The sequence below is a fragment of the Polyodon spathula genome, chromosome 39 (genome assembly GCF_017654505.1).
Source record: "Polyodon spathula isolate WHYD16114869_AA chromosome 39, ASM1765450v1, whole genome shotgun sequence".
NCBI lineage: Eukaryota > Metazoa > Chordata > Actinopteri > Acipenseriformes > Polyodontidae > Polyodon > Polyodon spathula.
In genome coordinates, this window is record NC_054572.1 from 1,097,318 (window position 1) to 1,241,496 (window position 144,179).

General features: G+C 38.7%; 1 protein-coding gene across 3 annotated transcripts; it reads right to left on the reverse strand.

The window, feature by feature from the left end:
• Window positions 1-3,997: 3,997 nt before the first annotated feature.
• On the reverse strand, window positions 3,998-99,356 carry LOC121304636 (forkhead box protein P4-like). Of its 3 annotated transcripts, none has more exons than XM_041235876.1 (18): window positions 98,766-99,356; window positions 66,041-66,218; window positions 49,750-49,830; window positions 38,140-38,262; window positions 34,706-34,807; window positions 28,716-28,866; window positions 25,751-25,955; window positions 25,017-25,115; window positions 23,317-23,421; window positions 18,426-18,513; window positions 15,081-15,164; window positions 13,562-13,814; window positions 13,342-13,418; window positions 13,024-13,125; window positions 8,691-8,812; window positions 8,405-8,471; window positions 5,783-5,955; window positions 3,998-5,443 (listed from the first exon to the last, which is right to left on the reverse strand). In XM_041235876.1, exons 2-18 carry the CDS (start codon window positions 66,206-66,208, stop codon window positions 5,290-5,292), a joined length of 2,154 nt encoding a protein of 717 aa, XP_041091810.1. In that variant the 5' UTR covers window positions 66,209-66,218; window positions 98,766-99,356; the 3' UTR covers window positions 3,998-5,289. The 3 variants fall into 3 exon arrangements, with proteins under 3 accessions (XP_041091810.1, XP_041091812.1, XP_041091811.1); XM_041235878.1 differs by having other exon boundaries at window positions 13,610-13,814; window positions 98,766-99,353; XM_041235877.1 differs by lacking the exon at window positions 98,766-99,356 and adding an exon at window positions 94,372-95,208.
• Between the last annotated feature and the right edge of the window lie 44,823 nt (window positions 99,357-144,179).

Here is a 144,179-nt window from a genome sequence, read left to right on the forward strand (position 1 = left end):
GGAATAAAACTCAAACAGTGTAATGTGATGGTGCTGTACACCAGTGACGCACACAGCGGTGTAAAATGACTTTCTGACCCAGGTAATATTTTCAGCAGATCGAAACTACCACTGCTTGGTGAAACACGGTATTGAACAGAATGGTAGCTACAGGAATGGTTCATTTTTAAAGGGAGTTTTTACACATATTGGCAGCTGAAAGGACCAACAGAATACTTTAAAATTGCTCCTTCTTAAAAGCAAGAGGGGGCTACATATTTCTTCAAATTCTTGATGTTTGGTCCTGTCTTTGAGGAAAGTTCTTCTGAGGTATCAGTACACAATGAATTCAGCTTGGTTTTGTTTGTTTTTTGTTTTTTTCCTTAAAAATGCATAAATGCAATACGGAGACAAAAAAGTATCAAAATAGACCTAGCTAAGATAAATATACAAACAGGTGTGTTACCTAAACCACTCATCTAACTGTTTTTTTTTTTTTTTTTTTTTAAGATAATACAATTAAAAAAAAAAAAAAAAAAAAAAAGCTAACCAAACAAAAAAACCGTCCCAGACGTTTCATGAAAAACTATTTAACCATTATACCTGCTGCACTTAATATGACAAATACATACATTTAGCAGAAGCAATACAGTATAGGAAAAAAAAAAAACTGAGCTCAAAGCTTTACAATTGCTAAACAGGTGCAGAAAAAAAAAAAGTAATATAAAAAAAATATGAAAGCACTTCTCAAAAGCCAAGCCGTAATATACATGAACACATTAAGATTGTAAAGTAACTTATCTAGTGTCATGAATGTTTGCTTTTTCATCAATGATCTCTGTGAACCTACACATTATAAAACAGGTTTACAAATGTACCTTTGAAGCATCCTTTTTAAAAATGCTGCAGTTCCTTTTCTTTTAAACAATCCTTAGATGCACAGCTCATAATTATCATTAATAGTATTTCATCTGGAGCACGGTTCCAAGCTGTAGTTTACTCTTTGGATATTTATGATGAACATTTATTTATAGCTACGTCGTCCCTTTCATAATGCCAGATCGTCTGTTATACAAAAAATCATAAACACATTGAAACAAAACAAAAGGCAATCCCACAAATCCTATCTTTCAATGATCTGGTTGGAATATCTGGGCACACCACCTGGGAGTAGAAAAGGAAAAATCTTTTGTACCTCGCAACCTGCAATATTCATGAAAAAAATCTATTTCTGAAATAAAATGCTGCCAGGACTTACACAGCAATCACCTGGAAATACGGCGGCTGGCCGATTTAAGATGGTATTTCACAATTAGCTTAGTAAATGTCAAATGATTTCAACCATGTTCCAGCAGAACCACCTTCAAATTTGTCACCATTGTTAATGCAATGCTTAACTTGAGTCTCTTAGCATTCCCATCTTTAATACTTGTCGGAGGGTGTCCACAGCTCAAACTTACCATGCGATATACTCAAATCTTCCAAGTGAGGTTTCTACTTTAATTACTTAGACTGGTGAATACACAAACACTTGAGTCTTGTTTAAGCCAGTTAAAAAAAAAAAAAAAAAACATAAATAAATTTGTATCTTAAAAACCGTCCATTACATTCATTGGAGACAGCTTCTGTGTATTCGTTCAGACATTCCTCTTGCAGGAAACAGAAATACACAATACATATTGCTACTGCGTGAATTCACAGGGGAGTATTTCCACAGCCTGTCCACTTTTCTTTGCAACGAGAACAACAGAATGATTGTGCTATTAAGCATGCTTAATAACTGAAGATCTCAATTGCCCTTCCTGGCTCGTCAACAGCCAGTCTTCATTATAGTACAGTAATTGAAGAACACAATTAAGCTTCAGCATAAAGGATGTGTGTCTACATAAGATATGCTAATAGATCACTTCAAAGTGGTGCCTATGGATTCAATGCAGACATTTTCAAGGCTGCCGACCTTTAATATTTTCCTCCTAATATTAATAACCCTTTTTTGAGAGGTAGTACTTCACATTATTAATTCAATGTTTATTTCTATGAATATTTTTGTCAGGCGTAGTGTGTGTCATGTTGTTTGTACTTTTTGTAATAACCCAAGGTTACTATTGTGGGCGCATTGTATCGCAGAAATAAATATTGTTTTGGTATTTTTGTGGATACACGATCTCAACCTTATTAATATTTTGCTCTTAGAAAACCATTTCTGAAGAGGTAGTGTTTTTTTTTTTTTTTTTTATAATAAATCTGAATTATTATTATTTTGGTTATTATTATTATTTTATTTTTTTTAAAACATTACTGTGAATATTCTGTCAGATGCATTTTTGACTACATAGATTAGCGACTACTGCTTTAAATCCTGTTTAATGAATGACTGATTCGGGGCCCCATCTTTCACAAGAACTGATATGCTTTTCAAAAAACATAACAAAACTTACCAATTAGTTTTACACAAAATCTACACACTTTTTATTTTATTTACTATCATGTTTAGATTAGAAAGATATAAGATAGGTGAGCAGAGGTTTCCAATTTACTTATTTATTTTTTTAAATACTTATTAAAAACACATTGAATAAGGGTGCGTCTCAGAATCTGCAGCATGACACAGTCTAAGACAAAAACCTTAAAAGATGTATTTTCTTGAGTCATAGTGATGAATCTACAAAGCTAAACTTGGTGAGCGGTACATCTCATTTACAATGAAAGACTGTCCTCATGGGTCCAAGCTTTGCCCACTTATTATTTCAAGTGCCTTACAAGAGCTATATAAAAAAAAAGGGGTCCTAAGATTTTAATTCATCCTCTACCACGAGGCTTCACAAGATCCGTGTTCACAACACTATTTTAGCCTGAGTGTGAAAAAGGATACAGCTTTTTTTTTTTTCTTTAAGTGCTTTCTTTATAAAAGGAACTACACGAGGTTTATTAATACTGTTTGAGTTTTCGGCCTACCTTTTAACTTTTTGCTTCTCGGACTGCCAACGCTTGAAAGTGTTTTTAAGAAACCAAACAAATTTCTTTCTTTTTTTTTTGTTAACTTTGGTTTGGAATGCTCTGTGCGTAAGCAATCACATTTGTAAGCAATCACATTTGAAAAAAGAAAGAAAGAAAGAAAGAAAGAAAGAAAGAAAGAAAGAAAGAAAGAAAGAAAGAAAGAAAGAAAGAAAGTATTATTTTGGCCAGTATTTTTTTTGAAAGAAAAAAAAAAAAAAAAAGTTTTTGGTTTCCTACAAGTTTCTTTGGTAACCTGTAACGAAATAAAAATAAAAAACAAAACTATTAAGGAAAAACATATTATAATAGTAATAAAAGGTTATTAAATTTGGTATGGCACTACATCAATGGCATGCTTTTGTGCTCTCTGACAAAAGTTAAAATCTCTTAAGCTGTTCCAAACAATTCAATTCACATAGTGAATTGTATGTATATATGTGTATATATATATATATATATATATATATATATATATATATATATAACTTATAACTTAACTGATACTGTCACTGAACTGTTTGCCCACATCAAGAATCCACTACTTCTTGTTTTTTAAAACATTTGGCTACTCATCAAGGTAGATTCTTAGTGGAATGAGGTTTTCAGTGGCCGTGGTTGTTTAAAGCATTTTCTTTCTGTTTCAATATGACAGCAGACGTTAGTAAAGACACAACATACATTGACTACTGCTGGAACTTGGGATGGATCGTTTAATGACTGTACAGAGGTCCTTTAGTACCCAGTTACACTACACCGCCCTGATGTAAAACCAAGTCTCGCTATACAGGGTTTATCTTACATATCTCTACGTGTTAACCCTTACGGAAAGAAAATATATTTTCAATATATACAGATATTTGAAAGTAAAAAAAATCACAACATATGGTATATGTCAAACATATTTATGTGTTCATATATTAAATATAGGCTGTATTGTGAAGCCATATATTTAAAAAAAAAAAAAAAAAAAAAAAGAACCATAAAACACCATATTTTGAAAATATATTTCCGTTCCCTTTGGGAAGTGCTATTTTGTAAAAAAAAAAAATTAAATAAATAATAAAGTTAGAGGGAGACAGATATACTTATGGGCTGAAAACAATACTTGTTAACTTGAGACATCTAGTGTAGCAACTGTAAAATGTCATCCTTAGGTTTGTGATCTTTAGCAATAACTGCTGCTGTACATTCCCCTTTACAGTCACTCCCGTGGAAATGACAGTATTTAAAAGTACGCGGTGTCACTGGGAGCTGCTAGTTGGAGGACAGGACACTGAAGACCATTAAAGCAAGACTTCATTAGATTTTCAGAGGCCATAAAACTCGTCTCAGATTGGAGGGCCTGGTCCCTTGATTTTCCTGAGGAATCCCCAATTAAAAATAACGCAAACCAAATTTAAAAATATTTGGGAGTTGTCCGATACAGCTGAGCAGAGCACCCAAACAAATTCAGGAGGGCCCAATTTTGTCTGTTCATAATTAATTTTGTTGATAGTGCTATGATGTTGTTGCCTGTAATTAGAAGCATATCACTTAGCGCCTTGATCTAAAAACATTGGAAATAACTACCAGCACCACCACCACCACTACCACCCACACCTGAAAAAGAGGCCAAACAGATCTTTATCTTCAGTTCTCCTTAATGCAGTCTGTTGGCCGACGATGTTGACCAATGTGTTTGAGAAGGGGTTAGGTACCTTTCTAGGTGTTTTTCAAGACACGGGGAACACACCAAGGGGACTGGTCTTCAGGAGTCAGTCAGCGGTCCGTTAGTCATTGTGGGTCCATTCAATGGATGCATTTTTTGAGGTAATTTTCAACACCCCCCTCCCCATCCCTCCAACAAATGTATATTTCAGAAAAAGCAATGTGATTAAATCAGAAAACACTGGTATCCATACTGATAAGGTATAGTAAGAGATGTACCTCCAAGTGGATCCCCACCCCCCTTCTTCTCAAGATGCCCAAAGCACCAATACATGTCACTTCACATTGTATAGCAGTTGATCCGAAGAAGCAGTGAAGAGGGACACTGCCTTCCTTTGTGGTCAAGGAAGCATCCAATCCAGATTTTGGTCACCGGTCTTCAACAACGAAATTTGAGCAGAAGAGGAGAAGATAAAACTAACCAAAAGAAATATATATGTATCTATATAGAAAGACTTTCTGGAGAGCCTATGGGCCTTGAGTGGTGATCTGAAGAGCCCCAGTGCTGTGGCTAAAAAGTTTTTGAGCAGATGTGAGGCCTGACCCTGTTTGTTTTGTTTTTACTTTACAAGTCGTAGAGAAAGCAGTGCTGGAGAACACACGCTCCTACTCCAGCTCCTCCACCGCTGGCAGCTCCTCCTCCATATCTCTCTCGTCGCCAGGCAACGTCAGGTTCTGGTTCATTGTTGTCATGAGCGTCACAGGCCTGTTGTCTTCCTCTAGCAACTCGGCGGGCTCTTCCTTGACGTGAATTTGATGCCTGAGGACAAAAGTATTATTATTAACAACAACACCACCCCAGCCATTTTAAGTTGGCATGTTTATATCGTGTCACCATTTTGCAGTGGCATAAGTCACAGTTGTGCTTGTATGACTGGTTTCATAGACCTTAATCAATACTAAATATTGGACTAATGTTTAACAAGGTAACCCAAGAACAGTGCTAAATCAGGGTCTGTGAAACCAGCCAATGTTAAACCAGTTTGTCTAACAGGACAGGAGTGCCCAGGGCTGCACAGGAGTTCCATACCCATTGTTGTAGCGCATCACAAAAGGGTCTGATTCCAGTTCTCAAAGCACGTTACAAAAGGGTCCTTACCCGTACTGCCTGGGGGAAAGCCCCGGGCTGCTGCTGCCATTGCTGTGGATCTGCTCCACGGTGCTGCTGACGTCATCGTGGCCCACGTGGAGCATGTTCATGCTGCTGCCAGTCGACGTGTTCAACAGGGTGGGGCTGTTGAGCAGGGGTAGGCTGCTCTCTGCCAGGGCCGCCTGGAACACACACACAGCAATGCATTATACAAGGGGCACTGCACCCAGAAAGTGCTTCAATCTCAGTGGAATGAGGATATGCTAGCGCTTTTATCTAGCATTCTCCTCCATTGCTTTTCTTCTGTATCTATATATATAAAATTGATTATTATTATTAGTATTATTATGTAATTATTACTTATTCTTGATACTGCATTCTTTTGTTCTCTTTTCAACCGACATGTAAAGCATTCTGAGATACTGTGGTACAAAAGGTGCTATATAAATAAAATACATGGGATACAGAATAGTCAGTACAAGGAAATAAAGGTTGATTGAATTACTAAACAAAGATGCTGCAATTAGCAGCTGTAGGTTTTCTATTAACTAATGACCATAGCGAACATAACTTTCCAAATACATAATACAGTGTGCAGCATCTATCAGGCTGTCCCATTAGTATTTGTGTGTGTCTAACGCCAGCACTTCAGTTTGGCCACTAGGGGTCTCCTGTTCACAACAATCTGAACTGCCTGCCTCTATTGCTGTAGAGTAGTGGCATTTACTTAAAAAGGTGGGTCAGAACCAATGTACTTGTTCATAAAGTATGCATGATCTCATTTCCGATGCTCCAGATTCCCTGGGTTTAACTCATCTATTAAGAGATGTGTGCAATTTCATGGGGCTGCTTACCTTACACTTTGAAATGCATGAAACAGCTATGCACAGCACAGGGCAATTTGGAGTCGACATTCCACTTTTGAATACTAACAGCATTAGCTCAGTAATGAGTCAATGATGAAACTCTGCAGGGAGGTAGCACAGCCTTGGAAAGGTTAACACATGTTTAAATGGGTAATATTTTTAGAAGGTTCTTCCTCTATAAGCCCGTTTTGAATAAATTGGCTCTGACAAATGTAATAAAGACTGACCCAACATGGATATTGGATTGGGAGATTTAACACAACCGTACTATTTCTGGCTCACTTCATGCACAGCGTAAGAGTTTGTGATGCTTTTCAATAACAGGGCAGAGGTTACAGTCTCCCAAATAACTACCTCTCCCCAAAGTTTTATCATTAAATCCTAACTGAAAACCGAGAGCCATTTCAAAACAAATGATCCTTTCTGAAGCTGTGTAAACACCACTAGTGCCAAGATAAACTCTGCGCTGAAATAAATAAAAAACAAGAAAACTATAAAACAACCAGAAACACTTGCATTAATTGCCAAACCTTCCACCCTAACTGAAAATCGAGAACCATTTCAAAACGAATTATTGTTTCTGAAGCTGTGTAAACACCACTAGTGCCAAGATAAACTCTGCGCTGAAATAAATAAAATAAAAAAAACAAGAAAAACGACAAAACAACCAGAAACACTGGCATCAAATCGCCAAACCTTCCATTTCTTCAGCCCGTACTTCGAAACTCATATCGGCCTGCCAGTTCCATTAGCCGCATTATTATTATTGTTGTTGTTCCCTTTTATTTTTAATTAGCTGTGGCAGCCATGTTATGACCTGGAGGACACAAGCTTCACACATTAAGCACCTCAGATAGGCCAAGCCTGAGCTCGAATGATGCCTTATTAATAGGTTGCTTAAGGCCTGCATTTTTTCATGACAGCATTTTACAGAGGTTAGAGAAAAATAAAGGGCAAGGCATCTTTCGACAGAAACAGTTCTTGTAGCGGTCATGCTCAATATTTATACTGTATACATATGTAGCCTCTGTAGATAGACCGATATTGAGACCCTGATACTGATGTGATGCAGCTATCTGAAATGTCTGTGTCAGATGGAAATGACGTCACATTATATATGCTGTTAAGGATACACACAGAGTTTCACCCCACTGTCTTTCAGTGCACCCTCACATTTGTGGAGTGGATATCAGCTTGTATCACACAGCCCTCCTATATGCTGTTGTCTCTCATATCTATCACAATACACAATGAAGGATTGTGAGTCATTGTTACAGATCTCAGCTCAGTGTTTTGCTGCCGCTCTGGTCCTTGACTGTTTGGTTCAAGAACAAACACACACAGGTGTTTTATTTTACAACCAGGGACGCATTGCTCTGCCGGGCTTGTAAGAGGAAACAAACTCTCTTATATATGCTGATGTGTAGATTGTAGCAGTCAAAGCACTGGAGCAAGCTGTGTTACTATTGTTTACATAAGCTTGAAATGCATGTTCCCGTCTGAAGTGAACCCAAATGCCTCGCTCCCTTATTGATATTCCTTTCATTTCCGAGGACAGCCCAAGACTGATATCATGCCATGACCCTAATTGGCAAACAGTTGATGCAATAAATCATCCTGGATTGCTTTGCTATCGGTGCGGCAATGGTCTGGAAGTTGCTAATTCAAATCAGGATGCATGTACAGGATGAAGGCCGGTCAGCTGGACTTGCATTTGAAGTACCGTCGGACTTCTACATTAATACAATACAGCAGGCCGACTCACCTGATAGCTTGCGTTAAGAGATCCATAGCCAAGTCCTGAAATCATATTCTTTACTAAAGTTGGGCTTCTGGAAAAAAAAAAAATATGAATGTCTACGATTATACAAGGAGTGAAAGTCTGGTCTTGTCTAATTATATTAAACAAAATTAGCACAAGATCAAAAGTTTTTTTTTTGTTTTTGTTTAATTTTTTAAACTACTAGACACTTGAAGAACGAGGCTATTTTTGCCTGTCATTGGAGACGCAGCCAATCCCTATATATGTCCAGCTGGGTACTGGTACCTACCCAGTCATCTTTGGTGGTCTCCTCTTTTGGTATTCAACTTCATCCACTGTCCACACAGCCCCCTTCACATTCTCCACTCGGACGAAGCACTTGTGCAGGCTCAGGTTATGGCGTACTGCATTCTGTAGGATGACGAAAGGACTGTTTGTAAGCAGGGGGTGTGGTTTTACAAAGCTAGAAGATGCAGTAATAGAAGGTACGGTATGTTGAGACATGGGTTCAGAAGGAGAGAGGGACAGAGAGAGAGAGACACACAGACATTGAGAGCATGACAGAGAAGACTGTCCCTAATTAAAAAGGATATGCTTGAAGAGGAGAAGGCAAGGATGTGAACTATTCCGTTTCTTTTACCCTTTATATGCCACTTCCTTCAACGGTCCAGATTTCATTTTAAAACCAGTTAAATAATTAACTCAGGTTTTCAAAGTCTGAATTTCATTCTTTACCGTGACATATATAATATATATAAAACAATAGATATATTCTACACATACTGGACTAATGCATACAGTTCTGTGCCAAAGGGCCATTGGACTAACTAGCTCTGTAAGACATCACAATATTAACATCTGCATTTCTGATGATAAAATAAAAAGATGGTCCCGCTTTAAATTTCACTAATCAGCCACTATCTAGAAAAACACCCCCAGGGGAGTCGAATTCCTTTTCATCTGCTATTTGTAGTATGTTCATGCCCAATTTCATTACCAATTTTAATTCGTGTATAATTAAATCCAGTGTATTTTTTCTGACACGCTTTTTTAATCCATAAGGGAAGGATGCTGAGGGTGGAATCACTCCTAACCATAATTACAAGTGCCATAATCACGCTAGCCCTCCCGTCTTTGAATAAATTTCCTCACGCTGGAGCGGCGATGCTTAGTTTTGCAAATTAGTATGACCCCAATTTCAGACGGCCACCTCGCGAATTTTATTTGCATTCCCATTCGTGATGAAAGACTAATTCTCCCAGTTAAAACATTAGCAGCAATTGAAAGGGGTCAGCCACTGCAGACACAAACAAAAACGCCTCAGCTGTCAAAAGAGGGTGGAAAAAAATAGCTTTCAAGAGTTATTAAAAATGTGCAGCTAGCAACAAAAACAGCATCTAAAAGTGCCTGAGAATCCTGTAACGTACTGTACAAGGTACCTGCGTATTAAAGACTTGTCAGCTATTCCTGTAAAGTAACCCCTACTGCGATGCCAGTAACCCTGTATTGATATTGCGCCTCTGTGTGTGTAAACCCAGGTGTTATTATGGGCACAGACGAGGCTTGGCATGTTATAACACACACAAAGGATACCGAGCTCAGATACATAGAGGAAGATGGTGTTACTCGTGATTCAAACCTAGCACTTGTATGAAAAAGCTTTTTTGTTTTAGTTGTCTTTCCAAATCGAAATTACAACTCCAGCAGCAAGCTCATTTGCACTGAGCATGTGCAAATTAATTAGTAAATAAATAAATAAATAAATAAATAATAAATTAAGTGGGGCCATCATCTAAATACAGACGGAGGGATGAACGGACAGACAGACGCCTCCTTACATCCCCAGGACCTGACACTCTATAACTAAATAACGTTAACACCAAATTTCATGACAGTTGGAAAAGCGGCTCTCCAGATATATGAAAAAGTAATTGAGACATACAGATGGATGGGGGATAATAGGGGTCTCTATCAAACTTCTTTTTTTTTGTGATTCACACTATTAAAAACCCTGTCTTATGACCCATCGATTATCTACAGTATGTACATGAAAAGCACCAGAAGTCATAAAAGACTGTTAGGCCTTTTAAATAATTCACAAGGTCTGAACACTGAAAAGCTCGCTCGAGAAAGGTTTCATCTTCCTGGTATCAAGCTAAAGCCATTAATTGTTATCTTTCATAAAATATGAAATGAGTGGTAAAAGATATTCCACACGGCCCCGATCAGCAGCCCAGCAGCACGACTACCGGTAATGATCTAACCGGAGCCTTCCACGCAACCTCTGGTGTTGAAGGTGTCGCCGGCAGGCATGTTCAAGTCAAACGAGGGGACTGTGCAGAAATGACATTTCAAAAGAAAGTAACCCGCTTTCTCTTCGGCTTCGCAGCAAAGACATTAGGAGATGGGTTGAAATGTGGCGGTGGATGTTGCTGCTGCAAAGAGTGTCCTGCAGGCTGGTGTATGGGGGGGGGGGTATGAACTGCTGAAATGAGATGTAACACTACTGTAGAGAAGCATTTATAATGTGTCTGCACCATGTCTGATGAGATTACCAAGACATGTTAATGGATTCGGGTTTTGGTATTATTCCACTTGCAAGAGAAGTTAAGAATGCGTTCATTTACCAGCATCACTGCCAAGCTGCTTTATTAGCGCGGTTGGTTTAGCTGACAGAGGAGGCAGGTTTGATGCCTGCAAGTGGAATTATTCGATTAAGATTTCCCTGATGAGTTGGACAGGTTCAGTATGAAGCCCAGGTTGTGTAGGATAACCACATTGCAATGGAGTGAAGGATAAGGAACGACACCCTTTAAGAGACAGGGTAGCGTGTGTGTAATTGGGGCAGTTCACGTTGCTACGTCCCATGCTGGATAAATAGGGCGGCTTTACATACCAGTGCCAGTACGCCAGCACCTTTCAATAGCACTGCAATACAGTACAGATTCCTACACTGTTATGGCAAGTGAAGCATGTACAATACACTGCTGAGCGAAAGCCAGCATGCTTGATATGTTCTAAAACTACGCTCTGGCAAAGTAAACTTTTACAACAATCCAGTAGGTTAAATGCAGTAGGCTGTGGCTGCCCACCGGTGCTGTCCTGCAGTGCAATTCGCTCAGTGCGCACACAGCAGCAGGTCTAGGGATGGAACAATCCTCTCTGCTCACAGCAGATCTCGCGCACAGATAGAGCGATCTCCAGAGCCGAGAGCCCCACATTAACCATGCACCGCAAATTAAATAGGGAGATAAGGAAGAGCTTTATTGCGGTGAACTTTATGTAATGTGCCTGCAGTCAGATAGAGGAAAACTGAACAAACAGGCATCGCCACCGTCTGTCTACAATTGCTGTTACCCCAAGACAATGAATTCTCCTGAGTGAGGCAGCTCTTTACATCAAAACAAATAAATAGCAGAGTCCTTTGTTGTAATTGGATTTGAATACAGTGCTCATAAAACTAAGGGAAAGGCTACAGCTAGGTATACTATGGCTGTGGCTCTTACACTAACTTGAAGGACGCCCCACTGTAAATCCCCACCTCTGCACAGACTGCCACTGGACAGAGCAGAGACTGGATAGTTATAAAAAGGATTGGTTCCACTTATTTATGGGTCCTTCTCTGATTCAGACAGATTAAATGTGTATCTAAAGTAACACGGAGACAGCTGATTATTATATTTAAATCAGTAAGCGCATTTTGCATTGTCGTGCTCCTCGTTTGTGGAACTCTACTCTGGTCGATCAGGCAGGTTGAAACGTTGGATTCTTTAAAGTCTAAATTTAAAATATTTACTTATTGATGTGCTTTTACAGAACTGATTGTAGCTGGAGTGTACAGTGCTCTGGGATGCCATGGTGTGAAAGGCGCTATATACATTTGTGTTACATTGCATGAAAATATAGGTAATATAGGTTTGTATGTCATCAGACAGATTTATTTTAGACCCCTATAGCAGGGAATGATCCTCACCACGTCTATCGTTTGGCAATAGTTAAAGATTCATACATTTTTCAGCTAAACCGGTCTGGCAGAATTAAAAATCTTCCACGCCCCAGCTATGCACACCTCCAAAGCAAACTTCACACACTTGACTCTAAACTAGTTTTTTCCCCACACAACAAACACAAGCCTGTGTGACAAAAGGACTCCTGGCAGGGGATGACACGATGATCTGTTTTTTTATCACCAAACAACAACAAATAAAACAAATAAAAAAGGGCGAGGGAGCTGCAAGTCTGTCTCAACACGTCGCTATTTCTCATTTCTGTGAAGTAGGAGGGCCTGAAACGAACCAGCTGAAACAAGCCGTGCATTTATTCATCTATTCTTTTCCTGACTCATTATTTGTACGTTCCATTCTATACTTATATTTTCTGTTGCCGATGTTACAGCTGGAGAGCAGGGTTTTATAAGAAAAATAAAAAGGACCGCAACTCTAATGACTGGTGAATCACAACTACTCACACAGCTGAATCTTCTGCAGATGTCTAGTGAAACACACACACATATATATGTGTGTGTGTGTGTGTGTGTCTCCTGCCACAGAACTATGATTGTTTTTACTTCTATCAGCAGTTGTGACTACACTGAAGAGGAAAAGAAAACCAAAAACTCTTACCTTCCATGTTGCTGTGTTTCTCCTGAAATAGGCGAACATTCGTGTAAACCAGTTGTAAATTTCATTCAGGGTTAACTGCCTATCGGGGGCTTCCAATATAGCCTGCAAGAAAGAAACACTCCCAGCATTAAAACATGCATGGATACATCTGTTCCATTTTCTGACAACATCAACAACACATAGAAGCAAGACCCTTTACACCCTTTCATAGCTCAATAACAATTGATTGCCTAACTAGGTTTACATCATTGGTCCAAACTCTCCATCATCCTTCCTGCTCTGCTAAAGAGCGTCATTTGAATCAACAAGTCTCCTTACATGTCGTATGAGCGAGGCGTAGGTAAAGGGAGGTCTGACATCGGCATTTTTGTAGAATTCCTGATTCTGTGCAAGCTCTGTATACATATAACATTTTTTTAAAAAAAAAAGCACAGAAGAGTTAGAATCTTTGCTTGTGAGCAGATTGTAAAAAAACACAAAAGCTACTATGGTACAAATCACAGATTAAAAAATACAAAATCTCTTAGTTATTACTGACCCATTGCTAACTGGAGCTGTAAACTGCAGTAGCCTCCATGGCCCTTACCCGAGGCGATGGGGGTGCAGAACTTATCAGAGTTCCTCCGGCGGATGGCCCCCCCTACACTGTGCAGGCTGGAGGAGCTGATGACAGAGGGCCCCTGGCGCAGGGGGGTGATGGGGGCTGTGGCTGAGGTGGGGGGGTGAGGTAAACCTTCCGGAAAAGTGTCCCCCTCTCTCTTCAAAAGAGAGGCACTGGCTGCCAGATTGAGCTGCAATGAGAATTCATAACACATGCAAACCATGATCCGAGAAAAGACACTTAAAAGACTCTTTTAATGGTAGCATTACAGTAAGAGCCGCATTTCTGTACTAGGGCAAGAAACACTGGGTGTGATCCGTTTACATCTTTAAGTGTTTCCATTGTTTAGAAGGCAGGTATGGAAGCTATGGAACTACATGTCTCACCACCTGGCCCTCACTGTTGCCATGCCCAGTCTTGTTCTTTTCTAATCCTGCGTCACTTATCCAGATGGAGATGCTCGTATACACAATGTTACTATTTACAATGAACAGGTCGCTAGAAAAGCCGTGTGCAAAAGGAAGAATAAAAAGGCAGCCTGGTTAAGAAGAAAGCTTATTACTGGACTTTTTTTTTTTTCCCCCCTCTTTCGTTCTGCAGATGCCCAATTAAGTGGAGCTGAAACCCCTGGATCCCAGTTCATAGTGGCGCGTCTCGATGGAAGCTTCTTGTTTGTTCTAATTAAGCCTCACGTGCCTATGTTGAGCGAGGAGAGCACACCGGGGGTGCGCTGAACTAATACTATAAATTAACTTGACTACCACCGTCTGTATTGTAATTCATTGTAAGTAAATAAATAAATAAATAAATGAAATTTCCCATCTTGAGTAATTAGGGGGTGAAATTGTTTAACAGGTTCTTAATTAATGCTGGAACAGAGCCAGCAACAGTGAGACTCAGGCGATCTTAATTGAGGGCAGTCTTTGTTTTGCTGGTGCCTCCTGGGGCTGCAGCGCTGCTCTGAACCTTTTAGCAGATGCCACATGCACGATCTCCATTTCCCATCAGGTGCTAACGGCTGCTAGAAACAGCCAAAACAGGGACGCCGGCCCCCTATTTTAACAGTACAACACAATTGATATCCCCCCCTGCCCCCCAAATTAAGATGCTCCAGATGTAATTGACAATTCATTTACAATGTCTTCCTACTTTAATACAAGATTACTCATCAATCTCGTGATGAAATATTAATTGGTTCCATTTCTTCTTGGGCTTGGTAATTATAACGCACTAGATGTATATGCGGATAGGAATATGACAGCTGATTAAAATGTGCTGTATGAAGTGTTTCTGAACTTCACCCCTTGGTCTCTCCATCAAATGGATCTATGGAACAATGTTCTATAGATGTCTTCCAAGCAGTCAACAGAAGCTCGCAGCTATTGGAGCTCTCTGTGAAAGCCCGTTGGCCACCCCTGTCATGAAGCTCCCCTATCTAGATCTCTGCTATACTTACGGGCTGGTTGAAAGGCTTTGGCTCCGATGGCCTCATATGCAGATGCGTCATCATTGCTTGCAGACGCTCGCTCTCCTTGGATAACTGCAGATAGAGAAAGACAACAGTAATGTAAAGGTTCATATTCATGACTATAAAATCAATGGAATACCATCGCTGGCATCATCTAAAAACCTACAAGATCTGCTTACCAAAACGTAAACATATAAATATACGTACACATACAAGCTATGATTTCTTACACACATTTCACATATTCTATACAGAGCATACTTTTGCTGCTAAGAATTATTACTTTCCACATTTTCAGTGTGATAGCCTTATCTACAAGTTTCTTTATTCAGATTCTGCATAAAAATAAAAAAAAAAATCACCCCAAAAAAGTTTACTGGTCTTGTTGCTCCACCCTTAAGTAGCACTCTTCTCTAGACATTACTGCCACCTAGAGGGCAAGACTACACATTACAATACTTGCTGAACCTCAGAATTTTAGACAGGGGTCAAAATGGGCTGAAAACAGTGTGTATCTATCATAGGCTTCATTTTGAAATTAAGTACAAAAATAAACAGAGAGACCAAGATATGTGAATGTAAACTCAAGTGTTTAGAGACATTGTAACATTGTACTAATGGCTGGTATTGCACTGGTATGACAGGCAGACTATGCAGCGTTAAGGAATATCCTCTGGAAAGTGTCCTGAGGGCATCAGATGATTCGAGGGCATTTGCCATTTACTCCCACCTTTCACTACCAGAGCTCGGCAACTCTACGAAATCAAGCCACCCTGTCCCTGACCCAACCCCAACCCTAACCTTAAGCAACCCCTGACCTAAAACCATTAAGAATCACCTGATGCCCTCCTGACAATTTCTAGGGGATATTCCTGTGTGCTGCGGCAGACTATCGAGATGTTTAGCACTATGATGCTTTTTCAGCGGTCACTTGCATTTTTGTTGTTGGTTTAAACAGTTTATTACACACTGTTAACTAAACACTGTCGGGGTTCTGTTGCAGCATATTGAAAACCTTATACTGTAGCGGGCAAACTCTCAAAGTCCTGGACTGTGTTGCATTGGGGGTTAACCAGGCGTTGGCACAACCCACGCAACTTTGCACAGGTCAATGATAATAAGCACTGGTTTGCTGCAGGGACCAGACCCAGCCTATCCCAGGTGCTCTGTGGGACACAGAGGAGATTCTGGAGTGAAGGGGGTTACTATAAATATCCCTGGCTCTGGTGTAGCATTTGGGAAGGCACTGCACTCTCCCTTCCGTGAGTCTCATTAATGCCGACAGGGTTTGCACTGTGATGCAGGCTTTCCTTGCCTAAACAGCAGGTTTTCGGCCCTAAAAACATTACAACTGGTGGCAGCGACGGCACCTTTTTTTCATTTTTAAATTTGTATTACAAGCTCCAGTAATTTCTATAGAACATCCAATTTCGTGGTAACAAATTGTTCAAGCACACTCGCGAAGAAGCTTTGTCCGATATGTACACTGGTGACATAGCGCTTTCTCAAACAGCTTTCTCTGCCGCAGAAACACTAGAAAACAAAGAGCTACTCCGTGAACTACAACTCTAAAACAAACGGTCTGGCAGGGGGATCTGTTAGTTTTGGCTTATGAACATTTATATAAAAAAAAAAAAAAAAAAAAAAAAAGTGAGGCCGACTACATCGGCTGGTTTCACACCGTGGACATCATGTACAGTAGTCCAGAATTTGTCTGTGAAACCAGCTGGAAGACTAGTGCCATTACACACAGGGATGGAAATAAGACTCCCACTGCATAGCAGTTTGATCCACTCCAGTTTTTACTGTGAGTTTAACACTAGAAGGACCGAAGATATACTCATACCTAGAAGCTCCACAGCAGTCTGACGGCTGTATTCAAAACACTGGAAATAGTATAACAAAAGGAGAAACAGACAGATGTAATTCACTTTGTTTTACTTTTCAACAGCAATCGGTTTATTATCAGATGAGCAAAAGCAACTGAACAACGCAGATAAAAAAAACATTTTACAGAGGCGCACAGCACAAGAAGTTATACAAAAAGTCTAATGTATTTCTTTTTTTTGACAAATGGGTATTCCTTTACCTTGAGTCTAAGGCTGTTCACAAAATCAACACAGATAACGCGCTTCTCTACGGCGCCTTTCTGCACAGGGCACAGCTGTCCGAAGTTTTATTTTTATTGCACTTGCCAACTTGGCATTGCCAGCTTCAGCTGTGGCTACACGCTTGGCAGTCTCCCTCTCCAAATGCTTCTTGCAAAGTTCCTGTGCTAACTGTCAAATATATTCTCTCCTTGGTAAATTCTTCTCTGTGCATTCTTTGTAAAGTACCCAGCAGTTGATGGCTGCTAGGTCCAATACATTGTAAAACACCTGAACAGACCACCGTCGGGAGCCAGCTTTCACAGAATACTTCCGTGCCAAAACATCAACTCCATATTTTGTCATGTAGTAAAACTCCACGGTCTCTGGTATTTATTTTCACTAGTCCTGATGCTAATCGAAGCGTAGCTGGGAAGCAGGCGCCAGCCTTCAAAAGGCTGATTGAAAACAATAGACTGTCAGTCATTCACTCAGGCAGAAAGTAGAGACTAATCAGATTACAGCTAAACACACTGCGGACTGGTAAATACAAATAATAAAGTAGAATACCGTTCTGTATAATCACAATACAACTGTTTTCTGTGTGGCCGTCAATATGACTGCTCCCGGGGCTTTTAGGTATAATGTAATACATCTCCTTTATTTCTGCACTTCCACGTTTCATGCTTTGTGAGAATATTGAATACATACGGACAGAAAGGTACATGAACGCACAGCCCCATATGTGTTACACGACTGGAGAAAATGACATTTTAAAACCAAAAACCGCCAAAATGACAGCCGCGGGGCTTCTGGTGTTAATAAGACACACCTGAGCCTATTACCTATACACTGTGGCTAATCAAGCATGTATTAAAACCTGGAATGGGTGAAACTGCTGTGCAATAGGAGTCTCATTTCCATCCCTGATACAGTAGCTTTAGGTCGTGTGTGTGTGTGTGTGTGTGTGTGTGTGTGTGTGTGTGCGCGCTTAACTGGTGCAGAACATTATTAAAAAAATTAAAGCTTTTAAAGCTTAATCCGACTATAGACAGCTAATCAATGACATTGATAAAAAAAAACAATATGAACACAGCCCCCAAATTTAAAGTAGACACTTTTGTTTTCCGATCATCTTATGAGCTTTGTATTACAGTCATATCCGGGGACAGCAGAGTCTAGCATGCCAGTATTCACTCAATCTCCCTCTTTGCCACACAGAGTGATTTCCGATGCCAGTACACACCTGTATCTCTAGCTGTTGAACCACTTGCATTTGAACCCGGCACTGTGCAGTACTCCGGTCATCTAGTGCATGTTCACTGTTGAGGTGCCTGGAGGAAGAAAGAGCACGACATTTAAAAACAGAAAGACAGTGAAAGCCAGCAGTGAGTTTTGAAGACTTGCGTTCGCTTCTACAATTCATTCCACCACCTTTACTGACCTAAACAGCAGTTAGACACAATAGCAAAAAAAACAAACAAAAAAAAAAAAACCCTTAGCTTCATGCTATTGGTCATTTACAATTCCAAGTATTTAGAGCCTTGCACGCCAGCCAACCACAGCTGTTGCCCGGGGTCTCTTTCGTCATTATCTGAATGTCTAACGAGCCAATGTGAAGCTGAATAATTAGAATACCCGCATTTCAACAGGACAACACAGACAAGGCGACTGAAGAGATCCTGTCTCAGCAAACTTCCGTTCCTTGAGTTCCGTTCTTGAGTAAAAAAAAAAAAAGGTAATTTACTGGACAACCCGACACAATACTTGTTATTTCTTTTATTTAATGCTTTATTTTGGCCCCAGAAAGAGTCGAGTTGAGCTTTTTCATGCCAGTCTTGTTTCTTTGGTTTGTTTTTCCCAATAAAAAAAAAAACCCAAAAAACTATGAAATCATACAATTCCAAATGCAGAGATTATTAAAATTCATGATGTGTTGCATAAAACAACAGGAAAGTTCTATTTTTCCCCCTCCGAGGAAAGAGGCTTATAAAGTTTATTTTCTCCCCAAACACTTGGACATGAAAGAAATGGTATATAAGCTGCCTTGTAAAACAGCAAATAAACCAGTGTCACCATGTAATTATGTCAACTTGTGCCATGTGAAAACACAGGACTTTTAGGAATGATTCAAATTAACACAATGCTGGAAAACGAAACCATTCATATTACTTTAAAAATACATTAGATTGGCCTACATTGGACTTTCATGAACTCATTAAATGCCACTCAAAATCTGACAGTGGAGGCCTCTTACAGTAGCAAGCAATGCAACCTGTTCTACTTTGACCTTGAAGTTCCTCCTTTCAGACAACTGTTGGACCTGAAAAGCTGTGTTTGCCCTACATCTGACACTGCTATCAGTGACATTAGAAAGTGATCCATTAGCATGCTTAAAAGGGGAATGTAAAAAGTTAGAACATTGTGAATCGGGTCCATGAAAACCTTAAACAAAAAAAAAAAAAAAAAAAAAAAACAACAACACACACACAGCTTAACCAAATAAACCAAAAAAAAAAGAAAGAAAACAGGATGCCGTCTAAAAACGGAAAGTGGGTATTTCTGTAATTATATAAACAGAGCCACGCCTGTCGTTCAGCTACCTTTCCCTTTCTTTAAATGCATGTTGGGACGTAGCCTAATATGAACAAGCCAATGAGCTGGCTGCTTTAAATCAGATAGGGAGACTTGCCAGAGTGGGAGGGCACATCCTTTATCAAAGACCTTCTGCTCTTTCCCACTGACTCAACCCCACTTGCACTAATCACCAGTAGTTAGTTGCTTGTTGTCGCTGTCGCCCACTCTGGCTGCTTGGCTGTGAAAGCAACACTGTGGTTTTCCTGAGAAAGTGCGGCGTTCCTTCACAGCAGTCCCCATCTGCTGACATAGTGACATCATCACAATGATCTCACCAACCGGACCCACACACTTCAACCAGACAGCAGTTTAATACCAGTGGAAAGTTAATCCTGGTCAAACACGCAATCTGTAAAGTTGCAGCTGCCACAAAGGCATTTGACTTAATTTTTTTATTTTGTTATTTTTAAACCAACAGTGCACCAGTCTGAGCCTAAGTTGTTTGAAAAACAATAAACAGTTTTTCCTCTTAATGCGAATAAGATTGTATGTAATTGAATCTATCCGACTACATAAACATTAAGTAGATACAGAAATACTTTCTAAATAAATCTCTCTGTGAGGTAGTTAGAATAAAGAGCTTTGCTTTTAGAATGTGATTGCTTTGCCCTTCATAAAACGACCTTTTAATTGTATTTCTTTTTTTAAAGAAAATAAAAGACTTAGTTTGGTAGAAATCAGACATACTTGATTGGGCATTCAACTTAAAAATCAGACCCCTGCAATGTTGTGAACCAAGGTTAGGGAGAAAATTACAGGTTCTCTAGCTAATATAACTACAACAACAATAAAAAATGATTTTATTTTGAACTTCGAATTCCTAGACTAACCTTATGATTGCTACAATGCCACAAAGCTATGTTGATGACTGAAAACAACAAGAGTGCGTGTAAATATAGGTATTATAATCTATATATAGAGTTATTTAAACACAGTAAGATCTACTATAATAACCTAAACAGCTGCCGATCTAAATACCTTAACTGTACATCAATCCTGCCGGTGCTCCCCTGGGACAGATCACCGACTCCCTAGTAACATGACGAAAGACTATCAAAATTCAATTGAAATAGAAGTGTGTAAGTGATCCACTGCAAGGACTGAAGCCTTCGCTAGACTAGTGGCTTCTACCACTGTGTCACTGAATTCCAGACTATTGAAAGGGTTAACCTCTACGGCCGTCACCATATGCTACTAAATTGTTTTTGATCGAATCCAAAAGACAAAATATTAGCCAAACGCACCTTTTATTCCCTCAAAAAGAAACTGCAGCTTTAAAATGTCGAGACGTACTCACTATCAAAAACTTTAAACAATAACAATGACCTCATCCCAGCCGAATTAGGAGAACAGATAGCTTTTTTTTCTCCAGAAGTACATGATAAAAAAATGATCTCACCCAATAGTTTTTGTCAACAGAACTGCAAACCACAACGCTTTATAGCTTATAATAAACAGTAGCAACACTTTTTTCCACCATATCCCAACAATGAGGCTCTGTTTATTTCACCCCAGTGGGGATTAATTGCATTTAAAAAACAGTCAAAACCACAGCAGATGAACAATAACCCTGAGTATTCAAACACATGTACTGGAGCATGCCAGAGAAAATGGAACATCATTAAAACATTTGAGCGAAGAAAAAGAGAAACGGGGATGTGAATGAGAGTTTTATCATTTTCAAATGGTCTAAAAAGACATTCTCTTCTCAGACATCTGGCTGGTGGCCACAAAACACTTGAAGCTGCCTTCTCGCTCCCTTCCTCCTGATCTCTCGTTACGAAAACGGAACTCTAGCAGAGAACTACGGCTATTCCAGTGTTTAACTGGAGCTTAACCACTAGCAGTCCAGACCTCTCCATCTGTTTGTCTCGGCTGGGGTGCCTAACTGCTGTGTGAGTCTTCTTTCCATCTCTTGCGCTACACCGGAAGTTAAAGGCATTTCAGCTTCGTTGGAGATCAGAACCATAGGTCACACTAGGCTTGGTTAGGGGTGACCTAATCAGACCTGATCAGGGGTGACCAAAGTTTGCACCTCCAGTCCTGGTCTTTGTTCCAACCCTGTTCTAAATTGTTACACTGAACCAATTAAACCTCCACCCAGACCCTGAAGTAGTTAACCATATCCTTTTACCTGTTAAACGTGGAGTGGAATGGCCCTCCCGGGCTGTGATTGGCCACCCCTGATCTTGACCTTTGTTGGAAGAACTGAAGATGACACAGCGATTTCAAAAGCAGCAGCTAGAACCACATTTTTGGTGGTTCGATTGTTGCAATTGTAACTTTAAGCAGAAGGGATTTTCCAGAGAGTGGTACTTTATCTGGTTCCTCACAGTGGGTAGCTCAGGACAAAGCCACACACACACCCCCGATTTGACAACGGAACTCAAAATCTTGATTAAAATCAATACACGCAGGGCATGGAAAAAAAAGAGAGAACAGACAGAGAAAGGCTTTTGAATTCAGCAACCCTCCCCAGGATTTGAGCCCTGGCCTGTGAGACATGAGTCATGAGTCAACAGCATGTGACAACCCACCATGTCAGCCGTCTATTTTGAAGTCTAATTATTTTAACACACAAAGACAATGGTGTGTTTACATCTCTTGTGTTCCCAGATCTGTTTTTTTGTCCTTTATCACTGCAAGCTAGCTCCTTCCCCTCCCCCCACCCCAAAGTCCCTAAAGACTCAAACTGGCAAACAGACATAAAAAAAAAAAAATAGCAGTGCTCCTTTTGATGTCTTTGCTAGCATCCCAGAAACAAAGAGATCTAATTGTAAATGAGCTAATTAAGTAAACCACTGATGAAGCGTAAAAACAATTTGCTTGACCCTTTGCTACTGCGCTGCGAGACAGGGGGGGGGGGGGGGGGGGAGGGTTTGTCAGACTGAAGAGCTAATCAGTCACTGACAGACATATAGAATTAATACCAGACACCTGCAACAAAAGCATCAGGTATTTGCCATGCAGCTTGTTCTCTTCCAGAACAGAGATATACAGTACAGCCAGGGTCTTACCAGGAGTGCACTAGTGTTACTCAATGCAGTTTGCAGAACTGGGGAACCCATTTAAAACTGCAGACTAGAAATCACACACCAGTAAGTAGGTGTTTTTTTTTTTTTTTCTTTCTACTTTTGAATGCCGGCTTCACATCTCTCTTAAATGCATTTGCATTTACATGGACACTGTGCAGGGGAGCCGAGCTGCAACACGCGAGTATAAAGCGAACCACAAGTCAGCAGGAAGAAATATAAACAGGGTAAGTGAGAACACCTCCAATGCAAAGCCAGCCCGATGCCTGCAGCACCTTTGAAATCTGTAATTAAGCTCAAGGCTTTAACAGCTACGGAATGGGAGTCTCAGCCTGTTATTATTAAAGAGCGTACTTCAAAGCCAGTCCCGGCTGAATAATTGTGCATTTGAACACCTTACTATTAATTTGTCAAACTTTCCTCTTAATACCACGCTACTAGAAGGAGGAGTAGGAGTAGGAAACTTACTTTATGAACTGTCCCATGTCCTCACATAGAGCTTCACAGCCTGGCCACTTGCACTCTCCATGTCCATAGAGAGGGTGAGAGCCTGTGTGCTCCTCATGGGAAGAGCTAGGAGAGACGGGAAACACAGCGTTAACAAGCAGGCTTGCTGGAGGCACCGGGGGAGGGGGGGGGGGGGCATTCCCCCCCCATTGCTTAGCAGCCTCTTGATCCATTCCTGGTTTTACTGTTCATTAGACACAGCTGAGCGTCAATGAATCAAGTAACTGCTATGGAGTCCAGGTGATTTCTTGCAGTGTGTACTCGATAGGATTGGCAAATCGGGATAGGCAATGTGGGTCAACAAGGCTAAATAAGAGTCAGAATACCTCAGAAACAGAGTAGCATCGTGCAGTGAATGACTGCAGGTGCTATTGCAAGCTTAAAAGGTAGGTGTGTTTCACTGATGTTTTAATTAACAAGGAGGTTTAATTTAATGAGGAAGCAAGTGTCAAACATGAATGGCATTACCTGGTAATACTAGCTTGAATCACCACCTTGTTGGCATCACATTCCACAACACACAGTAAATGTCCAGCACAAACCTTTATTGCCAGCATGTGCAATCAGAGGATTAACAGTGTGTTGGGTTGCAAGGTACAGCACTGTGCAAAGTCTGTCTTGCCAACATCTAGTGATACTGAAGTGCTACTGTAGGTTACAGAATATTTACGATAACATCATATTAGTAAAGGTGATATCAAACTATATCAGAGCATCAATAATTAGGCATAAATAGAAAAATCTGTAGTTACTGTCTGGTGAAGCAGAACCTGGGTTTTCAACTGTATATTAAAAGAGAACAATAACATTAACCCAGGCTTTTCTTGTGGAGTAGAGACACTTTGTGCCCTTCTTTGGAAAGTGAACTCTCCTATTTTTGCACAAAAGGACAAGTGAAAATTGGCTTTGGAAAGGTAGAACTGAGTGGAGATGATTCATGTGACACTCCATTCTTTCAGAGGCGAGTACAGTGTGTGCCAAGCTTTTGTTGTCGTCTGGCAACATGGATTCAAGTCAAATCACTGTTTCTCTGTATTTCTTTTGTTAGGAGTTTACTTTTACTGCAAACGCTCACCCAGGCGTTGTCTCATCGTTGAATTAAATAACCTATGGAACACTTCAACAAGTGTGTTCATTCTGTTAGTTCTTAACACTAAACACAAGGAGCTACATCAAAAAAAGGCAAAGGGAGGACTTGGATCTTCCTATCCTGAACATCAGATACATGTTGACATCCAGACCCACAACGAGGAACATTCCCAAAGTTAACCCTCCTTCTCCAATGCGATTTATTTCTGCTCATCGAAAGTCAAAACGTATGTCAGCTTCATCACAGCGGTAGGTATCAACTTCAAGACCGTACTTCAGGTTAGGAGCAAGTATTCTTCTCCCCAAGTGCTGCAAATGATGGCTAGCCGCAGACAATCCACACAAACAAGGACGCACCAAAAGCTTGAGCGAAGTTCAAATCCAGACATCTTCTTGACTTGGCACATGTTAAACAGACAACAGCCGTTTGGCTTTAAGAACCATTTCGTATCATGCCATTTGTATTCCTCCCCTTTTTTATACAGTATTTATTTGTATAATAAATAAATACATAGCCAAAAGAAATGAGGTGCAACATTTTTTACATTTTATTATTATTATTATTTACTCACTGAGTGTTTTGTTGGTAACCGCTTTTCAAGTGTGGTGTTCGGTACTCGTCTGCAGGTTCAGCCTTCATGAAGGAGGAGATCCAGTCAAAGACTCTTGCTCTTGGAAATGGAAAGAATCCATGACTACATTGCGGCTAACGATCCTGACTCTTCCCGACTTCACAGCAGCCTCTGGCAGCACCCCCACCCCTTTACAATGCATTGCAACACCTGCTCCAGCGGAACGCAGGCCTACATGCACAGTGTCAGCTTTGACAAAACAGCTAGAGTAATAAACACAGACCCCTTTGTTTACTGCTAGGAAAAAGACTACACATGCAGAAAAAGCAGGTGCATGCTGGGACTTTTCATGTAAGATCAGCGATTTACCCCCCCACCCATAAGTGCTCAGTGGATCTTATGCGGATCTCAAGTTCCAAACTGCCTGGCAGCCCTTACTGACAGAACAACTCTTTCCCCCCAGGCTTCACTACAACATGTTTTAAGACTGAAATAAGCTCCTGAACACTTAGTCCAATAAATGTGCTCATCACGCTCTCCTTGGCTGGTTGTTAATACAATTATTAATGTTTAATCTGATTTGACACCCAAAAAATGTAAAGGCAAGTTCAAGACCTCTGGTAAAAACACGCTGCCTGTTTCCACAATTTTTTTTTTTTTTTTTTTTTTTTTTTTTTTACAGATTTGACTGTATAAATTGTAGATATAATAATAAAAATAATACCCTTCATTACCTCTCTCTCTTTGGAGTGTGAACAGAGTTCTGTCCATTTGGCAAAGAGTGATGGGTTATTTGAGGTGAGACCTTGGAGGCCGAGTAAGAGGTAGAGTTTGAACTGTTGGTTGTCAGGTCTAGACCTTCATGCTTCATGTTGTCTTCTTGGTTCTGCATGCCGGCTACATCTTTCCAGAGCTGCTGGAGGTCTGCAGGGCACATTGCTGCAAAAACCAAGCATAGCAAGAGGTGATCAAGAGAGAAACACTAGGGGAAAAATACCCTTGTTGAAATACCCTGCATGCAAAATGAACATGCAATCACATTCCTGACCTTTCTGCAATCTCACACTTTATAATCAAATGACATACATACGTGCAGAAATGGTTAGCAGTGTACACAGCAGAAAAGGTAGCTGTCACTAAATGATCTGTATTGTTATGCTTTGTTTGGTCTACAGCTTGACTATAACAATAACTGTAAACACCTTTTTAGTGACAACCCAACAGTACTTAAAGAAAGAATGGGATTGAAAGAAACAGAAAGCAAGATAAGTTGTTTACTATAACTCTTTGACAGAGGTATCAGATATCTGATTAACATCTGTTAGAGGAAATCAATCTTATCTCCCGATCATCCCTTTGCTTGAACAAATGCCAGTTGGCATAAAAAAATCATGAGATAATAAACCATGAAAATAACGTTAACATTGGTATGATATCTCAAAACTAAAATGCTTGAGGTCCTTCTCACTTAACTTGTGGGATAGAATCGCTGAATGGGTGGGTGGGTGGTCAATGGATTAAAAAAAAAAAAATACAACACAAAAAGCAGCATTTCCCAAAACTTCTTTTGTAATCCAAACTTTTCTTAATCATTCTGAGGACTGCTGGAAATCCCCCAGTCTTGCTATCTGCCTATGCGGAGGCAAACTCATAGATTGTAATGTCACTGATTCTGCCCTTCGAGAATGGCAGCAACCCCAAACAGCAACCCAAGTATTGTGTGTGGACCGTCTCTCTGCATTCTCGTGTAACCCCCCCCCAAAAAAAAAAAAAAAAAAAAAAACTGGGTGGGTAAAATCAATGTCTGTATCTCCACTTGTATTTAAACCCTCTGAGAATAATACAGAAAAAGAGAATTAAGGAAGTGTTATAACTGAGCATTCTCCACAATTCATTTTGCCTGCAGTTTAATTCAAGGAACTTTCTAAACCTCAGGGGCCCCTTTTGCTGGTTAGCAAGGACCCCAAGTTTGTTACTCACGATTTCGCACTTTACTGCACTTGTCATCATGGGAGAGGAAGAGTCTTAAATATCTTGCGAGTGTAGGGCTGCACTTTATCTACTGGCACGTGGCCTTTCACTAGAGATACTGGCCTTTTCATTTTGAACGGAGGTCCTTTAAATATTTTGCAAACAAGACAAACGCAACATGTCATAAACCCTCTGACTTACTCTGCATATTTTTACAGATAAACAAGCACAGCTTGACGCTGACCAGTACAGATTTGTGTATTAAAACGAATGACCCCACCCCACCCCACCATTGGGATGAAGCAAGGCCCAGCAAGTATGACTAGACAGAAAAAACGCACTGGTTGGCTGGTTTGTCATAATGGAACACTTCTTTTATAGAGACTGCTTATCCCAGGATTTACTCAGGATTGTAAGAGACCCAAGTTTATTGTTCTTCAGACCTCTGAAACTATGACATAATCACACAGTAAGGATGCCAAAGGAAAAAAAAAAAGTTTACAGCTGGCTTACAAAACTACATTCCTAAATCTGTGACTCCACATTACATTATCTTTCCATATTTGCTTTCCCCCGAAACCTTGCAACATAATAAGAAGAGGGAAGAAAACTGCATTGTTTTAACAGCTGTCCATTTTTGAAGTTATTCTCTTTTGTCATCATCACAATACATTAAAACCAATGTCAATCTTGCACAGTGACCAATTAATAATTCACTGTCCTTCAATAAAGTCAGACAGGGAAATTAACTAGAATTGTCACACAGTCAATATACTGTTTTGCAATGTGTTTAATGTAAAGCTTCATTAATTCTTTATTGCTTAGAAATTATGTGAGAAGACAAAGCAAAACAAATGGATGCAAGAAAATACCTAAAAGCACATTCCAAAAGTTTAGAAAGCACTTCTGCATTTTCAGACCGGTTTATTCCCATCCATTCACCCCTGTCTCAGAGAATTTCACTGCATACTTTACCTATTATCCAAATGACTGCCTTCCACAAAACCAACAATCAACGGTCCCTTTTATCTTTTTACGACCCGATTAAGTTTACAAGCTTCACATGTGGCTGGGTGAACATGGCTGTGGTTTTCGCGAGAGGGGAAACAAGCAGATCCCACCAGATTAGGATGATAGCAGACTGTTGGTTTTGGGGCAGTGTCATCACCTGAACACGTAAAAGCTAATGTTCTCACCCCAAGAGCCCTGGCCAATCAGGGAACCTGGTAGTGAAACACGGGCCCTGAATGAGGAAAAGACTTGATAAAGTGCGAACAGAAGGGACCAAGACTTACATCTGTGCCTGTGGTGATATCATTGCAGTACAGTTTATTGACGATGGGTTTTTACAGCCTTCAGCAGCAGCTTTAAATTCTCAAGACACCCTGTACAGATGCTCTTTTCTAAACTGTGCTGTAGTAAAGGTGTGATACCAATGGTAGAACAAAATTACAGTGACAATTGTGTTCTCATGTTGGTGTCACGAAAAGCATTCCAATTTGGGATCTTAAAAACAGGTCCCATTCAGCAAACCTTAGGGACAGTTTTAAGGAATGTTTAGTTAAGGACTGTTTCCTTTTTTTAAAGCTCATTTTGATTAATGAAATCAATTTGCGAAACCCTTCTCAATAGTGAGGGTTAGGAGTATACGCTCGCTCTTTCTTGCACCCAAATGATATATCTTTCCCTTCACAGAGAGCACACTTGTCACTTGGACCCTGGGGTTACCTTGCTGCAGGCTCTGCATAGGCACGGCACCCTGGCTGGGCTGCAGGCTCACCAGGCCTTGCCTCTGCAGGTTCAGGAGGTGCTGCTGCTGCAGCTGCTGCATCTGGATCAGCTGCTGCTGGAACGCCAACTGTTTATTCCCCAGCTGCTGCTGTGGACAGAAAGAGACACAACACTGTGATACTGGAGAACACTCAAGGAGACACTCTGCGCACAGCACAGCCTTGAATTCCTTCAGGAAAGCCTCTTCCTTCTGAGGCATTGCAATAGCAAAATGTGCCTGCCAACTGAGCCTTATCTGTGGTGCCGCCTACAGTGACTGTATCCATGTGGCACTTGAACCAACTGATGCACCATAATAATTACTATTAAACATTCTACATATATTCACAGTCAAACTCTAAAATAGACTCATCTAAAAAGGGTGGAATACCACGCAGTAACATACACGTGGTGCAACCCTTTACATTCAAACAAGCTTGCACTGACCTTTACCCAGCCTCAGCCTTGCTCAATGAGCCCCTTATCTCGATTTCAACACTAAATGTTAGTCCGTCTTGGTCACAACTGACCTTTTTCCCTCCAGTACCTATTGTGTTTGTTTGCACCTTGTGGCACTGCCTGCTTGTATCTGTATTATAGTTGAACAAACTAGTGCATACTTATTTAGAAAGCCCAACTTCAGCTAACCTTCTAGTGTTGCCACCCAATCACAACCTCAGTACAATTCAGACTTTGATCACAGTTTAACTTATAGCTTTATTTTGTCTTCGGTTCTTATTAGCCAATATCCAAGGAACTGTATATACTGCATTTAGTATATCTGAGATCACACTATACAAAAAGGTAGCATGTCGCAACCACTGTGATCTTTTGATTTCAGAAGTGGATCCCAAAGCCACTAAACACAGTCACATAATGAATTTACTCGACTCCTGCTGGCTCTGTATAAACAGCGTTCCAGGACTGCTGATTACATTGTTTGATGCATTATTACATTACCGGTACAGATCTGCAGGCAGCTGAGAGACCCCCAGCCCCCCTCCGTTTCTCTACAGTTTATGAAATCCATGCCAGGGTTTTTATCCATTCATTACATCCATCGCTGTAAAATAAAAATTAACGGTCCCCACGGAAATTTCAGAAAGATAAAACTTAAATAAAAAAGGTACCAATATAAAAGTAGAGATTTGCGCCATTGCGTAAGTACCAAAAAGAACGCTTTTGTGTAAATTCTCTCTCACACGCTTCCACCTGTACCATTAAATCAGCCTAAAACTCATTCTCATCACGTTCCCATGTCAAACTGGGAAGTAAACACATCCATCTGCAGTCTGCAGTCCAATCTGCAACCGCACATTACACAAGTGTCACCTGTTACACTTTTTTGTCTAATTGTTGTTTACAAATTGATGCTCTTCTGATCACAAACGTTCGACATGTTTGGAGACTTGCAGTTTTGCATGAGAACGGAAGCCAGCTACCCATTTACAGGGTAAGACCAGAGAGGCTGAAAAATCAATCCTCCTTCAGAGGTAACCAATATGGGGAATATACACAGGAGGTGACTGGTACTGGTTTTATATGGCATTTGGTGATAACATCCAAAAATGTTAGTTTGATAAATGTTCCTTTTCCTGGGTATACTTTCACTTAAAAAAAAAAGAGGCTTCCTGGCATTTTTCTTTGATGTTCCACAACGAAATATGGGCCTTATCTTCAAGGAGATAAGAAAAAAAAACACACACACACACAACAAAAGAGAGAAAAGATTTTGGCTTCTCAATCTCATCAGCAGCCTCTTCAAAAGACAGGGAGGATAGGTTAGAGGTCACTTCCTATGAGACAGCCCAGCTACGCAGAGCGGCGTCCGTCTGTCAGTACATCCCGTGCGTCTCGGAGAAAGTGCATCTCTTACATTAATCTCTTGTTATGGGCTGGTGGGAAACAAGTCGGTTGTTGACGAGACGAGCCCGGCTTTCTACCAAACGGGGCTAAATAATATAATTATCGTCATCTCCTTTACGAATAACCCTCCTCATCATGATCACAACACCACCATTAACAGTGAAATACAACAGCATGCTAATCATGACCGTGATCATAGAATTGCAGTAGCACACCCCCCCTCCCCCCCCGGGCTGCTATTGAGAAAACTGGGGCTACATTTACCAAAGTTGGTTGCAGGGTAACAGACGATGGTGTGATAGCAGTTTATGCTTTTAGAGATTGAAGTCTATTTTTTTGGTTTTGTACAAAAAAAGCAGGGCTGAGTTTAAACTCTCTAGAAATCCTACAATGATCCAGTAGGTAGCATTGATAATTGTATTATAGAATTGACAGTCGATTTATTTTGTGCGTCTACTGCAGTAATATTATCTTGATGTGTTCCACTTGTGCTGAATTTACTGTGCTGGCATTGCAGTGCTCCTGTATAAGCTACATAGATGTGGAAGCATAAAATTAAAAACCTAGATAAGATTTAAAAAAAAGAAGAAAAAAAAATTGACTTTTTAGTGTCTAGGGAAGGCATATTGAATTCCTAGGACATCTTAAACCACATTAAAAGTGAAGTGAGGTTAGGGAGCACACAAGTGTTGCACTGTGTACAAAAAAGCGAGGAGTCTTTTCAGAAGCATGTTTTTTCCTGGACTATTTAGAAATCATCTAAGCAGAAGCAGCAACAGATAAATCACGGCAAATACAATTCGATATTTAACAAGAAATGTAATATTATTAGGATAACAATGGCTCTTCTTTTACCCCCCCAGGAGAATGCACTGCAGTATCCGAGGCACTCTCTCTCACACACTCTCTCTCTCTCTCTCTTCCCCCCTGTGACACGGTTCAAGTTCTTTAACACATTGTGTCTGCGTTCTGTTTACATTAGATGCAGTTGAGTGGCTAAAGCTAGCGAAGTAACAGGCCTGTCAGATTGATTTATGAGCACATCAAACAGAGTTTCAGCATGCCACTGCGGACTGACAGAAGCACTTCATTAATCTGACTCCTGGGCGACTCGAGAGTTGAAGCATCAAGCTGGCATTTTAAACATCACGTTGGAAAAAGCGCAAAACTGCACATTAACAATGCATGCGGCCGTTTTTTTTTTGGGGGGGGGGGGGGGGGGGGGGGTTTGTCTTTTATTTTGTTGACTAACAGATAGATGCCTAGCGAAAAGGGCCCTCCATTTAATTTCATTTATTCTATATAAGAAAACACTTCTCCAACAGTTTCTTAAAGAAACTAACAAAAAAAAAAAAAAAAAATGTATCATTGCATTAAAAACGTCCACCACTTACTTGCTTGAAAATGTTTTGGTTATTTGCTCTATCCTAAAAGCGCGGAAACCTGTGCTGTTAGTGTAGCCAGAAACACAAGCATTCTAAACAACATGGGCCAGCTGTGTCGCTTTATTAACACAGGAACCCCCTTGTAGTTCATAGATGTGTTGTAAGTCTGCAGCTTAACATGTACCTTTCTCAGGGTTTCCCCGAGCAGGTGCTAGTCAGCATTTGAAACCCGGGCCTGAGCCAGCCTCTTCCAGCAGCAAGTGACCGCTGAACATTTTACATGCTCAGGAATCATAGCACATGCTCTGCTTGAATAGCTTTCATTTAGCCAACCACTGTCACAGCCTTCACCCCCCAGGGCTTAGGAAAGCCTACAGAAGTGCTGGAACATAATGTAACCTCACACTCCATTCTGGGTGCTTCAAGAAGTCATGCTGGAGTTTAATTCGCAAACTCTGGAAATCGTGCACCCAGCCTTTAGTTGATGTGGTTTACCGTTTTGTATTATCTGTTCACTTAGTTTTTCAATGTTCTTAATAATGATTGTTTAATTGATGTCACGTAGGTGTCAATGCAGTTCCCTATTAGGCTTTTTTTTTTTTTTTAAATGAGTAAAAAAACAACTCTCTTAGGCACTCTAACCTTTTTTTTTGTATATATAACTAAAATATGCAATCTTCCACTTTCCATAAAATAGAAGTTGATAAAAAAAAGACTGGAGATAAAGCTTTTTTTTCTTAAATATGTCCAATTCCAGGGAAGTACTCTGCACAATTCCAATCATTATTTGCATGAATAACTTACTGAAACACTGTTAAAAACTCATCTGAAAGTACAGCTTCATTGGTAAAACATTTTAACAAACTAAAAAGTGCAGCCAGACATTCATTATATGCAGTACGGCTTTCTATCTCTAGACTGTGAGATCATCAATTAAACCACAGACCACTTTCCCGAAAGATTCTAGCAGTCTGTGCATGGTGTTTCCACTAGGGACTGCTGATATATTCCAGCACTACAGCAATAACCTCTTCTATTAATTGTTCTTGATTCCTTGCTCTTTAAAATCGTGCTCTTCACCTGCACAAATATTTAAGAGAAAATGTCTCAAAAGCTCCAGGGGCCAAGAGGTAAGGTTAGCAATGTTTTTTTTTTTTTTTTTCTCTCCATGAAAATGTCAGGGTTATAAGGATATAAGAGTTTGCTGAGACTGCACGTCGCATTAGACTGCTAAAACCTGTCTAGGTCAAAACGAACTGGAACTGATTTACAACCTCAATTGCAACAGTTTATCTGCAGTGGTTTAGCCTATTCTACTATTAAAAACTTTTTTCCTCCCCTTACAAGATAATACTCTTCATGCTTTTGCTTCAAAAACTGACTCACAACATGTCGGTGGACCTGCTGCTTTGACAAGAACGAGATCTCTCATAGCTGCCCGGCACTCGCTACGAGATGAATTCCTTTCAAACTCTTCATTCACTGCGGAAACAAACACGCATTCCCAAACTGCAGCTCCTCTGGATAAGGCAGAAACTTTCCATGTTTTTTTTTTTTTTTTTTTTTTTTTTTTTTTGCAGGCAGATGATCCTCGTAGGCCTTCCAAATTCAGCATTGTCCCAAGCAGACAGCCGTATATATTCAGTTTAATATTACAAGGTAGAAAATATTAGCTTGTGAATTTTAATTAAAAGTACAATTTCTATATTCAGATTTTAAAATTGCGGCACAGGTATTTAAATTTTGCGACTTAAATTTGGTTTGTTTAGGTGTGGATGGCAGTTTTTTTTTTTTTCTCTGCCCCTTTTGAACTTCTGTATGCAAACAACTTTGAACATTAATTGGTTATTTCACCCCTCCCTCAAGTTCACTTAACACATTTGTTCCCCATGTTAAAATCACAAGTATGCTGTCCGACCTGAAACTAATAAAACTAAATATGAGGCTGCTAGAAAAACAAGTTACTCTGAATCATTTTAAAAGACACTTGAAGCATTCCGAAATTTTGGGAGGTACATATTTCTGTCAACATAAACCTTTTGTTCAAAATCTTCTTTTGTCAAACAAGGCTTTCATTTTTGGATCTTTAAAAACACAAAATGTCAGTTGTGGGTGTTTGTTTCCTTTGTCCATGGGAGGGGCCTACTGCAAAAAAAAAAAAAAACCACACAGGTTCTAAATGCACTAAATATCATAATTTGGTGCTTTCTTTGCCATCCTGTTAGGCAAATCCGACTTGGTGCGATCTAAAAAAAAAAAAAAAAGCCTGACGTTGCATTTTGATTGATGATTAAAATACCCACACAGACAGGAATAGAGTTTTCAAGAGGGCTTAACACTTAGGAGACTTGTGAATTGGAAATACTAAATAGACATCAATAAAAATTAATAAAAACCTGTGCTGATTTAGTGTGCGTTTAGAAACAAATATTCTGCCTTTGCCACCGTTTATTCCACAGTCCCTGATGGTTCTGCCGACTGTCCAGGAGTTTGGGAGAGAGACTTGATTGTGTTTTTTTTATGTTAATTCAGGTTCTTTGACACTCAGACACAAACCTGGGAAGTAACTGCAGGTGTTGTAGATCGCATGATCTGATTGCAGAGAGACCACTGGAGTGATTCCTCTGAGCAGGTACCTGGAAGCACAAGAAGGACCCCCCAGGTCTTGAGGACCCTCAGAGTGTGACAGAGTCTCACCTCTTTGGCCTGTTTGCCTGCTTGTTGCTGCTGCTGCTGCTGCTGGTGTGTAAGGAGCTGGAGATGCAGCTGTTCCTGTTGCTTCTTGTAGTATTCTTGCAGCTGGAATGCAAAAAGAAATGTCTAGGGTTAATTACTGTGGATTACAAGCCTAAGAGGGAAAATTGTCTAGGTCAGATTTTCAAATCAAGCGCTCCATTTCTAGGTTAATAGTGTGTGTATATACACACACACACACACACACACACACACACACACACACACACACACACACACACACACACACACATATATATATATATATATATATATATATATATATATATATATATATATATATATATATATATATATATACATACACATACACACACACACACACACACACTTTTGTCTGGAAAAAATGGTTTTGTTTTTTGTTTTAAGTTGTTAAATCGTATATATTTTTTGGTATTTTTCTTTTTCTTTTTTTTTTTTTTTTTTTTTTTTTTTAAAAGGAATAAGGCGCTTTCTTGGGGGAAACGCTTCTAATAAAAATCCAGCTTAAACACCTGGCTGTAGAGCCGCTGCGACCTGCTGAATTCTGCAGCTTTCTGAAGGTGTTGCTGCAGTCATGCCTGACTGGCGCTTTTATTTATGGATTGCTGTTGGAATGGTGCTGGACGCTGAAATACCATGTCCTGCACGGACAGCGAGCAGGATAAGCAATCACGAGGGAGTCACAGCGGTACTGCCGGCTTGCACAGCTTTCGATTGAAACTCAACGAGGCTAGGCGGGTTTACAATCCCTTTACCTGTCTCGCATTGACAGTAAAGCTAATGCTTCCCTCATCCTTGAGGACTTGAACCTCACATTTTGGTTGTCTGATTTATTTCATATCTGTTCATACACTGGTGCTATTAAAAGTCAGCTAATGCTGCCCCCATTACCTTAAAGTAGTTATTCCCTATGGTCTTTATGTTGGCATCCTTATATTTTTCTGTGCTAAAATAAGAGTCACTGTATTTTCTATATATTACTTTGGCCCCATTTCTGTGCATTTTATTGTCGCAGAGAACTTTAAAAATCAGCTAACGCCAAAGTTGACTAACACAGGAAGTGAACTTACGGAATTGTCAGAAAACAAAAGCAGCTTCACCTCCAAAAGTAACAACAAAGCATAGAGAAGGACTAGAAAAGAAGAAGAAATAGGGATTGGCGAACAACAAGCTTGTTGTTACCCCTTTAAGGGAACCTGTCCAGGCACTGCTGTTCCTGAGAAAACAACTGTCTGTTTACCCAGAGGCTTGGTTAATAACAAGCACCGTGTTTATTTACCCAGTGGTTATTCATTCAGCACGGTGCTGAATAAGAAATTCCATCTCTTAGTGTACAGGTAAATATTGTTCAGTGTGTGTGTGTGCGTGATATCAGGGAAAAACTATTTAACTTGCCACACCTGGAAGAAGTGATCGCTAAAGCACATTAAAAGCTTCTGACTTCAGGCGGAACAAAGACTCTGTACAAGACTGGTACAGTGCAGCTCAATACAGTAAGTCAGATAATAGCCAGGGTGAAATCCCAGAAAATTGTATTTATTTTTTAGATTTTTTTGGGTCTAATTCTAAAGCTACTTTCGTAGCCACAGACGCAATTGAGCCTGGGAGTAGGCAGAGCAATCACACGTTTAGCATTCTGAGAAATGGAAAGCTACATGCAATGATCCCAACGAGGACAAGGCAGGATCGGCATTCTTTCAATGGCTCTGGCTGGAAACTGAAGGTCTGTCCTAGGCATTGCATCGTCCAATCTACCAGCCCAATGGGCTGCACTTGCAGATGTGCACCAGTAAACAGGTCTGCTAGCGCTCACCCAATCATTAGCCTCTTAATTCATGCGAATATGGAATTTAACTGTTAGCGGAATAATTAAGGGGATAATTAGTTTTTTTTTTTTCTTTTTTTTTAATGATCTGATTCAGTGCCCCTTAACATTAGTGGCACAGACTGAAATGCATTCACCTTAGATTCCCATTATTGTGACCTTGGTTTTCCTAGAGGAAGGAAAAAAAAAAACTGCGGAGATCATCCATGAAACAATTAAAATCAAGACTATCTAAATCTGTAAGCATGTCTTCATGTATGTACACTTCTAGTGAAAGATAGGGTATTCTGGCTTCAATTCATCCAGGAATTATATATATATATATATATATAGACACACACACATATACTCAAATAAAAATCATAGATATATTATCAGATTTCTTACACCTTCAGCCTTTTGTTTTATTAAAAAGAAAAACATATTTCACAAGTTGTGCCAGAACTTTTTTTTTTAAACTTCCACGCCCAGCTTTCAGAGAAAATGTGACCTAATTCCTCTAGGTACATTGGGTTAAAAGGTTGGAGGGCATTGTTTGTGTGCGCAGCGCTATGTAACATATCTGACAGACTCGCTACAGATCTGGTGTTTGTTCACTCAAGGTGAGCAGGCCACTCCTCTTGCCCTAAAGTCACAAAACACCAAGATAACGAACGCCTTTACCGACAAGTCTAGCAAAATCGAGCACTTGGCTTTCTGCTTCTTCTGAGGTGCAGCACTAGAAGCTGTCACTAGCGAACGCAAAAAAAAAAAAAAAAAAACACATATTGACAAACCGTGTGGAACCAGGATTTGCACTGGCCAGTTAAAATACTGAGCCAGAAAAAAAAAACAAAAAAAACCCCAACAATCTTATCTTAAAAACGTGATGTTGGAATAATAGGCTATTGGTCACTTACGTTTCTGACCTTCAAATTCAAAACCAGCCCCATCGGTATACAATACTGTGTGCACCACAGGCACAGCAGCTTGGCCCTAAATGGTCCTGCGCAGCCTTATCAATACATAAAGATCTCGTTTCTCCAGCTCTCCTGATCTCTTAATCCATTTACCCGTCCTTTTGTCTTGAAGGTAATTTGCCGGCTTTGCGGAGGCCAGCTAACATTGTGAAAAGAGAAATTGGCGGCTATAACAGTTCTGGGACACACTGCTTTGGTCTGTGAAGTGTGTGCACAGAAACGAATGTGAGCGTCTTGAAAGGCCTACAGTATGAGAGTGCAGAGGCAGCTCCAATCCAAATGATAAAGCGTAAGGAAATGTACAGTACCAGGTGCAATTAAAGTCAATCAGTAAAGCCTCTTGCAGATCTGCTGCACAAAGTCCTCCAAGTTCCTGTTTGCATTATGCACAGTAAAGTATAGGTATCATTGTGTTTATGTTTGCTTAAGCATAACAGGAACTGCTTTAGAGTCAATACATGCACAAAGGCTGCATTATTTTGTAATCAGTTTCGTGAAACTTCTGTGCAGAACACACAGTCCTGTGAAGAGAGTTAAAGCAGGAGAGGTGGTCTAATTTATTAGGCAACACTGTTTCTGCTAATGCTGACGATTTGTTCGAAGCTTGTTACCTGTTGTAACATCAGAGCCTGCTGTTGCTGAACCAAAGCCTGGAGCTGCGGAGGAGACAGGATTTGCTGCATCTGTTGAGGGGTGATCATCTGGGGTGTCATCATGGCCACAGACACTGGGACCTGAACAGAGCAGGAGGGGAGGGGGGGGGAGAGAGAGAGAGAGGAGTGGAGAGAAAGAGAGAGACTACATCAGACACCCAGTCAATACAGTACTCTGGAATATATAACCTGCAATATTTGGACCAGCATGTTTTCTAGAAATAGCCACACAAACAAGCACTAGAGAAGCGCAACCTACATTGTTTTTAACTCCCCAAGCAAACTGGTTACTGTGTTAGATGTAATGCAGCTTGGTTCTAATAGTAGTGTGTAAAAATATAAATGATGCACTCCTGCCTCAAGATGTAATGACACGTACAGGCAATCACTCTGCGACATTTAATACCATTCCCACTTAAATAGTCTTTATCTTTTCTGTAAAAGAGGGCACAGGCACCACAGGAAGTGATGAAGACTCCAGCTGAAAACAAAACCGTGACTTTTCACCCATACAAAGCCACAACGTGTTCACACCAGATATTTGCATTCATTTGTTTTCCGTCAACGCATGACTGCTCATATTTTGAAAAGCCTATCTATGTAAAGCCTGAGGGAGAACGAGCAGCCAGTTACAAATTCAATTTGTAAAAAAAATTATTTTAACTTTGTAAACAAGATTTGCCATGAATATGAACACCTCTTGTTTAAAGGGGAATCATCCTTTGGTCTCATTACCCTTCACACCAGCGGCAATTGTATCCCACTACACTGTGTAACATTTGAATATTTCCTTCCCTGAACTAAAGAGTCAGGTGCCCATGTACTCAACATGCAACATCAAATGTCCACTAGAACAGCGATACACCCCCATGGATGAGGTCTTGGCAGTGAAGCGGGTTCGATTAACAGCTTACATATCTCAGTAGGCCCGGGTTCAAATCCAGTTCTCAGGTGAGATTTACTCTGCAGTGGATAACAGCTAGATATGTATTTATTATTATTATTATTATTATTAGAAAATACACCATGAACATAGTGAATTCAAGTTTGAATGCATGCAGGGTATTAAAAGTAAATCATTTATAACAATTCATAAATGGTTTTTCTCCTGTTAATGCCCAGAGTATAAAACATTATTTTCTGAAGCTTGGATCACTTTGTAATTGGCTCTTCAAGGTAACTCATTTATGAATTATAAATAACCTTGCATTCTCAAATATAATCATCTGTCGTCCAATTACTTTTTTTTTTTTTTTTTTTTTTTACTGCTGTTGCCTTTTAAAACCCTGTGCATGCTCCCCCGAATGGCAAGTGAAGGTCAGTCAATGAAGAGGTCATTAAGTACAAAAAATCGTCAATTTAACCGTCTGGGAATCTCAGGAGATAAAGTTAAAAATATGACTGTGATAAACAGAGATTATTTTTGACCTGAGCAATACAGTTACTATAGTCCTAATGGGCTACTTAATGATAAAATAATGGAGTATTTTATTCAAAGCAAAAATTAAAACTATAATATCGCATCTATTCGTTATGCAAGAACCATTTGGTCGCCATCTACAGCAGCGCATTTATACAAAGATTATTTTTCATTTTTCAAAAACAAAAGCACAGCATAAATACAGGTTTTCCAAATGCTTTGTTGAACATTTCAACAGGCCAGAGCCATCGTCCACTCCTGAATGGGGGGGGGGGGGGGGGGGGGGTTTGAAAACACACACGCGCGCGCACACACACAAAACTATGAAATTCAGGCAGCAACAGGAACAAAGCGCAGCACTTGAAAGGGCTGGCGTCATGCTAATTTGCCTACGCCGTCGCTTGTCAGTCCCAGCATAGAAATGAAAACCTGTAATTAATGGCTCTTGTGCATCCCATTCTCCCAATGACAACCCATACATTTTATTTTATACACACTTTCATTGACATTTTCAAGTTGGAGGCATAATAATTACCGGAGTTATAACACCTTCCATTGCAACGCTGCTCGAATGACGAGCCCTGTGAATACTGAGTTGTTAAGGTTTGATGGCATTAATTGCCCCTATAATCTAATATCACAAAGGCAGGCGATTACATACCCTGCGAGGAGCATGCAATTCGACACTAGGGTTTGAGCGCGGCACACGAAAACAAAAGCACTACCATTAGCAGCTTGACGGCTACTAACAAAAGCATTTCACAATTCATTCCGCTTTGTCTCGGTGCATGCATGATTTTTTTTTTTTTTTCGCCCATTAAGATGTGAATTGAATGGGTAATAAAAGGAGGCTAAAAAAGCTAACAATTTGAAGAAGTCAGGAATACATTAAGTGCATTGAAATTTTTTGGCACCGCTGTTAATTCGAAAGACCGAGTTGCTCTTCGAGGTCCCGGTTTTGAAGAGGGAACTGCTTTAGCAAGCAGAAGTGTGAGATCGTCTTCCTGCCGTCTCCACGCAACTTCTTAGCAAACCTACTGTAGCTTCTCGGGAGGGACTAAAAGTCATTATAAAAAGGCCTTTGACAGCCAGCAGAGCCATGCGTGTTGTATTAGGATTCATAACTAGGATTTACAGCAGCCACCGATGCGAATCATAAAAAAGCTCCTCTCTTGAATGTGTTTATACGGTTTAAGGCTCTCTTTTTCGGAGTCTGCTCACTCCTGTTTGGGGTTACACACACACACAAACCATTAGCGGTTAGCCTGTAGAGGCCAGGCAGGGTCTGAGAGACAAGGTACAGGCAGGCACAGAGGTTGGAGCGGATATCCCCGGAGCAGGCAGTAGGCCTCAGGCCTTGTGTTGACACGGTGTTTATGTCAAGTGGTGCCTGGCACTCAGCAAAAGGCAAGGCAAATTAACTTGTTCCAGGTAGCCAAAGATGACTGTTTTGGGTAAGAGACCTTGTTTAAAAAGACAAATACCTGTGTGTCTTGTTTCTTTGTCCATATCGCTTTTACTCTTGCCTGATTCAAACTTATTGCTGGTTATTTTGTATTGTTAATATTACATAAAATGTCTTTAAAAATGTGGCCAATATTGACTGGCAACTGCTGTTGAAATTTTATATATATATATATATATATATATATATATATATATATATATATATATATATATATATATATATTGCAAAAAATACATTGCTGTGACTATTATTAGCTTTAGCGCAAAGTTGTTTTCACTCCCCCTATCATGGTGTAGGTTTCTGTGTTTGCAAGTTATGACCGAGAACAATAAAATAAAATGATTTAGAAGGACAACAAGCTGTGAGAATAGGAGGAAGTGCATTACACTGCCAAACATCCAATGAAAATAAATACATAAATGAAATAATTTCCTCAAATAATTGTTTCAGGTAAAAAAAAAAAAAAAAAAAAAAACACCACACACATCAAAACAAACCGACCGCAAGAGACGATAGATTGTCACTCTGACAGGGTTGTATGAACTGCACTTGACCGAACTCTGGGGAAAAAGAAAGAAAGAAGTTTCAGTTTCTCTACAGTAGAAACTAATACACTGTCTCCCTGCCTGGCGCAGCTTTTACAAAGGTGGGGGGGGGACAAGGCGTCTCCATAAGCATCTCAAATTGGATTGTAATGAGGGGAGGCTGTGGCACCTCTGGAACTTCCCGGCATCATTAAGATGCTGCAGCAGCGTCCAGGAGCGTGAACAAAGGCTCTTTAATTGACAGAGGTCAACTGCAACATGGAGGAAAAAGGAAGAGCGCGAAGGGAAACAGATTTGCCGAGGCACAGCCAGGCGTTTGCGGAGAGACGGGCAGTAATTAGAAGAACTGTTTGAAGAGCAAGTTTAACTGATTAACAAAAGGGAAGAAAAGGAGAGAGAGAGAGAGAGAGAGAGAGAAAAGAGAGAGGCGTGCACACGGTCCCACTGGGTTGAATAGGAAACCCAGCATTGTGCATTTTAATGAGTTTTAATCTTGTTTGGAGCTCATTCATCTTCACGATTCATTTAAATTTAAAACCAGGGCGCAGCATCCCTGGCCCTATGCATTTCAGAATGACACATGTGAGATAATGTTCCAGACGTTTTGGTATGGTGCCACTTCTTTAAGGCATGTTGGAGAAAGCGTCAGCTTCTGCAGATATTAAAAACATTGAAATCCTTTTCATCTAACAGCACGTCCTTGCTTCATGACCTTCATTGTTTTGGTATAAAATGTGCATTGCTTGTTTAGTTCAGCACAGTGCTTCAGCGGATATACTTCTTGTATTACTTGACACAAACTTTGTTGTGTATACACTAGTTAAACCCCAATAAAACCTCAATATCCACTGAAGTAACCGATAATTAAACTGTACTGCTGCTTTACGCTGGTTTGTGTATATTTGTTTCTGGCTGATTTATATTTGATTGTATTTGTTCTGTTGCAGATCAGGTTTCAGCATAAAGAATGTAGGTCTTTGAAAGTATGACGTACAGGGTAGAGAATGCTGTTATATTTTTTAGCATAATAAATCGTCTTTGATACTAAACGTAATCATGAAGAGAATACTGAAGCACTAAGAGGTCCTTTCACTTGAGAAGGTCAGAGTCTCAGTAATGAGCAATGCACTAAATTATGATATTTAAATAAATGGATGATTAATACATCGTCATTCTCTGGAGTTCTCTCTCCCTTTCCATATTTCAGGGTAATTATCACACTCTGTGCTTCTGCGCGCGCGCACGCGCACACACACACCCTCAAGCTAAGGCACTTAAAAAAAAAAAAAAAAACAGACACAGAAACCAATTTTTTTTTTGTATTGGTCAGGAAAGATTACCTTTAATTTTTTTAATTTTTTATTTTTTTTTATTTTTTTTAATACAATGGGCAATAAAGGTTTGTTTTTAATTCTCATTGAAAAAAAAAACTAATATTTAAGGGGCATCCCTAGATAAACCAAGATTATGCCTAAAACCTATAATTAATGCGCGAAAAAGAAAGACAAAAACAGAAATATAAATGGCCCGTTTATCTAATGCTTGGCCTACTTTGGAATCTGTCACTTGTGCTGGAGTGCACTGGAGAACCACAGAGATAATTGAAAAAATGACAGGGAGCACTCAAGATGCATCCCCTCACTGCAACAGGTTGGGAACAACACCACAGAGCTGTTTATCCTTGTCGAAATCTATTACTCACTTTGGCGTGGAAATATAAAAACACACACTCGACACTACATCACACCCGGTTTGCAGCCTGTAGAGTCCATTGGTCGTTTTAGAGATTTCCAAACAGTAGTTTGATTTTTTTCTCCCTCCTGGCCAAGGGGAAGGGGGTGCCTTACAGCAACATCACCTCTCATTTAAACTGCCTTAATCAGATATGTTTAGCTTGGTGTGATTAATATGTTAAATTATTAAAATCAGAGCGAAGACACTTGGAAATCCAGGTATGGTTAAAACAAAACTGAACACTGCAAAGCATGCAGGGATAGGGGATGCCACAAGAAACATACTGTACTGAAAGTTGTTAAAACACTGAATTAAAAAGCACCATATTTTGTAGAACTATTATACAATGTTTTTCTTACACCACTGTATATGAATTTGAGTGTTCAAAAGGTGCCCAATATCAATGCATGTTTGTAATATGGATAAACACCAAGTCCATCGCTGTTCAAGACAAACAAATTATTTGATTTGTGAAAACTGGCAACTACCTCTAATGTTCTCTTTAACTATATTGTTAAGATAACTTGCTCTAATTTTGTTAACCGCAAACAGTTTAAATGTCATGTTTCAAAATTACATAAATACAGCTTGTATTCTGATTTTATCAAATAAATGAATTTGGTACCTGATTACCTGCTCCCGCCCCCTGCGTTAACCCCTAGATCCTAAAATACTTTGGGGGAATTGGTCACAACAGAAGCAGCACCCACAAGAACTCTTAAAGTCTTCTGTTTTCTTTTACTTTCCAGAAAGGTAATGGAAGTTCCAGCACAGTAATAAAACACTGCTTGCTGTAAAGCAAAGAGGCTTTGTGCTGTCACTTGGTTATTTTCAGAGAGTACTGGGCCTTGTCCAGTACACTGCCAGTGGGACTGCTTCTTGACAGCGTCCAGACAAATGAAAACCTCGTGCCGAGAGAGTGGACTAGGAAGTGCAAGTTCAAGTGGAACCCCCCTCCCCCCCCCCCCCTTCCATCGAACACCCCACTGCGCCAGAATAAAAATGACAACAAATTTCCACTGGAACACAACAGAGATTACTTTACCGGGGAAATATAAAAGCCTATTATCGACCGGCCTTCATTACACATTTCACTCATGTTTTAAAAAAAAAAAAAAATAGAGTTTCACACTTCGCTGCTTGAAGCTAAACTCTGCAACGGCTACCACCAATTTCTTTTCTTGTTTCTACCCCCCAAACGAAGTGCAAACCAAGCGGTTTTAGAAAGTACACTTTAGAAGAAAAAAAAGATTGCAGAGAGCAGTATACCACTGGTAGAAATGTTTGTGCTCTTCACATGCGATTATTACATTTCAAAAGGACAGGATATTTAAGACACTCCATACTGACAAGTCCTGCTTTATTGTTTCCTGTTTGATGCATCTACTGCACAAAAGTAACGTGCGATTAAGTGGAGGCGAGACGACGGCAAGCAAAGAAAGAAATCCTACCCCACAACTGAACCTGAGAGTTTCTTCTGCAATGACTTCTGATTTCAGGGCTTGATAGCAGTGCGATTCCCACATTTGCACGGCAATCTGATTGAACCACCTTCCAGACAACAGGACACCATTGTCCCGGGACTGACATCTCTAACAAAGGTCAGCAGAAAACCCTCTTCCCACACTGCAATGAACCCTGAGGATATGCAACATACTCAAAACTACATAATGCACTATTACTTGCACTGGCACCAACAATGTATGTATGCAACTAATGGCTTCCATTTATTTGCATTATACTTGCATTATATATACTTTTAACTCAGCATCTCCAAAGATGTGTTTCTAGCACAGATGCCCATTTACTTTCCAATCAGATATTTCCCAGGTTCAGATCAATAAATTTTAAAAAAAGAAGTTACTTTAGTAGCTGGCAAGAAAATATGTCCCTGTTAGAATGAAGTCAAATGGACCGACTCCAATCTTCCCTATGATGCATGACAGCAACAGTCCATAACTTCGCCTGCTTTGTATTACTTGAAACAAAGAGGTCAAGCTATGTGGAGCCATTGTACTGTATCTGCAAAATATGAGCCACTTACTGCACTTGGGAAAGCAGTCTGAGAAAGAGACAGCCAAGGTAAACCCTTTCAGCTCATTTAAAAGGGTGAACTGCATGACCACACTGTAACAGTGTTATCAGGTTTATCTATTAAGATGCCTAGTGTCTAAAGAAAAAAAAATAAGGAACCTAATTAGCGTGTCTCAAATGAGCCCTTTCATTTTTTTTTAAATTAAAAACGAGGCACCTCAATAACACATGAAAAGGAAGCTGCTTTTTTCAATTACCAAAAAGAGGTTTGTTGTTCTGTACAGTGCCTACACTGAATCTTGCAAGCGTGTACAAGTTCAGAGGTATTGGCATGTGTTTGTGGGAACCTCTATCCCAATCCCCACCCCCCCCCAAAAAAAGGAATCCATCACGCACAAGCAAGCATGGTACTACAATTGTAGAGAGAATTTGAATTAAAGAGATCTGTGGTCTCTCCATTCAAGCTGAATGTGGTTATTTAGAAGGTGGGATAATTCCACATTTGCCATCCACTTGTGGCAGCTAAAATACCAGCTTCTGACATACTAAACCCCTCATCAGAGAAATCAGAGAGAGAGAGAAAGAGAGAGAGAGAGAGAGATAGTGGCAGGGGCGTCCCTGGGCACAGTGTGAGTGTCATGTCTCGGTTAAATGTGCCCACAAGGGTATTGGCAGCTCTCAATCTGCAAGGTGGGGGGCTTCCCTCTGGTTTGCTAGGATTGCGCTACAAACAGAACGGATTGATTGGGATATTCCAACAGCACTGAAAAGGCAGAGAAGTGCAGGGAATACAAGCAGAACATTTCACTAAACGGCAACTTTATACGGTATTTGGGGCGTAAAGGTTACATGTTGTTGGTAAAAAAAAAAATTAAAAAAAACTTGCTTATCATCATTTAAAAATGGATTTTGTTTTAGTATAGTACTTGTTTCATCTCAGTGGTGTTAAATCCCAATAAAGCACTTACTACTTTGATTTAAATTGTAATTTAGCTTTAGAACAGCACTTGTTTGTGGCGCAGGTCTTCGTGTATTATAGCAGTAAATAAAAAACCACAATAACATTACATATGAAATGGAATTTAATTAAAAACACTGCTGCACTAAACAATGCGCTTTAGTCAGCGGGTGTTACTGCACTATAGTTTAGGTCAGGAAATCTCACGATTTCACCAAATCAGAGCGTGACTGTGGTTAGGGATGAGCTACTGCATGTTTGCCTAGCCTTCTAAATGATAAAGGGGTCACGTCCCGAAACACCCCAAAAACTATTCCATGCCTAAGGGATTGAGAGATTGAAAGCCTGAAGAGATTCAAAACAGCTCCAGCACTCAATGTTGACAAATACATTCAGCAGCCGAATTAACCCTTCTTTTGTATTATAACTACTGTAGACGCTCAAATAATAGCAGACTCGCATGCCCTTATGAAAAATGCTATTCAAAAACAAGGGCCACTCCAAACTAGCTGCCATTCAACTGAAGCCCACTTTGTGTGTAATGTCCACTTTCTCTACAGTGAGAAACCTTGTGCTGACAGTTAAAAGATGATTTATTCGGTGTGCTTTTTTCTTCTTTTCACTAGTACCAGGAGAATCAAGTTGAACCCAATAAGCTCTCAACAATAGCAAGGACGGCTGTTTGAAAAACTACACAAAACACTAATACAAATGATGCCGGCAATGACGTGTCCATTGAACGCAGTTTTTAAACATTTCGCTTTTATTTTTTCAGTAGGGCATATCTAATGTACAACACAAGTAGGACGTTCCAAATCAAAATCTCCCTCAAACCCACATTGATTCAGCAGCCTGAGCTTCCCAATCCCTGAGATTAAGAACAGAGGGTTGAAAAGCCAGGTTGGAGCCAGCAGGGACCGCTACCCCTGGGCTATGGAAGAGCCCCACTGACAGTTCAAAGGCGGAGGCCCTCGCCATTAACTCATTAATATGCCGAGCCGAGCTGCACGCATCCTGGGTGTGAAGCCTGGACCTGCACACTGTTTTTTCTTGTAAATACCTCAGGTTTTCAACCCTGGGAGCTCTGCACTTTCTAAAAAGACAAGGGTTCCAATTGTTCACGGGGGCATTCGCGCTCGGCTTTGAAATTTCAGGGGGCTTAAAAACCTTGAATCTAAACAAGTTAAAGAAGTTCTAAGATTGGGTGTTTTTTCAGGTCCTGCAGCCCCCCCCCCCCCAACACAAAACAGACTGTTTGAATTTACAGTTGAATAAAATAAAATAAAGTTGTAGATGACTTAGACGTAGCTGAGAAAGACTGACCTGCAATAAGATTCAGCTGTCCACAACTGCAGACTGGGCAATAACTCCTGCCCATGCCTCAATTCAAGACGGTCCAATTATTCTAGTAAATGGTATATTTTGTGTCTGGAAGCGCAATACAAGCCTTTGGTTAATCCTCATTTTTCTATGAGCAACCACAGTCAGAAAATAAAATAAAAAGCAGTACATCTTAAACTCTGAGACTGGATAGAGGTGGCTCAATTAAACAATTCAGAGCAGGGTGCTGGACTGGAAAGGCCAGCTTTGCCCACCAAGTCTTACAAGCCTGTCTTAGAAAGCTGCCGCCCTAAGTTCAATCTAATTAGTGTGGGTTGTTAATTAAATGAACGTGGCGCTAACGAGGTAACCTGATGTTCCTTGATAATGTTAATTACCCTAAAGGGAACACCTCTCAGCGTAAGCTTTTAAAAACTGTCAGCCTACATTCTCCCCTTTATTACTGATGATTTCAAAATGGTCTTCTCCCGCTTTATTTTCTATCCACCTGGCACACAGTCACTGGGCTGAAACCTAAGAAGGCAGCATTACAGGTCCTGCTAAAATGAACTTTTCTGCACATTTGTTCACACAGTATTAAGAACATGATGACGAGTGAACCCTAAAAGGATTGGTATGTGTCACGCAAGGATAACAAAACCTTTAGCGCTCATCTGTTGCATCACTTACTTCCCAGCAGATTGTCCACACTAGAAACGCTTGTTAACAGAAGTTAATTCATGTTAGGGCTTTGCAACAAAGCAATGCTTTACTAATTTTGTAAATAGCTGTATTTATAAATTTGGGGTAATATTCATACTGGCACAAAAGGTTACTGGAGTATATAGATCTGGGGCAGAATATATTTGGCCACAGAATGTGGAAAGGGGCAAGCTATAAAGTCCTAAATGTAACTGGTTCTTGAGTAAAAATGCTACCAAATCCAGTACACTGCTTCAAATTAGGCATGGAACCACTGCCAAATTTAACATGCAATAGAAAACAACTGCTAAGCTACACTTGCATTGATCCAGAACCGAAATGTGTTTAACACAGTCCTCCAGCACAGCTACAGGGGTCGAAATAGTCAGTGTAATTTGTGCTTGCAAAGTTTTACACTATCTGGCTAAAGCGCTGGTAGAGTGGCGTGTGGGCAGGATGCTGCTAGCTTGGAAGCTGACGGATCGCTTGTGCTTAAGTGTCATTTGCATGGATTTCCCAGTTAGACTCCTTATAGGAATCTGAGGACTCTCCTGATAAGAGGCAAATCCAGCTAGGAATGGGGGTACTCCAACTAACCTCAGGCTTGGTTAGGAACTTTAAGAAGAATGGGAGAGAGCAAACTCCTTTGCATAGCTTCAAAGTGCACATGCTTTTTAATAGTGGAAAATACTGTAAACTTCCTTTGTGACCAGCGCCATGGAAAAATAACAGTCCACTCCTTTCTCTGCAGAGTTCTGCCACCAGTAGCTGAAGATAAGCTTTATTTTGCTGCTGTTATTGTTTCCGTTCTGGTTTGAAATGGAGTCCCTACAGCTTTAATTCCAAAGAATGCTGTGAAAAACATTACAGGCTCTAATTGAAGGCGGCCAATAAAACAGTTAGGTGCAGTAATGGGACTAGCTTACACATGTAGATCGACTGACCACATCACACGATTTAGTACTTAAAAAGGGTTCTATGATTTAATATAATAAAATCAGTCTCTACATTCTAGTATAAATCAGCATGTGAACCAGGCTTGGGTCAATCACATTTCTCAATACAACACTACAGGTTGCCCACTTTGAAATGCCGCATCAACTTTCATAAAATTGCTGTAATAAAAATCACATATTTCATCTAAAACTACAAGATACTTTAAAAAAAAAAAAAATCTGATCTAGGTGGAACGTGGCTTAATATGTCAAATTAAGTCGATACCGTCTCCAACTTTACATTTAATTTCAATGTGTGTAATTAAGGAGTAGATAAATATTCAGTCTCCCATTCAAAGGTAAGCACTGGCTGTTTTAGTGTGTTTGTCTGTGTATGTGTTCCTGTGTAAGTATGGGAGGATGGAACAAGACAGAGGACAAGCTTCTCAAACCTGCACGGCCGCCTGCTTATTCTCGTTACTGTTCAAGCCAGTCGCCTGCTGAAGGAGGAACTGCCGCGCTGCCTGAAGAGCCTGCAAGAGAGACAGGGGAGAGATGTTATAGAGGACGGAGGGTTAAATAAATACACACACAGTCGCTTAACTTGTGCTGCATGAAACAACTGTCACATTTGTTGATTTTTTTTTTTTTTTTTTTTTAAACAAACAAAAGGAAAACAAGTTGTACAGCCTTGCATAACTTCTTAAACAACAGAAGATTGTAAAGATATGTTCTTTGTGGAATGCATTATGAAATGTATGCGTTACTTTGAAGGTACAATGTTAAAACATGACAATAATACCAAGTCTATCGATCTACATACATACATGCATGCACACATACATACAAGTTTTTAATCGTTTACTTTAAGTTGTGATTGATTTATTAAGGATATCACTGTTACTGTGTTATTTTTAACTAGACCTAGACTTAGGCACAGTAAGCAAATACTCCATTATAAAAGGAGAGCTTACATTTGAATGCAATGGAGATTTCTCAGCTATTTAAACTATCTTCCGTGTCTCATTAGAAATTTGAATCCACAACATGTGTCATTTTAGGCTCTAACCCAACTGACCATATCCTTTTTCAAATTAAATACAAATGACCCGCTATCAAAAACAAGCAAACTGCAGTGTTTATAAAGCACAATCAGGATGCACATTTGTTTCCTGAACTTGCAAGAAGCAGCAGGTTACCAGATAACAAAACAAACACGGATTTATGAAAAGACAGCCCCTACGAGAGTTAGATCCTCACATAAACCATGCAAAACCAGAACCAACCGAGTAATTATGTCAACCAGAAACAAGCCGGGTCTGCGCTGGAGCCACTGCAAAGTAAACCCAGTAACTTTGGTAATATGTTCTGTATATTTGTAGACAAGTGGAGAGGAGCCACCAAGTCGTGGAGCGAGACAACTCTAGAAGGACATGGTCTTTATCTGTGGACTGGTTTACTCATAGGGAAAAAAAAGGAACCCTCTCCCTTTAAGAGGAAATAACTGTCCCACTCACAATCAAATGCATTACAAAAAGATTTAAACCAGCTGTATTAAAAACACTTGCTGTTTTTGCTGAGTGAATTAAAAAAATACCACCAACCTGCACATCCACTGTTTTCCCTCTCTCTCTCTCTCTCTCTCTCTCTGGCATACATTACAGACCCTATCCAGTTGTGGTACACATAACTTAAAGTGACCACAAGTGCTTAAAGTCAAGTTCTGCCCAACATAGTCATATGGTGCAAATTATTGCAGCACACGCTGCAGAGCACGCTTTCGATGTCTGTTAGCAATAAGGGGCTAGTTTGTATAAATTACCACACTGATTACCAAATTTATGAAATGCTATTTATGGGTTTAATAAATGCTAACATTACCATGTAATAAAGGATTTTGTTAATCTTCTCCATGGAACTTCCTACGTATTGAATATTGCTTTGTTGTTAACTGTTCATTCTTAAAAAGTTATATTTTTAATTGACAAAGTTTTTTTTTTTTTATATATATATATATATATACACACACAAACACAGTGCATCGCTTTACCTTCACCCTGGTGAACCAGCCCTTACTGTACCGTCTCTTTCAGCAGTAACGTTTATTCGAGGGAGCTGAACCTTTAAAGAAAATGCCATTAAAGTCAGAGCTAATGCCGAACAACAGGGCTATTGTGCTTGTATGTGTTAGTCAGGTTTTATTACAGTGGCGCTCAGGCAGAGAGAAAGGGGAAGGGGGGGTGAGGAGGTCAAAGCCCAGCTTGGAAGCCTGTGCACAGTGTGGGAGTTCTTCTGACTTGTCATCGGTTCAGCTGTAAATCAACACTCCCGACGTCGACTTTAATAACAGTGCATTTTTTTAATTCATCGCGGGTCAGGGGCTTTACACTGTTTATTTTCTATTTTTTTTTATTTATTTATTTTTTATAAAAAACTTAGGAATCTAAAATGGTTATAATTTGATCCAAGAGTAGAGTTTATAAGCCAGAAGGGCCGTTAAAGCAAATTAGGTATTAGGTAAAAAACACACATTTAAATAAATATAATATTTCAACCTGGCTGGTTTAAAATAAACTCAGAGGTCAGAGCTTCATTCATCGCATGCCCTCAAAGGCTTTGACCTTATCCTCGGCCAGCCTCCGCACAGTATACTGGCAAGAACAATATTGCTATCTGAACACATGGACGAAAGGGTCGGCACTGGAACATTCTCCTCCAGGTTGCGGGTTTCAATCCGGCGTGGATCAGTAGTCACCGGACGGCTGGTGTTGGAAAGCGAGTCCTGAACATTTATAATGGTGAACAGGTGGCCACCACATGCTGAAACTGCTCCTGCTTCTCAGAAATCAGCTACTGTGTTTTTTCTGGGTTTGACTATAATTGCAGGAATTCCATACACAATGTAAGTTTTAAAATATCCAATATGCGTATTTTCTTTTTACTTTCAAAATTTATGTATAAACCCTTTTGCAGTCCCTGTACTCGACTGCCTGTCAACCTGAACTTCACATGTCTGGTAACTGGAGCTCCAGCCCTGTGGAGGCACACCCAGAGCTTCCTGCAGGCTTTGTGGATTCTGACCCCAACGCTCCACAGCGTCTCATGGGACCTCCTCAACGGGGTCACATACCCTAACACACTGTCGCAAGGCGTAAAAATCACACTGAGAAACAGCCATCTGCAAGGGGCATTATCGTTCAGGATTATTTAGAACTTCCCTCTGTATTTTTTTTTTTATTATTATTATGAAACATATTTCCATCTGTATTAAAAACACATGGCTCACCGAATCTAGGGTTAATGGAAATACGTCAAAACCTGCAGTTTACTGCTTTGCCAGAAGTGGAGCTGTTTCGTATACCTGGGGGAGGGAGGGTAGATGTCTGTAAGGGCTCAGCATTTTGGAACGATTCACCTCAGACAATAAATTAAAAAAAAAAAAAAAAAACTTAAAAAAGGGCATCTCTTGTTGTTATTCAATAAATGTGAGTATTTAACATTTACCCTGTGAGGTTTGTATGTTGAAACGGTAGTCTCCGATATCTAACACACAGCAAAATAAACAAATCAGTAAAACTTGTTTCGCGGTCACGGAAGTAGAGACACAAATTAACCAAACTATTTAAAAACAGAAACCCCAGCATGCTCGTGAAAACTGGAGCCAGAATCTAAACGGGACAGCCCTAAAATGGGGAAGCAATTTTAGCCACAATTGCATTTTTACATTTTAGTAGCATTTAATGCATTTGACAGCTTTGTTTTGAATTGTGTTTTTACAGCACACATGCAGTTGCAACTCAATAACCTAGAGAAAGAGAAACGAGAGACTGCACACACTGGCAGATCAGCCTCCAGTCCAAGGCTGGGCTGTCTGCAGCCCCTCGGGCGAGAGGGATTTGGAACTCTGTAATACTTCTTAATGCGAGTTTGTAAAGAAGATGACGGTTTCCGGTGTTCTTGCGTAAGGTACAAAAACCTGACAAATCGCTGACAGCTGAAAACAAAAGGACTACACCAAGGCAGTCATTCAATTAGGGGTTTATGGAAATACAGCACCTCTTCACAACAAGAGAAGCCCTAGGCACAGGAAACTTGGACAGATCAGGCTAGCTGAGGGCATGAGTGTTTCAGTATGGATGTGATAAACACAGGATATGCGATCCAATTACTTTGGAAAGAGAATGGTTCTGGTGACAACACTCTAATTTTCAGGACCTTTTAAAAGAAATGCATCTTGCTATCAATATGGTTCCTAATAGACCAGGCCAAGACAAGGTAAAACAATATGTGTACCCAATACCCTGCCCAGTAAGGGGTGGCGGTGGGGTGGCTGTTGTCAGGACGGCTGCAAGAGAGCTGGTCCCAATTCAGCATTTTCCTTTCTGAGATTTCTGCCCAGTCACATTTAAAGAAAAAAAAAAAAATATATATATATATATATATATATATATATATATATATATATATATATATATATATATTATACACACACACACACTCGCAGAGCTCTCACTGGGACGACCAACCTTTAAAATAAATAAATAAACACACTCTGCAACTGTTTTCCATCTCATGATTATTCCCCTGTTAATAAATATGTTTCCAGTACATACAAACGTACAGTTTCGTTCTGAAGCAGGAAATGCTACTTGTCAGGCAGTGCCATTCATACTGTACTTATTTTCAGATCTGAATCAAAGCCAATGTTATAAAATACTTTGAAACGGTCGCACTGTTTAACACTGAGAGTATCTACTTTTATTTTCTATCCGGTTAGATTTCTACAGTGCTGTTACTCGATTTAGTTAATGGAACCTGTATTTACATACGTAATTATCATTAACAAACACTTTATGACAGCTGTGTTTCTTTAATTTCTAATGCTGCGATAGTCAGAATTCAGAAGATGTTGGGAAGAGACAAACCATAGCGGGGGATAAGACAGTTTTGAGGCATTTAAAAGATACGGGCGCATCATTCAGAAAATGTACTTTCGTAAAACTGTATTCAAGTAGCTGGTTACTATTTATTGTATTATTTTGTATTTCTTTTCACATACACAAGGAAAAAGAATAAATAAACGCATTATTGCACTTGGCTGTAACGAACAATAAGAAATGTGGGCCAAACTATACACAGCCAACAAGGATTAAACAAAATCAGGCCCTCCCGGCTACACCGAGCCAAGTTTCCAACCCAGGCAGCGCTGGAGTGACGGCCTTGGTCACCCTGTTTAACCAGCGGTCAGCTCCTCTGCCGGTACCTGCTGGAGCTCTGTATAAAACACGAGCAGCTCTGCAGCAAGCTCTAGTTAGAGAGCTGTTGATTTTAGAGGCTTTCTGGGCATCTGTTTCACTGGCTTCTCATGTTTTTTAGCTGGAGTCAGCGACACCTCCAATAACCTCAGCCGATTTTGTCTCAAATTATAGCAACGTTGCATTAAAGGTTATGTGCTTTCAAGCTGGGAGTACCCGACGTGTTGGTTTACTATGGGCCAGCCTCAAAAGGCCAATTTCTTGCTTTGCGTTTGCAGCTCGACCATTTTGTTCCAAGCCGCCACAATTTAAAGAACACACACGTTAAACAATTTAAGTATGTCAAGTGCCAGCATTTCTTTCACCTTGCCACTAGACGGTGCCCTGAAAGCAGCGCATTTGGATTTTGATTAGGATTTCTAAAAGGGGTCCACGTATTTTAGGGGGTTAAATAAAGTTTAGTCTGGATATTAAAGCTTCAATAAAGTTTTAGGGGCATTGGATATTCTCCAGAAGTGCTTTCTCACACTTTACCGATTTCCCAGTGCTCAATGACAACTGCGTAATACATCAAAAGCAATGCCAAGCTACAGACAAGATCATTCATATTATCTTATATTCAACTGAATCATTAGCGTCTCTTTGCCACTCGCAATGGACAGCTAAAAAGGGCTTTATTTTTAATGATGAATAAACATATTTTAAACATTTTCAAAGTACTGCCAAAAATGTATTAATTTAACAAAAATAATAAGAAAAAAGGGGTATTTATTGTTAAAGCAGAGATTTTTTTTTTTATAATTATTATTTCTTAACAGGAGCTACTTAAAGACATTTCCCTTTGTGGATTTTCTTTTTTTTTTCCCCACTTAAATACTTGCCATTCAAAAGACTTTCCACCTGGTCGCAGCCAAAATAAAGTTTGAAATAAAGACATTGAGAAAACCAAAAAGGATGCAAGCTTTATTATGATTATGGCCGCTCTGAAAGGTGCCAGGTCTAAAGGGATTCTAAAAAACATAAACCTAATGTGCAATTCCAGACTGTGCTAAATGCACAATGCTTAGAAAGTACAGTATTCCTTTTGGTCTGAACAATACCTCCCTCTCCCCTCCAACTCCAGTATACATCACAGACCTGAAACATTCACACTACCACCTCAGTAACGAATAATTTATGCAGCACCACACAGGGTGTTTTCTGTCTTGTCAGATTTAAGGTGGGCACTGCTTCATGCCACCAACACCTTGTTCTTCTACACTTTGGACACCTTAACTGAAATAAAAAAAAAAAAAAAAAAAAAAAAAAAAGAAAAAAGGGACAGTCTTCTCTTTTCTCCCCCCACTTAATGTAGTGCATACAGAACTTAAAACATCACCGCCTTCATTCTCCTGTCCCCAACGTTTTTCTCGGTTGACTTTAATCTTCTTTTAAGACTTAGGAATACAAAGACTATGCGCAGGCAAGCTAATTAGAAACACTTTAAAAAGAATCTCTCTCTCCCGTTTCCAGGGCAACAAACTGGAGTGGCGCGGCACATATTTGAATATTTTTGGTGGCGCTGAATGAAGTGCTGAAGATAAACAATGCTGAGGAGATCTCTGGAGCGCTCTCCAGCACAAGCACTGTGCATGGGCCACTGTGACAAATGCACGGCTCACCCCTTTCATGTTCGGCCAAAAGCACCTTTGGTTCAGATGCACCTTTTGTCAGAGCGAGCGAGCTCTGGCTTTGTGCTGGTTTTCTTCCTGCTCCTGCTCGACAAGGGCTGAGACAGCTAAAACACATGCCAATTAGTTTCCATTATGGCGGCGATTTCCTGAAATTTCCTGAAATGATCCAATAGGAAATGATCCAACGTTACCGCCACCAGAATGTCTCTCTCTCTCTCTTTCTCTCTTCGGCCCAGAAAAGCCATCATGCTTAAATGATTTTCAAGGAGTGTTGAAGGGACTGATTAATACACACACAGGTCCTGGGCAATAAACTTTATTGCAAAGGAACAGCCTAAGAAGGTCACTCAGAGCCTGAAGCAGGAATTGCATGCTCTTCTCAGAGGCTTGCCAAATAATCTGGTTAACATTTTCTGATAAGCAATCAATACTATAAGAATATATAAACTTATTACTACATTTATGAAGGAGAAAAGTAATTTATAAACTGAAAACTTCTTTCAATAATAATTATCAGTTACGTCTCTGCTTCATTAAGTATTTGTAGTGACTGATGAGTGTTCTGCTGGATCCTGATTCTTCATGGATACAGAGCCATTTGCCATTTTTGGATTATCTACTGCTAATTTTATATTACAATAAGTGTTTTAAATTATATTTAAATTATAACATTATATATTCCCCAGAAAATAAAATCAATACAAAAATACACATACCCCCATCATACAAACTAAGCCAAATATACAGAAATCAAGCAGGGAACAAGACAAACACAGATTTGTACTCTCTGACCCCAGAGCTGCAGCATCACACAGGATTTAAAGGCACAGACTCTGCAAGAACACATCAAAAGGAGGACTCTTAAGGTCTATTGTTCCATCTGAAGACCTCAACTCTAACCTTGCAATGTCACAACTCTGACAAGTTCTCAGCACAGACCAGTGATAAAGAAAGACTGCAGTAAGAATGCAGAAACAATAGGGTGTATATAAACCAGCATGCATACATGCACACTTTGAAGAGGAACCTATAAAAAGCAGCAAGTTACCGCTCCAGCACTGAACAGGTTAACAAAATTACCTCCAACCCACACCCAGAGACTGAAAGGCAAAGTAGAGGCGACCTCAGGACGGGTTTACAATCCAATAACATAGGGGTGCGACACCATAACACTGGATCGGAGAAAAAGAACACTGGATGGAAAAGAACAAAGTTAAAAACAAAACACTTTGACTTATTTTTTTAACTTTGTTCTTTTTAAATAATAAATAATTAAAGAATGAAACTGCGGTGTTACGGTGTTGCCTCTCTATTTTCATCAACTGTGATCAATATTGGGATGCTTGGGAAACTGAGAACCCAGTAATGGAGACAAACTTTTACAAAATAGTCTGGCGTTGTGATATTAGCTACATGATCCAGACGTCAGAAGGGTTCAAAGACATTACTCCCAAGCTTCTTGCACGCCCTTTTTAGATAAAAATCGGTCAGCTAAAAACAATTATAGAAAAAGATTCAAAATCATTTGGCTTGACCTGGGTCATAAACGTTTCTGGGTCGTACGGTTCTGGTACGGTACTGTACACTGTATGCTACTCCCATTGCGAATCACTGCTGGCGAGAGGCTTCCAGCAAGAAAACCAGGAGAACATGAAAAGAAAAAAAAGTAGCAGAAGAGCTTGTGACAGTCCTGCAGGGAAATAAGATTTCAATTAATATCCTCTTTGTATCTGAAATCGCTATGTACAAAAGAGCTGCCGACACTGATAACCACACATCTAGGACACCACCACAGCATGCTTTAGTCTTTGCAAAGTTCTTTCTGGAAAAAGCTATAAATTACTTTTATAACTCCCCTCATAAATACGGCATTCCGACATTCCAGAGTTTGGACTCAATGTGTGAAAAAAATCATTAAAATTTGGAATATATATATAGTAGGCCACATCTGAAATATATTCATTACTGGGCATTGGAGCAATATGATAGAATATCCAGCTTTTTATAATAACTATGCATTTATATAGTTCATATTCAAGTATAGTACATGTTTGGGTTTTTTTGTATAAACAGGTTTCATACCAATGCAAAAATTGACATTATAGTACCATATTTCAGTTTCATTCAAAGATAATTTTATTGCATCTGCTACTGCTATTACCACTAATTAACAGGGTTTATTTTAAAAGGAAAGGTTTAATAGCGGCAACTGATCTTTTAAACTGTGTGCAATAACATAAAACAGAGGAAAATATGCTCCTTGCATAAAGAGAACATGCTATATTTTGTGGGTAAACGGCTTTAGGTAGCACGCCAGTATACTGTGCCCTACACACTGTGTCATGCATCTCTGAATCAAATGCAGCAATTCATAAAAAAAGCAAGTTAAAAATACAGGCCTTTGGCGTGCCTTTAATCTGAACTACATAAAGTATTTGAGGAAGCATGCTGCAGCCCGTCTTTGGAACTGAACCAGATTGAGAACCCTACTCAGACATCGACCCTGGCCGTCTGCTCCTCGACCCAGCTGCACACTTCAATGCATCTCTTTAATGGCTTTGTCCTACTGGCGGCAGAAATCCTTCCTTTAAATGCTTGAAAAAATTACCAGTTTGAATAGTTTTTTTTTTTTTTTTAAATCATACATCACCAGCCTTTAAACAAATTTTGCTGCAAGTCTGATTTTGATTAATATTTAGCTATGATTCTGGAAGGCATTTAGGTAAATAACTTTTTTTTGTAGAATTCCTGCTACAGTATTACTCGCTTAGGTCATCGTTTTGCTTTGCTTTTTACATTGGATCGGTTTAATTCTTGAAAGAAAAGTTCTTGGAAGTTATTTTAATTCCCACCAACCCATAATGAAACTCTCCAGAGTTCTCCAAAATGTGTATCAAGGGGGTATTAAGCCTACATCTGCTCTACGAAGAAAAATAACACATGAAATGAAGAGTGTTTAAAAACGGTTAGGAAGAACGGTGTCTCCAAAAGCACATATTGTTGAGCCCAGAAGATCTAGGCAGAGAGAACCAAGCCTTTTCAATACCACTGCAGGAAGTTCGTACACTGGAGGTCTCTTTGTATCGCCACGGTAACAGCTGTGGGAGTTCCTAGATGCTAGGCAACCCCCGTGACCCTGCTTGACCTCTCCCCTCCTGCGACCCAGTTACAATGTAACTGTGCACAATTAAATCTTGGAATGCTTTTAAGCAATGACACCTTTCAATAGGCCGACTGTGTCAGATTTACTGGATGTTATAGTGCTTTCCACGCTCTTGGCTCATCACCTTCCATGTCTTAAAAGGATATCATACCCTGAGCAAAACCTGAGCCCCTCTCTTTTGTTCGTTAGCATGAAGCCTTCACAGTAAAGTTGCAGTAATCCCTTTTAATATGCAATCAAAGTTACCATTAAAAAGGGAGCGTACCTCTCTGTGCAGGCCCGCTCAGAGATCCCAAGCACTTGGCCAAATGCGCGTCATCTCAAACCAGGACATCATATACCTATTACTACTCAACAACTGAAGAGTACAGGACAATTTCACACACTTAATGAGGCTAAAACGGAGGGCAAGAGCACACGGTCGTTGACTGCGGAGCGGCTCTCCACTTCAGCACTGCTCTTGACCCTTTGCAAATCCATCATGCTGTACAGCACTGCCAGACGCCAACCAGATGTTTGACAATGGCAATGACCGATTTTGGCTGGTACCGTTTTGGACCGCGCAACATTGGGTTAAAGCAAAAAACGCCCCAGCTGTTTTCCCTGTCAACAAGGGGGTTTGCTTTCTCACGCACTCCCCTCGACTCAGACACTGTTTACACATACCACTGCTCTTTGTCTTGCATCACACCAAAGACTTGAGCTGAGCTCGGATCAAGTTATCTGAAGAGTGGGGCACTGTACAGTACAGCTCATCAATATGTCTTGACCTATCAAAAGGAACAGCCGCAGCGGCAGCATCATCTATCCCTTGTTTGATTAATTCTGTTGTGATGCAAATATTGCACATTATTAACCTATCCGGTCAGTGCAAAACCAGCAACTGACCTCAAAAGAATTTAAAAATCACAAAGAAAACAAAAATCTGAATCATACTGGCATGAAAATGACATTCTGTCTTGATTGATTGACACTGCTACTGCAATGCAAGACTACTAAACAATGAGTTCCTTGTGTTGAACATGTGTTGCAAACTCCACAAGCACAGGGAGTAAGAAGATTCTTTGAAACTGAGAACAGAGCTGTGAGCAATAACAAAATGTAGCATTAAATAAAAACTGTACTCATTTAAAACCCATTAGTGCCTGTAATTCCTTCCTCCAGGGTCTCTTCCCCTAGTGCTAAAGTATCCAAGAAAGAACTTAGTGTTTGTGTGTAAACAGGTAGCTGGAACTGAGTGCAATTAAAATACCACGGAATGAAGCACAGCTGTGCACAACAGGTCCTTCAGGGATAAGGATCAATTGCATCACTTACTTCCAAAAAATATCCTTAGGGGTATCACACTGTATCAGTTACTGATAAAGATGGATTGCACCATACAACAGCTGTAATGACAGCACTTTACAGTTAAGCCCCATGTTGCAGTCTATATGCTTGTGGCATCAAGATTACTTCCCCTCCCTTCTTTTCTTTCCACACTCAACTGATTATCCATTGGTACTGGAGTAAAACCAAGGAGCCGTTTGCCAATTGGCTGCCAATTGGAACCAAGACATCACCACCCATTACCAATACAAAGCAAAGCTTACTGAAATTAACCCTGGTTGGTTCAGCTCAACCTAAACTGTCCAGGCCTATGAAGAACTGGCTAACTACTGGTGGAAAGTGTCAACAGTGAAGTTGGCTCACATTGGGAAAAGCCTGCCTGTATTTACTTCTGCTGGAACAGGTAAAACCACATGGTTTTCTTTCTCTTTTTTTTCTTTCAAGTAGCAGAAGCGCACAGCTATACATAAATATACTGTACACTCATAACCTCAACATGACTGTTCCAAGAGAGACGAGAAATTAAATTGGAATCCACTACAACTGATTTCCACTCCACCTGTGCACATCTGCTCCCGAGGTGTGCTTTTATAAGAGGAGAGGAGAAACGCAAACTGTGCTACTTTCTTGAAGCAAAGGAATCGCAGACAGACAGCAGGTTAGCTGGTCAGCAGATGCAAGGGAATTCAAATTGAGTGCATAAAAATCACTCCAAAGAAGACCTTTATGCCACAGAATGGGATTCCATTGCTGTTCTGTGGGTGTGCACTATTAGTAGATATTTTCTCTTTCTTTCAGTTTTTTTTTTTTTTTTTCTGTAACTAAAAGGGTTTGCTGGACTTGGGGGTGTGAAGCAGACGAGAAACATTCCTCAGGGGGCCCCGGCGCCCTTTCTCGACACGTCTCGGCGCTACACTTTCTCTCTCTCCCTCCCTGCTGCAGATTTCTGCACAGCTTCTGTTTGTTTGGTAAAGACCGGCTTTGACGTCTTGAGATGTCTGATTTCTCCGAGGCTCCCAAGGGGCTCAGGGAGAAACTGCTTTGTGTTCTGACAACTCGAGTTTGTGAAGAGGAGCTGAATGCTTTTTAAGCTTGAGCGGTTCTTGGCAGGGTGTTTAACCACTATCGGTATACAACTGCTTCCAGGTGAAAGATCCTGGATCCCACAAGACGAATGAGCAACAATAAACAAGGGAAACAAAAACAAAAAAAAAAAAAAAAAACACATTTCTAGTTTGAGAATTGTTGGACTAGACGAGAAGGGAGAGGAAATACTTTTTGATAGTTTAAAGGTATCTGCATTGAAAATGGTCTAACTGTTGCTAGAAAATTTATATTTAAAATCGGTTATCCATGCAAAGAATACAGTAAGTCAAAAATATTTTCTGAAGTGTTATACATGAACTAGTAAGGAACAATAAACCTTGGCCATTTATGCAACCCAAAACATCTAGCTCTGCCGAAGACGCCCCATGTTGAATCTTAAAAGCCATGTTAACCAAGGCTAGCAAGCGATGACTCCCGTACAGTCAGTGGAACGACATTGCTATGGCTTATCAAAGATGGCTCAACCTGCACGTTTCACAATGGTTACAAGGCTACTCTGCAACTGATCTTAGTTTTTGCCTGGACATCCCATTGCTTCAGGTATAGTCCATAGGCATTTCACTCACTCCATTGCTCCTGGACATTGGTGGTTAGATTAAGACCTGGGGCTACATTTAGCAATCCAGCTTTATCTTAGGTCAAGCCTCTTCAGAAACCCTGCCCCAATGCAGAAATGCATGAATAAAAAAACCTCACTAAAGCCTACCTGCCAATAGCTGGATCCTATAGCGTGGCAGACCAGTACCTTGTGCTTGTGAATACCTTCTGATAGTACTAGGGCTGTAAAGAAGGGTACATTTTGACCTTTGAAGTTTCGAACCTTCAATGGTACTAATTTGCATAATTTACTGGTGCTGCTCAGTTTTCAAAATTAAAACAATCATTAGTGTTCCATACTTCTGCTACCACAGCACTTCGCTTGCAATGTCTTGTACACTAGGTAGTCACTACATATTTTACTGAAGCACTACAACCGTTATAGGCACCCCTCACCCCCAGTGCTTTGGCATAATATACCCGGGTCTAATGCGCAGCAGCAATGCCATATAGGGTTTCTATGGATAACGATTTGCAATGGATTTTAAAAGAACCACTTTTGTTTTAGTAATATGCATTATATGAATCAAAAGTTCACATTTTGCATGCGAGTGATATTTAATGATTTACAGTATTCACACATTGTCAAATGGTTTCTGTTAACAGAGAAAATAAATAAAAGACAGCATGCAGTGCGTGAATGCCGCCTGACGAACTGCATTCAAATTCCTAGCTAGCGAACGAACCTTTGAACACAGCCCTAAATATTACTGTACTAGGAATTGCTATAATTGCTTATTTGTCTTCCAAAATCGTAGTGAAACATTACCACAACTAAACATGAGTAAAAACAAGAGTGCTGCGTAAAAAGAAAGAAATTAAAAAAAAAACAAAAAAAAAAAACACAGGCTTCCAATAATTTCACTGAAAGGCTGGTACAACGATGGGTTGGGGTTTGTTATTTTTCTGTTTTGTAAAATGTGTTTAGATTGTAAAGAAATGTGTTGGTTTTATTGTGAATAAAAATGTGTTACACAAGTTTAAATTGTATTAGTATTAATTAAATCAGCACCAAATAAACCCAGCTCTTTCATTCAGGCCAAAATCAATAAACATAAAGGCACATGTTTCAACAGCAGAAAAGACACAGCATTGCAGGACCTCTTTCTATATAAATATTTACTTTGTGTTTGATTAAACCCCTACAAGCGCAGGCTACTATTTAATCAATAGCGGGATATATTTCAAACACAGTACCGGGCTCCACTGAAAGACTGCGTGTGTAAAGATCTATTCAGTCACATATCGATCAGACCATTACATGTATCTAACTGGCACGGCACAGTCCTCAATGAGCTATCAAATCTACCTTCACAGTCCTACTTACCACACTGACACAGAAACTACACCTCCTTCAGTACCAGGCTTTCTTATGCTTCCCGAGCACGCAAAACTGTATTCAATTTTGCTCATGTTTGCTGCGAATGAACAAGTGTCCTCCTATTTACCTCCACAAATCTAATACACAGACACACAGCCTCTCTCTCTCTCTCTCTAACTGATTTTTTTTCCCCTACATTGTTTGGTCCCTCGGGGGATACAATGTGTCACAGTGCGATACGCACAGCCGGGGCGAAATCTACTCAAGAGAAGAAACATTTAGGAGTATTACACGGGTGATTACTCTTTGGATCAGGAGGCAGGACCCTAATCATATATATATATATATATATATTAATATATCTATATATATATATATATATATATATATAATATATATATATATATGAGATGAAATAAATAAGAAACAACCCAACCATATGCAGGCAATAGATTCTCCAGCTTTGCAGTACAAAGCCTTCAATGGTTTAGGAACTGGTTGTTCAACGCCACACACACACACACCATTGGTTTGCCTTAACTGGACAGGAGGTAACTAGGTAGAAACTAATTCAAGCAGACAAACCGTTTGGCTAATATAATCATGGTTTTAACAGGTTCTGCTGCTTAGCGATCGAGATGCATCATGACAGAGTTAGTGGATACCCCTACTGGAGGTATATCAGGGTTTATTCAACACGAGCTCCACTGTTGAATGACTTGTATTCATTTCAAATGACAGGGCGGATAAAAGCAGTGACTTAAAGCTCTTGATTCTGAATATACGTGCAAATCAAATGTAATTGTATTTCCATTACAATGTCTAATGACATTCAACAGTACTGACCTAATTTCACTGGAATTAAATCTTTAAAATGACATTTAGTTCATCATATTCCAAAGTTTAACCCTTTAAAAAGAACCAGGATCGTGTTAACACGATGAAAAAGCACTTTGTTTTGATGACTTATAGGGCCACCATACGTTGCAGTACAGGCTTGAAAGACCAATGGATAGGGGAGGGGCCGATGTTCACTTCCTGGTAGGTGACATCACTGAGAGGGTCATTTAGTGTCTAAAGGGCAGATACAGTTCAGCAGCCCGGCAGAGACCAAAGCAGAAACAAAACATCACAGGAACTTGTTTAGAGCGAATAAATAAAAGGGGAAACACTTTAAACCTGATGTGTTTGACTTAATTATATATTAGAACGTTTATTCTGTCTCATGTCAAGAAACAGGTGCATATAAGCATATACTATTTCATCAACTAAATGTGTCAGTTACATTTTTTTATCCTTATTACTGCTAATAATGGAATACATTTACATGCCTGCTATTGTACTGTTGCTCTACTGGCGATACAGCAGGGGTTTATTATCTATCATGCATGTTGGTGAGCAAGTGTATTTGATATATGGCTGTGTATTGCTGTATATAGATCAGGGCGCTTCCCTCAATGACGTTGCCGTAGATATACATGTGGGACAAAGGTTTTGTTACAGCCATACGTCGGGGAATCTTCCATGATAAGGGTAATGGTTATAGTTAGGGACTAGAGAATAATAGAGAGTGATAATAATAACAAGGAGTAAACGACGGACATGTGCAAAAAGCATTTAAACTGAGGGGCTCCCGGGCTGCGCACCCCATAAAGATGCTCTGCGTGGAGCGCAGGAAACGCCCTATAGCCTGGAGATCGCTGGTTGGAGTCCAGGCTATTCCAATGCCGAGCGTGGAAGAGAGCTCCCAGGGGGCGGCGCACAATTGGCCAAGCGTCGCCCGGGTGGGGAGATCTTAGGTCAGCCAGGGAGCATCGGCTCACCGCGCACCAGCGATCCCTGTAGACTGGCTGGGTGCCTGCGGGCTTGCCTGTAAGCTGCCCAGAGCTGCGTTGTCCTCCGGCGCTGTCGCTCTGAGGTGGCTGCATGGCGAGCCTGCAGAGTGAAAAAAAGCGGCTGGCTGACGGCACACGTTTCGGAGGACAGCGTGTGCTCGTCTTCGTAAAATAATAGGATTGGCTATTTCAAAATGGGAGAAAAATGCAGTTTTAGCACTGCAGTTTTAGATCAAAAGGTGAAAATCTTTTCTACAGACCACAGAGGTTGTGTGCAATCAGCAGGGGGTTACAAACCCTCACTCAAGCAAGTTCGTGCAGGGATGGATTCTGGTGGTGGATCCATAGAGTTAGTGCCGATACACGAGTCAGTTCATGCCTTCATCAAACGTAACGTCGGAAATCTGACGAAGAGATTGGCCACAGTTTGGGTTTGTTTGCGACTGACAAGCAAAAGGCTTACCTGCTGTTGCTGGAGGTGCAGCAAGTCTACAGGATTCACTTCACCAGAGGCGTCCCCGTTGGACCCGCCTTCTCGACCGCCACTGTCTGGTTGGCTGCTCAGGCTGCTGACTCCATTCTGATTGGAGGGGGTTGTTCGAATCGTCTCAGTTGCCGATTCTACCATCATCACGTGTCACCTAAAAGAGGAAGGGTTCAATTAATACACATTTCATTAAAAAAAAAATATATAATTTATAAGAAAATCTAGTCATGTATTTTCTGCTGTCAGACAGAAATTCTAACATACATACTCTTAATGCCTGGCTTTTTGTATTTCTGCCTTTTCCAGTTTAGTACTAAAATTCCTTTTCTTAACAGCACAACCTGCATGCCTCACAGGGAGTAATACAAACAACACCGAACCAAAAAAAACAGTGTGCAATCGTTCACGGCTGTATTCTCTCATTGGAAATGAAAGGTTTCACACCAGTGTTTGACAAAGGTATTCCAAAAAAGGCATTCTTTAGCAAATCCAAGACATACCATTAGATGCATTTTAATTGTTCCTACAGTAGTAAGTTAGCAGAGTGTACAAAGAAATGAAACGCATAAAAATATGTTTCACTTAAAGCAGATCTTGTACATGTGCCTTTATATATATTTTAAAAATAGATCTTTAAAAATCCTATTGACTTTATTCTTCAATAGTGTACTTAATCCTTATGCTTCATGAATCGCACTTCACTTCCTTCTGCTTTAACCACACACCCAAACTTTCTCTGTTGGATAAGATAGTGAAAGGCTTGTCGGAGACATTACAAATACTACAAACAGGGCTGATCACTGGCTGACCCTAGGGTGGGCTTGACAAAAGCATTTAAAGAGAGGGACAACCTTATGAATAACCAAGCGTTAAATGCTCTGCCCATTGGGAAATAATACTAAATTTAAAACTGAAAATCTGATGTATTCACTCGTAGGGTTTGTGTTCTAGGAGGATGCATTTATACCTGGAGATCACTAATGAAAGTGTGTGTCTGTATAGTTTCTGAACCAATCTGAACCTAGAAGAAAACGACGACAAAGACGAGTTTATTCATGATTATCACATTGAGTGACAACGAACAAGTCATCTATGGATCTCCATTGCTCATAGCATGCAGCATGCCGTTTAACCATTGTGCAAACCACTAGCGACACCTGATTGACTAAAATGACTGACAGACATGGGACAGTTAGTGCCGAAAGAGAACAGAAATAAACAAGATTTAATGATGCCTGGAAAGGGTTAAACCTCACAAAACTTCAATTTCGTTTGTTCACAAATCTCCAAGTGGTATAAAAAGTGTACCAACTCTCACTGCAGCAGTGCCTCCCAGGCACCCCGGGGGTAATATTCAAAAAGTTCTCTGAGGAGCAATGCTTCAGAGGAGCTACACTAAACTAGAGCTGCATGCATCATGGATAGATCCCATCTAGTTCATATTCTACTGGAAACCATGCGTTTGTTCATGTGGTACGCAAGAACCTCCAAGTTCCTGCCCCTAGGTCCCTGATCCTTAAGCTTTAAAGATGTGCTTCACTGTAGTCTGCTGTGCTTTGAAGAATGTGGTTTTAAAACTTTTTTAGACTGTTAAAAGACAGCAACGCCAGACCAGAACTGTTTGTGGAAAAATTTTAAAAAGACAAGAAAATTAAAAAGTTAATATAAGAACATAAGAAAAGTTTGGAAACAAGAAAATGCCAGTAGGCCCATCAAGACTTTCCCGTTGTTAGCACACCATTCTCCCTTACTGGGGAAGACTCACTTAAAAAGCACAGAACACAGAAATCTTTTTATAAATGCTCACAAATGTTTCAGACACTTCGCCAGGTAGGCTATTCCAACAGGGAATAAGGATGTCCTTTAAACAGTTAATGAAATGTTTTGGGCGTTTAATAAAATAACAAAACAAAACAATGTGATGGAAGGCGTTCCCCCCTGCCCCTGGCACTTGACATTGCCGGAGGGACGAGCCACATTTGCTTTCTAATAGGAAGCTGACAGAGCAGGTCTCTCGCAGTGCAGTGGGAAGTCTGTAACTGGCACATGCTCCATGTCTGACTCGTAGGAGTTCAGCGAGTGCATCTACAAACATGCTTCAATAGGGCACCTAAATACACCACCTTGTCAGAATTGCAGTCTGCATGCCCAGTGTGCGTAGGAGTCAAGCAGCTATGTAAGTCCCTAACTTGTTTGGTTGGAGCAGGTGTAGCAGAAGCTTGTTGGAACCGTACAGAAATCCGGTTTTGTTTAACATGCCAAGAGGGAAAAGCGGCTTGCAATTCATTTAAAAGGAGGCTTATTTTACAATGCCAACACCTAGGCAAGTACACGTTAATACACCAACCTTTTTATTTTTTTTTTATTTTTTGCTTTTCTTTTCTCCTTCCCCACATTTTATTCTCCACTTAATAAAAACAAGCTGCGCACCAAAAATAATAGTCGTGTTCCTGTCACTCTTTAGACTCAAATCAAGCTTTAAACCTCAACTCCCAAGAGTTTACATTTGTTCCCGTGCTTTCAGAAGGAGCCTGTGCAACGCAGAGTTTCAGAAACGCTGTTACGCGGACTAAAAGGGGTTGCATTCATATAAAATCAAAAATGTCCCAATTACCTTTTTGATTCTCGGACCCGCAAATTAAGCGCTACATTTTAAGCCTGTCACATTCCACAAGCTGAGTCTGATCACAAGAATTTGAGGGCACTAAAACCTGCACTCTTTCACAAATCTCCGCCAAATTGAATAAATAAATAAATGCATTTAAAAAAAAAAAAAAAAAAACAACAACAAACACTAACGCCTTTCCTTCTACAGTCCATCTGGTTTTTGCTGCCAGCGTGACAACAAAAATGAATGTTTTGTAAACCTGTATTTTTCTTCTAAAGAAACTCTGCACTGAAGCAAATATTTAGTCAAACTGACCCTTAATGGCGTACTCCAATTTGATCTAAGCATTCCTGTGACATGCCTAGCAGATGAACACACATCACATTTAATGTGTTTTCCCAAAATACTCATTCGGGAGGCTACAATCTACTACCTGTACCCTCTCATTCCCAAGTTAACTTTTTATAGCAATTTACTGTGGTAATGGCTCTTTATCATGTTCAGCTTTCTGGGGGAATATTTATACAACTCTCTAGTCTGTTTCAAGATCTTTGCTTCAGCTTAAAAGAACACTCGTATTAATAATAGAAGCCTAGAAAGAGACATAGCATGATTGAAAGAGACTGCAGAGACGGTGCCAACGCACATCAGCGATTGCCCGAGGCTTGTACTGTATCACTTGCTTCCAGTGTAAATCATTAGGATCAGCTGCAAACTCCTGGCGTCTCCACTTCTACCTGTGCTTACAAATGTGCTGCCACAGTTATACTTTTCAATTAACCGTGGCAAAACGACTTGCAAATCAATTCCTGCTTTTTTTTTTTTTTTTTTTAAGTCCAAAAATGTTTCGAATGCTGCTCTGTGTGCAATGCCCCTTAAAACAGTGACAGCACAGTGCATTCCATTCTAGCTGCAAAAACAATGACTCGGGTTACCGTAGCATAAGGGCTTCAGCACTCAACATAAAAATGCATCCAGACCCCTATTTATAAAACCGCTTCACTTTAGGGTGAATCTTTATGCGACTCACTGTTTAGTGCTAATTGTGCAGCGGAGCAAAATGCTTTGGTAAATACGTAGCTCAGTGTCTTTGCAACTTCTAGGAGAACGTAAAACACAGTGGATGCTTTTAAATATTTCAGATTCAGATTCTCAACTATATATAGAGGGGTTTAGGAGGAGAGGTATGACATCACTTTACAGGGTTCAAAAACCACCCAAAAAGGTGTTAAAAGTTTCTATATTTATATATGTAGTTCACCCAGAAAAACAGACAAATCAGCAATGTGGATACGACCACTCAGAACTACTCTGAGAATATGTAAGATGTATTTTGAAGCCATATTGATTTGGAGAAAGAAGTGGCTTGCTTGTTTAATGTTTTTCAACTCGGTTTGGCAGCTTAGAGGAGGAAGGACAGGGTGTAATATGTCCTGGTTTTGTAAAAGTGTGCTGCATCTTGAAGAGGACTGAATGGTCAGTGATTTTAGAGTGGGAGGTTATTAGGAAGGAAGGCGTCACTTTCTATATATCACTGTAAATATGCAAATACATATGCATATTTGCGGATGGAGGCAGGGTAGAGGGTTTCAGGAGTCATCTAAAAGAAGTCATCTAGGGAAGAGGGCAGGAAGGAGATGCAGACAGAAGTACATAACCTTGCAGGGTTAGGGTTTTTTCCCTTAGCCCTAAACTGGCTTCTTACAATGCATTTGGAATGACAGCCTTTAATAGTAGTCAAACAACAGATACCTGATTTCGAGATCAGTTTACGTAACTGTCCAAAAGGAGTTACTCATATTTGCCATACAAGATGTAAGATAGCACTGCTTCAGTAAAGGTTTGTTAATTTCCTGGGTTATCCTGCAGTTAATTGGAGACTCACTGGCTTTTGCCTGCAAGGTTCCTGGTGGGTATCTTGCATGTATGCTCCCTGATGTTATCCTGCAATTAAGAGGAGTAATCCCTTTCCTCATAGTGAAAAACAGTTCAAGACAGAGTAATGACCGGGTAAGGGCAGACTCATGACCAGCTAAATAGACAGTACCTAAATTGCATTCTACATTGTGAAACAGAGGTGGAGCTTTATTGCTACCAGGAGTGAAGGATTGTTGCACAGTGCAATTAGCCATCATCTCTTGTGCCAGGCTTTATTAATACGACCTTCAAAATCTTGCATCCGCCAAAAGGAAAAGTTTGAAGGGTGAACGGATATAAGGGCTGCTGGAGCAAGAAAGGAAGAAGAAACTTCAGTTCTAGGGTACAACAGATCCCAGCGCAGTGCAGTTAACTACACAGCAGATTGTACAGGTTTTACAAAGAGCTCAATTAAAGTCTCTTCAATGGCTTTGTCTATTTAAGATATAGGAGTGACCACTTAGAGTAAAACTTGGACTGGCTCAGACTGCTATGCAATGAGTGACTACGGAAGGGCATCCCAAGAACTACCACAGGTGTTTAAAAGTCCAAGTGGAAATACATTATAGTATCAAAATCCTGGAATCCAGAAGATCCGGGCATACAAAGTTCACCCTTTCTTGTTCCACATCCATCCGAGCAAACCTCCCCGCCTTTCTACTCCCTGTGTATGTTTAATAGTATCAAACCAGCAGACACATTTCTGAGTGATGTCTGTGAGAACATACTAGAGACCATCTGTTACCTTCCCACTCTGACAAACAGGAACTCCAAGGCAAACCATCAGGGCTTTCCACTTACAAGCATTACCTGAAAAGAGATATTGGTGGGATCTCTCTCTTGGGATCTCTCTCTCGTCTCCCTAATCTTAACCTTACATCCCCACTGAGAGGTAAACAGCAAGCGAGTGGGGAGCAGATTTCACACATTTTCAACATTTGCATAATATCAGTGTTTTCTTTTTGCTGTTCCTCACCTTTAATGCTGTCAAAATCTTTTATGAAACTGACTTTTTTTTTTTTTTTTTTTTTAAACAAAAAGAAACTGGCCTTTGGGGAATCTAAACAAAAGTTTTCTGAAATTCAAATGCACATCTTTCCGATAAGAGAGAAACATATATACATATATCATTTTATATGTGTTTTTCTTTTTCTGAGGACCACTTATATAAATCTTCATACCACTGGGGGTGGGGGATGGGGGGGTTAACGATGCCTTTGTGATCAGATCCGTTTTCTGCTATGGAATCCTGTTTGTTCATGAATAGAGTGCTTGTGTAGTGTGTGGATACCATGAAGGATCTCATGTTGCATTCAACTTCATTAAAAACACAGTCCCATGTCCAGTGGCTACCTTCAAGCGCAAATATTGACATGAAAATTCGATCTGTTTGGAAAAAGACAGAGCTCGACACAGAAAAGCAGGTGGTTAAATTGAAGGTCTCTTACTACTGAAAAAATATGCACATATGTATTTAAAAAAAAAAAAAAGTTTAGGATCTCATATCACATGCATTCCAACCTTGACTGCTAAGACATTGCATAATGTGTTGCTTCATTTTTTACAATGCAACTTGTGTTCATAGCATGATCACAGCTCTTTAAAGAAAAAAAAAACACCCTCTTCAAATATTTGTATAGCAGATATGCCTGTTACCAGCCAATTCTAACTAAAAGTGCTGAAGTATTAATAAAAATGAGCTAATAAACCAAGAAAAAAAAAGAAAAAATAAATCAAAGTGGACATGGCATAATTTTATACAACATCTGCTTTCAAGTCTGCCGCACTTTGCATTAGCAAGTTAATTAATTGATTGGATCAGCGCGGGTTTAATCAAATAAAATGTAATAACTCTAATAAAAACAAAGCAGACTTTAAAAAAGACGAACAGCAAGATAGCACGTCCACTTTTCAAATTAATTGAATTTTAGTACTTCTGAACTTCGGTCAATGTATCCCCAAGAGTAATTACTTTGCACTCTGCCCAAATGCTGCAACACAAGAAAACAGGAATGGGAAAAACTATTTACTGGATATCGACGAATGCAAGTGGAATTTCAACATGTTTTAATCAGCTTCTTTTAAGTGGTTATTTTGTATGCTTTTCCACTTAAATCACTTAATAATAATAATAATAATAATAATAATAATAAATATTATTATTATTATTATTATTATTATGGAAGCTTTTCTATAGTCTCTTTTCTGATAGTCAATGCCAATTAATTAATTAACCAGTACTGGACTCTGCAAAAAATGATATTAAATTAAATCATGTGTCTTTAAGAGTTTGAGTTGAAAAGGGTCTCGTTGAATTATACAGCTTGTATTTTATAGTTCAGCATGCCCAGATAAGTCAGTAAGGCATAACACAGGTACCCACAAAGCATGAAACACTCAATGAAATGAAAAGAAAACCCTACTGAGATATACTGTACTGGCAGGCCCATTTCGCTGCAGTTTAGAAATACACCCATATTAATCAGATCCAATAGAAATCAACCAAGTTTAACAAAATCAATCTGTGAATTCAGAAGTAAATTCAGGGAACAAAATGTGTCAACTATTTGGATTTATACAGGCCACAACTTAAGTTTAGAACAGAACGTTATTATTATTAATATATATCAGCGATGGGAAATCCAGGCCTGTGATTGGTTAAAACCTCATCGTAGGAGGAACAGACTGAACTATTGCTCTATCATCCATACACCACCGGTCAATAGTCTCCGTGTGTCACGTGATTGGTTCACATCACTGTCAGTCCTTTTCAAAGGAACGCCTTTCCGGCTGAACACTGATTCTGCGAGTTATTTATGCGAGTGTTATTTATTTCCTTATGCTGTGTCAGCCAGATTTAAAACAATTTATATATATATGTATTTGCATATGCTGGATCAGCTATATTTAAAGTCATATTTACTATCCTATCTAGCCCCACTTATTTTCTTGACTGATTCATATATTAAATGTGGACTACCGAGCCATAGTGGAGGATTAAAATGTCCCTCAGGAAGACTATTTTTAGCTCCAGGGTGCAATGCCCCCTGCCTGCGACTCCAGGTGTTATAGCCCCATGTCGGTAACAATCGTCATCTTTCAGGTCAATAATTTTCTACTATGGCCCTCGTCTCCAGTCCATATTTACTATATATACACACACACACACACACACAACTTTGTGTGTGTGCTCATGAGAGAGAGAGAAAGAGAATGACAAAAAAAAGAATATAATTGGAGAAATGTACGCAGTAATAATAGGTATTCAGAAAATGATAATTCATATTAAACAGGGTGCATAAAGTCAGGCTCATTTGCATGTTTTAGATTATATGCATTTCAAAAGTAATTTCCGCAGGGCATATGAATGACATTAATTCCCGAGCGGTTTTTGCTATAGACCTCAAACTATCAAACACTCAAACATTTAAAAGAAAACGAGAAAAAAAAAAAAAAAAAAAAAAACAGCACAGCATTTGCAAGGGGAGATTTCAAGGTTAAAGTATCTGACTATTTTTTAAAGTTCTTCCAGGGTTGTTTAAAGTTGCAGCTATCCTAGTTAAGGTTATAGTCGATAGAGTATATATATATATATATATATATATATATATATATATATATATATAATCATCATTTTTTTGTATTTATTTATTTATTAGGGTCACAGTAACTGAACCCCCAGTACTCTGTTACTATTGCAAACCCAAAGCATCTTGAGACATTACTAAAGTACTAATAGTATATAAAACAGTTGTACTGAAATGAACTTAAGTTTTTTGTTTTATTTTTCTCAGTATCCGTCACTGGGGTTTCATACTATGTTTCACATGTCACATTAAAGTAGGGCTCCATTCTAAGGGCTTCTAACCACTTCCCTTCCACAATGGTCTGTTCCCAACACCCCTTTCCTGCACCACGCGGGTTCCTTTAAGATCACTGGAACTATTCACAGAAGTCTAACATTTTTTTAAATAATGTCTTAAAACAGTCCTTAAACTTTTGTGAATAGGGCCCAATGCAACTAATGCAGGTCACTGTGATTCTAATCTGCAGAGCCAGAGGTTATTCAAAATCATATTAAATAATAATAATAATAATAATAAAATAATAATAATAAATAATAATAATAATAATAATAATAATAATAAAAAGCACAGTATTCACCCCTGAACTGTAGCATCCTACAGCCTTACTAAGTTTCAGGACTTGGCAAGGCCTCTGGTATTAAACTAATGACAGGCTAGAGTGGCCGAGTTAATGGAGATTTAGAAGGGATAGTATTGGATTGGTATGGTGCTGCTAACAAGTTGAATTCTTTCTGTACGGTACGTGCACCTGTTAAAACAAACTTCAGAAGCACAAAACTCGTGTCCTTATTTTTACAAGAGATCCAGCTTCCTAGCAGAAAGGAGGTAAAGATGGCTTTGCAAATATCTTGCCGTTCAACTGAACTCGAGCTACATTTGAAGGGAATATTTTTCATCTCTTAAATCCGTAAAGCAACAGAATAAAAAACATGTTAGATTGAACAAAAGGAAACAAATAGCAACATAATTACTGTGTACATTGGCATCTGTCATAAAGCTGTTATATTCATAGTTTAGAATTCAGAGACACCAACAGTACTATCAGGGAACACACCTCTCAGCACATAAAAGGGGAGGATGTCAACATTAAACACAGGCTTAATTCCAGGCATGCGAGTGAATGATACTATGACAATTAATTACTGCCATTAAAATAGAAATAAGTTCCTATTTAAAATCAGTAAGTTTACTCAGCAAGACTGACACGAGCGATTGCAGTCAAACAAGTACTTTTTCTGTCAGTAGTCGTGTCTGCTGGCAAACACAAAATTAAACACAATAAAGTTGGGAAGAACCCCCCTTTCCCCCCCTCCAGACACACAGAGGTCACTTTTATAGTTCTGCAATGCAGAAAACATGCCTGAAGACAACAAATCCTTAAAGACGTCCTTGACTTGATCTCCCCTCTTTGTGATCCTTACTTTGAACTTCAATTAAAGACCCCGGGAACTGAATCACTTGGAGAACACAAGAGGAGAGAGCGAGTAATAAAACTAACCATTAACACCGTTTCCTATTAAATATGAAGTCTTTTAACATATTTATTAACCGAATCAATTTTTAAAGATCACGGGGGGGGGGGGGTTGTTATAAAGGTGCATGCACTGCATTTAAGTAAACATACATTTTAAATAAAATCTGTAGAAATCAGAGGGGGATCTAGTAGGCATGTAGTATTATAAAACATGTTCATTCAAACTAATCTAAAAACAGGAAGACTACTTGATTAAGGTACAGATTTATTGTTAATCGTTGTGCTCTCTACACTACATTCGCTGAGGCTGCCCGCCAGCACATCCCAGCGAACGCTGTACTGCAATAACTGCACGTCTGTAAAGTGTTAGTCTGAGAAAGTTTTTTCCTCCTTCTTGCTCAGAGCCAAATTAAGGGATATGGCAAGCAGATCCAGACGTGGGGCTCCCCCAACTGCTAGGGGACCCAAGAACCTGTCATCACGTCAGCAAAACCGACAGGATGCGAGACCTCTGCTTTACACACCGACATTCCATCAGCTCTCCTACTGGATAAGTGTGGCATTGTGCTGTTCAGAAAAAAGCAACAGGAAGCTAGGTGAAGAAATAAAAAAACACACACACATCATGAACCTTTTTATTTTGGTATTCCTGCTACAGTGATTTTGGTTTTGCTTTTTGCTATTTCTCATTTCCCCAGGTTGAGCCTTCACAAAAAAAGACCCCACCATAGAAGGGCCCTGTGCTGTCTTACTGCAATGATCTTATACTTGGTGCCTTTATAAAAAAGAGGTTGCTATTGTGTTTTACGTTGTAATGACTGCTCATACAGAGAGGTTTTATTCACCTATGCAAGTTATTCCAAGGAACCTTAACCCCAAAGTGTATTGTTAACCTCTGTTGTATACTTCATCGGAGGTTTGCTCTCAATTTCAATTTAGAATTTGGGAGGTTCAAGCAGAACCTGCTAAAAAGGTTTGGGCAAAAATCTATTCTTTACCTTTGATGTTTTCGCTGGGAAATGCCAGCAAGACTTCCAGGAGTAGGCCCAGCACACCTGGGGAACGTATTCATTTTATTGGCCGCTGTTGTCCTTGTCCGACACAGGCCTAACAATTCAAGCACACAATGGTTCTCTCTTTCCGCTACCTCCGGCTCCTAATTCTGTTCACCCTCATCTGTCTCCTTTAATAACCAAGCAAAGGAATGGAAAAACTTGCATATTTGTCATTTCCGACTATTTACCTTTTTCACGGCAAATTGGTTTTTACATCTCCCTTTCCTGGAAGAGCAGGCTGCAACTCTGCCAATTCTGTCTCCCTACTTTATAGACTTGGCTCTCTGGAGAAGTTTTAAAGCTTTCAACTCAAAAGTCATTTAAAATGATACAATACTGCTTTTGTCCCCGTATTTTTTTTGTTAGAAAGAAAGGTTTCTTTTTTGCGAGTCTACGGCTGGTTAAAGATGGTTTTTTTTTTTTTTTTTTTTGCAGGAAATCCAAACAACATTTTTTATAAAAGGACAACTAAAAGGTGTCCAAACTCAGGCTAATTTGGACTGAGACGTGACAAGAAATTACTGCATTTTAAAATCCAGCAACTACTGTCACTTCTTCATAAGAGCTGGCAAATCAAACCCGCACTGGACGGTTTCTGCTGCTTTGAGCTGTGTTAAACTCACGCGTCTCCAGATTTTTGCTAATGGGTACGAACATTAAGAGCTCAACTTATGTTCTCGGGTCCAGAGAAAAGCCTTTTTACTGGATTCGGGGGGGGGGGGGGGGGGGGGCAGATACAGAAACCAAAGTTGAAGCATTACCTTCTATGGAAGTATGATGGAAATAGCCCAGGCAAAAGAGTGAAATTATTGCCATTGAAGGGAGAGATCCAACAAGGTGCGAATTGGCTATTACATAGCTTGAAATATAAAATCCAGTTCATGTTCTCATCATAATGCACCTATGGAGGCCACATGCAATGGGCAGCAAGATTCTAGGACTACAACAAAACTGGGACTAGTCACCATGGCTACCATTTGCCTTGAGGAGGTCTTCCGTTCTTGGGGTGACATGAAGAGCTTAAAACGAGAAACTTGCTGCCCACATCTCAGCTTTCATTGTTCTGCGGCCCAAGATTGTTCCTCTGTAGTAAAACGTCAGCGGATCCTCTATTAGTTTAAGAGAATGTCAGGATTTCCATTGTCAAATCACAGTAACAAAATATTTTCCTATATTCTGTATATAAAAGAGGCGTACAGACATTTACTAAACGATTCTTTATGTTTTTTATACACTTGCAGCTTGCATTATCATCCAAAAGCTAGAAGAAAAAAAAAAATATATATATATATATATATATATATATATATATATATATATATATATATATTATATATTATATACATAGTTTCATAATTTTTGTATGAGTTTCTCCAATATTGAGCTATTAAAACTAATGAAAATATGACGAAACTCCACAAGGAGCTCTCTCAATCCCTTTCATTGTTCTAATTATTCGCTCCGGATCTTTCATAATAGTGCCATGCTTTATATGAATTCATTTTAATAGCTTATTACAGAATCTCAGTTTAAAATTCTACAAAATAGCACTATTTAAAACCAAACATGACATTTAAATGAGTATCTTAAAGACAGACATTTTCAGATTGCTAAACGAACATTAAGCTAATAAATGATCTGCTGAGAACCTTATATTACATACACACACACATATATATATATAATTCCATGTAGGGTTTCTGTGACGTCAAATTAGGAGGCAGTGTGGTCCAATGGTTAAAGTCCAGAAGGTCACCAGTAGGTCACCAGTTCAAATCCCATCTCTGCCACTGAACAAGTCACTTAACCTCCTTGTCTTCCATCCTAGAGATGAGATGTTAAATCAATGTCCTGTTGCAAGTGACAGTTCACAGCCTACCTCTCTAAAGCACTTTGTGATGGTGGGCCACTATGAAAGGCACTAGATAAAAAAAGATATTATATTATTATATACACACACACACTTCACCTCTGAAGCACTGAATGGTTTTCAGTTAAAATCTTAAAATAAAGTAACATAAATATTAACAGTATATATGTTAAATTACACCCTAAAAAAAGTCCTGATCATCAATAATATTGATGTGGTTTGGGATGTGCCCTATACAATAAAAAATAGACAACACTGTGCAAGCTGTAACAGCGGTAGGGACTCATTTATGGAACAATTATTTTGTGTAATTCTCTTGCCTTGCGTCCCTCATAATAGTTATTTTTATGAGAGTTACCATTTCACTGTAACTTGTTCTCTTTTCACCTTTCAAGGACCACTGTATTAACAAACCTCACCCCACCATATACCAGCCAGGCCTATGCAACCTTTATGCACTGCACAGCCACCCAGGACTGAAAAAACCTGTTTAAACTTTTGACTCTGCATTGGACTCTCATTTTTCAAGACATTTTCCGTTTTCAGGCGCAACACCTCTGCAATAAACCTTGTTATACAAACCATGAAAGTGTTGAAAACTGGCAACTGCCACTGCAGAGGTGCACAATACCCAGATTCTGCTACAAGAACTGGCGAACTCTCGGGACAGCCTCCCCCTCCAATCCCCATCCCTGCGTGGGATTTGCGGTAGTGGTGAACGCAGCTGGCAACATCTGGAGACATTTTAACTGTTTACATTTCCAAAAAATGTTGAAAAATAGCGCAGGTGCCAAAAGAGTAATAAAAGAAAACAGGTCACAAAAAAAGTGATTGTTTAAACTATAACAACTTTCAATCTCTCTGCTCCTGGAGGCTGGGTAATGCTGATCATTCTTCACGAACAAGCCTAGAGCTTTAACACACACATATATATACACACACACACACACACACACACACACACGATACATTCCAAGCACTATATCCCAAATGTGTGCCCCTCCAGCAGACAAAGCAGCTGCTTACATTTGTTCTATTTCACTGGTTTATGTTCTTTTCATTCAAAAACCAGAAAAGAAGCAGGACACTGACAGTCGGTTTGGAACCCCGACAAGATTTCAATATAATAACGTCTCAATGAGCAAAGTGGAATCATTACCAACTTGAACAGACTGAAGGTTGAAGATGTTTGTTTTAACCAACTCAAAAAGCTTTATGTCTCGGACATAAAACCTTAAAAAGAAAAAAAAAAAAAAAAAAATATATATATATATATATATATATATATATATATATATATTACGCAATTTAATTTAAACTAATCTAAACCTACATTTTGTCGCTTGAAAGGATGATGTCATTTTTCCCCACTCCCAGTGCAAAGCGAGTCAATCATGTGACACACAAAGGCCTGCCCTGTGTAGGATGCAATTAGTCTGATTAGGTATAATTCACGCTTTTAAGCCAATACTGGACTGGTAAATAGTAGGAAAATTCTTAAATCAAAACCAAACTTTACATGGGGAATGCTGAGAACACACACGCTGGGCAATCAACTTTGCAAAAACTCCATACCAAACAGCACGCCTTCATTTAAAAAAGGATTCCTGTGACTGAATCATGACCCGGCCCTAGCCTAGGGCTAAAACCTGACATTACGTATATGGAGACACAAACACACACATCTAAAATGCTTATTTCTAATTTAAGCCAGGATATTTCTTGTGGGCTTCAAATGCTTCAGCTAAGATATACAAGGAGGTCTTGGTGATTGGAGCCGGTTCGTTTTGAGAGAATAAAAGTGATAGACAGTGTTACCTTCACACTGTAGTCCCTAATGGGTTCTTGAATAAACACACACATTATCTATTAAGGACTCGTGTGTGCTCTTTGCCAAGCGACTGATTCATAGGAGTAATTAGCACAATGCTGTTTGGAACAGAATGAACAGGAAAAGAAAAAGAGACAAGAGTAAGAAAAGCATCCCTTTTTTCAAAGGCAATGGGCTCCCAAACGACACACCAAGGTAATCGCTTCACAGATACTGTAATGGACATATACAAACGAATTACATTGACAGATATTAGACAAACGTATTATGCTTGCAAGTCAATCATGTTTTCAATAAACAGACATCCCTAATTCTACTTTGTATAGCAGTGCATCCATTTTTAATTGGTACACTTCTACAGCTACCATGCTTTCAATTTATAATTAGGGGATATACAGAAACGCATTGTACAAATAAATAATGGCGTTTGCATTTGCATTTTCAGTTCTCTGTACAGGACTATCTGGAGATTTCTATTAAGGTTTGTTTTCCTATGAAATCACTTGCATATCTTTATTTGTTGCAAAGTTAAACATTTCGTTTGCCCGATAATTCCCTTGAGTGCATCGGAGATGTTTACCGGGTTACAGAACTAACCTTCTGAAATTTCAATCATATCTAGTAAAAATCCAAAATCCAAAAGGAAAGTGAATCGTTCCTATGGTTTGAACACTAGCAGGGAATCACTTTCCCCTGTAAATTACATTGTAAAATGCTAACTAGATTAAATCTTCAGAAGTGACCAAGGTATAAAATTACACTGTGCTGGCTTGGAAAGTCTATAAAACATTAACAATCATCGTCAGGTCAATTTACAATTTCCAAATTTGTTTTAGCAGAACAGTAATTCAGCAGAACGAGTGGGACATAACCTGTTGCAATCCGAAATAAGGTTGGATCACATTTTGTCTATTGTGCTGGAAAGGGGGGATTCATTTTTTCCCCCCGACAGTCAATTTGGTGCTCATAACAAGGCGATGTGCATTTCCCCCATACCATAGCCAAACACAATGCAGGATGGTGCTACTCAAAACTTCCCCATAAAAACCTGCAATTGCACCTTACGATAATAAAAAATACCTCCAGACCGACATCACTTGACCCCAAACAGATTCAAAGCCACCGCACCCCTGCAGCGATTTCATGCATTTATATATAAAAAATGAAGTGATTAATTAATGAATTTAGTTCAACTGCAGTACATCTCCTACATGAATCTTGCATTCAGTCAAATCCAATGACAGAACGACCAGGGCAATCGGTACGGCTCCAAATTACACTGCAGCGCAATGCTGGATGCAAGGAAAGTCATTCTCTCCTTTCAGCTGTTTAATTAGCACTTCCAGTAGACGGCATCCAAATGAGTCAGTCACATGACTCTGCAGGGGCTTGTGGGTTATTTGGAACAGCAACAGTAGTCCATGAGCGTTCAAGGTGTACCCTCCATACCCACCTACAGTGTATATTTAGGGTGACTTTCTTTCAGCTAGTTTATTTCCTACCATTTATTACACATGCTGGGACAAGTATGGTGGCTGATACAAAGAAATTAAGAAATGAATGAATGCATTAACCTTGCATTTTTACTGCTTTTGATACTTGTATTATGAAAGAAAAATAGTTTTTCTAATTCATGCACTGCAATAAAACCACAGATTGAAATAAATTTTATATATATATATATATATATATATATATATATATATATATATATATATATATATATATATATATATATATATATATATATATATATATTATATATATATATATATATATATATAAACACACACACACACACACACACACACACACACACACACACACTTTATTCATTCATTTTCTGGTTTCTTTAAAACAAATTTTTTAAAAAGAATTCCAATTAATACTCCTACACAGCAATTAGCTATTAAAATAGCTAATGAACAAATTGAAAAACCCTTGGGAGAGAGGACGTTGGTTTTCTAATTAATTCCGAATCTAGCATATCTCATTCAATGCCTTCTAAGCAAAACATGTAACTAAAACATGGGCCTTCACAAGTCTTTGTTCTTCTATGCGTTTTGTTTTCTTCCATTACTACATTTTCCAATGCTATTTTATTAGGGACAAAAGACGTTTCTAACAGCAAACTATAAATGACTGCTGGAAACAATGCGTGTGTATATAAGCAATAATTCAAAAGACAGCTAATTAATAGATTGTATATTCAGGCTCCTGTCGGGTTCATGGACATCTCGCATTTAATTGTAGGTGTTCAGCTTCACTCTGAGCTATCAAGCCTTTAAACCAGAACTACTGCATTTCTGTTTAAAATTTACTTTAGGTTAATTTATTTGAGTGGGAAGGTCCAATACCTGCAACAGAACGATTTCAAGACATTCCAAAACTACCCCAGGAAGTACAATTAAAGTTAATGCAAAATAAAAAAAAAACAGCCTCCCTGTGGCAGTTTCAAATCACTGGTCAGGACCTCATGGACACCACGCAGGTTTCTCTTTTGTCTTTTCTTAAAAGCTCCTCACACCCCCCCATTCAGAACCGTCAGCCTGATATTCATTATGCGCTTGGTTTAGAGGCAGGGGGTGAACTTTTAACCTCTACCTCCGCAACCCTCTACTTCCGATACCTCCCGTTCAACCCACTGCGTCAGGAAAGGCTAGCTTCCTATACGGCCCGCCGGCCCCTTTAAAAGCTGGTACAAGCCGTTTCAAAGCAGCTAGCTTCCCCCTGCATTACTAAAAGTAGAAATTTGCAGCCCCACACTCTCTGACCTTGGGGGGGGGGAGAGACAATACTCCATTCACACCTTCAAAGAGTAATAACAAGGCACCAGAATTTTAAACAAAAACAACAAAACTTTATCTTTGTTTAACTGAACGCATTGTGCAGATAAGGCACGGCGCGCTTCGTGGAGATAGCGCAATCAGCTTCAGTCCATACATGAAAAGCACTATTTTTCATTCAAATAGTAGCAGATTAAAAGAGAGCACGGAGGGGGGGGAGGTTGGGTCCTTAACTTTAAATTTAATTTTATTTATTAATAATGCATAATAAGCGATTCAAACTAAACCACTTACTGCAGCTACTCTGCTAGTGATGAATATTCATTCTCTTTGTAATACTGCGCCGCAGTGGCAGTTATAGGCCTGACTGTAAAGCTATCGCCAGGAAAGGTTAGTCGGAAAGGTTACTGCTTTTGTAAATAGGTACATAATCCACGGAGCGGTGTGTGAATATTGTAAAAGATTAAAAGAAATTCACAGATACTTTGGAATCACTTGAGAGTCTGGGAGGGGGTAGATTACCTCAATGCATTTATTGCACTTGCCTATATTAAGTATTCATATTTTATAAAAAAAAAAAAAAAAAAAAAAAGTTTTTATAGCAAACTTTAGAGTGAAGCAAACTAAACCACAACATAAAACGCTGTTTGTGAAAGGAAAATAGGCACGTGAGCAAACAAACCTAGTAACAAACAACTCAGCCACAACTTTGAGTCCTTAGGGTTCTTCTTAGTTTTGTAACTCCGTTTTTGGTGTAAACAATTTAATAAATCTGATCCAATTGTTTCAGGTGGTCGTCCTGTAGCCTGATGGAATTTGAAATAAACAATACTCTCTTAAATGTCGCTAGAAATCCTTAAGGGAGTAAAAGCTTTTCAAATCGGTTTATTGATTTTGAATCAACCATACTTGTTAAAGTTTTGCACCTAAAGACCAGAAAACTCCAGCTTTAAACCAGTGATGCCACTCAAGTCCAGCATTGTTTAGCCAATCAGTTTAAAGTTGGCTCAGCTCCTATAAAGAAACCCACAACTGACTGGCTGCCAGGACTGGTAGGGATGACATCACAGAGAAACTAAAATGACCCAATACAGTCCTGGATGACATCGAAACACTAACACTGCCATAGAGACTTACTGTCTAATGGCATAACAGTGCTGCAACATGACCAAAACAAAAACTAGGATTTGAATTTAATTTCGAACCCTACGCTACCAAAAAATAGGTATTCTATTTGAGAAGTTTTTAAAAACTTTAATAATGCAACAAGTTCAAGAATTATGTTCTTAAATAAAAAACCAAAACTTATCTGGTTTTAAAAAAAAAATTAGTTTTGAAACAAATAGTATTCAATATGGTACTGTGCAAGACTACGCTGAACCTAAAGCAAAGCCCTTGCAGCCACACATCACCAATCCCCCCTAACAAACACCTGTCAATCATACTTGCCCTTGTGGTCACCTTGCTGCCCCACCCTTTTTCAATAGAACACAGAACACTAATCTATGTAAATTTTTTTAATAGTTAGCTTTTCCACTTCAGACATGAAGGACAGTCATTTCTATAAAACCTGGCTATCAGGAAATGATGGGGGGGGGGGGGGGGGGGGGGCTTTAATTCATTCCTTTATGATGTTTGTAGCCATGAAGATAACATGTCTAACAATCCCCATGCATGGTCATTACCATATTTAGCTGCTCTATTCTTTTTGCCACGAAGGTATTATTTCACAGATTTCTATAGGGAGTCGTGTTTAATTCCAGAATAAAACAGTCCACTGTGACAAGCTGTGCTCACTGCCAGTCTAGATCTGTATTTCTCTACAGGTTTCACTCTGGCGTTCATTAAAATGAAGTTACAAACTTGTATGCAAGAGCTGTGCCAACAAACATTAAAAGAGAAACATTCTGCACCCTATATACTACATAATTAACACATACAAAATTAAAATCATTTACACCACCAGCTTAAAGGGGAGGCTATTTTAGCCACAATAACTTTTTTTTGTTCAAGTTTCTACTGTACACATCATCAACACGATAGTGGCTAGGCACACATCTGCATGAAAGAAAAGAGAGCCAGGCATCCCTTTCAAGTCTGGTAACTCTCAATAAAAAACATCATTGTAATTTATACACGCCTGCTGGACAAAGCTTCGAGAAGACCATGGTATGTTTGCCAGCTGCTGGGTTACTAAGAGAAGCAGGATTTCTTATTTACGCAGTGGCAGAGAAAATAACACCATCTTGTTTACCCAGCCTCTCGCCAAATATCTATCAAGCCTTCAATTAATAAATCTGCTTTGACAAAAAAAGAAAAGCAAAAATAAGTATGTATTATGTATGGAAAATCAGCCAGTGGAGAGGGACTGTGTGCAGAAAACCTAAAGCGTTTTTTTTTTTTTTTTTCCTTCCTTCGGACCAGAGTCCCCTTTTTTCTGTTTAATAGTTCTTCTGAAAAACACTGTTGTAACAGCACACTTCCTTGAGCCAGGGAGCACAAGGGGCACAAGCCAAGCAGGAAGCTTTAGTGCACAATGATCAGGGGAAGTGTGAAAACAGAATTATTATTGCTATTATTATTATTATTATTAAAGAATACTGCCCCATCTGAATCTATTTTGGGCACTGCAAATGTAATGTAGGATTGCTATGGCAAAGTGACAGCGGGCTCTATTTTCCGCTGTGCTGTAATGCTAATTCGTGACTTATTTAATTTAGTATGGTCACTTATTCTATATATAAAAGGAAAGTGGAAAATCCTGCAAGAGGTCTGTGGTATAGCTTGCCTTACATTACATTAAACCCATGTGTGCTTTTTTATTTCAATACACATTCAGGTTAAATAAATTATATAATACATACAACAAGAATATCATATACTGTAAGAGGGGCTGCTAAATAAATGGAAACCCTGGAGTTAAACAAATATTCCTGCCACTGTTTTGATTGCTACTTGAATTCGGACTGGGGGCCACTGACACACATGCTGTCTATTGTAATACAGAGGATACCAACTCAGTAATCAAAGCCAAGCTGTAACCCATATGCCACTCTTCTGTAGTGCCAGCATCCCTGCAACACCGCACTGGTGCCAAGCTTGCTCTCCCTTGAAAAAAAAAAACTGCACTTCATTAAAAAAGTAAACACAAGTGCTGTCTGAAGTGTCTAATTAGTCCCCTAATTACTCCCCGCTCGTTACTAATGCAAATTAGATTACGCTGCTTAACTTCATCGTGTCCACAACAGCGCTGTTAATTGCGGCCTTTTGAAATTAAATTACTCACTAATTAACATATCAAAGCCATTGATTCAGAGCCAGGAAAAAAAAAAAACAACAAAACGCCAAGTTTTGCTAATGAGTCTGGCTAATTGAATATCTACGTTCAATACTAAGTTTTTGCCAGTTGCCGCTATTTTGAAGCCTCCACAGCTAATTTTTTTGCAAAAAAAAATAAATAAATATTAAATTGCTGGATCTGAGTTTCACAGCTGTGTCATTCCTATATACTCCAGATTACAGAACAACTACTTGGTATTCTACCTTGAAGAAAGAGACATGTCAATGATTTTTGTTGCAATGGAGGCATTAAACAAACACAAGCACTGACAATAAAACATGTTAGTGGTATTATCCAATACGATTACCAAGCAACTGCGGTGCTATTGGTTTAAAATCACCAGTAATCAAAAAGACTTACAAGTATATATGTTACTAATAAACAAAATAGATATATCACTTACTGTACTCTATAGCATTCAAAATAAAACTGTACACTTAGGAATGCAACAACATTCAATAAAGCATCGCAACATTAGTTATACAAGTCATCGATAGCTTAATGAAACAAAAGTAGCCGCAATTATAACAAGGCTGTGTGAATTTCTTACACTGAAAGTATAAACACTAATCTGAAATCAATTTAAATATATGATTCTTGAATAAGAAGTACTTAAAAGACATGTTATAGAGGCCTGTATTCTAAAGCTGTTAATTCAAGCCAACTCCAAGGCATTTGTTCCCTGCTGTATCCATGTCAAGCCTGGACAAAACCACTTAGAAATGACAGTATTACTGAAAGTAGTTCTTTTGAAATATATCCAGAAGTATACTACTTTTAGAAATAACAATTCTCATAGTGGAACAACTTTACACTACAGACTATTTATATGTTTCAAAACGATCATTAAACATTTTCAAATCTGAACAAACCTTGCGACAACTGCTGCTTTAAGTCACAAAGAAAATTGAACATTCAATTCCAAATATCTTTTTGTATTTATTTTTTATTCACATAGCAAAATAAACCATGTTTCATTTCCAGGGCTCAGAAAAGGGGAAACATGAATAGTGAAATTGAGAGGCAGGCACAAATAATAATAATAATAATAATAATAATAATAATAATAATAAACCATGATAGTTAGATGTAAAGATATTATAATTCCTTTGGGGGATGCATTGAAACTTCTGCATAACAATATTTGGCTTAAGTGTCAGAATTATCATATTAACTAGTTACCATTTGACGAAGTTGATTAAAAAAAATGATTATTCTTCTATTTCTTTTCGGAGTTCTTAATCAAAATCTAACATCCTTGAAAAATTAATTTGAAGCCCCTCGTATCAGTTAATTAAATCTCGTTGGAAGTCATTTTTCTGTGGAGAGTGATTAGATGTTCCTTTCTGTACGCTACTGTTCAGACAGCATGACGTTCGGCAAAACTTTAGCATCTCATCAAACATTCAAAACAAGAAGAATCAAATTTCTTTGAAGGCCTCTTTTTTCAAAGTCTATGTCTTCCTGATTAATTGTGCTGTGCCCAAAAGATCTCTCACTCTCGTTACATCGTTTCTGTTAATGATTTCACAGCTGGAGAAAGAGAGCTACACAGTACCATGATACTGAATTTAGAAAGAACGGGGTGGGGTGGACAGTGAAAGGCCTGTCCAAGAGAGATAACCAAGGTCCTTTAATATCCTTTACAATTTCACACAATTTTCACCTTCCATTGTCATGCATACAAAGAGATCGGCACTTGGATGTAACTCCTAGCTGTGCCATTACCTGCCTTTGATAGAAACGTAAAGCTGTGATTAATCTAGCTTTTTTTTTTTTTTAATTTACAGCTATGCACACAGCACACTCCTTCAAATCCCCCCTCCCAAAAATAACCTCCCTCTGCAAAAGTGGAAGTGTACGGGGAGCCCAAAACGTGCTGCACTGGGATTCAAGGCCCAATTTTGGATGCAGTTTTAACCATCCCTTAAAATGTTCTTAAGTCTGAGCGACACTGCAACTTCAGCTCTGGTTGTGATGCTTCTACTCCCCATTCTTTTAGATTTCCAGATCAGCTGTTAATAAGCAATAGCCAAGTGGCTATAAAGAGATGGGCTGAGACTACAGTAACTCACTTCACTTAGGAACCTGCACGTGGCCAGAGGCCACTGTGGATAAAAGAGCCACCATTTCAAACAAAAAGATTGCTATATTTTAGAAACTACAGATTCCCTGCGCTCAACAGAATGAGTATGCGGTGTAGTGCAATAGTCTGCAAGCAGCACAGAGAGGTCTGTGTAGAGGCATGATGTCTACTGCTCAGACACACATTAAAACACTGATCTGGCTAATGTGAAGCAAAACGGTTATTGGATATCATCCCCCATCTGGATGTGTTCTGCTGGGTGATGCAAATTGGGGAACTTTAAGTTATCAGCCAGCAAGCCAGAGGACACATCTCCACTTATAAATATTAGCCAGGCTTGGCAGCCCCTCCAACACTGCAAAAGGAAGAGGGGGGGGGGGGGGGGGTGGTTGACCAATTATCCTGATTACCTCAGATTTATTGATCAGGTAGTATAATGATCACCCATAATCCAATGTGGCTTTAATTGACTCAACATTTTTGATTGATTAAAAAAAAAAAAAAATGAAAAATAATAATAAAATTGAAAATAAATCTGCCAATTTTATACAGAAATGCACCCAGTGAAATGAAAAGCAATTCAAAATTAGGAATGCTGAATTATTTCTCCTCTTTTTCTACTAGGATGTCAGAAGAAAAGAAAAAAGATATCCTCAGGCTTAAATGTGACCTCCTGTTCTCAGGTTCAAAAGTACTACTTAAAAAACATCTACATCCCATTAGCTGGCAAATTACAAAGCAGTTACATACGGACGATAAACTTATAAATGCAGGGCAGTCTTCAAACCACATCTCAGCACTGCTGAAAAATTATCTAGACCCGGAACAGCTTAATCGAATTTAATTCAAGTAAAATGAAACGACTGCTTTAACGAAATAGTGCAGCGTTAAGTTTTAGAAATTAGACATGCCATGAAAACTATAAGCGTCTACTCCAGGCGCACACTGTAGAATCCAGAAGCACAAAACCTCACAAGGTAATGGTGACAGTGTTGGCTGCATGTTGAAAACTGCTGTCTCCTGGACATTCATATCCCTGGGGATGAACTGGAACATGAGTTTCGCAGGATTTAAGGCAGGTACACTTTTACAAACAGAAATAAAACACACACACACACACACCTACCCACCTCTTTTCACCCCTTTTTGTCAGTTTTCATAGAAGCTTAATTTCTGAAAGAAAGCTTTACCCAGGGCACAGACTACCTGACCTTTTCACAATGCCATCATAATTAAACCCAGTGAAAAAGAAAAAATTAATACCGGCTGCATGTAATAAAGCTGACCTTCATACTTCACTGGACCAGTTTGTCTTAAGATTGCACTGGTATTGTCATGCTTTATGGAAAAAAAAAATCTACTTGATGTACAGAGAGGGGAGCGTTTCCAACAAGTCTTGAGACAAATCGGGAATGATATTAAAAGTTGTTTGTAATTGTCAGAGCTCAGTTGCTGCTGCAAAATGCTTGCGAGAGATACAGAGAAGGACAGCAGCGAGTACAAACCTAAAACTTCAGATAGTGCAACTTCACATTTCCTTAAATGTTAAAGGCAAAAATGTATAAAAACATTGCGATTGTGATTTTTTTTTCTGTATAATTAATTGAGAATTACCCAAATCTGTCCTCCATTCCCATTGTCGATTGAAGGAGAGACGACGCCATCTTTAAAAAACGCCAGCTAAATGCTGAAGACTTTCTGCTGTAGACATATAATTTTCTCATGTCCATAAACAAATTCAGCACTTTAAACACTGTGTTCACAGGTGTTGCAACTGTCGCTAATCAGAATAGGTCCATTAAAACTGTTTATCTTTGCAGTGATTGTAAACCAAATAAACGAGAGAGAGGTAGTGCTGTACTGCTATATAGAAACAAAGTCCCCATTTCGGAGTTAACCGGCTTGCCAGTTTCTCAATTTACATTCTGTCAAAAAATATGTTGCAAAATAGTAATGGTAAAGGAGTATAGAATTTTTGCAAGGGAGTCACATACAGTGTGGCTTAGTTCAAATTAAATAAGCCTTGCATAAAACACTTGAACTTTGTAATGATTAGGTTATGACCGATAACAGTCTAGAAAAGGAATTAAAAATAGTTTTAATGTCACTTCACAGCTGTGAATATCTAAAAGCATTATATTAAGCTGAACCTCTCTCATTCTCTCTAGACCTTTAGATGCGATATAAAAAAAGAAATATATTTCAATTTACAGTCTCAACTGCAGATGTGTAACCTGAATCAAGTAATTAATGAATTGATGCAGGTTGGCCACACATAACAAAACCTACAAATACAGTGTGGCAGATTCCGCTAGTCCTGTGACATTAGATACTCTCTCTTAGCAGGTAGAGGCTAATAATGTCCTATAATGTGGAAGGGATCACAAGACCACAAAATGGAGGACTTCAAAGGAACAAAGGAATTAAAATAAAAAAAAAAACTTGTGATAATTACAATCAGGTTAGTTTTGATTAAGTTTATAAACCTTAAACAAAATTTAATTAAAAACAACAAAAAGTGCAATTAGCAAATTAAGTGCACAGTTTATTTAAAGCAAGACAAAAGGAAAAACGGCAGCTCATTTCTAAACTGCTGTTCAAAAGCTACATTTTAAAACGAGGTTATCATTCAGCGAACATTTGCTTTGTTTCGAACGGGCCGCATTTGTTTTCATTTTACAGACAGACTTGGCGATCCAAATCAGGATTTTAACAACAACCCCCTTGTTCTTTTGAAACATGTAAATTAAAAACACACACATATCACATCACAGGACTTCAAAAGTTGTTTAAAATGAATAGCTAGGTGCAGGAAAAAAACACGCAGTCGAGGCACAATTGTTTATTCATTTCGCTTAAAAAAAGGAAAAAATTGTCAAAGCAAATGTTCTTTAATGTAAACACTGTAGGCATTATTACTGGTATCCAAGTACTATATATATATATATATATATATATATATATATATATATATATATATATAGCATTTTTTTATAGATATATATTTTTCATTTTTTCATAAATATATCAGGAAATCAGAAAACTCTCTTAAGTACAGAACAGATTTGACAATGCAGACATGCATGTTTTAACTTTGTCTACTAAAGTGACAGATACATTCCCAATAAAGATGTATCGGTTTGGCATCAATATATAAACGACATGTTCTGTTGTTAAATCAGACTTGAAATGCAACAAAACACATTATTTGTGAAATGCACTTCAACAGATGACGAGGTCAATTACAACTTGTTAATTAAAGCGTGATGTTCATTAACCTGAGTCGTCACTAAGATTGTCACAGTAAAGCAGATGCAGCTTACAGACTGTACTGCATGCCAGTTTGGTTCCCTGGGCACAGTATAAATGTTTGCTGACGTGCAGTGCAGACAGTCCACTCTAATAAAACATTCTCACTGGATTCAAAGCCTGGCTGGTGTGATAAAGCAACAAACCACAGACGCTGGCAAAAGATCAACTGGTTCCAGAAACACAAGAACAGCTGACAGCGTATAATATAAACACACACACACATATATATAGATAGATATGCTGTGAAGATATACCACATTAAATATACAATGCTAAAGATGTAAAGGTGAAGGACTACTTACAAATTCTCTAAGACGCATCTACAATCTGCTGTATAAAGACTTCCAGCCCTAACGAACCACTCGCAACTGTTCTGCGCATTCCATTGGTTTTCAAACCGTTACTAAGACAGGACTGGTTCAGATTATATTCTAAATACACTGCCTGCCCAACACGTTCTGTGTAGCTGTATTCTGACCAGTTTATATAAAATTACAGAGAAATACTAACTAAAATACTAGAAAGTTAAAAGTATCATTTAGGTCATAAATAATGGTATGAAATAAGCAAAAACTCATAACCAGACCAGACAAATGCAAAACTAAAACACTGAAAAAGGGAAAACACACAAGGTGGTGTCAATTAGATTAATCAATTATTTTTAACTTCATGTCCAATACAGTTAAGCGACTGCATTACCACAATGATTCACCACTCTTCAATACAGTCATATAAACAAATGTTCTGTTTTAAAACAAACATTACCCATATTTTAACTCTGTACTCAAAGATTTAGCTCTGTACTGTCAAATACAATTTAATGAGATCTACCCTTTCATATTCCCCTTTGGAAGGCAAGTAGAAATGTGGTCTCAAGTGTTATGCATCTTTACATTGACACCTAGTGCTGTACTAATCTTAAAACCTTTCCTGTTAATAGTGTTACACATAGAATAAGCAGTGCACAGCAATATGACTATTTATTATGGGAAAAAAATACTGAAACAGCAAGCACATCATATCTAATATGCCCACTGTTTTTTTAGATGCAATACAAGCCAATCACTCAGTGTCAGCTAAGAGATGTTCCTAATATTAAAACTAGATTTTTTTTTTTTTTTTTTTTTTTTTTTTTTAAGCACAATGATGATATGATAGAATTATAGAGTTCATATAAAAGAATACTTTTCACCATCTGCTGTACAGGTTAATAAATTGTATTGCTGCCAGCAAAGCTTTCCCCTGGGTGGTTTAGCTAATGGACACACAGAATAATGACCAGCACCCTTTAATATACTGGCATTTCCTTCAAGCACACTATCTTCTGCAAGACGTTCTCATCGGAAATGGGTCTTCCTCTTTTATGGTGCATCAATCACCTCTGCTTAGACTAGAGAGGGGATTGTGTGTGCGTGTGTATGTTGGTTCACTGCATACAGCGCAGCACAGCGTAGCACAGGGTCACGCAGTTAATGGGAAAAGGTGTGTGATTTGAACAGGTCTCAGTTCAGCTCCCTCTATCCCTCCTTAATCTGTGGCTTCTTATTTCTTTGAAGAAGTCTCGGAAGCCTGAATCTTTGAGAAAAAGCGAAAGGTAAAGAAGAGATTCTCCCCCTCAATTGTGTGCAAAACAACACGTTCGGCTACTGATCTGCATCTTGTTCCACTATGAAAGGCACTATATAAAATAAAGATTGATTGATTGATTGATCTGCCCCCCTCCCCTATTCACCGATGTCTTGCCTCAAACATTTTTCAAAGTTTGCTGCCGTTCTTTCCTATTCCTCTACTGTAGTGTCCAGCAGCGGACGCAGTGCAGCACAGCATACACATTGTATGGGGTATTAATTTATCTATTTCAATCCTCTATAATATCCTGATTTTCAAATAGGATTATTGTATTTTCTGGATTATCTTTTTTTTTTTTTTTTTTTTTTTTAATTAAGTAGAAAAACAAACAAAAACACACTGACCAAGTAGCCTGATATTCAGGTCTGCTTATTTTACAAAGCTAAACGACACAGCTAGAAGTACAGTAATAAGTAGCTGTCCCTGCTGTCTGAAAACGCATGTAATTTATTATTTCAAAAATATTTCAGCCATCACGAACACAAATAACTGCTTCAATTAAAACCACATGTTTAATTGCTGTCCACTGAATTGGTGCTGGCTGATCATCATCATCAGAAACCTGCTTCAGCAATAATTTGACCTATTAGTGTTACTAATATTGCAGATCTTGTAGAGGTTTACGATTTTAAATTAGGGCATTCTAATAGCAAACACAGATGCATATAATACTACACTTTGATTTATTAAAACAAAACGTAGCACCATTGAAACAGTAAACTGAAAAATTAGCTTTCTGCAGTATCGGCAAACTTGAGCATTACAATGGAAAAGATATCAACCTGTTTTAAGCAAAATGCCCGCCACCTCACCTAGCTCCCAGCAGGGCTCAATGCGGTCCTGTTTTTCAGGCTTGACAGAGTACTTCCAAAACTGCGGCCAAAGCTGACCTCCCTTGACAGGAGCTCATTTTAAATTACGAACCACACACACACACACACACACACACACACACACACACACACACACACACATGTCACACATACACGGCTCCAATGGGGTACAGTATTTGTTTTAGTTAAATAGACACACCCAAGGAGAGTCTACGGGCAGGCTTTTAATCTCAGCAAGGTACACTCAAATCGAAACACTAGTTGCTTCAGTTCAAAGGAAAGAAAAAATTTGCTCTTTTTTTGGCTTAAAAACGTAATGTAGGTGTCCTGTTACAAAGTCAGGTGCTTGTCCAAAGCTAAGGTCAAACCAGCAGATACCAGTTTTTTTTTTTTTTTTCCCCTTGCGTCAGCTGTTTAAATACTTTAAAATTTGAAAGTTTTTGATTTTGTTTCCTCACCAGGAAAGCCTTGCAGTATAAACTTGCTCTGTTCTTTTTTTTTTTAAAATGGTAACAAGGTAGTGTTACTTGCTCCTCCTTCACAAAGCAACACAGAAGTGCAACTACAGTACAACCAACAATAATGGGACCGTTTAAAGGAGTTTTGCACAAGAGAACTGAGCCCAATTCGCTTCTCTTTTGCAATGCACTGCAAAACACTTCAGTATATATTTAGAAAGGCTCTGAGCACACATTTACGACCTGTAAGAAATCTAACATTATATCTTTATTGCACATGCTTGCGTGGGGCCACCTGTATTGTTGTTTATTAAATCTAGAACACACTTCTAAGGGAGGTCCAGCAGGTCCATTTGTGTGTGTGTGTGTGTGTGTGTGTGTGTGTGTGTATATATATATATATATATATATATATATATATATATATATATATATATATATATATATACACACACACACACACACACACACACACACACACACATACCTATTTCTTAGATAGTAATCATTAAAGGCTAATCTGTATCTGAAGAAAGCAGCTTCTTTTTTTTAAGCAGGTCTGGGAGAAAGTGATAAGAGGATTTTACTATTAGGAGTAAAGGGTAAAGTCTGTGTGTTTGGAATTCTAGTAAAAAATGTTTATATATAACATTAAGTATAATTAATGTTTTGTTCCATATCAAATATATTTTAAAAAGTAGAAGATTACACATAAACTTTATTTTATTTTTAAATTTACAATCAGGGAACAAGGTTTAAATTTACAAATCAGGGAATAAGGTTTTGGGAATAATAAAATACAATTGGAGAATACTCGTTGCAAAGAGCATTGTGGGGTCCTCACTGCTCACACATAGATACTATTAGTTAAATCATTGTACTTAAAAGGGAAAAATATGGACATAAACACATATGTAACTTTAGATGACAATGTTAAAATGTACTTCTAAAAATGCAATATAAATAGCTATTTCCGAATATACACAAACTTAAAAAAAAAAAAAACATACGAATATGAATACTGCTGCTTTTGTGTACCTAGGAAAAGTCTTGACGGAGTAACTCGGACACAGCAGCAGACTGTGCTTGCGTATAAGATGTGATTGCAGTGGTCAAGTTGCTGCATTTGCCGCAGCACTGACCGTAACTAAAGGCTGATTCAATGAAACACAGTAATAAAGACAAAAGAACATGAATCGGTTAACAGGCCGTCACCCATCTAAATTACATTGGAGGGAACACCTTTGGCATTCACACAGAAAAAAAAAAAGATCCAGGTATCTTAAATGATGTGTTAACATTCATAAGAAATGATTTATCAAATTTACAGTAATGTGCGATGTATATGGCCTATTATCTTTGTTATTGCATTATGTTTACTGGAAAACACTTTAAGAAATACGCTTTTAAGTTACTTATTACGTATTCTTGTTTCACAACTTTGTCAAAAAAAGGCGTTTTTTATGAATACATGTCAATTCTGGGTGTAAATAGCCTTTCAATTACTTTATGAAACACCGTGTTCAACATTACAAATATAAATAAATATGTCGCGTTTAAATTTTAACAATAAAAAAAAAAGTGTAATCTGGCAAATTGAGTAATTTTCTAAAATATAAACAAATCAAATTACATACAGACTTTTCAGAGACACGGGGCTACAACCAATTTGAGAAAATGGTTCTTTCGTTATACCAGGCGGGAAATTGTGAATTGTTCAGAATCTCTTTGGAGATGATGCTTGTTTATTTTGTGGACGGTAGTTTACCCTACGCCTATACGTCTTTGAACATGCAATGTGTGACTCTAAATTGGGAAGCATTATTTTATTTAATTTCTAGGTAATTCTACACTGTATTTTAAAGGGTGTTTATGCACACATTGCTTTTAGTCTGTGCTTTTACCCCAAATCACATGTTTTATATAAAAAGAAACGTTGGGATAAAACATATAAATTATAATAAGTAAGTGTTATTAGCACATTTTTGTTTCTGGTTTGTTTGGGCAAGAGCTATTTAAAATATATGGCCTGTGGTTTAAATGTTAATCTACAATTAATTAAAAACGTAATCCCACATGTTTAAAGTCTGTTGTAAAGCGTTGCCTTTAAAATGTTTAATAAAATAATAAAAAATAAAACTTCTGTATAGGCTGAAGTGCAACATGTATTTCTTCGCGAAATGCAAATAGTTTTAAAAACAATCCTGTCGAATTGAAAAACGTCTATTATTATTATTATTATTATTATTATTATTATTATTATTAATACTGCAATGAAATGCAACAAGAATAACACATTCAACGTATTTGCAAGTGTTGCATTGTATGACGTTTTAAAAGACTTATATTGACCGCTTAATTGTATTTATTTGCTAATAAAGTCTCGACACTCGTCTTCCTCTTTGATATAATGACACACGTCATTAAAACAGGATTGTAAAATAATTTATCAAACCTTAAACTTGTAACAAAGGCGTGTAACTCGTATCAGCACAAGCTTTGTTGTGTTACTTGCTTTGAGCACTCGGAAGTTCTTCAAAACTTAAAATGAATATTAACAGTTTTACCGTTTATTTATTTATTTGAGTTGGGTGTGAATAAAAAAAAAAAAAAAAGTTATTTAAAATTCTCATCAGTCACTTTTCACAGTTAATAGCTTGGCAGTACAGTGCAATATTTAAAACGTAAAAATAGTTTATGAAATCATTTTAATCTTATAAGTTCTCACTTGTATTTTTTTTTATTTTATTTTTTTTTATTTTTTTTTACCACAGCCTGTCCTTACGCATGTGCGACGACTTCGTGTTGCACACAAATGCTATGCTTGCTGCTCAGTTAATGATTTAGCAACTGTGATTGCGAACGCATTTTGAAACACCTTAGTCAAGGGAGTGGAGAAAACTCGCGGGCCTCGTTCAGTGCATTTCCACAGTCTACGGTACAAACACAAAGCACGTTTTAAATTCAAATAAGAAAGTAGATCGTTACCCTTCTTGCAAAAAAAAAAAAAAAAAAAACCTGTTAGGCGCTGTCCGATGGACAGATGGTTGGTCAAACATACCGTGAAGTTATCCACACTGACGTGGATACACAATCTAATGCAGCATATAAAAAAAAAAAAAAATGGAACCCAGCTAACACAACGCGTAACTCCATGCGTGTCTCTCTCTGTTAAAAAGCTACTTTTAAATTAGCTTACCCATGACTGAAAAAATATCAGAACAGAAGAAACACTCTTGTCCTCTCCTGGGTTGGTTGGTTATTTATTTATTTGTTTATTTGAACTGTTGTATTTTGTATAATATAAGGCACGGGCGGCTTAGCATGACCTGATATTCTCAGTGACCGATGCAACTCTTAAGAAAAGCAATTTAGAAGAAAAAATAATAAGTTAACAATTGCTTGTCTAAGAAAAATATGCAAGGAAACAATAGACTACTAGTTACCGGTTCAGCTACCTTCAGCTTGGAGTACAATTACATTCACCTTAATGAATGAACGTGTACAGCTATGAAGTGAAACATTTAGCCTACCAGTTTGTTACACAAAACCGAAGCGGTGTAAAATTACATATTTGATCACAATTAAACATTTAATTAAAAAAAAAAAAAAAACCGCAGAACCTAAAACATGAAAAAGAAAACAGAACACATTTTTTAAAAAATCGTTTCTAAAAACCAGTTTCCCACTAATGTTTAATAAATTCACGTGGCTTAACTACTTTACAAGTATTCACGTTAATGTATTAAAATTGAATATCCCCTTTTAAAACAACCTTACCTGTCAAACTAAAGTCATAATAAGTTAGTTCGATGCTTTACATTTAAAACAGATTTTAAGAAAATACAGAAATGCAGGGCATATCGTTTAAAAGTAGTTATGACAATAACGAAGAGAAAAAAAAAAAAAATCAACCTGTTTTGAAATTCTGGAGATCTCAACTTTCACACTACGCCTGGACCATGTGGATTGTTCACTTCCAGGTTTCAGGAACTGTCCCGGCGATCCAAAAAGGGCAAAGATAAAAAGCAACGTAAAATTAAAAAAAAAAAAAAAAAAAAAAAAAAAAAAGAAAAACAAGCAATGTTGATCTAGGACAGATGGTGCAGGATCATTACTTTCAGAGGTGATCGTCTTTATTAGTCCGTTCCCTTTTTTTAATTGTTTCCTTTCACAAAGTGATCACTCAGTGGTAAGTCGAAACAATAATCGCGCACTAGCTCACTGGCAGCATGGTCACGGCTCTTCTGGAAGTTAAAAACGCAGTTTTATTAATTCTTTCTCGCGGCTTCCCCCGGCTTCTCTCTTACTTTCCTTATTATTATTTAGAACGCAAGCTTTACAGAAGTCCCGACAATTGTTGCTCGAGTTTTTGGCATCTCGTCTGTCCTCTGCTCATTCGGAGTGAAATCAGCGTTGAATTACTCGGGTTGTGTCTGTGTTGGGAGATCTTAGGGACAGTTTAGTCTCTTGCTCTACCGTAATTCATCTAAAACAGGTGCGCGCACACATTTCCTTCTGCCTGCCTTTTCTCAGCCGCTGCACAATAACAAAGCAGAACACGTTTCAAAGAGCAATGCCATGTGCGCGCACAGTTTCGAAGTAGTGATCTTTTAACCTTTTTTTTTTTTTGCATCCAGGACTAAGCTTTACCATTGGGGGGGGGGGCATGAGCAACAGATGTCACCGAGGAGACAGATAAACATTAGAAACCTTCCCCAAGCAAACCCATATATCCTGAAAATATAAGAACATTGATAACAACACAGCTTCAAATACAATGCTTCTTGAGTTTAGAAATAGGTTGATAAAAAAAAGTGTGTATTAAGTATCTGTTCAACTGATTTGACATGCATAAAAAAAAATAAAGAAATGCATATGAAGGGGGGGCAGTTAAAAATCTTTATATAATCCTTTATAATCAGTCTATAAATTCTCTATTATTCATTTCAGTAACTTTTTTTTTCTATGACAAAATTGCCATCATAACATTTATGAGATAAAGTTGTTTTAGAAATATTTACATTTTGGTATTAAAAAGGGGGGGTGGGTAAAGAACAGGTTCAAACAACTTCATTTGATGGGGGAATAAATGGTGTTAAAATGAACACAATAATGTTTGTGTGACATATTCAGATTGTAAATTAAAACAGTTTACCAAATACAAGAAATAAATATCCCTTTCACCGAACAGATGATTTGCCATATTGTCAAAATGCAAGGACTGTTTTAAGAAATGTTATTTTTAAAGACTGATTTTATAAGCATTCTCTTAGGTTAAATTGGGATTAAGAAATATGATTTAATGTAATCCATTGCTTTAAAAAATAGTCCCTAAAAGAGTCCCAAAGTTTTGTGAATAGGGTCTCACACAAATCTATATTAAACTCTATATTTACTATGAAAAAGAATATATTTAAGTGAGTTGTTTTTGAAAGCATGACTGTAATGGTTTTGGACAGACCTCACGATGCATGGTACATTAACTATACTGTATCTCTGCATCAGTAACACATTTACTACATTATGATCTCATAAAGCACAAATTGCCATGACCGGCCCAATAGAGATATGAAACAATGCACCTGTACCAATGTACAGAAATGTAAAAATTTTTATCTCTAAAATCTGTTGGATTAATCTGTGCAAAATTCTCAATAGAGAGTTGTTGTTGTTTTTTTTTTCAGCCTAAATGAACTACCTCTTGAATCAGTAAAACACATCCTCTGTGCAAATATTCACCTCTACAGATGACCTGGTTGCAAAGTTTAAACCATCATCTCAAAGTTCAGAAACCTACCAAGTAGAGAGCCAATCTAAAATAGCACAGGCGTTGGGTTTGTTTGCTTGTTTGTATGTTTGTTTGTTGTTTTGGCTATCTCAGCAGTCAGGAATGCTGTGCAGACGCATTTCTTACAGCCTTTTTTTTAACACAGTCCCACCCCAAAAAAGTATGCCAGTAACTTTTTTTTGCCCAAAAATAAATATTTTATTGTAATGAAACAAATACAAAGCCGTGCTAGTTCTGCATCTGCAGCAGAAGAAAGTTTTCTGTTTGAAATGCCCGTGCTGTGTCGTGGTTTTTCTTCATACCTGACCATATATAATTAACGACATGTTTTGATCATGATTTCACCATGTTTCCAGTAAGTTTTTATAATGCTCCTGCATTTGTACCCCTTTAATTTTTTGTAGCAAAGCAATATTTCTTTGCATTTAAGGATATCCGTGCATTTTCAACCAAAACCTTAATTTTAAGATCACTTTTCCTAACACTAACCCCTAACCCTAAACCTGTACCATCCAGTCCCCTCATAGGTTCAGTCTCACCAACAATAATACATGACAACACCCTGTAAACATTACTGCCATTATACATGCCATTACTAACATTATACATGCATAATTTACATGAAAACAGGATGAATAACAAGCATGCATGTAGGGGGGAACCAATATTCGTTACAACGGAACAACAAGTACAAGAGTACAAGAGTGCAAAGCATCTTCCTTCCTATAACACATGCCTATCTCTGCATTTTAAGGGGGTTTTGTTAACACTGCATTATTATAATACAGTATTCCAAAAACCATAACTCTAAAGCTATTTCAAATTTGTTTTTAATCTGCTGTGATGAATTAGATATTGTTTAATGAACATCAAAATGTATTTAATTAATCAAAAAAAGACCTGAAAGTCAGCCTTTAAATAATTTAAAGCTAGGGGCCTAGGGCCCAAGTTTTTTTTTTGAAATGATAATTAAAAAAAAAAAAAAAGGTAACGTATTTCTTTGAAAGTAAAAATAAAATCTGAAGGGATGGGGGGTGTCATTAAACAGCCAGCCAGAGTAGATTAATAATGAGGCATGCTGTGTGCCAATTTTGCCACTGTTTCAAAAAAAAAAAAACATTTGAGTTGAGCTAGACAAGTCCGGCTTTTGGGTTTTTAAAGTCAAACTATAAAAGAGTTTTATTGAAGGAGGCATTAGAAAAGGATAATGTCCCTGTGTGCGTGTGTGTCTATAAATAAACACACAAACAAACAGATAGGCGAATAATAAAGGGTCTCTGTTCTATTCTGCCACTGTTTACATTACAAGACAGTGGCTGAGTGTGCAGCGCAAATTATGCAATTTGATTGCTGAGGCGGATCACAAGGAAAAACAGCATGTTTTCATTAAATCGTCATAAAACTGTTTACTGACACAGCTGGGGTTGATTAAAGGCTGATAAATAATGCAGCATAAACTTGTTTTTTCCTTCTCCACGCACTGTCTTCTGTTTGTGTACAGGAGTATTTTTTCCACTTAACTGACACCAAGCTGTGACAATCTGAGCCTCCCTGCCCTCCCCCCTCCCCGCTGCCCTTAACATTTTAATAAGAGATTGAAATGTATCATATCCCTCTCCTTTTTGTAAGCGTGTCATAAAATGAACTGGATGGTTCCCCCAGATTAATGAGCTGTTTTAATGCACCAGCCTTTTAATATTGAGACCCAGGTTAAAACCCTGCCTAAGGCCCTTTTTACAGTCAGTGCAGAAATTCAAATCAAATTTAAACAGCTGTTTCATGTCGCACACTGTGTGCATAAAGTTTGCCTTTCGGACTTTAGGGTTTTAAAAGGTCCGTGGCTAACCTTATAAAAGTTTACCATGGTACATTTCAACAGTCTTTTTTTTTTTTTTTTTTCTGTGTTTTACCCATGCTTATACAGCACTTTACCATTTCCATACCACTTGTTAATGCTTTAGCTTTATTGATATGGAAAGAAGAAAAGAAACACTACACTTGTACTTCCAGGGCTCCATCAGTCTTTCTCCAGTGGCACCACAGATTGCTTTTGCAGCTGTAAATCACATAACGAATGTGAATAACTAATGTCCGGGATAAAAAATATGAAAACCGTGTTAGTGACATAAAAGGAATTGCAGACAGCTTGTGAAGATGCTCAGTTATATAGATGATTTTCTCTACCCATTACTTTACTTCGCTCCTGTTTTGCAACGGTACACGCAGTGGAGTTTGTGAGCCAGCAGGGAGGAGAGAACAGCAGTGAATCTTTAAAGAAATGTGAGGCAGGCAGTCTGCTTCTGCCGCTGCTGCCGCTTCAGAGAGGCAATGTCTGTCCCCCTGAATGCGATCAGGTATCAAAGCATTGAAGTGACATGCTGGTTTTGATCTACAATAAATGACACTCATATCTCCGCTGAGTGACATTATCAATCCACACAGTGCTCGGATCTTCCGGCCAAAGCCACATTTCCCATAGGAAATCTTACAGCATTGTCCTTTGTTTGCTAAAAGATCCCACAGGAATAATATTTGGTTTTCAGTGAGTTGTGAGTTGTCATGTGTTCCATTGAAAAATGGATGGGTTTTACAGCCGAGGCTGCTGAATGCTATTTCACCTTTATCTTTCCTTTCTCTTTTTAATGCACTAATTAAAGACTATCTCTAAGGCACAATAGCAGGCCGATTTTCAGGGATTTGATTCAGTCTAAAAATGTGCACCATTTAATATTTTCTGGGGGAAAAAAAGCAACACATGTGTTTTATAGCGCAGTATACAACAAGCAAAATTCTGAAAGCTAATTTAAAGAAATCTAAGCATTCTTTAAAATTGTTTCTTATATTTTTATGTTCCTTAAAATATGAAAAAGCATTCACAGGAGCAATAAGTCTGAGTATTGTTTGTCTGTTTCCAACCTTTACAAATTATATTGTTTTTTTTAAACTGCTTATTCACTTTTAAGGGAACTCCAAACAATTTATAAAGAGAAAGAACCATATCAAATTGGTAATGCCAGTTTGAGGAACAATTGCAGCATTTTGTAGCAACACCTTAGTTTTCTGCTTGGCTGAGCAGGAAACATGCTGATTGTACAGCACAGACAGTGTACAACTGGCTTGATTCAAAGAATAGGCGCAATATACCAGCACACAAAGACAGTGCCTGCAGATCTGGTAATCCAATATGCCTATAAAAATATATCCTCTAGCAATCTTGTTTTCAATTTGATATCTGACTATATCACTTTTCAACGCAACAATTTCTAATACAATCTCGGCTCTGTAAAGTGACTAAAGAGGGCAGGATTTGCAGGTTTTAATATTTGCATTTCGACACCTGATTTTTGGTGACATTCAGTTGATGCAAAATTTACTTCTGAAGCCACCCTCCCCCAAGCACATCTTATATTTCAACTTATTACTCTAAAGAAGCCTTTAGCAAAGATTTCCTAGTGACAGTACTGGGGATGCTTAACGAACAGACAAGGTCACCCAGGTAAAACCTGCTGCTCAAGTTTGATTGCTACTATAAAGCATGTGAGAAGCCTTTTCTCTTCCCTGTGGTTAAAAAGCTGTATTAATTAGACTGGTACGGCTCTGTCTTCTGCCATGGAGGCACCATGTGCTGTGTGCCATTCTGATTGATAGAGGAAAACTATATGGTTTACCAATTATAAAATGACAAACCGAGTGATTAGCCAAGAATCATGTACAAATACTACGCTGTTGTTGTTATATGGCAGCTAAAAACAAGAAACGAGATCTTGGCAGTCTGCGTGTGAACTGCTTTGTGACACACCCATGCCCAAACACTAATTTATCTGCACGTGAAGTGGGTGTGCAATCCCCATACACAAATACAGATATATATTTTAAATTACCTGTGCTACATAGCCCAATTTATACCCCATGCACCAATACATACACACCACATAAAACACAAAATATGCACAGGAGAGGAGAATCTCTACTATAAACCGGTAACAAATAAATCTTACTCCCAAGAAAATAGCTGCACAGGTGTCAAAGCCATGCAAATACCTTAATCCTCGCTAAAAAACAAGACAACAGCATTAACAAAAAAGACTTAAGTGACCTCTTGCATACTTCTTGTCCTTGAAATAAAATTTAAAAAAATACCTCAGATTAGAGAAATGGCATGAAAGCCTTACATTAGCCATATATTAAAAATTCCATACTCAGATAATCCATCCATTTGGCAGAATCAAACACAAGAGAATATAAAGAGACAAATTACATAATGAAAAGACAGCGGGCCTTATTGTGACAAGGAATTATATGAAGTGAGATACATTTAGCTGAACGTGAAAAAAAAAAATTATAGAAGTCCTTGAAGATTATTATTGAAATTCTAACTGAATGTCATGTGACAGAGAAGAGTATAAGAAAGCTCATCAAATTATTTGCCCTTTTGGTGACCTCTGCAGTTTGACAAAAACCAAAGATTGGAACACAGAGAAAAGAGGACAACAAGTTAAAGTGTTTTTTGATGTACGTTGGTCGAGGACAAGTGGAACAATAGGTTAGTTTCTGTTTTAATTTAAATTGTGTTTTAATGCGAAAAAAGGAAAGAAAAAAGTGGGGGACTTTTTAAATGTGCAGCTCATTAGTGTACCGGTATAGGATGTAAAGGCACTGAAAATAAGGGATTGGCTCCTACACTTAAATGCATTTGTTTAACTGAATAACTTGTTATGATCTTTAAGAGTCCCATGGTGGAGACTGGAAGACAGTTTTATTCCCACAATGTTGGTCTCTGAGCCAAAACGTTAGTCTTTGATGGTTATTTATTTCAACAGCCCATTGCGTTGGCAGTTCCACTCAAAAGGGTGCCGTGATTTGTGATGGTACCTGTACAGCACAGCTGAAGACTGAATTAGCAATCTTTGGGGATTTCTCTTTCTTTCTTTCTTTCTTTCTTTCTTTCTTTCTTTCTTTCTTTCTTTCTTTCTTTCTTTCTTTCTTTCCTTCAAGCCATGTGTACAGTTTTAATTGGTTGTTCAGTAAATTATCTTTCAAGTATAAGGTCACTAGTTATCATCAGTAAATGTTTTTTTGCTAATATTTTATTTTTGTAGTACACTAGTAATAAACTTATATTTTTAAACTGGTACAGCAAACATGCATGCAAATTAACACACACAAAAAATATATGATTAAAATAATAAAGCATTTCTCTACAGAGAATATTACTAGCCAAAGTAATATTATGAAAAGATCCATTGCAATGTGTTCTGCTACTCTTGTAGAGGATGTCATGGTGGGTGTGTGTGCGTGTGTGTGCGTGTGTGGGCATGTGTGTGCATGTGCATGCCTGTGTGCATGTGTGTCCATGTGTGTGCGTGCGCGTGTGTGTGCATGAAACCGTGTGTGTGTGTGTGTGTGTGTGTGTGTGTGTGTGTGTGCGTGTGCGTGGGTGCGTGTGTGTGTGTATGTGTCTGATAAAACTATGATCTGGAGACAACATGTCACGAAAATGAAATTGCAGTGGAATATGTGCTAAGAAAGGTTGGGGGTCATCTGAGCTGAATTCCAAACAAAGACAGAAAGCAGTTTCGACAGGCTTGTTCAGACAGGTTTTGGAGGAGCTTTAAATGCACTGATCATCAGTAGAAACAGTGACTTGCATTTGAAAGCGATGTTTTACACTTCTGGATACTGCATTCCAGGTGATCGAACAACAAATACACCCATGTGTTTTCCATCCCCACATGGACCAAGAAGGGCATTGCTTAGTTAGTCCACAGACCTCCCAGAACAAAAATAGGGGGGAGGAGGGGGGGAACTGCTGTGCAGTAAAGACAAAAACTTCCCCAAATCTCCAAAGTGTTACTGTTGTATTTATTACTAGGTGATAAGATAGTGCCAATCATGCATCTAGATGGTGCCCAAACTATCCGGCCATGAAAGCTTTTGCCACTTAAAAAATAAAAATCAGTGTCCCATATCACAAAACTGCATATTTGAAATGTGTGTGGGGTTTAAGAAAGATCAGGAAGCATGAGTAACGGCAGTAATTCAGATTGCTGCGTATGCAAACCACACAGATTGTCTGCTTCAACAGGGAAACATTGCACAATGCGGGGCCATTACATTCTGGTTAAACTAATAAACAAGAAAGGCAAGGCTTGGTAACCACACCAGGGAAACGCTAAAGAAAAACTGGACCGGTAAAGGTCTATGAATAACAGTAAAAGCTCCCAGCAAGATAGGAAATTACATCATTGGTGAAACTTTGAAAAACTGGCTGAAAAAAGGAATGAATGAAAAAATCGGCATCACTGAGAGAGCAGGAAAGAGCAAAAAAGAGTGTGATGTAAAAAAGAAAGCCTCAGGGGGTAAAATATAAAAACTGTGAGGACCATTCATAGAAATGGAAACGGTCTGAAACATGGCTGATGAAAACAAGATGATTTACAGGCTGGGTTAAATGCATTTCCATCTGAACTAGTGACCACCTTAAAGAACAAAGAAGAAGTGGTTGTTTTGGATGCACTTCAAAATAGACATGTAACTGACTTCATCCCCTGAACGATGTTATGACCGTTAGAGAGAGGCCCCATACACTAACAACATGCATTTCATTTCCTCGATCGTACATGTATTAAACAATGTAGCAACTGTGTTATTGTACCTGTATTTTGAAGTGTATCCCATTTTTAACCAGTACCTTATAAGAAACAAAAACAGTTGAACAAGTACTAACAGTACCTTGCCCGATAAAGACCCTTGTTAATGGCTATTGCAATCCCATTCCTTCACAAACTTCAATCCCATTTCAATAGCCCTTCATTTGAATGAGCGCCATAGTGTAAACCATTGCAACAGTTCAACTTGCTGACCATGTGAACAAATACAAACAAACTCGACAGACAGACAAGTCCGACTAACCCATCAATGCTCCACTGTACTTGACAACCATTACTGTTTTTCTCACAGGTCCATTTAAACATATCTGTCAATGTCTAACCTGTGTTGTTCTACTGAGTTAGCTCCCACCTCACTTTTCAACCTGCCACTCACGCAGTGGCATCTTAGCAATTAGATTTGCAAGAACCTCATAAAGCAAGTCCAAACATCAAGCTGTGTACCCTGTACTGTGTTGTGTGATATTTCCTATCGGCTTTCAAACAGGTCACAGGTTACAAGACACTAAATAATACTTTCAAATGAAGTAAGTGTATAGCACATCTACCATCTTACTTGATCTTCCAGTAAAAAAAAACAAAAAACTCCACTGGCACCAACTCCAGCAGCTATAATTTTTGGAAACCTGGTTGTGTGCCATGACAGTGTCTGGCACAATCACTTATCTGCCGTTTAAATTGGTGCCGGCGTAGAGGTTCATGAACTGTTTTATGTGTGTCTGACTCAAAATCCTATTATGAAATATAACTCTCGTCATTTTGCACACTTTCATGTGCTTCGCCAAACTTTTACAAGGCCTGTTTGGTGCTTTTAAAAATGCTTGGCTTTGCTTTACCATGCATTCACTGTGCTGTGCTTTCCTTTGCTTTATTAAACCTTTCTAAGGTCGCTGTATGAACAATAAGTCATAAGCAATTTAAAAGAACACTAAGGTTCGTCTCCAGACCCGGTCTGATTTGGATTTCCACTTGTGTGGCTTGGTACAATGATCCAGACCAGGTTGTTTGAGGTCCAGGTATGTGTGTGTGTGCATTGCAGAGCACTCATTCAGCTCAAGAGATATTTTTAGTGTTCAGAACACAAGAACATTTCTACTGTATGGTATACTAGCATTTCGTCCGTGTGCACATAATGGTATCTAAATCCAGTTCACATGCTAATGTTCTAGACTTCGTAAGGGTCACTATAGTTCTTGAAAGTTCAAGAGCTATTGACAAATTCTCATTTAAACAAATGCAGTGAAGTAAAGCTGATGTCCTGCTTATAAGACACATACCCCTTTCACACACAAGACAAAGAAATAGGCTAAGAAAGACAAAGGCACCTTCCAGACGATACCAGGAAATGACTTGACATTACAGAGAAAAAAACGCTGACCAGGAGGGAGGTCAATGACTACTTAATCAAAGGTCCATATCTGAAATATTGATTGAAATCTCATAGAGCACCTGCAGATGACTGTGTTATAAAGCATGCATTTGAGTGTGGTCCTTCAAAGGACAGCAAAAGAGGAAGGCTATAAATGGAACGGGAAGCACATGATAGTTCATTTCTTGAGAAACTCACACTGGGCGTTTCCTGGGCGTGCATGCAGTCCCCTTGTTTAGGTGTATTATTGAAATGACCAAGGGCTAGGAATGGAAGCTATATCAGGCTCCTGCTAAATCTGCTCTGAACTGATCACACTTATCAAAGCATGAATAAGTCTCATCTGAGACTAGGTAGGTTTAGCATATGAAATTGTTCATAAGGTTAAGGGGAGAAACAATGCATTTAACAGTGACCTGATTGCTCCCTAATATACTTGGAAGGGAGCTCTGAAACCCAGTACTGGGTGAAGGTATAGCGTGTGTTTCTAATTGCAACAGAGGATAGAAACAAATCAGGAAATAAAAAAACTGAGTCATTGTTTTTCTACTCTGAGCACCTTGTCAAGGAATATGAGAGTTTCTCTTTCACCCGAAGGACAAAAACAGCATATGATAAAGAGAGGTTAGCCGAGACAAAACAAACAACAAACCAACAAAAAAAAAGGGTTGAGGGAACAGCATGCCATCAGGCCTAAAGCAAGATTTTGATGTATTTGAAAAAAACAAAACAAAAAAAACAAACAGCAAACATCTTTCAATTTTTGTTTTGAAAACTAAGAAACCGAATAGCTAAATATACAATAAATCTTGTATACATAATTAGCAAAAGAGCATAGGATGTACCAATTCTGCTCAGTGGTTGCTGGCAAGGGTATATATCATACCAGAAAACATTATCACATATGACCACGTATTCTAAACAGTTTATGCTAACATAAATGTAAAAGAAAAATAAGTTAAAAACATGTGCCGACTGTGTGCTGGCAAGTTTTCTCAAGGAGATCCCTGGTTATGGTACTCCTTGAACCACAGTGTTATCAAACTGCGCTACACGGCTGTTGTTTGTCCAATTTGTTGCTCACGTGGGCTTACTCTCTTTGAAAACACTTCATCCCTCCTAGACACCCTTGACTGCACCTGCTTTGCCAGCTCTGTTGTCGAGCTCTATGATATTAGCCTCTTTGAACCAAGCACCAGAAGCTTCTGCTACTTTTGAGATGTACACTCCATTTGGGTAATGGTTTGCCTGGGCCAATTAGAAAACTCGGCATAATGGACAGAAACATATCACTAACAAAACACATCGGGGGGAAAAAAAGAAAATTAAAAACTAGGTATTAGAACAAAAGTGTATTTAATCGTTTCCATTTTTTATGGAAGAGAACAACAAAAGAAAGAAATGATCCTCTGCTGCTTTAAAAGTGTGTCCCCTATTCTCGACTTCAAACCCCCCCCCCTCCATATCAAATACATTATATTACTAACAACGCTTACACCCTATTATTCTCAGCCTCTCCGCTGAGGCCCCAGTGCTATGCTTGAGGGCACAGACTCACATGTGCCGTAATGCTGAAATCTCTAAGTCCACTTTAAGGTTCCCAGGAGAGGCAAGATCTAAGAGAACTCATCGGAGAGTCTGCCTGGAGCAATGTCAGCTACTGAGCAGCAAACTGACGGAATTCAGAGAAGAGGGATTAAGGGGAAGGATAAGGACGCACAAGAATTCACTTTCAGATGTCTCTTATGTTTGTCATGTTTTTCCATCTGAAGTTTGAAAGAAACTGATTTAACCCTTATCTCAGTCAGTATGTTGTGGGTTTTTTTGTAACTTCTCTTTTTCTTCTCTGCTCTTCTCTTGTCTTTCATGAACCCAGCTCTAAATGGCACATTGTCAATATTTTGTCAAGTGGGATTTCAATATTAGGGTTGCAGCACTGTATGTAAGGTTATGCAAGGAATTGATCAGTTGTGCTAGTATGAACAGTTTACATGCTCTTTAGTTTCATTTTGATCTCCTGTGTTAAAACTGTAGTAGGCGAAAAGAGCAATACTGTGATTTGAGATGCTTGAGCAACCCATGTGAAATATCAACGTATGTTATAATATACACTGCTATGCAAAAATCTTAGACATGTTGCATTTTTCTACTCTGATGCATTATGAGCATCAACAATTTTCTCAAAGCATCCACTAGTAATTTTTACTATTATAACAACCTTGACTTGCATAATGAAGGAAAAACATTGAGAGAAATAGCTCGCATCACTCGATTTTCAAGGTGTGGTATCCGAAGCATAATCAGCAAGTACTCTGAAACATCATCTGTAATAGACAAACCCAGGACTGGAAGACCCAGAAAGCTGTCTAACAAGGATGAGCAATACTTGAAGACAATATCCTTAAGGAATAGAAAGAAGACATTGTCTTCAAGTATTGCTCATCCTTGTTTGGCAGCTTTTTGGGTCTTCCAGTTCTGGGTTCATCAATTACAGATACCATTGGAATACCATTATAACACCAGTGCATTACCCTGACTCTGCCACTGCATTACCAGCAGTGGTAACAGGTTTGGAACAATGGTTTCTGTGCTGTAGGTCACTGCAACTCGGCAATTTCAGTGATTTTGAATTACAACACAGGAAGGGATTATGCACTAGAAAGCACTGACTATACAATGTTGTATTTGAAATATATGCATCATATAAATAAATGTATACAATTTTTTTAACAAGGAAAAGGGGGTGTGCAGTGATAATGCAGTTCATGCTAATAAGCCAAATTGATTTTAAAATCTTGGTGACCACAACTTTACAACCCCCTTGCTGGTTGAGCAGAGTAGAGCTGCTATAGTCTTAGAACTGCTTCCCTGGGCTTAGTTTCTTTAAACCAGGGAGAACAGCAGCTTGTCAGAATCTGAGACTTCTTTGTCAAGCTTGAAAGTCACAATAGAAACATCCGTTACACAATGATCAAGACAAGGGTAAAACCGGCTCTTTTAGGCACAGTACGTGGCTGTTTGTTTTTTTATCGAGCACTCCGCTATGGCCCTGGTAACTGTATATAAACGGAACAAGGAACCCAAACGTGTCTTATAATTGAAAAGGTATTCAAAGCATCAGACAGTGAGGGCATTCCTTTGATAGCAAGCTTTTCATTTATGTTTTCAATTGCCTTTTTCTTTTCTTTTTTTCCTGGCCTCTGTTGTTTCTTTTGTTGCACCACCTACCGGTCGCCCACCCCCCCCCCACCCCGCAAACTCCTTTACTCTCTCTTCCATGAGATACAATCAGCACTACCCATTCAGCCAACTGCAACCAGGAGAGACCTGTCCGCACTATTATGATGCCATAATGTGCCCTGCAGCAACACCATCACAGCAATCTCACAAAGGCAATAGTCAGAATCAAATGAAAAAGATAGGCCTTTATGCTTTCTTACTCAAACATAATTCTCTGCATCTGCCACCTTGACACCATCATTTTTTCTAACTACAATAACTTTATTTTTCGCCTCGCTCCAGTACACAATATTCAACCCCTATTTCTCCTTTAGATTTTTTTTTTATTTTTTATTTTTTATTTAAACTTCCAAGGTCAGGCAGGACAAACAATGCCACTGGTGTCTGTGTGAATTGTGAACGCTACTGGCGACCATTGCCTTGGTTTCCCAGGCAACGCACTAACCATTAATTTTCAATTAAAGCAGACAAAGCGATGACAGCTCCGGGTCTATGAAAGATGTCAAGAATCTGTATTAATATACGACAAGTGAGCATAATTGTGTGTCCATCTTTGAAAACTCATCTATGCTATCAGTGGAATGTGAAGACAATTTGAGAGTGTAACCCTACTCTGTATTTCTCACATAGAGGCTTATTATAGCCCCCTACTCATCGACTGTAATAATATTCCTTTTATTGAATTATATTTTATATTTGTTAGGTTGTTATTCTTTGATTCCCCTGGGAAGGCTGTTTATAGAATAATTATATTTAGGGGTCGATGTAAGGTTAATGTAAACACCCAACAACCATGTTTAGCTGGCATAAAGAGGTCACTAAATGTGATGTATGTAAAGAATGTTTTTCACCTGCTGTTCTGCACCCACTATCAAATTAGCACTTTGCCATCATTAATCCATTTAAATGATATTGAAATATATTCAAATGAGGAAAAGGACCTGGAATTAGGTGAGGATCTGGAATACTAAGCAGATGCAAACATTATAATGAGATGTAAGGATTTTGACTTGCACTTGGGCAATTACTGACCCTTCAAAAACTTTGCACCTCCTCTGACAAGGTGCAAACTATTGTAGAAGTGAGTAATTAAAAGCTGTATAAAAGCACACACCTGCAGAGACCTGTCATTGGCTTAAGGATGGCTGCTGTGGTCAACTTCCTGATGCGGCGATGCTTGGCTTGTGTTGAGGACAGGCAGGAAAACCTTCAGAGGAGAAGGGCAAGACAGAGAAGACCCAGCATATTCAGGCGGCGCTCATGATTTAGACTCATCATTTTTGTGTGTTGAGTAATTTGTATTGCTCTTATTGTTTACACAGGGCACAGTGCAAATTAATTACCTGGCCGCTAGGCAATTTGGATTTTGCAGGTGTAATATTTTGCACTGCGCCTATCCTTACATCAGCCCCTAAATGTTTAAGGTGTGTCAGATTGTATGAGAGCACAATGAAAATCATGTGTCCTAGACAAGTCTGCAGTATAGGGTTTATAATCAGTAATACCAACAGTCAGAAAACACGAAAATCAAGTTCCTCAGTCGCTGCCAAGCACTGCGGAGTTCACTCTTCTGTATTACAATTACAAATCAAGCAGCCACTCAGAGGTTAACTAAGAGAATTGTCTTGGGACTGGTAGGTTCATGGGTTCAGTTCTCCACCAAAATTAGCCTTGCCTAGACCTAATTAAAAAGCATGCTTGATTTCCTGGGCTGAATTGTAGTGTTCCTCTTACTTCTTTTTGCCTTTTGTGTTGTGTAGCTTTGTGTTCGCAATCACAGTCAATCAAGGGTCCAGGATTAAGCACTGCACGCTGTGATAGTTTGTCACAGCTAAATGCTCTTAATACTGTGTATATTCAAGAACAGAGGCAAAAGTCTTGATGAAGAAATACAATTTGTTGAATTGAAAAATGATTAAACCACCGTGAGTCAGTCGGCCTCCCTCAAATTGACGTGAGAGAGGTCAGAGGTCATCCAAGGCGCCGTGATGGGTCTCCCTGGAAGGGAGATGCAGCTGCAAAAAAGATGGTGGGGTGGAGGAGGAAGAAAGAGAACTTCAAGATACTGAGACTATCGCTATCTCATCTACATATCCAGACTTGATCCAGAATACTTGTTTTCTATTTAGATGAGGAGCCAGCCATTGCGTAAGCGTGTGTCAACCCCGGATCTATAAACCAGGGAGAGCAACACTATCAACAGTGCTTCTCAAATAGCTATTTCTGGGGAAGAGGCAGGTTCCAACAGTGGAAAAAACTCATGGAAACACTCAATGCACAATGCTTCTGATCCCTTGCATCTCACACTGCTTCACTGAGAGCTTGCCTTACAAGATGATCCACATCCAAATGCTATATTTAAACTGGGTCATTGGCCAGTACATTTAATAATAAAGAAAGTATTTTCCTACCCCCTGTTCCTGCTATATAATTAATGAAACTGCAGCTACGCTCATTCTAAATATAGTAAATAAAAAAAAATCGATTTTTAATGCATGTTACACTTTTACATGCTCACAGCTCTGTTCTCTGTTATGATTTGAGTTCAAGGAGCTTTTCTGAGGTTAAGTCCTAGTTGAATAGCTTTGCATACTGGCACAGCACATGAAACTGTATATGTGTCCATCGCAATAGATTCTGAAGACGAATCAGAAACCATGCTTAGACAGGATGCTTGAGCACTTTTGAATTCTATACCGTCTGCTACTGATCATTCTCATTTAATACCACTTAATTGATTGGAACCATTTATTGTAACTATTTTATGGTCTGTTAGTAATTTGGGTCAGGGATAGGGTTGGGGTTATGTGTTAGAGTTAGGGTTAATGGATAAGGTTAGGGCTAGGGTTATGGAAGCAAAATGATACCATCTGATTGATTTTTTTTTCCTGGTAAAAAAAACACAAATAAACAAATAAACTGTGTTTAATTTGATTGTGTTGTGTTTCATTTAAAAAGATCACCGGCATACACATGCATACATATAACTGAAACAGTGGCACCTGTATGGTGGTGAAAAAAATAAACCATTTAATTAAAATCAATGCATTATGCATAAAACCATGAGAAATTATTCCAGGGTTTGATGAAGATTGTCTAGACCAAAAATGTAACTATTTTCAATTATTGAATAACTACTTATTAATGCTTAACATCTTGTTAATTAACTTTATGTAATGTCCTTTCTATTATTTAACATTTTTAATTTCATGTAATGTACCTTTTTTATGTTGCATATATTATTCATCTATGATCACTGGAATTTAGCATATGAAGATTAAAGCATAACATTAGCCAAATTAAGCAGAAAGGAAATAGGCTCACGTGGTTTCACAAACTGGAGTCTTGATTGATGAGTGTCTGCCTGTTCTATTCATCTAGCTGACAATTGCAATAATTCAACGACCATGTTAGGGATTTAACATGTTTGTTCATGAAGAGCGAACACTCCCATACATTTCATCATGTACCTCACAAACACAGAACAACAGTGCCAGACAGTTTAATGGTTTTTAATGGGAACTAACCCTCAAGTGTAATAAAGTGCAGTGGAGGCATGGCAAAACATAGGTAAGCATTGTAAAGCACAGAGAGGAATGGTAAAGCATATTAAAAAACATTGGCGACCAATCACAAACCGTGATAAATGCATGGGAAAATTGCACAATTACAGTGCAAAATGACGGAAACCTTTAGCGAATTAGCCTGCTGCACTTTCTAGTCCCTACTATGACGATCATTGGTTTTAAACCTATCCTGTGTTCTTGATCCCTAATCTAAAACATCTTAACTCATTCTTTACTCAATTTGAATGTCGCCCACTTACCAATCAGGATGACTGAAGATCAACAGACGCTCCTCGCTGTCAAGCCAATCACCTCTTATCTTATCACCTGCCGAACCTCAGCAATGCATTCTAGCAAACTACCGACCCCTGGAGGAGAATGCCCACCCTGGGAAGGTTATGCCTGGTCTGACCAGTAGGGGATGCTGAATCACAATAAGGTAAAGGAAGGGACTCCAGCTGATTGTTCTTCCCCAACACAAAGGATACCGCACGCTCCTCATGGGTTCCTAGATCAAGATCAGCAGCTGACCACCACTAGGATTCGAACACACGCTTATCTTAAAATGTAAAAAAAATATTTATTTTCTCTTTTTTTTTTTTACGACAGGAAGGAAACAACAAGACTGCTGGCTGCTTGTTCCAAAGTAAACCTGTCTAAGGATGCAAAAAACAGACTAATTGCATGTCATTAAGTGGAGGGTGATGGGAGAATAGAAGTTTCACAGGATAATGGACACCTGGCCCCGGTCCACTAGGGGACTATGGAGTGTAATTATCCCTTTGCAAGCTCTGCTACCAGACAGCTAGTCAAAACACTGACCTAATGCATGAACACTGACAGAAAAAATAAAGGTGTTTTTCCATGGAACTAAATCAGGCAATTGAGTATAGTATATCTATTTCCTTACAGTTCTCGCTATATCCTCTTTACATAATCTGATAGTAGCTGGCGCTTGGACAGCTTATTATTAATCTTGAAACCAGATACACCATAGACCGGTGCAATTGTACCTTGGGGTGTGTTTACAATAAGGCTACATGATTGCTACAATATGCAGATTGATAAAGAAAGAATGTACAGTAAAGGATTTGTTCTCATTTACTTCTGATAATATAAATATATAGTGTTGAGCACTGAAAATGAACAACTAGATCCATGTCCTGTAAACCTTTAGAAATAAATGCATTTGATTTTTTTTTCCTTAAATGTGGCCATTTTGCACTGAAGCCTCGTTTTCTAAAAAGGTGGCCTTAATACTGTATAAAGTTCAGAGAACAGCAGGAGAATTGCCAACCGTTCTATGTGGAGCACAAGGTCATGACTTCAGAGTTTATTTTGACAAGAACCAGGCACAGCCAGAATCAGGGAAGCCAGTGGATAATGCAGTGTGAACCTGGAGAGTCCTGTGAGGGAAAGATTTTCCTACCCTGTTGTGTGCACTGTGCAAATGCAGAGCAGGTTTAAAGGATCGTGTTCAAGGAATAACAATTTTGCTGGCATCTCTCTGTGCCCTCAGCTTTCTGCCTCTCTTGGGAATATCAATGTGTGCATGTGGCTTCACAGCTACTGCATACTGGAATGGGGTGCTGGCAAGACAAGAGTAGCATTGCTCCTGGGTCTCACTCCAGTCTTTGTGTCCTTAAGTGAAGCAGCTGCTGCCGGCAGGGACACACAATGCTGAAGGTTATGGCCAGCACTTTCTCTCACGGCTATCACAGAGAACCGCAAAGCAGTCTGTAGGTTTGAACCTTTGATTTTTTATTTTCTGTGAGAGGGATTTTTTTGTTTTGAATTTCTACTTCTGCACCTGAAAAAAAAGCCTTTTGTGGTCTCGAGAGCAAGTGTACATTTAAGTTTTATGTTTTATGATTGATTACGTGTTTTAGTTCTTATTGATTGTGTTATGTTGTTTGCTGTGATTGTGTAAGCCTCTTGCCGGGTCGTCATTGGAAATGAGAATTTGTTCTCAATCCACTCATCCGGATCAGTAAAGGTTTTGATTGATTGATTGTTTGATTGATTGATTGAAGCATACATTTATTTGGTATGCATATTTTAGCTGATCTGTAAAAAGGTATCACAAAATAAAAAATGTGCTCTTATAGTTCTCATGGTAATTTGAGTCTTGTCAGAACTTAGGGGACAATTTCTCATTGGTTACTGCACTGGCCAATAAAGGAACTGGAGAAGGGGCTACAGTGAGCACAGGTCAAACCGTGCAAAACTTTTAGTAATAACTGAGCAGAACCTCTGTGAAAATCAATAAACAGTAAAAACACATGTGTTAATTCTCAGTGAGCTATGTTGTATTAAATCATTTTTTATGGCTTCTTATGTTAACAGTGGGACTAAAACAGTACCTGCATTCTAGTCAGTGCCCTGCTTCTTTTTTTTGGTTTGTTTTTGACCTGCTGTCATTTTGTTTCTCTCTTTCATTATTAATTCCTATTCTTTGCCGAGGCCCCCAGTATTGGCTAAAATGTAACGTATTGCTCTGTGTGGGGTTCACAAATGGATTTGGTAAAAACAAAGATAGTTTGTCAATCAGTGTGGCGACGATGCTTCTATCAAATCAGTTTCCAGACAGATAAGCGATGAACTGTACCATCATGGCCATAAACAAGAAAACAGGAACACAGCAAGTGTGGCGAGTGCCATCAACCTAACGAAGAGCAGCAAGGCAGTGTCGTATCATTAGCCCCGGCAGCTGCAGCGCTGCTTTGTGAGCGGCTCATTATAATGTGTGGCTTTTTAATTTTAAAGTCTTTCCAAGCACTTCTTATTGGGAAGTCAAGCTTGAACAACAGAATCATACGCTTTGATTTTGCTATCTCCTCATTATGCCTGACAGAGAAATTACATTAGGCTGGAGCTGCTGGGATCTACACAGCACACACTACAGGCTTTCCATAAACCCACACCGTGCAGGTTTGATATTTACAGGGAGACCCATTTAAAATCAGTCCCTTTGCTTATCATCACCACTTCAAAAGTGCCGCACCAGAACATAATGGGAGTCAATGAGGACAGCCTCCTGACAATATCCCTTTAGTTATTATCACTCTCCCGTTAGTATCAATCGCATTCACCAGTCCTTCAGATGATTTCCACCCCACTTTTATTAATGCCTTCTGTGAGATATAGTACAACTGTATATTTTGGAAGCAGGCATGTTTGTTGCAATGACACCTTTCTGTTTGAATGCTTATTATCCATGTTATTATTGAACAGCTATAATACTATGACAAGCCACAAAATCAGGCATTTGACCAAATCACTACAACTTTTAGGCAGTTGGCCAAATTAACTGACGATTTGCCTATAAACCTTTGATAAAAACAAATGATAAAGCAAATATATACACACTGTGAAGACAGGAAATTAGGGAATAATGGTAACAGATTGTTTTACTGGTAACTTTCTGAGGCGTTTATAGCCATTTCTAGTTCATTACGGTGACACTGCTGCATGAAGAATTGTACATTTCTATATTATACAGTCAGTCAATGATCTGAGGAAAACTAGAGAACTGATGCATGTGTACGCAATGTGGAATAGCAAATACTGGGGGTGGCTGTTATAGTGTAATCTACATGGAGCGAGTGGGCATGAATTTTACTTTGATCTCCTCAGAAGGTGCTGAGGGGATTTTCCCATTGTCATTGTAATCAGATTGATATAGAGAACCCTGCCAGTGACATGGTAATTGAGAAATGCTGACATCCTCCATGTAAATTCAAGGAGCAGAGTGTACTGTACATTTTAATAAATAGCTTTTACATATTTAATAAGGCTGGTTCATAAACCCCTGTTGTAGATAGCAGCTCTGTAGATGTTTCCTGTCAAATCTGATCAGCGTAACTACATACAAAAATAAAGTCAACCCCCCCTTTCTCATTTCTGTTACTGCTTTTAGCAGAGGTTTAAATTGTACTGATGACCTCCCACTGCTGCAAGTTGGTGCTCCTGCATTTACAAAAACAATGCAACTACCTTTGGTCAACAAGGTCTGCTGTTAATGACTAAGCTGTTGAAGTGTGCAGTAAAATGGACAATGTTGAAACTGGCAAAAAATGATCAGATTAAAGTTAGGAAAAGAATTAAACATACATTTGGAAAACTTGAAAACCATTTTTTTTTCTCAATGAGCACTTAATTACACATTCGGTACAGCATTCTCCATCATTGTTAGTGTTCAATTAATTTACAATACTAAAACAAATTACCTTTGCATAGTATCAAATTACATCTAAATGTACAGTAGCTGTTCATGTTTTGTGATTAAATATTCTTTCAACAACTGTAATGTTTGATAGAGCATCAGACACTCGCTGAACTTGTATAATTGCATTGAGGTTTTAATAAGAACAGCTCATTTCCTTGCACACATATTGTACTTAGAAATGCAAGTAGCTAGCTTTCTCTATTTGAATCAGCTGGGGTTGTACGACAAAATAAGAAACGTGTGTGATATAGAGAAATTAAATGCTGTAGAAATCACCTTTCAATCACGCAACTCACAGACTAATTTGTTATGCAAATGGGATTTCATTCTATAAATTACAGTGGAAAATCTCTTTTAGGCATAATCCACAAGACAGCAGGACTCAAGCTGAGGGAACACAAAGTGGCTTGAGACCTAATTTGAGTCAGCTTTGCTGTATCACACCCCTTGTGTCTCATGCAGCGGCCTGAAACCTAGTCTCCTGAAACCATGTTCCAAGCCACAGAGTGGATTCATGTTCCCTCAGCTTTAGATAGAAGGCTGAGTTAGGTGATCGGTTGGTAGGGGCTTCCTTATACAATTTGGGGAAGAGACTTTGCTGCAGAACGCCACCCCAAACTCTGCTGAAGCAGTAATCACTGAAGATAGGTAGGCTACCCATCTAGAACAATTTATAAACCATGCAGATTTATTACCAAACCAAAAAGCTGCTACATTTTCTAGTGAGTGGGCCATCAAAAGGTTCCAAAAATAACCTGTGAGTTTAAAAACCCTCATGGTGGCACAAGAAGGATGAAGCAGGTGTGCTTTCGCCGATGCTTATAGATTAGAATAACGCGGTTCATTTTACTGTATTTGATGCACAAACTCTTTGGCTACTTTCCTTTGAGGTTTCACCTATGAAAAGAAATGCAACACCTTTCAAAATAACTTACATGCTACCATCCCTATTGTGCGGGACTCTGTTTTCTTTTCAGCAAATGCAGTGTATCAGAGCCATTATCCCAGGGAACAGTCTTTAGTATTTTCTTCTTTGTGCGAGGAGTTAAACACGCACTGAGGCTCAGTGACATAAAAGAGTTTCTAAGACACTTTCAGGGACCCATTCCTTTAGCTTTGTAAAATAATCTGTCTCTAACCGCTGACCAAGGAAATTTAATTCTCCATTACTTGGAACCCTTTTTAAAACCTTTTACGTGTCTAACATTGTATACGGCAAGAATTCTCTTGACATAACCGAACATATACAGATAAAGAATAAAAGGGTTTGAAACGCAATGAAACGTAGGGGTGCTGTGGGGTCTAATAGCCCACAATGGTCACCCCAAACCCCACAGTGACATCATCTCAAAAATGAATTCTGTTTTGTGCCAGGATAGAAGAAACTGCTTACCTCCAAATGCCTAAAGAGAAAAAAAATACATAATTAGCACAACTAGAGCAAACCAAAAAAAAAAATGGTTGCGTTCTTTGCTTATACTTATATTTAAGACTCCTCCAGTCACTGCATGCATAACTGAATGACAATAGGTTTCCTATCTATGTATCTATTTTATAATGCATGTATGGTTTTTCAAAGTTTTTTTTTTTTTTTTTTTTTTCACACAAACTGTTTTAAAAGTTTTTTTAAAAAATTCAATAAAAGGGAATATGGCAATTTGCAGTCTCGAGTTTCAAGCTTTAACGCTGTAAACGTTTCTCTATTTCTTTACATTGTTATTGAATTAGTTAGCATTGTATTATACTGTTTGCACTATCTTAATAAGTGGGTACATGTAAAGTAATGAGGGTTGAGAGGCACCATAGTAGAGAGAAGGAGCTAGAGAGTTTAGAGGAGTTCAAAATGGCAGATAGGATGATGTGACGAGCATCCGTTGTGCTCAATTACATTGCTTATCTTGTAATAAAAGCTGCTGTTATAGAGCCCAGATGATATGCATAAGTGAATCTTAAGGCTAAGCAAGCAACTTACAATAGCACATACTGTTAAAACATACTGTTTAACTTGAACACACTCAATTGTAAGATTGAAGTTCTTAAAATAAATTAGTTATATTGTTTCACAGATGTTGAGGACGTTGATAAAGGTTTACTGTCGAAACATTTTGTTTCTGCACGTCTGTAAAACGCAACATGTATAATGAGACTGGAACTCATCCCTCTGAGAGGATTACCCAGAAACACACCCCTGGCTTCAGCAGTTGGAGCAGGTAGTTACAGTATTGTAATTGGTGCAGAACAAAGCATACAGCTTCAGTATTTTAACAACTACAAGAAAAAAAAAAAAAAGACTGTCAACACTTGTCAAAGAAACAGACCTTGCATTAAGAGAAACGTGCAAGGCGACAAGAGAGAGCGAGAGCCCAGAAATAGTCTTTATCACTTGCACAAACAATGAGCTGTCTTGGGGAGCTTAGCAAGATAACTTAGCATTCTTTTATTGACATCTTTATTCCTCTCTAGTTCCGCTGCCTTTCTCTAAGGCTTCTCTGTCCTTGATAACGGCAAGCTTTCAACTGCTTAATATCATGCAAAGTAACTGTGTTTCTTTATTCTCTCCCTCATTTTCCTTTGTGCTTCTGAGCGCTACAAAGCAGGTCATAATTGAAGATGTTAGCATTACATTATTCTTCGAAATGTCAATGAAAGCCCTGACACATTGGTCGTGTTTTTATTGTCTTTTAAACTGCTTATTTACCAATACCCTTCCAAGCTTATTTACCAATATGGGTTATTACACTGGGATTCTTTTTTTTTTTTTAATGTGCTTTCTTTTCAGTCCTCCTCTGTCATCATAAAAGGTTTTGAAATGAACCATTTGTGGATCTCTGAACTTAAAAAAAAAAAACGTCCACACATGCTAGATTTGCTTACCCTTACTGTAATACAACAGCAAGCTGGAGTGATGATAACCCTTTTAACACAGTGTTGAGAAATAGAACCATACTGCCACTATTCTAGTACCAGTATTCTGGTACCTGTTTATCTGACTGTCTGCCATTACATATATATATATATATATATATATATATATATATATATATATATATATATATATATATATATATATATATATATATATATATATATATATATAGATATATATATATATCATATATATATATATATATATGTTAGTGTTTCTGATATAGTAATGTCTCAATTATCCGAACTCAGATTATCCAATCCTCTCTGTTATCCGAACAGCCCCTTGGTAATCTGTCTAGTTGTGTGCAGTGCTCTTCTGCCCTGTTGGTTCAGATAATATCATTGCTACTGAATTCCTAATGAGTATGACTTTCTGTGCTAGAATGTTCCCCAGCATTAGTTTAATGAGTCATTATAAATAGATTATAATGTCTATAACTTTCTACAAATGTGTTATGAAGGATGTTACAATCAATATTAGACTTTTTTAAAATGATAATAAAAATCAACAGAGCAACAATGGTATTTACTGTATAATACTTAATTTTGCTGTGGAGGACTGGAAGCTTTACACAAGCAATGTGTCATTGCTATTGTAGTAAACCGTTCTTCCTTATTAATAATCATCAACACTTTTACTAACACATTTGCAGCAGTTTTAAGGACCTAAGTATAACGGTAAGCATACTTTTCAATACACCTGTGTGCTTTGAATAACTGAAAAACTTCATGTGCACAGGGATAAATCTGGCAAATCTCGTGGGACCTTCAAATAAACTCTTTCTATCAGTAAAATAAATGCCCCCTGTATTCAGAATTTAGCCTGTAAGGCTATCTACTAATAAGTCCTAATGGAGAACAATAGCTCTATGTAAAACCTGTTTAAGTCCCACAAATGCTGAGGCTGTTTCATGGAAGGAATGATGAAAAACCCATTTGATTAAATCTGTAATTGAGTGCGTGGAATCTTACGAGAGTTTTGCAACTTTCCCCTCTACTGTATTGTGTGCAGCAAACTTTTTCTTCTATAAGAAAAAAATGAAATAAAAAGAAAATCCTGAATCTCTAAATTCTTGCAGCCAGTATTAGAGCACAAACACGACCAGACAAAACAGAGGACAGCTGAGATAAGGAAGGCTTTACAGAACAGCACAATACTCATCATAGACCCCACCTTGCTGATTTCTGAGCCTCTCAAAGCTTCCTTTACCCTGCTTTCACTTATAAAGCTTTACCACATGGTGTTGGCACTGTCCTTTTGCAGTTTCCCATGCATTTCCCAAGCTTATACTACGCATTTACTGTATATACTCAACACCGTGGCTAATCATGCATTTCTTACTATGCTCCACTATGCTTTTATCACATTTTACCACAGTAGGGTTGAATACTTGCATCTCTGGGGTGGTAATCTCAGACTTGAGCAGATGGGTATGGAGGATGCATTTACTGTATGGGGTCTATTTAATATCAATATCCCTTTAAAAATCTAATGCACTGGAAGTATAGTCCATGGAACTTTGCAGTGCTTGGGTCACAAAGCTGACAGAGTACTGACAGTTTCTCCAAAGCATTATGGGCTTTCTCTTATGCTTTGAGTTTTTGGTTAGATATTGTCTTCTATTGGGAGACTAGGATTATGTAGCTACATTGATATAATATTCAGCTCTTCCTTAAGGTGCTCTACTTGGGAACTTGCAGGAAACAGATGATCAAATCCCCCTTGAAACCTTGAATATACCCTCGGTCATGTCCTGCTGAATGGGACTGCAGTCTACAGTATAAACTTTATATGGACATACTGCGCATGTGGTAGACAACAGATGGTACCCCACTGCATCTAATCCAGAGACTGTTTACACTGTAGGAGCACCACTGATATGTGACTTGAGATAACAATTATTGGTCACACTGGTGTTTCAGATGTACCTGGGGGCTAGACATGATTCTGAAAGCTCTTTTCAGCTCTGTCATCAAACTGGGATGACAGAACCAGAAAATGATGCAAAGGGAAATTAAAAGAATTCAAGGTATCTTGAACCAATACCAAGATTCTCTTTAAATACTCTAAAAAAAAAAAAAAAAGAAAAACATTATACACATGCTTCCAGAACTACATATGAACCCTCATCAGGTGAATACGGAACAGAAGGATATGTACCGTGGCTGAAATACACATGTATGCCGTAAAAACCGTCAAGGTACCTAATGTACGCAGCAAAATCATACGAGCTGGTTACAGTACTTCAGTCTCAGTCATGGCAGATACAGATACAGATTTCCACTCCTTTCCCCAGAATGTAAGCACACCCCTTTTAGAAATGACACCTGCTTCGGACGGTTTGCTTTGCCCTAGTTCAAATAACAGTGTCGCCTGTACTGCCCTACACACACACAGGATAGGACCATTTTGAAAGCAGACCATTTGTTGGTAGAATTAAGCAAGGAAATGCTTTGTATTATTTCTGTCATGCAACAGTTCTTTCGTGTTTTGTCAATAACAGTGCCTGAGGGCACTGGAGCTCCATAAAGCTTATCAATCATACAATGCAAACACAGAGTGCCTGACGATCTTCCCCATTCGTCATCTTATCTTTCATGTTTAAGCCTAGGGAGAGGAGATCAAACAGAAGTATTTACAGCTATAACAGGGGCGTGCAAAGGGCCAGCCTTACGGGGATAATTCATTTATTAGGTAATGCAAGGAATTCGTTTCATTTTGTATTTTTGTTTATTTTTTTTTTTAAAGTAGACAAATCACAACAACTGCTAATAAATAGACTTGAGATTACATATTTTGGCAGCGATATGATTAGAAACAAACCCAGGGATTGTTGTTATGTGTAATAGCAAATGTATGATCAAATTCCAAGAATGCATCTTATTATAACTAAGTATTGTATAAGGGGGCTGCAGGCCTTCAAGGGTATTTGAGGGCTGCATATGTGGCCCTTGGGCAGCACAGTGGCATGGGGGCAGCATGGTGGCATGGTGGTTAGCGCTGCTGCCCCACAGCGCCATGGCCCTGGGTTCGGCTCTGGCCTAGGGGTCTGTGGAGTTTGCATGTTCTCCCCATGTTTGCATGGGTTTTCTCCAGGTACTCCGGTTTGCTCACGCAGTCCAAAGACATGGACTGGCATCCCATCCAGGGTGTAGTCCCACCTTGCGCCCTGTGTCTGCTGGGTTAGGCTCCGGCTCACCGCGACCCTGTGAAGGATTAAGCAGTTAATGATAATGGATGGATGGATGGGCATGTGGCCCTTAGTTTAGCTTGGTATACTCACTCACAAGCTAAAAGTATTCCAGAAGCTTAAGAAAAAGTGTGTTGATGTGGTTGCGCTTAACATTGCTAGAATTAGCACTCATGACCTTTAGGAATTTTCTGATCTTTTATTATACAGTACCTATCCATTCAGGGTGGCTCAAACACTAATTCCATCCCAGCCACTATTATTGTGGTTTGTTAGTTCAGTACATTATTTGGTCATTTCCAGATTTATTTGGGGAATTTTCAATCTCCAAATGTGATAGAAATGGTGGTAGAGACCAGGTGGTCTAGTGGATTAACACACAGGAATATTTCTTTACACTATACTTTATACTGATAGTACTTTCCAAGCACAGGGATAATATGGTGCATCATTGATTAGTGTTAGAGATCTGACAGCTTCAGAATGCAGACTTCTGCTTCGGCAGTGGACATGCTTCTGTTCCTGTTCTGACACCTTGCACAAAGCACTGCCAAAGAATTATATATTTACTGGCCTCTGCTTTACATATGATGTCGACCCCATTAACTCATAAAAAATATTAAGAGCTTTGAAAAAGATCAATAATGTTTGAAAACTATAAACCTGCCAAAACTAAGTACTGGGAATTAGCTGATTCATCAACATTTTTTATAATAAAAAAAAAAGAAAAAAAAAAGCATAATTAGTTAAGGGCTTAGATGAAACATTTAGAGTTCCTCCTGTAAAATTATTTTTATATAAATTCTATAAGAGGTTTTTCAAGGAAAAAATAAAAGACAAACTGTACTGTGACTGTCTGTTCAAAGGACACACCAACAATTTATGAATCTATTCTTTTTTAAACCTATTCTTAAAAAAAAAAAAAAAAAAGTGAGATACTTCTAACATTCTGTTTGAGTGTCCTGGTGAGTGGAGTCTTCTGATTGTTAAAGGCATTACATTTAAAATGTTTTAAGTACTTCATCCTGGTACACACTTCCTCAACCAGAAAGGGAGATAACCTTATCAGGCTGGTTCGTGAAACTTTTGCATATTCTCATTTAAACCAAAGAACAAAGTGAATGTCAACCACCAGGGGAACAGTGACACTGCTGCCAGGGAAGAGGTAATCAGTATATTTATTGGTCGCGATCATCACTTCAGTAAGAGAAAGCATTGAATGATCATTCCTACCAGTGAGTTGATCGTGCCTTTGTGATTAACCCTTTAATGTATGATGACCTCATATAGAGACAAATAAAAAAAAAACTCTATTCAAGACATTATATGAGAACATATGGAAGACGCAAATACACGATAGCCTCGTATGAAGATCCATATCCCCATATAAGCAATGAAAAAAAATGGGAAAAAGTTTCAATGAAATTTATTATGTGTCCAAAATAATTTTTTTTATAAAATATGCAGAAAAGCAAAGGGTTTACACTAAGGTTCTAATTCCAATATCCAATATCCTGCAATAAAACCCCGAACTGAATTAACACCAGCCATCCATTCCGTTCAAATGCACCGCAATTTCAAACAAGGACAAGCCTGAACAGATTAAAAAACCTGGGAGCACCGCAGCATAGTTCTGATTTAGCTGTGTTCAGTTTAGCGCCCAATGGTTACAGCAAAGGTTTCTCTACCTCTGTGAGCTTCCTGTCTCCAGACTGCCCATCCCAATGCATGCAGCACAGAGACGCTCACATAGCGATGAGATCTGACTGCCAAGCTCTAATCCCAATGAGGGACCATCAACGCCAAACACCAGTAAAGACTTCTGTTTTACAATCAATACAGTTAAGCATGGAAATATGCAGTATGGAGGTACAGTATGGTACCCACATGTTCATTTATTGCGAGGACAAAAATGCAAGGTACATTGAAGGTACGAAAAAAAGACCTCCAGTTGAAATGTTTGAAATTGGATTTATTACATTTCATTTATTAGTTTAGTTTCTTAATTTAGCACTATTGAGTGTGAGTTATAGATGGCAAATATAATCAAAGAATTACACCATTAATAAGCTATTTATGATATCAATTGATTAGAATATTGACAACAGATGTCACTCGCTTAGGGTGCTAATTTGCAAAGTGAATTTTGATTAAACAAACATGTCAACTGAAACTATAAACCTGTTTTTCGCTTTTCTATTTCAACTTAAATGAGGTCTTCTGTTTGCTCAGTGAAGTTAGGTTGTCCAATAATAAAGCTCTGGAACAATATTGGTATTATTATTATTGTTATTATTATTATTATTATTATTATTATTATTATTATTAAAGATTTACACACCATGAGTTACCAACTGATGGAAATCAGGCCCTAAGTGTGCATTTAGGTCATGTTTTCATGGTTGGTTGGTCCTCGGTTTATGGACATGACATAAAGAGAACACAAAACCCTGAATCATGATAAATTGTTCATTTATCAGCTTGGGCTGTTTCTAGATATCCACGATTAGAATGGTTGACATTCCTTTGATGGCCATGGTGAAGGACCATGTTTTGTCCATGAGCTATCCATGCATGACTCACTTGTCTCTGATCATCTGAGCAGGAAGGGTGTCCCTTTGGGGTTTAACTGAAAAGGAGACTGGGAGCAGACCAGCGATCATGCACACCCCAAGCGAACCACTGCTCGATAGAGAATCTCAAAATCCACAACGCTGTGCATCACACGACACAGTCCGCTGCACTCGCACCCACCACCATGATGGAGCAGGTAAGGCTGGTTCACAGTCTTTCAGCCACCTGAGCCTTCAAGGCCCATATTGGTGTCCAACTCAAGAAACACTGGCCACTACCTGATGGCTGAATCTACTCTCTTAATTTGCTAGAAACTTGTAAATTCATGCAATGCTGACAAACTTTTTTTCCCCAGAACTTGATCCTTAGCATCCTTTTTTAATGCAGAGGAAAAAAGTCCCCACTGTTTTGTTGGAAACACATGGATCTACACCTTTGTTTTTTTTAAAGCTGCTGTCTAAGTCTTATAAGATGGCAGTTAAGCAGACTGTTCTTTCATCTGCTCACAAGATTGCTGTCTGTGGCAAGGCTTTCCACACATCACCTTTTCAAGAGGGAGAAAAGGCTTAGTAGAATGAAATAGGGGTCACACAGGAGAAATATACTCAACAGACAGTTGAGAAGAAGAATTGCAAATATGGGGTATGCGTCAAGCAAGGGGGCGAATTCCAATTCTAAAATATTGTAGAAATATAATTTATCTTGCTGGAAGATTAAGTTGCAAGGCTAGTGATGATCCCTTGTGGAAGTGGTCTCAATCATAAATGCACACAAAGACACTTTTACTTGAAACATGCAGCTATGGCCAAAAGTTTTACATCACCTTATATAATTAACAGATTTTGCATCATAAAGTTGAATCAAATCTGCTGAATAATGTTATGTTAACATATTGAATGACATACCACTTTGTAGTTTTCCATACACTTAACAAAAAACTGACAAAAAACTGAAAAATGTGACATAATTTACTACTTTTATGGCTTCCGGTAGACTTTTGCAATATCATTTTCTTTGATTACATGATATTAAGTAAAATATCTGAATTATGTTCATTTATATATTTTTTGGTTTTAATTATGTCTCAATCCAAAAACTCTAGGGGATGCAAAACATTTGGCTATCGCTGTATTATATCGCAATATTTACAGTGTCATACTAATCTCATATATGAAGCAAACACTGAATGTATGTTTAATTGGGGTTAACAGAGATTCCCAAGACATACAGGTAGAAAAACAGACAGGTCAGATGAAGTTTGATATTTAATGTTCTGACCTGAAAAAAACAGATAGATAGCTCCCTCCGTTCACCTTTCCTGGTCACCAAACCTATCACCAAAATTAAATTAGATATAAACACTGCGACAGGGTTCAAATAGACAAATGGAGCTTGCCACTGCTTTTAGATTCTGAGTTTGGAGGAGTTCAGAGGCTGAATGGAATCGGCACCTGCCCTTTAAAACACTGCTACAGGTTTTAACCAGAGCCTGATAAGTAGACTACGTCCCAGGTGCATACTCTGCCCTATTGCTGGCGTTCAGTTATTCCACTTTCTTTGTCCTTGCTGCATGCTTTGACTCAATTGCTTTTATCAAATTTCATCTCAAACCTATTTCTCTCAGGTTTTCAAATGTTTTTTTTTTTTCACATGAGGTGTATCTTCATCCTCCAGGTTCTCGCTGGAACTCTTTGCAAGCTGTTACTAAAATTAAAGAGCTGTATTAACCCTCTTGTTCTCAGGCGTCAGTAGAGGACAATAGGACAAGAGGGTTTTAGAATTAAGGCTGTCATACTTTTTGTTTTCAAGCCACAGTGTAACCTGTAGATATGTGTGCTGCTGCAGTGTTTGAAATAGCTGATCTATCAGTGGTGTGCTGGATTCTGAACCAGCAAGCCAAGGCAATGTAGATATTCAATTAAGTAACTCATATTTCTCCAGGTTCCTGACAGCAGGGTGTAGAATCACTGCAATAGCTACCAGGCATCTAGTCTGCAACACTTCCTTCACCAATACTGCAATGTCCCATAATCCATACTTAATTCAACTGTAAAGCATAGCTATGTGGTGTTGGTTCACTACCTCCACTGTCCAACACTTTTTCAGCTGTGATGACAGTTCAGTTTGTCCAGAACGTCACTCTTTGTCCGCTACCTCACTTTATAATATGTCACAATGATGGCATTGACCCAAGCCTCCGGAAAGAAGACTTGTGTTATGACTTGCATAAGAAAACAGGATGTCACAATTCTGGTAAGTGCTATTTTTGTTCTAATGATAACTTGTTAGAACTTGTATCTTTCCTCATAGATTTGAACTGTAACAACTTTCTTGATTTCTGCAGATACGGGTAAAAAGGACTGTGCTTTTATATGGCACTGTGTCCTTGTGACAGAGAAAGAATGAACCTTGGTTATAAATCTCTCTCCTGACCTATAAGGACACTGTGTAAAGGGAACAGTGTGCCCTGGACTGGATTTCGTGAGCATTACACATCGCTGTGTATTCCAGTGATTATTGCTTACATTTATCAAGTGACTTTGGATTTTAAATAAACCCCCATTACACTGTGAGCATTGTTGCTTGTCATTACTTGAGCACAGCATCACCTCTACACCTGCACACTGCGAACCACTTGGCCACAGTCAATCGATACAAGTGCATTATATTTTGATGGTTCCCTTATGTCCACCATCATCTAAAAATGCCTATTCCTTCCAGATAAAAGACATGACAAGTTTACCAGAATTTGTGAAGTTGCTTTCTCTTTGAGCCCTTGTACAGTAACCATGGCTTGAGTGGCTGCGAAATGGCTTGACCTCGACAATGCTGGGACACCCCTCTCAAAAATCAATTTCATCTGTCCAATTGGTCTCCAATTCCAATTACAAAATTGCTACCTCTTACAATGTCTGTATTACTGCACACCAGTTTACTGTAGCAAAAAGAAAAAAAAAACAGTATCTCTTATAGGGACATGGATTACCAATGTACTGTACTGCTGTTCTGTACTAATAGTGTATTATATAAGACAATGTAGTAACATCACCAAACCAAAATATATTTGTCGTGCAGTGTTAGTTTTTATGTATCTATGCTAAAGGAAAAAAAAAAGGTAAAAATGGGCAACAAGCTAAGAAATTCCAATACAAAAATTAAAATATTAAAAGTAATTGCATTTATTGAAAATCATTAACTAAAAATGGATAAACATCCAATTAACGTCTATTGGATTACCCGCATTCAGAAATGTTCCCAGAAATGATTTTCCATTGGCTACAAAAGCACAGTTGAATCATAAACCCTTCTCTTCAAGTACCGTGTAAACATGTCTAACTATTATTGTTATGAGTAAGTTCCTAGACAACCTCTGTACCTGTGAATCATGGACAGTGACATTTGTGTTATTTGTAGCATTGTTGAAGAAAAACAGACCCCCATCTCCCAAAAGGAAGTTGCTTTTCACTGTTAATGCTTACACATAAACAAAAGAAAATCTCAGTGACTTGTAATTATTTCTTATTTATAACAGTAGGCTTGGGGGCAAAGTGTCAGGTTGTAGTATTTGATGAGACCTTTCTGAAACCCAACACTCAGCCACAGGAAAGTCAATTACTTTGACTGCAATGGCTCAGAGGAAAAGAAAGCAGCTTAATTTTCATTGGCTCATTAGTTACTTCTTCAGCTGATAATAGCAAGTTCACTTACCCCCCTACCTACCCCTTACATTTGTCAACCTGTTAGTGAGTCCCAAGTATAGTCTACAAAGCAATGGTTCTCTGCCTCCTTTGGTTATCGGTTTGTTTGCTTGACCGGCTTTCTAATAAAATGTATTTACAATAGAGGGTTGAGGGTTATGGGTGTGTTTCTGTTTCTGATACCCTGAATTATTTTTTTAGGAGAGGCTTCAATAATCAAACCATAAATGAGTCTTATAGTCTTTTGTAAGTATTTCAAAAGCAATGGTAATTATTACTGTGGGTTATATATTATCGACAACTTCAAACACTTGTAGGAAACATTGCTAGCCATTTGTCTACGTGACTTACAAAAAGGTTCAGAGGTGCATCACATTAGTGTGTGCAGCTTGGTGCAAAAGCTTTGTTAAACTTTCCCAAAAACCCCACCACCGCCTCCAGGTAAAGAGAGTTCCTCCAGCCTCTCCTCCAGCCAGGTCCAGCCGTCAGCGTTTTAAAGAGCTCTGGACGATGATGCATTTTATTTTTGAAATCCATCACCTCTCCCCCGCCTCACGCAATGCCCCCCACTGTCTCCGCATTGCACATGATGAAAAGCTGCAAGTGAAGCAGACTTAGGACAAGCCGCTCTCAAACATAAACTGCAAAGAACAATAGCTGTCAAGGTGCGTCACGACACACTTCTCTTTGAGAGCTCTGGCTTACCCTTACTGTTCAAGATATTACATCCCATACATTCATAGTGTTAATGGCACCATTACGCCAATACAACTCTGTCTAAATAGCTCTTCCATAATAGGGTTATACTGCTTTTAAAAGAAACCCTTTTAAACAGAAACCAGTAACCAGTTATTAATTCTAATCTTGTGGAATATACTTAATTGCATCTTTTTTAAACCCAGTATACAATGAGTTCATTCTTCATGTAGTGCTGGATACCAAGCCTCATGTTTTTAAGATGTTAGCTGGGGATATTGTGCTCTTCATTTTGGTAACTGAGATTTGGGTGGGATGTACAGAGAGATGGACTCAATTGTGCAGATTAAATCTACACCGCTGTGGCAAACCAGATGTCGAGGATTGTCAACAGTGGATGTATCTGCTGATCCACAGCCTAACGTGCTACTGTCTCTATCTGAAGATTAACTGGGGAAATGCATTCAAAAGTCCTCAAGAGATTTCATTTCCTTACTGTATTGCATTGTTGCTAGCATGTACCTGCTATATATTTCCATTTACTGAATGACAACCAACCAAACTAGTTTATTGAAACTAATTTAAAACATGCATTTAAAATAACGAACTTGTGGGTACCCCCCCCACCACCACCACATGTGTCTCTACTTATAACTGCACCCCTTAAAAAAATATTTTGCTTCATGAGTGCGGTACAGTATGTGGAATTCCACTACCACATTCAGTTACGCAGCCATGAAAGATCACTCAAGCAAAACTGTTTTTGTGTGTGTGTGTGTGTGTGTGTGTGTGTGTGTGTGTGTGTTTTTTTAACTCCCCTTTTCAGACTAAACAATTGTGACTTGGCTGAGAAAGGAGCTCAATTCCAGATGTGGCTTCCCTGATTTTTTTCCCTCCTTCCCTCTCTCTCTCTCTCTCTCTCTCTCTCTCTCTCTCTCTCTCTCTCTCTCTCTCTCCCCCTCTCTCGCTCCCCCACTCTACCTCTTTGCCGATTGCTTTAATTGGAGTGGCAGGCACAGGGTCTCTTTCAACAAGTGAAATTCGCTGGGGAGCTGCTGCTCTTGGCAATGCTGCTCCATTAGTACTCCAAATAAAAGAAAGTTGAGAACTATTTTCAGGTGTTTATTGCTAACTCAGCTGTAGGCAGCTGCTAACTTGTCTTTTCTTTCGCTCTTGTCTTCCTCTCTCTGAAAGCAGAGTACACCAGCATAAGCGATTTTATTTTTCTATGATTGAGGGTGCTGAGTGGTATAGTGTAGCATTACCTAGTTGTTCCTTATTTTGATTTCTTCTTTCCGCAATTCCATTTGTTCTGGTCATACATTTTTTGTTGATAAGCTGGCCACCCCAGTCCATTTGTGTACGAGATTAATAAATCAAAGGCTTAGAAAAAATAAATGAATGTCATTTTAAAAAATCCCCCTATGCGATTACATTATTGTGAACACAAGACTTCACCTTCAATTAGATTGCTGCAAATACAGTGCGGTACGTTTTTAATTAATGAAGCACATTTCTTCACACCAACCAAATGTTGAAAATACTCTATACTCTATTGCATAAATTAAGAATGTGCAAATGAAAATAATGTGAATATTAACACAGAAATGACTTAGACTTTAAGGTGTTATTAGTTAGATTTTAATAACAGATATAGTCATTGAACTATTTAAAATAGAATATTATTGTTTCTATTAAAGGGAGAGTCAAACCCAGATAGTCTGCACATACAACTATTTTTCCAATACAATTCTCTAAATACAATTAACTCCTTATTTCGGTCAATCTATTCAACCACTTATTTTAAATAATTTTATATATATATATATATATTATATATATATATATATATATATATATATATATATATATATATACCTGAGAGTCTGTTCAGTATAGAACTGAACCCTCTATATCTAAATAACCCCCAGCCCATTGTAGGAGGATCGCCTTCAGCTTTTAGGATTCTCTGTATGAGCGATTTGGACCTCGGTTTCCTCCCTTATTTTTAGACTAGAGTTAAAACCGAAACAAAGTCAAATATCCCAGTATTCCCAAGCCCTTTCAGCAAACTTCCAAACAGCACCTCTAAAACCGGACTCCAAAATAAAAGAAAACATGGAAAGAAAAACAAAAAAGCAGCACAAAAAGGCGGAAATGTTATTTAAAAGGTACCAGACCGCATCATTTTCCAGTGATATTATACACTCCCTGCAGTATCCAAAATATATACGGGCAAAAGGCCAAGAATGTAAAAATAAAATACATAGACTCAACATCTGGACAGAGACAGAACAAAACTTCCATTTAATCACAGCTGAATAAAGCATTCTATAGTTTACTTCTGTTTTCTCACTAATTTAGCTTCTTTTCCCAAGGGGGTCTGGTACCTCTGATCTAGAAACAGATTGAGTTTCTCTTAAGTTTCCTGAAGCTTTGACAAAACGTTCATTTTTATTATAATTATCCATATTGTCCAGGGCAAAGGGGAAGTACAGTCACTTCGGAGTTTAAGTCCACACCACACCTACCGTCTAGCGGGGACACTTTCCAGTCTTGGGTTACTGTAATTTAAACAGATGGGTGAGTGTTGGCAATAGCACAGTGGGTACTGTAGGATTCCTTCCTCTGCGCCAGGGTTCAAATGTTCCTCAGGGCATTCCCCAGTCCTGCCTCAACCGAGTGGAAATTTCTCTAAGTTGGACCAAAAAATACACAAAGTACAGTATATAACAAAAACACTATTTGAGGGACTAGAATGGAGAAGACCACAGAAACAGCTATTTGAGTTTTTCCCCACACCTTAATAAAAACAAGCCTTTATATTTTTGGCGAGTTTTCTAAAATAAATCACCAGAGACATTAGTTTCCTTTTCTAATGTATCATAATTTATTCAGCCCATCCACCCCCCCCCACCCTGACTCAAAAATAAGAAGGAATTTTCATTAACAATTCCATTATTGTAACTGACAAGCGATTGTTCGCTAAGCGATTTCCTATTAGAATATATATATATATAATATATAGATATATTATATATACTATATATATATATATATATTATATATATATATCTATATAGGTGTAAATTCACAGTTAATATTTAACAACATTAGTAGTTAAAACCTAATGTAAAGATTTTTTTTTGTATTAATTAAGCATTTTTTTTTCTTTTTTATCAAACTGCACTGTATCACTGCTTGTCTCCCTTTCTCTTTTGCTGGTGTGTAATTGAATAATAATGTACAGCCTTGGGAAGATGTAGTGTTCTTGTCCCACCTAATAGAAAGCCAGTGCACACCTTTGGCTGACAATAGGGTTAAGCAAATGAGACTCACAATAACCGTTTTGCATCTTTCTAGTTGAATAAATTCTGTTGTTATCTTAGGGAGCATATAATAATAGCACATAATGTCCCATTATTCCTTGCAGTTTAATAGGAGGCGCCAGTAAACCTGTCAAAAATGCCGAGGTTATGGGTGAGAAAGCTTTATCAGAACCATCCAAAATGCCAATAAATCCAACTGACAAACTACCTGGCAGTACGTGAGTTTGTTGTTTTTGTGAACTAGACAATATGTGGCGAGCCTCCAACAAGTATCATAAAGTGATCATGCGGGCTGTAAAACAAAACGGTTGCAGTGAAAGCGAGTGACATGCTTATTGTGCTCAGTGTTTTACATCAGATTACAGGAGGATTTTCCAAGCTAACTCAATTCCGCAGTCACTGCGCGGATCAAAAGCGCTGTCGACAAACATTTACATGCTTCATGGGTCTGCTATGAGACTTATCAAAATTGTACAATAAACCCTGCAGAATGCAGATAATGATCTGAATAGCAATATCTCCAATGAATATGTGGCTGTAGCTCGAAAAAACAAAGCAAAAACAGAAACAAAACCCACTTTCTAATAAGCAGGCAAACCTGGGCTGTAAAAAAGATCATACGACCGTGTATTTAAATTGTTAATTTAATAGATTGGAGCGAGTTGGGTTAGGCAGTTAAGTGGGCCACTGGAGAAGGCACTTCATGGGAACAGAAACCATTAATACCCACTGCTGTCAGAGCTATGCCTAGCTGTTGAGCAGACTAGTCATTACTTTGAAACGAAACTGAAAAACCAAAACCGCCTCTGAGCCAGTTTCACCAGAGAAACTGAAAGCGTGCACTACTCTCTTACATAATGCATTACATTTTATGGGAGTGATTATAAAGAAATGTCCACAGTCATCGCAAAAGAATAGCAATCCGTGCCATACTAGGCAACCCAGTTTATCATTTTGAATACATGCAAAATATTTCAATCTTTTTCAATACCTAGACTGTAAGCGATGCGTTCAATTAAATAAATACAGCACTGTGTTTATCTAGTGTGGAGCGCTGTGTGAGTCTTGGGAGAGGCACCGTTCTTGGCCGAGGATTGTTGTTGGCTCCGGCAGGCTAGGGAAGAAAATTGGATGGGTTGTATTTACCCAAAAACAGCTCAGAGGGAGACCAGTAAGGCTGAACCTCTGGGGTTTAGTAGCTTGGCAATATCCACTGCTTCAGTTCACCAAGTGAAAAGAGACCATTGATTTAAAGGTGGGTACAGAGGTTATGGGTTACAGTGGTGAGTTGAATCGAATAACCAGGAAATTTGGAGAAAACCAGGGTAAAATACAATTACTTAAGGGTGCGTAAAGTTGCAGCAAGGATATGCCATGTATAGGCAGGTAAGGGAATATAGTTTTTTAGGACATCCAATTTTGATCGGCTATTGCTTTAAAAATATTTTTTCAGAACTCAGGCTTGGTTTATTGCCAGTTATGAAATCACCCCAGACCCATTTCTGACACAGATCAATGCATGTGCCTCCCAATTATTTTACTGGCACAATTTCAACTATTTAGAGAGTTATTTTCTTCCCAAACACTAATTTCAAGCCTAATCACGCCGCTATGACGTGCTGATGCCAGCGCTTCACTAACAGAATCAACCACTCAAAGACCATATAAAATGAGAACAGACAAGTTGCATTTTAGAGATTGCAGCATTTTGATCATGCTCCTTAAAAACTGACACGAAGCAGGAGTGCAGAATGAATGACTTTGTCAGGAGAGTAAGCAAGTGCCGGGTGCTTCACAACTGGCAGAACCTCAAAATGCACTGCAAACAAAGAAAGAACGAAAGGAGCTCTAACCAGGTACGGCCTAGAGAAAACCCTCCAATGAATGGGAACTTCCTACCCAAGGGCAGTGTTGAGCTGTGCACCGAGCCTATCAACATACCCACAGTTATGAAGAACAAGAGCCAAAGAACAAGCCCCCTTAGAAGGAACACTGCACTGCCTTTCACGAGGGGATACACATCAGGGTCTATTTTAATGCTCTAAACACAATGGCCTCTTCAATACATCCTCTTGGGATCTTGGTGCCTATTGAATGCATTGTGTGCAGTATACTGTATTGGGGCTCCCAATTACAAATATGGGTATGAATGTTGCTTATATCATTAAAATGGTCCTCGATTTAAGTAAATACATATTGGATACACTTGAACATATTGTACAGGTGTATTAACTACACTCTAGCTACACTGTACTTACACTGCTGTTACATTATTTAATGCATGTACTTAAAATTGCATGATTGGGAAAATGGCTTTGTTAAATGCATGCGGTTGACATATGGAGCTCCATATATCAACCGCATGTATTAAATCTTAGTAATTTGTAGTTTGACTACACATAGTTAATGCGCCAGCATTAGGAAGTGTTTGGCTTGAGTTTAGCAGTCTGTGTAGTGATAATAGCAATGTATAACAAACTATAGGTCATATTTGCCCAAGTGCAAATGATATAAAACTAGCACCAAAAAAAAGCTATGCACACTAATACCTGCACCTATTCTGTTTTTACAGTCTATGCAGCAGATCAAACCGTTCTTTGTTTCTTTAATTTAGTTATGCACAGAATTGGTTGACTTCAGGTTGACCCTTGCATTGGGAATATGGCTCGGGTAAGGGCAGAAGGATAAGACAGTCAGTCACAATTACAATTCCCTCTGCACTGCGAGTACTTGCGAAGGGCTCTGAGGGTGGGAGAACATAAAAAAAATGGAATGTAAAAAAAAAAAAAAAAGGGAGCCGTTGCTGGATTTCACAAGTCATAGCGAAACCTAGTCCTGCTGGATGAACCTCCAACATACACACTCACACACACACACACACACACTTGCACACACAGGCACACAGAATCCTATTTATTTTAAAGAAGTGTGATAAAATACACTCACCCATAAATTGTGTTCTACTGCATATGCTTTTAACAATACACCTGTCAAACATTTAAACTGATATAGACTGAAGGCACCAGTTCCACAGCGAGTGCTGTCCAAACAATGCCTCTTTTATTTAAAAACAAAAAAACATATTGGTCCCTAGTTTATTTGTTAGAACTTGCCGTGACTCTGTACACACTAATGCTAGCTAGCCCTTCAAATAAACCTCTTATTAAAAAAAAAAAAAAGATTGCAAATAATAGGACTGAAAAGGGGACGCAGCAGCCTTCTGACAATAACAGGCATCACAAAGCATGCTAATTTATACTCCTAGTAATAACTGGCAAGAGAAGATAATGAGCCACGATCTGACAAGAAAAGGAGTTTACTCTTATCTGACGCTATTCAAGCCATGGCTCCTTCACCTGCTCCTTTGTGTGGCTCCTGTCTCTACGTACTGCCACACGCCCCTACGAGAAAACAAAGGGGCTATTATTGGCCAGCAGTTTTCTGACAAACATGCCAAATTAAATCCCTTACATATGCATCAGCTATTGACAGCTAAACCTATTTCCCTTTTTTTTTATTATTATTTTTTTTTTTTCCGAGGGATTAGTCTGGCTGATGAATTTGACAGGATGATGATCTTTTAGTCTTTTTCTTTTTCTCATTCTCATTAGGGGCTGATTTCAGTAAGAGCTCAGGCACTGCTGGTTTGACTCGGCTGTTTGTTATTATTGTCTCGGAGAAGGCAGGCAGGCAGACAGACCCACCCCCAGTCCCCTTGGAGATCGGGCCTTATCGGCAGACACAACAATTCACTCCAGAGGCTGGAATGAACGCAGGGCTCCCAACACTCGAACAGAGGTGAAACGCAGGTCTTAAAGTGGAATTCCTTTCTTATGGTCTTACAATCGCCACATGTTTCAAGTACTTCAGGCAAGTCATGAAGTGACAGACTCCACAGGCTGCATTCCCCCCAGTCCCAGGTCTCATTCAGAGATTACACTGCACCTGTCCATTCCAGGAGTCCCAGGTGACATGCTGTGTCATCACATCGCATGCGGGTCACAGGCACACTGCAAAATGAAGATGTCACTCACCTAGCCCCTATTAAATCCAATGTGTCAGCTGTAATCATATGCAGGCCAATATCTATGTGTTTATCTCTGTAATACATATTTACATATACATAATACATATACATACTTATAGGTGTTGGTTATTCAGCTATGCATTAACAGAACTTTCATATGCATTCATATGAAGCAAACATTATTTCAAGATACACTCCCTGGACACTTATGAACCTTAACCCTAAATAGATTTCAGCATAAACATGCACTTGTTTTAAAGTGTCACCTGTTTGATTTTCCTCTTAAAAATTAAGGGAACATATACAGTATATCCACATATGTTTGCATAGGTCCGTAGAGACTGCATTTATTCAAAGGATCTGTATGATGTTCAACAGCATGATTTTCATTTGACGCAACATATCGCACACACACAACATTTACATTTCTGTATTGAATGGCTTGGCAGGTGAAATCTAAAATTGCATTATCAATTAGAATAATTAGCTTGGCATTTGACAGTTGTGGTGTCTCTTCTGAAGTGCTGTTGAGACAGAGTCAGCACACACACACACACAAAAAAAAGGGGTTCCTCCTGCTTACTGAAATATTGGTAGTTTAGAAAACACGCTTGGTTTTGAATAGCCCCCCAAACCTCTTTAATATTCATTAAGCATCAAGCAAATCGTTTTTAACCTCGGGAGATTAGCCCCTCTGCTAGTTAAACTGACAGGGTGGTGAACCCTAATTGAATTGAAACAGAGGTTCTTGTTTTCAGGACTTTTAATGACTGTGCTCATTGACAGAGACTTGGGAACTTTGAAGTGGAGGCATGGAGGAGTGGAGGTTTCTCCCCAGGTTTTAGCTGATGGCTATATTTGTTTCCCAAACCCAGACTTGGATGTTATCTGAATACTCATGCAAGCCAAGGGAGTGCATTACCACAAACCGACTTTATCCGCAAAGCTTGCATCATGACAGATGCACTGTACTAGGAAAATACGACATGACGATAAAACCAGAGACTGTGAAAGATAGCCTTCTCAATGGGACCAATAGGGACCCTGGTCTTTAAAGAAAATGTTCATTTTTTTTTTTTTCTCTAACTGGTTTATCCCTTTCTGGGCTCACGGCAACCTGCCTTGTAGATGATAGATACTCTGCCATGCTCATCAAACGATTCTTCTGTCTGTGCAAAGAACGACACAGAGATACTTCTCAACAGCATCAGAACAGACTCCCATTTAAACACTCAATATTTTCTCTGAGGTAGAAACTAAAATCAGATTTCATCTTGGATCCCATCACATTAACCCCCCACCCCCCAAAAAAAAAGTCTCTGTCATGTTTTAAGAAGTACTCTGTGTCCAAGATAATACTGAACCAGTTGTATTTGAATGTAATATTTTAGTTATACCAGGTCTTTATCAAGAAAACAAAGCTCATTGACTTACTGTCTCATCTATGTAAGGAAACCTGTTCCAATTACATCAACAATACAAATGAAAGCTTATTTATGAAGGTGTCAGGGTTGACCCAGACAGTGTGCTTAAATATCTATGTGAATCTATGAATCACTGGTCTACAGTTATAGCTGAAGGGATGCTAGCTTATGTTAAAATATCCATTCTGTTGGTGTTTCCCATAAAAAGGTATAAAAACAAAACAAAACATCTTTTATATAAAACACGTTTTTCTTCCCGGGATTTAACAGAGTTTGAAGTTGGCTGTAATAATAATAATAATAATAATAATAATAATAATAATAAGAAGAAGAAGAAGAAGAAGAAGAAGAAGAAGAAGAAGAAGAAGAAGAAGAAGAAGAAGAAGAAGAAGTAATTGCAGTGTAATTATGTTTAAATAATCAAATTACTTCCTAAATTAATATGAAGTACACATCTCTTCTTGGCACATATTCCACAGCTTTTCATATTAGTCGCCCTAGTTAATCTTATCCCATACACTTATCATGTTAAGTGCTGGATATGGGCAAGTTCTCTGCTGTAACCTTGTTTTTAAAGACCTTTCCCTTGCTGGAGACACACAGTCAGTGAAGCACTGCGGCTCACACACCAAAAAGGGTAGAATTCAATTTATGAATTCCGCTTCAATCTTTTTTTTCATTGTTGGTGACACATAGGCCTTGGTACAGGGAGATGACTGAGTAATGTCATTGTCAGCGTGAAATGGAGAAAATGCCAAACTGATACACTTGACAGGATTATACAGTTTAAATAGAAACTTTACAAGACTGTTGAAAACAGAGATGAAAGAAACACTTCTGATTTTTTTTTTTTTTTTTTTTAAGTAATGTACATTATCTCACCTTATTAAACAACTCACGCAACACAAGCCCAAAAAAGAAAAGCGTTTACACAGGCTCCTTTCAAGTTTCGTTAATATTACAATATCTGGCATTGCTGAATTCAAGCAAATATGATGCAAAAATGCACCAGCATTGTCAAGCATCCTTTCACATCTGAGGAAGGGCATTTATTTACTTATGTATTTTCTTTAGAAAAATAGTTTGCAAAATCTTTCTATTGAGACAAAGTTACCTTGGATTATGTGCCATCCAGAATAACTTCTACCTCTGTTGAGCTGTGTTTATAATTGCACCAAATGCAGAATTACTTTATCTTGCACTTTTGTACTTTTGTACTGTAATCGGCTAAGGCATCACTGATCTGTTGTATGTTTGCAAAGGAAATTTCTCCTCTGTTTGTCCTGTAAACTTTCAAAAGGTTTCCTTGAATAATTAATGATTAAAAATGCCAAGCTGAAAAAAAAAATGTCTTTAAATGATACAGACAAGTATCCCCAGCCCACTCTACCAAATCTCAAAGCTTTGGCCCTGTGACAGGGTGAAAACCCCTTGTATATAAATAATGTTTATTTTGTGGTTTATTTCTGTAAATAACTTATTTATTTTGTATCAGTGTAGTTAAAATGGCAGCACCTGGGTCACAAAGAGATATTTAAAGCCTGTTTTTGGAATATTCATAAACCTGTTAAGAAAAAAAGAGGTTACCGTATATAATAATAATACATATTATTATAACATGAAATAATAAAAAATATACAATTTAGTGTTATTATGTCTAACAGCAAAACTAATAACATCTAACTGAAGTGTTATGGAATCTGCTCTGGACTGTTGTCATGGAAACAGCTGTGCATAGCAGTTTCATGAATATCAAACTTTATCTGGTGTTGACACTTTTGAAGTGGGCCCCTTGTCTTACAATTCCTGTTTTAAGCCAATTAGCCTACAGAGACTTACACCTCGTGAACTACAGAGGAATGAAAAATCAATAAAGGTTAAACCCTTAGTTCAGAAATAAACAGCCGGATAAATGAAGATCAATAGGGTTAGATCCAATAGCAACTGGTCAATATTTCATCAGTTCGACTAAATGAGAAACCTCTGCCAGTGTCCTATATCCGCTATGTACAAGTAACGCCAACAGGGGATGTTAATGATCACTGACACCAACACATTGATACCATTACAGCACTGATTCAATAGACAGGGACTAAATGAAAAACAAAAACTTTGTCCTATTGATTTTCCTCCTGAGAACAGCACTGGTTCACTTGTTGTGGGTTTAACACAGACATCAGTGAGTCTGCTGTCAAACATCGCTGGGAATCCAGTTGGTTCTTTGAAACCAGAGCATTGTTGCATTTAATTGATGTACTCTTCTTTACAGGGCAGACAATGAGACCCAGGTCTCCTGTAACAAGGTGGTTTGGTAAAGGCACAAACAGACAGCAGAGTGTACCATCAAAGCTTAAGACAGCATATTATCACAGACACAGAAGCCTTGTAGGATGCAATATTGGCACATCTACCCACAAGATTTAGAGAGCCCAGATTTAGAGAGTATCTACATACCGGCCCAGGAGGATTGAAGATCCCTGAGTATCCTTCCATCTTTGCAGTCTTTTCAGCACATAAGCAGCGACTGTTCAAGCTATTGAACTCTGGAGGACTGAGTTCAGCTTGTGTAGTCTCCATATGGCCATGTTTGACCAGTCGCT

Coding starts and splice junctions, on each gene's coding strand:
- LOC121304636 (XM_041235876.1), bottom strand. CDS start 66,208: ATGATGGTAGAATCGGCAACTGAGACGATTCGAACAACCCCCTCCAAT. Junction 13,815..15,080: donor CAAAGCCTTTCAACCAGCCC/GTAAGTATAGCA, acceptor TTCTCATTGCAG/CTCAATCTGGCAGCCAGTGC. Junction 5,444..5,782: donor CTTTCCCCCAGGCAGTACGG/GTAAGGACCCTT, acceptor TTTTGTCCTCAG/GCATCAAATTCACGTCAAGG.